Genomic DNA, 144,179 nt, shown 5'->3' on the forward strand with positions numbered 1-144,179 from the left:
TACTGAATGACCAACAACTAAAGACTGAGGTTAATGAAAGAGAAATGTGCCTCTACTGGCTCCTAACAGTAACAACATCACTAGGCAGGAGGAAAATATACTCAGTCATTTAGAAAACAGCTGTTGCACAGATGCTGAGCTGTATCATCTACATGGGCACAAAGGGCAGAGAAGAAGGATTTCTCAATAATTCCATTCTGTCTGGATCAAAGTTTGAAATCTAAATTCCATTCTGCCTGGTTTGTACATTCCATGTCAGTTTGGCATCTGCATCCAAGAGTTTAGGCCAAAGCCGCAGCTATATCAGCACTCTCCATCATCAACTCATTTCTTTGCTTATGTAAGAGTCTTTGTTGTAAGAGCTCTTCAGTTCAAAGTTACACTTGAAAACACTGTAAGAGCAGTGGACAGCCAGCTGAGCACTAACATGCATGAAAGAAAATAACTAGGGGAACACTTCACCTTTTCACTTAACACACATTTATATTCAATTCAGAAGCAAAAAATAACAGCAAAGTGCATTCAAAGTTATAAATGAACTGCAGTATCATTTTGATGGAAAAGTGTTTGAATTCATTTTGCACAAGAGCAGTGCACAAACACAGATTTCTGAAAATGTTACTCACTTTCTCCTTTTTTTCTCCATGGCACAAAACTATGTTGGTCAGCCAGGAGTGATAGAACCACTGGGATTTAAGTACCTGTTTGGTTTTCTGCAAATATCTCACATGTAAAAAAAATGCTCATGTCACCAGGTGGAAAGGCAGGTCAGTCCTCTGATGTATGTTTTATATCAGGACGGTTAAAGATGTAACTGAGTCACCTCCCTGCCCACATTTTTTCTGCTTGCTGCCTCTTGCCTGCCTCTTTAAAATCCTCTTTAAAATCATCTCCTCCTTACTTTCAAAGATGGACGGTTGGTCGTTTGTGGAGCACTGGGTGTGGCTCTTCTCTCCCAGCTGTTTATCGATGCTGCGGCTGGGGATGAAGGCCTGGACGTAGAAGCAGTAGCTCTCGCCTCGGTCCAGACCACTGATCTCTATCACACTGCTTTTGGAAACGTACGTTTTCTGACAACACAAAGGGGAAAACATCAGGATTACTGTGTGTCTTCTTTGTCACTGGTGTGTTTAAGGCTGTTGTTGTGATGTCTGCTGCAGCTCACCTTGCCAGTGCTCTTATTCTTACGATAGGTGACTTTATATTCCAGCTCGTCTCCAAAGATGTCCCTGATGTTCTGCTGTTGATCATCTTTAGACAGGGCAGTGATCGGGTCGGTCACAAGCAGCGTGGTCTTCTTTTTGTCTTCGCTCACCTCCAGCGTGAAATCAGGTCGACCTATATCAGCTGGTGGAGGACAGAGGATCAGATGTGTTTTACAGAGCTATCTCCGCATCTAACTGTGAACATAACAGCCAGTCTGATCATGACAACAAGATAACCTTTAACCTTAATTAATCAAGCTGACCAATCACAGTTCTAACAACTTAACTCAGATCCATTCATCCACCTTAAGTACAGTAGTCAAAGTTAAAGGATGTTAATAATTTTACTGCTCGCCTTCTCTTGAATCATTTGAGTCCTCAAAAGCTATTAAAATAAGATGTACATTATCATAAAGTGAAGTCCTTCCGTTAAAGTTGAAGAGAAAATCATAAAGTCATTGTGTGTGTAAGCTGTTTGGCTGTATGGTGTGTTCATGTCAGCTCTTTTCCATCTGCTGACCTGGCTGAACATACTACTGAACAGTCACTTGACTGAAATGTTTTCCAATACATTATGTTGTTAAAAAAAAGCACCTACTGTCTTTGTAGGGGCTGAATCGAGGTGAGCTTGTGAAGACCTCAATGCTGTCAGAGGATTCCCCCAGCGGGGGTACAGACAGGACGTCAGCTGTGTAGTAGGCTTTCAGGTCCTTCAGAAATGAGGACAGATCACACACTGTCGCTGAGCTCCGGATGCAGTTATAGGGTCTCTGTATGTTTTGACCTAACCTGCAACAGTTTAACAAGACAAACTCCATATTACACACAGACAGGACTGCTGATGCCAGAAGAGCATTGAAATAACAGAAATGTCAGGCACAAGATAAAAGATTACAGGACCGGTAATTACTGCATTCCTGCAAGCACACTGCAGGAATACAATAATTACAATCAGAGCCTGGTATCATAATCTCAATACACAAAACATGTTTGACAGTTACTTAATTTAATGAAATGAATGAATGACACTGCAAGATAAAGTTCCCTTTGCCTCTGTTGCACTCATAATCTGTCACTAATATTTGAGATAACACTTCCAGTTTTGGTTTTGCTTGTTTTTTATTTTATTTCCTTTCTCTTTCATTTTCCTGGTCATGAGGGTTCATGTTCCTTTACAGGCCTAAAATCAACATTCCAGTAAAAGCTTTTACTGGATCAATAATGATTTCTTATCATGCACTGCTGCCATTAATCTTTCCTTAAAGGTTACTCAGCGGGCATGTTAGAGAGCTGCTACTTACGAAGAATACTCCACAGTGTAGGAGTAATCCGCTGATGGTTTTGGATCCCAGGTCAGCAGGGTTTTGAAATTAGTGGATTTCCAAGTAACATTCTGTGCTTTGGGATAAGAACCTGCAAAATGAAAAAAAAGCTGTGTTAAAAACTATTTGAACATTTTGTAAAAAGAAAAACAACAACAACAAATAAACATATAAACCCTGTAGGTATTTTATATTTGCATATACATTTAGCTACTTATACATGTAGTTTATGTGGTATTCCAAAGGCTGAGCTGTAGGGCAGACTATAGGACACTGACACACAGGTGAAGTTCTCATGGTGCACAACTCAAACACAAGAGCCTAAAAGATTGTTTTAAACGGTTCTAAACTGCACTTTTTATTTAATAAAACTATAATAAGTTTTGCAAAAATATTATTTTGCATCACACTAACTACTGTTTTAAACTGTGATACGTGCTTTTGCCAAAGAGAAACACATTTGCTCACACCTCTGCAGCTACAGCGACATTAAGTTAGTTTAATATTCAACATTCATTTGACATTCAAAATACAAAACTATTATGTGCTTCAACCATTTGAGTGAATGATGTCAAACCAACTGTATAACATACAGAATAATATCACCCATGTGCCTCAAGGATTATTTTTCAAATATATCTTTTCGTCAATTTTTTACAATTAAAATAAATAAATAGTTATTATGCTCCCTGACTCTTTGATCTCAGGATGTCAAACCGACTGTATAACATACAGACTAATATCCCTCATGTGCCACAAGGCTTTTAAAAAATATATCTTTTCGTCAATTTTTATTACAATTAAAATAAATATTTAAAAAATAATCCTTGAGGCACATGGGTGATATTAGTCTGTATGTTATACAGTTGGTTTGACATCATTCACTCAAATGGTTGAAGCGCATAATAGTTTTGTATTTTGAATGTCAAATGAATGTTGAATATTACACTAACTTAATGTCTCTGCAGCTACATGGTCAAACCTTCACTGCAGCATGTCGGTGATCTCAATGAAATGACTGACGCCTTATCAGGCTCTTATCAGTGTTAAAATGATTTTCTAGTCATATAACTGTCTGGATTACCTGTCTGCTCTCTGCACAACAATGCAGCACAGAAAAAAAAATCAGCTTTGATAAGAAAAGAATTGTCTGAGCAGGTTTTATCTACACAAAGCATTTAAAAACGGACTGGTTAATGTGATGTTGACTGGACAAAATCATGTTGACAGTAATAATTAAAGCATGTTTTAGAGTTAAATAAAGTAAGGCCTACAGGTGTGGAGAAACACTGAGAGAGAGTGTGACTTCATGAAGGACATCTGTAAATGATTCTTAATGTATTTTTTACATTTTCTATAAATTCAAATGTTTTTTCTATGTATATTTAAAAACCCTACATTTCACAGGTTTGATTCTATTTTATGCCTGATCAATTTTACTGTTCTTATCGTATTTCATGCGCTCTGCACTATTCTCTAATTGTGTTGTCTAATCAACTTATACTTTTAATGAAAATGGCTTTAAAATACAGTCCTGGTTAATGAAGTATGAATATGGCAGGATGGACTCACCTAAGGCTGAGTTTGTGAAGAGAAAGAAGAGAATGAAGACAGCCAGAGAAGCTACTGGTGCTCTTATTGTCTTCATGTCGGCTTATATTCCTCTCAGGTAATGTTGAGGAGTTGAGTAGATTCTGTCGTCTCCCTCTTCGCTCCTTATGTCTCCTTGTGTCTGTTGACTAATGAGTCTTTTCCTCTGCGTCCGTCTCTCTACTCAAAGCTATTTAAACGAGCGAGACTTCTCCATATAAGGAGCGTCCGGCGGTGGCGTCACAGTACTTGGACAGTATACGTGCTGTGCTGCTGAGATCATGCAGCGGATACAGTAAGAAGGTAGTCTACTCTGCTGGATTACAACCTCACTCAAAACTCAACCATGTGATATTTAACCGCAAAGCACCGTCCAACATTCCGCTGTGAACTCAGTAGTTAATCATTCTTCACGTCTGGGGAAAGAATTCAACAACTCAACCTCAAAATATGCATTCAAAATTTACTTTAATAGGCCTACAACAATAATAATAATAATATCACATTTCTTCTTGTGATTATTGTCAAATCAAATAATATGTCAGCATTTAAATGATACTTTTGGATAGTTTCATACAGCAATGCATCATATTTTAAAAGCTGATCCTTGGTGTTATATGTGAAGTCTGATCTGCATTAGAGTAAAAAGTACGTCTTTCATATGTGTTAAAATAAATATATAAAGTTGCATACCATGTGAAAACTGTACTGAGTGACCAAGTGACTGGACCCCCCCCCCCCCCCCCCCCCCAAAATCCACCACACACATACATACACCCATATATGTAGAGTGACTGAAAATACTACAGTGCTCTATATATTCACAATACTTTATTCATGAGTCATTCATCTTTGCAGCAGAACTGATTTATAAAATCCAGAAGTAAATGAATTCAGATGAATGCACAACCTGCTTTTCTCATTCATCCTGTCCGCTCACCCTGCTGCTGCTGCTGCTGCTGCTGCTGCTGCTGCTGCTGCTGCAGGCTTTGAAGCTTACTGCTGCTTGGAATCACTTTCTCCTAAAGTTTTTCAATCCATGTCTCTGTTCGTAGTAGTGACTCAACTCAGAGCGTGCCATGTGTCCATGTGCTCCATAATGCTTCATCAGCCCACACTGTCCATGGGAAACATGAATAGGACTGTTGCTGTAGTAACTGCTGCTCAACATAAACCCCCTCTGTGGTTCTCATTAGGTCATGATGCATATTTTCTGTCTGTGATCCCTTCAATACACTAAATGATGCTCATGTCTGAAGACCTTTTTCTGCAACTAAGTTACTCATGTTACAATGCACACTGCAAACAAATGGCTTTTATTACCTGTACACATGTAGGGCAAATATTTACGGTATATATAATGTTTTATAATTTCTTTATTTGATTTAATTTGTTTGCTAAACACAATGATACCATTATAACCTGACACCAAGAGACAGAAATGACCAGAGAATAAGATCATAGCAAAGACAACTTCAAGCAGTGTTGTATGACTATGACTGATGTACTGGGAGAAGGTTTAATATGAAGATGTTTTTGTTTATTTGCTTTCACCATAAATAAATATTCTGTCTTAAGAGAGTCTAGACTCTCTCTACCCCAACCGGTCGAGGCAGATGTTCTCCCACTTTGAGCCTGGTTCTGTCTGAGGTTTCTTGTTAAAAGGGAGTTTTTTCTTGCCATTGTCACTAAGTGCTGCTCATGTGGGAATGTTGGGTCTCTTTAAAATTAAACTTAAAGAGTACGGTTTAGAACCTGCTCTATGTGTAAAGTGCCTTGAGATTACTTTTGTTGTGATTTGGCGCTATATAAATAAAGATTGATTGATAGACTCACTCTGAGTTCCTTTCTGTATATAAATAAATGTGACTTGACTATCATCCTGACACATTGCTCTCATTCCTCAGTCAAACCTGTGTATTAAGCAGTGTAGTCATAGAATGGATGACATACTCTCCACTGGTATGCTGACCAACCGACCACATTTACTACTGCATGATGTAACAATGGAAAGAAATATTGTGAGCCCCACTGATGGTTGGGTCTTACTACTGTGACAGACACTGCAGCTAAGTGCATGAGTCAGGACATGCACTCATTACAATGCTTAAGCAAGTGAACTGGAGCTCTATTTATAGACTCTATTGTTTAGAGTTATGCTACATATCCAGGCACAATGAATTGTCCTAGAAAAAATGATGACATTGTATTTTAGAAAGATTTGACTGTATTAACCACAGTTAGTAAAGTCCTTTGGTTCAATTAGTTTTTATGATTCTCTAAGTTATCGACTTCAGTCTGCACTCACAGCTGCATTAACATACTATATATCATAACCTGTGCATAATGTTACAACATTATTCTCTGCAAGTTGATACTTACACCATAATTACTTCAACTGAAACCAGCAGCTACCGGGAAGGTAGGAAGTTCAGTTCAGCTCTGTCCTAATTTTCCCTCATGGGAAGTTTGGCTTACAGTAATGGAAAAAACAGACACATAAAAGCAGACTTATCCATCAGAAAAACTAAATATCATATAATAAGGGAATGATAACCGAAAAAACTAATCTGCATGTAATAAAAATAAATATTTGAATCTGGCAAATCAGCAAAGACAGGGTGTTCAATACGGAACGATATTGTAATGTTAATTTTGTTTTTCTTACTTTGGAGCTGGCAGGGAATATCGGTCTGGACTGTGCCAGACTCTGTCCCCCTGCCACCATCCCCCACCCTCCCTGGCAGCGAGGGGCCCAGCAGTAGCACAGTCCGCTGTGGCTTTGAATACCAAGTAACTGCTGACGGGAAGGACTGAATGCATAATGCACTCACTCACTCACTCACACTCACTCACTCACACTCACACACACACACACACACACACACACACACACACACACACACACACACACACACACACACATACACACACACACACACACACACATAGAATACAGAGTACAGAGTACAGTCCAGACAACAGTCAGCAACTTAGATAAAAAGACACGTAAAATAAAACACAACTCTTTTCCTGCCTGAATGAGACTTCCAGCATGTATAATATGTGACCCTGTTACATGATGAATGTGAATGGGATGATAGTAAATTCATCACAGTAGTTAAACTGATTTTAAACAGTGACAACAACAGGACTAAATGCATGTAAAAATTCAAAATCAAAGAAAAAGCTCAAATCACATTCCTCTGTTTTTGGACCTTTTACGGAGCCCATTTTTCCATGACACATTCTACTGACAGGATAATGCAGCAACTGGTCAGAGTGCAGTGCTCTATGTTGATGGATGACTAGATTAAACCACCATGTTCTCAGAGATCTAGTGACTCTCCATTAGCTTTATTTACCTTTCACAAAACATCCTCTAATACATCACATCATCTTAAGCTGTTTCCTAGCAATGGCCCTCCAACATTTAGTGATCTACAATCACCACACAGAGCTGCTTTCACATTGCCCTGTACTCCATTCTATTATAGGAATATACAAGAGCATGACAACACTGGGCCTCTCTGTCTGAAGAAAGGAGAGGAGCAGCTGTACACAGAGCCAGGCTGCTAACACTTCACTGTTAACTGTTGTAATCAAGGCATCAGCAGCCAAAGAAATGTATGATGTGGGCATTAGTTGAGACAACACGCCTGCGTTAGTCATGGTTGGATCAAAATGCATCTGAGCTTTACCTTCTGTCACTGAACTGAGCATTGATTCAGACTCTTAGATTTTAGTCTTTACAGTAATTCAAATCTCAGTTCATCCTTCATTACCTTGTTGACGTCCAATTCACAAATGCTCTTCTTGCTTATTTCTTCATTTGTGCTCACGTGTAGTTTGGAACAGGTTGGAACGCAGATATCCAGTCGTCAATCAACCCGGTCCAATAGCACCAGACATATTTTAAGTTCATACCTGCATGTCTCTCCTGGCAGACGATGTGAAATGCAGACTCCAGGCTTTGTGTCTGGGATTAAAATGACTCATTGGATCTGGCATGTATTGATAAAATGACCCAATTGTTAAACAACGATATGATTACATAAATCTGACATATCACAGTTAAATGAATGTGCTGTGTTAAATGGTCAGTGGAGAGCCCAGACATTCCCAACATATTTTATCTTTATCACTCAGTTAGAAAGTAACACATCCTACCGGAATCATAAAACAATATGCCAGTACTCACTGATAAAAAGCAAGTCAAGGCCTACAGTTTAACATGTCAGGTCTCAGAGCTCAAAGTGTACTATCTTCACCTCTCATGTTTATATAAAGGTTTAAGGAAAAGGAAATGTTTCCGTGATTCTTGGGGGACAAAAGCCTCCTGAGCTTTTGTTTTTAAGACAGCTGGGTGTGCTCCAACACTTCCTGTTTTGCATACTTGTTTGTTATGTTATATTTACTGAAAGACCCTGACCACCTCCTCTACCAGAGAGTGTAAACATCTGAGCAATGAATGTAGCAGAATCTGTAAGTCATTGCATTTTGAGAGTCAAGCGGTGAGTTAAATGAGTTTGATTCTGTTAACTTGTAATATTGTGAAACAGGAACTTGGGGAATAATGTGGAATTCACTACATTTAGTGACTTCTAACAAGGAGAAGTTTGTCAAAAAATTACTTTCTAATCCACATTTCACTTCTCTAAATGGCTTTTTCTTTCAATTCAGATTTCCACATCTGCTACTAGCATGAAGTAGACAAGAACACATACGTAATATTAGCAGAGCTATATTGTCCATGAAATGAAAAGCAATGAGTACAGGGGTCTGTGTTCTAAAAACATTCACAAAAGCATAATAATAATAATAATAATAATAATAATAATAATAATAATAATGATGATAATAATAACAATAATAATGATGATAATAATAATAATAATAATAATAATAATAATAATAATAATAATAACAATAATAATGATGATAATAATAATAATAATAATAATAATAATAATGATGATAATAATAATAATAACAACAATAATAATAACAATAATAATAATAATGATGATAATAATAATAATAATAATAATAATAATAATAATAATAATAATAATAATAATAATAATAATACTTCTACTAATAATAATAATGATCATCATCATCATCATCATCATCATCATCATCATCATCATCATCATCATCATCATCATCATCATCACTATCATAATACATAGGTTGGAGAGGGTGTGCTTTACGGGGGGAGCCTGCAGAGAGTCAGTCAGCAGCCACACAGAGTGTCTACAGCCAGGCAGCTTATCACACAGCTGAGATGACTGATAAGAGCTGAACACTGGTTGTACATTCCTGTGGCAGGAGATGGCTTGGACACAAATAGTGCAGCCGCTCATACAGTCCACTAACTTATTATAGTCATCTTCAGAGGCTTTAATGAATCACCTGGGAATTGACACCACCAGACTCTTTAAACAACTGTTTAGTGATTGAGGTGTTCTTACTGATCTGATTTGGATGTTTGTTATCTGCACAATGATGACTGAGAGATTCAGTAAATGTCTACTCAGGACAGCAAGAATGAACCTCCACCACTTTAACAATATATGTGCAGGACAATGCTGAAAAAAGACAGGCAGCCTAATTTGAACCATAAAAAAAGAACTGTCTTTTATTTGGCACAAGATGCCAACACATGAGCCACACAAAACTGTGACTGGTCAGGATGGGCTGTTTGTGTTTTCTCCTAAATGTTTCTAATCGTTGACAGTGAAGACAACAGGAAGCAAGATGAGAACGATTCAGTGATCTCCTGATCTTTATTAACACACATCTAACAGAGACATTTCTACTGTAAACCTTCCACTCACTGAGGTCACCACTCTTTGTTACAGCCAATGATAACAATGTAAACACAGTGACTGTTGGGGACATCTGTCATGTTACAGTACTGTGTAAAAATGTAGGCACTTTAGATGTTTAGACTCTTGTCCATTATGTAATCCCATCAGGGACGCAGCTAATTGGTCCCAAATGTATTCTGGAGGATGCTGGTGAGCCCAAACATCCAGCCAGGCTCATGAAGATGTTTAGCAACTCCATAGAGTCCTGATCTCAACATCATGGAGTCAGTCTGGGATTACATGAAGAGACAGAAGCAGCTGAGACACTGAAATCCACAGAAGAAGAAGAACTGTGACGACTTCTCCAAGATGGAGGAACAACAGACCTGCTGAGTACCTGAAACACTGTGTGCAGGTATACTGAGGAGAACTGCTGCTATTTGAAAGGTAAAGCTGATCACATCTAATATATATCTTAATAACATGTCTGCTGTTTACTCCACTTTGTATGAAGTTCATTGATGAATCAAAACTATTCATGGCTTCATTTTTGAAAACATCCTCACTTTACTAGAATCTATGTTTAAACTGTCTACCTGTGTGCACACTGCCTTTAATGCTGGGTTGAACTTGTTCTTAAAACCTGACTTTATTTTCTTCAGTTTAAAATGAGTTTGTTGAAACAGACAACACATCAATTTTAGGAATTCAATGTTAACAGAATGTTAAACTGGGTTTAATGTTTTAGTCCCATCACTGAATAATGTGTATTCAGACTAGAACACAGTTTGGAGTTAAAAATACACTTAAATGTGTCAGTAAATAACACTGTGAATGTTAGTGTTAGTCATTTAACAATAAATACTACGATAGTGTTCATTTTAACACTGATGAATTTGCTGTGTATTCAAAGTGTCTATCTTTGTTTCTTTAATACACCTCACTGACTATACAGTAAATGTCAGTGACATAAGCAACACCTGATCACACTCAGAATAATCAATAGTGGCTGTTCACCTCTTCCAACAGTGTCAACATCAACACTGAACTGTGAGGACATTTTGGAGGGAGACTCCACAGGTAGCCTGACTTCTACATCACAAACATTTGGTTCATTGATGAATCAAAATAAACTATAGTGCCTAAAACTTTTGGGCAGTACTGTTTATGTATGTATACAGTATATCAAGCACCTCTGAGGGCAAAGTGTTTGGTGTTATCTCTTTCTCTGTGATATACTGAGAGCAAGAAAGCCTGCAGCCAGCCTGAACCAATGCTTATACTTAGACTGTATTCATGTGTTTGAACAGAGAAAATGACTGAATGTTAAATAGTTCAGCTGACTGTCAGATGTCGTCTGTGCATGGACTGAAACTCACTTTGACAGGTGAGCGAAACTCTAGATAATAAATCACACACTGTCAGAGAACAGGGAGGTCTGGTGGTGCAGCAGTGAGCAGGACTCCACAGGTTCTAAGACTTAGGGAGTGGCTACAGATTATGGCTATGCTAAACAAAAGCCAGCCTTGTTTCAGTGAAGCTGGAAGTGCTGAAGTGTCAGATTTCCTGTACAGACATAACAGCTACTTTCCTCATTTTCATCTGTTCCAGATTTGGAAAAAAAGAAAATGAAATTAATGATATACCTGAATTAATTATTATATATACTATATACATATAGTGCCAGCCTGTACTCAGTCACGTTTTTTAAATATTTTCTATATTGTGGAAAAAAACTGAAGACATGAAATATACATGGAATCATCAGGTTAACAAGGAAGTGCTACACAAACAAACATGCATGTTGTGCTCTGATGACAGTTTTGCACATTCATCCTCTCAGCCTGCTTCATGAGCTCCTCTGCAGCAGAGGTAACTCTCAGTCTTCATTAGAGCCAGTTTCATCAGAGCGTTTTATGGCTTTTGCAACTGTACTTTCTTAAAATCTTTGGGATTGACTCACCCTTATATTTTAAAGTAATGATGTCTTCTCTTTAGTTAGTTGAGTGCTTCTTACCATAGTATGGATGACTACAGTACAACTTCTCATCCAAGCATACAGTAGCTAAGTTGAGGAATACTTTCTAAAATATGCAACACATTTGTACTTTTGTAAGCTACATTATTCCATTGTTGTTATTTTATAGTGTATCCAGTGATTCACAAAGAGCACAACAAAGAACAAAGTTAAAAAAAGAGAGAGAGAGAGCGGAGGGTCAGACTGAGGGCTTTAAATCACTGGATGTTGGGATGGCTGGGCTCTGTGCTGTGTGTTTACAGGCCGGACGTTTCCTTTGTGTGAACTCAGCCTCCACCCACCTTGGGTTTAGGTGGCTGGGTGAGGGCTGAAATCACAGGAAGGCAGAGAGAAAAAACGGTTGCCTCTGACGTGAAGCAACACAAGGAATAACACTGACATCAAAGCATTCCTTATCAGAGTAAGAGGCAACTTAGAAACGTTTAACTTAACCCTCCTCTTAACCCTTGTTGGCTTAAGGGTCAAAAGTCCTGTTTTTTTCATAGCACTTATTTTTGCCCCAGCATTTGTAAAATGATTTAAAGATGAATTAAAATGTTTAATACATGATTTATGACAACTACAAAACTAAACACTTATCTTGTGCAGCATTGGCCCTGCATCACCAACGATTTAGGCAAAAGTTGCAATAAAAACTCATGAATTGTCGTTTCTCACAGGGACGTGTGAGGGCAGGGCCATAATGTTATAAAGGTGCTGCATGTCAGTTTCACTACGTGGAGGGTAAACAGCAAGGCTGGATTTTAGGAAAAGCAGACAACAGGTGCACTGTGTGCCAGTTCGCCTGAGGGATTTACACCATTACATTATCAACTGTTTGTTATATCATGTGTCTATTGTCACCATGTTTTTTCTTCCACTGTGTCCACATGGAACTTTTTGAGTAAGGTTGCGTTAAATGACTTCAAACTGACTGACACATGCAATCCAGTTACAGTTTCAACTTCCACCTCTTGACAGAGAAGTGTCATTTCACAAGACATAAATGCCTCACTGCTCTCTAATCTTCTAAACTCCCAAGAAAAAACCAGACACTTGCCTCAAAATCATGTAATAAACCCTCAAAGAAAATCTTGCCTTTCAGACATTACACAAAAGCCATCAAATACACAATTACTACACTGCAAATAATAATTCATTAATTATTTGTACTGTGTGGTTCCTCCAGAGGAACCTCTTTATATGATTAACATTGTAAAAACACATTACATGTACACAGTTTCAGAATCTTTACTTTTATAATGTACACAAACTGGAAATGAGCAATCGAACAAACACAAATGAAAGATTTTCAATTGTCAAATCTGCTGTAATATAAAGTAATGAAAACACATTTACACAACAGACAAATCACTTAATTAAATAAAGACCAGAGACTATCCTCTACATCACAGGCATGTATCACCCTGGTAAGACAGTGTGTGTGTGTGTGTGTGTGTGTGTGTGTGTGTGTGTGTGTGTGTGTGTGTGTGTGTGTGTGTGTGTGTGTGTGTGTGTGTGTGTGTGTGTGTGTGTGTGTTGATGATGCAAGCTCTTGCGATTCTGAACAGAACTGTCCAGTTTACAGAAGAGCATACAGTAACTCCAAATTGCAGTAATAGTATATGATATTGTCAGTAATACAGTGCAGTTCAGACAGCATACAGCACAGCAGGGCAAACAGCTACAGTACATGTATGTGCTGTAACAGTGCAGAGTACAGCAGTCCAAAGTTACAGTAGAGAGAAGTACATTATCTGCCTATTTTCATCTCTGAATGGCCAGATAATGGAGGCTGATGTGAAGCTTCCTTTTAGCTGCACTCTTTGACCAGATCCCCTCATTGACAGTCCATGGACAAGGGCATGGTATCCCCTAACCCTAACCCTAAACCCCCCCCCCCCCCCCCCCCCCCCCGCTCTTTTCCTTTAAAACAACTGACCTGGTCCATAGTCCTCTTATCTAACAGTCCTGAGATTCTGTTTGGTGAGTGAACAATTTGGACTCTTAATGTTTCCACCTGCGGGAAAGTGTGTGTGAGTTTTATGCAGACAGCCCTTCCTGAAAATAACACATTGTACCAAAAACACTTGAGAAACCATCCTGTCTCGTTCTGCTGCCAATTCAATTAACCAGCAATTGTACTCATAAATGCCATGTACACATTACCAGGAGAGTCATTTCTACAGGGTGACTACATACAGTATGTTCTGTGCTGAGGTCAAAGGCTGGCTCAGATTAACTGAATGACATTATGTACACCGTCCTTATGTGTTGCTAGCTCTGCTGAAATCCAGATAAATACACAGTGTGATGTCAAATACTGCAGCACCAGTCTGAAGTGTGTGAGCAGTGAATTTCCACTCTCAGCGACTGGGATGGTGCACAAGGCCTCAGCTTGCCCAGGAATGTGGACAAGTGCTTGTTTGGTGTGCTGGCATGCAGGATGTTGCAGAGCAGAGGTGGGATACTCACATGTTTTAACATGACTATCTGCACCTCGTTCCCAAAGCTAAGGATTAAAGCAGGACTAGGATCAGATATGGAGATAAGTTTGTCTGGTAGTATGACTCCTGCAGACCCTGATTCCTGATGAAGCTTTACAGGATGGTGGTTAGGCAGGTTAGGACATACTGTACCATGAAACCTGGATGATGATGATGATGCGATAAAGTACATGCCAGTCTGAGCTGAGATGACCTCAACTGATTAACAATAAAGCTGTTTTAGTAGCAAACAGTAAGAAGTAATTACACATAGCAACACAGAGGTAACACACAACAGACTGTACAATGTTAACATGAAATGAAGCACTTAGGATGAAGCAGCAAACACTAATATCAGCAAAACACCAAAAACAGGAAATAGTGAATAAATAATAGTAGTAAGAAAATGTAAAATAATACTAATAATTGTAAGTGAATTATGTTCATGAGAAAATGGCTTTTTATTGTAAACATCTGGATTTTAATATGTAGTTTTACTATGTTCCATACAGTCACTGGTTTCATTTCAGTATGCTTTAAGTCAACGTGATGACCTGAAATCTTGAGATTCACAGTGAGCATCATGCTGCTGCCCACATTGTATTGAGTGGAATCCACTTGCTGGCAGGTGAATGATTTTGGGACTTTCTGCAAAAACACTCCACGTCCTGAGTCCTATCATTTTAGACTGAAGCTCAGCAAAGATCCAGAATCAGTGCAGTCAGACAAGAACACTGAAGCCAATCCCTACTGACTGAGTAAAGATGAATCCTCACATATTGTGACTAGTGACAGAGATAGAAAACATGACTCAGAGATGAAAAATTTCCAGCGATATTATGCATGCAACAAAAATAGGGCTGGTTGATATCTTTAACTGATGTGTGTATAGGGTTGCCAACTTTCTCACCTCCAAATGAGGGACACTTTGTTGTGTGTGTGGGCAGGTACCAGTGCAGGCCCCAGAGCGCACACGTGCACCCAGCAGGTGGCCCACAGTAATTCCAAAGTGTCATTAGCCATACGATAGACCTACTGATTTCACAGTTTAGTAACACAAAACCCATATTGTACTTGCTTAGATGTGTGGTTAACAGTAACATGCCACAGACACTGGAAAGCTTTAGGCCTAAACCAAACTAACTCTTAGTAATACATGGGAGGTCCATACAATTTTATATATTTTATAAATAGAAACATTTTATTCTAACTTTTGCATGTAGGGTGCAGAACTTTTTGTTATCATCCATCTGTATATAACTTTTGCATCTCGGCTGTAGAACTATTTATCATCCATCTGTATTAAATGTTGGTCTCTCAAACTATTTCATGTGTTGTTTGGACCAGTTTCTGTTGAGCTTTATTCTGTTGTCTCAGTCTATTATTCTTTCTGTCTGTCTTTCTGTTGTAATCATCAGTTGCCTGTGTCTTTGTTGTCTGCCTCTCTGTTTCTGTTGCTATCCTCAGTTGGGCTGTCTCATGGACCTTACCTTACCTTGCAGTAAATGACAGAACCCCCCCCCCCCCCAAAAAAAAAAAAAAAAAAATATATATAAAGCTTTAGCTTTAGTGTCCCGGTTTGGAAAGTGGAAGTACACAATAGCATGGCTAATGGTAAACTGCTACTGTAAAGCATCACCTTATGCTCTAAAGAAAGAGAGCCTATAAATGTGCGTTTTCATGATTCACTGATGGGAAAAAATTGTTTTCTAAATGTTAGTTAATAACGTGATGTTGACTAAACAAAAACTGTGAGGACAGTGCAGCACCAGGACAGTCTACAGGTCACACAGGCTGGAGCTGGGACTGTTCCAGTGTTTTATAGAACACAGTAGGCCAGGTAGATTGGTGATCCTGGAGTTTTTTTCTAAATCAGTTTGACAAACAGATACTTTTGGCATACTGCAGATTTTACTACATTTTGGCCAAATCAGTATGGACTGCTAATATAGTAGGTGTTTTCCAATGCAGTCATAGTCTAAAAACAACATTGACCACCCCCTCATTTCGGGTCAGCACAGTCATCATGGTGGGGAGTATCCAGTAGTAGCACTAGTCTGCCAAATCATCCACAACATGCTCATTGGACATAATTTCATCCCACAGAACATGAATCACTGATGATCAACAACATAGTCTGTCCTCCCAGATCTGTGTTAAAGATGGTAAATGTATCTGTCCTCACATATAGAAGAGCAATCAATACTGATCCTTCACCTATATTCTAACTGATAGTGAAGGTATTATATCTGAACCTTGACCTGGGTAAATGACTGTGTGGTGTATAAGTCAAGGATGAGAATTAGTTTGTGGTCTCTATAGGGACAGAGTGTTAGCTTTGTCTGTCCCACTATTCTATGAGCCCGTATCAAAGCACAAATCAAAGTCTGGAAGTGAATGCTGACACACCTGCGCTGTGACGGCTGGCTGACTATGAACTATGAAGGCCCACATAAAAAAGGTGCTCACAGTGGGTGTGTCATATTTGCTTCTCTTTGTATCTGTTATCTTATTGAGTGGGACATTTTGAGTTGTTGTGAAACTACTTCTTCTTTGCACCACAGTGAACGGACGTGACTAAGAAAATACCAACTGTGTGGAAACTGTCACAGAAGGTTCACTGGAAGTGGTGTAGAATGTAGGAAAAAACGTCCAAAAATAACCTGCTTTTGCAAATGTCTGCTTATTTGATGGTGAGGAGGCACATCAAGAGGGTTTTCCTGGTAGCACGTCATTGCCTTTTAATATGTACAGCCGTCCTTGTGGTTTCATCCATTTTCTTTGCTTATGTTCTCTTTCCTTTTCTTTTTCCAAATCTTGGGGTGGACCAACATCTGTTACTGACGATAAAGCCCAAAGAGATGTGTATATAAACTCTACAAATAAACTTGACCTCTGATTAAATTGCCTCTTTATTCATCACTTCTAAGAGCTCTTGATGTAACACTTTTTTCTTTATAGACCACCAGCACTGCACAAGTATTTAAAGTATTTGTAAAAGTAATTGGACTACACTCTGAAGCTCCAGATGGGAAATGTTTCTTGTAAGTGAGGCTGGTAAAGAACAGAGCCACTCTCTGAGATGTTGTGGTTGCTTTACGTCACCAGACATTGACATGCAAGCCTGTTAACTGACTTCTTGTAAGTTCTGCATTTCCACTGAAACCCTTGTATTAAAAAAAAAGGATCTAAAGTGAGAGGGATGCAATGAAGAGGCACATTTGTCTGCTGACCTGAAATTAGTACTGCTGCAGGCTGGGATGGATAATGTGTTGCATGGTGTGTTCATTTGATGATTTGACACATGGGAGCTTTGTTAATTGATATTTAGTTTTAATGTTGGTGCAGTCTTTTACACTTACCTTAATGCTGCGTTGCTCTATTTGTGATTGTTAAATCTTACTATCATTTAGTCTTCATGTTCAAATAAATAATATAAAACTCTGACATAGAATGATTAAGTTTATGTCATGAAGTGATAATAGAGATGATCAAAAAACTGAAGGAAGAAATGTTTATGTATATAAAGATGGGTGTAGCAAGGTGTGATGTCACCCGTTGGTTTTACTGTAACTGGTTTGAAGATCAGAGTTGCAGTCTGTGCTTGGTGCCATCATTTCCATTTGGATCCAGGACCTTCCAAATAAGGAGAACGGGTTGTTGTTGCCTTTCACGCCCTGGAAACCCTGCTATCTCGCACCCAAGCAAACGCTGCTTTACTGCCAACACCGAGCAGTACAGACTTGAGCTATTATTAGCTTTTTTTGATCAATTGTATTAACAGGGCAGATATTGTAACATTAAACTTAATAAAACATTGCATGACAACATCCTGTCAGGGTCTTGTTAGTGTAACTGTACCACACCAACAGTATAACTGCTTGCCGGAGGTGGGAGGTGGTTAGTAGCTAACGTTCGCTACTAAACTATTTTACCTCATCATCTTCAGCTAACATTAGTGATTATTATGGCTGATATTCACAGCTTGAGTGATTCCGGCAGTGACACTATGCGTTGCCTTGGCAACAGCTCGAGTACTGTAAAAATCCTATGATGTCATTCAACCTGAGTATGCTAATCATCAGCAACATACAGCCCAATTACTGTACTTGATTTTATTAAGTTCTAGTGATTCAGCAGAACAGGGATGTGCAGCTAATATCGCTACATCAAAGGGAGCTGACTACTGCACCACAATGTTTGGCCTGTATATACTCAGTTCAGAAGTGCCTTCAAGGGCAAAGGCAAGGTCCGTCCCCTTACTGGGCAGTCCAGTAATTGCTAAATATAGATACTAGTTCAGCATGAGGTCTGAGAGAGGGAAACATCTAGAGAAAAAGAGAGCAGCAGGTGAGCCAACTGTCAATCACAGCTGTCAATCAACTCCCACTTGACAGACATCAATCTACTATGAGTCTTCAAATGTTATTAACAGAGCAATTATTTCCAAAATGAACACCAACACACATTATAGGACCTGAATTTAGCAAATTATTTAAAAATGACTTGAAGATGTCTTGTCTTTGCATACAGTTCAGACACACTTACAGTACCTGCCAAAGGTTTGGACATACTTTCTTATTCTAGTGAATGGGATTTTGTGTCCTTACTTATGACTGGAACTGTATACAAAAAAGACTTTTCTGAAATGCTGTGTCTCAACTGTAGGACTAGCCTGTTCCCTAGCCACAGCTGATGTCCTGACTTAAAACACTGACAAAAATGGAGACTGAACAGACCTTCTAAGAAACCATGTCTGACCAAAGTTGTCTAGTATTATAAGTCATTAGAGTTATGTTAAATTTATATTTGCATGTTTCTGAAAATATAGTCAGTCATTGCTTTAACTTTTTTCATCATTGTCCCCCCAGAGCCAGGCGTGTGCTCCAGAATGGGTTCCTTTCCGCTGGGTCCATGTTTTGGTTCAATCCTTCTGTCACGAATTGCGGAAATCATGAGGAAACTCATCTCACTCATCTCAACTAAGGCGGGAAAACACAGGAAGTAAAAATAACCACACACGCACACACACGCAAAAGGAGAACAACTTTCAAAATAAGACAGGGACTAAAACGCAACATAAACTACAGAACATAGTGGTGACAGCACCAATAGTTCCATGGCCCATCCACCTATAAGCTGGATCTAGCCTGTAGAAAACAAATGTACAAAAAGGAGACAAAAAACAGCAAGGTGAAACAAGCAAGACAGCAGTGACAGTGACAACCTAAAATGAGTTAGTATATATGGTACAAAACATAAAAAATACTATATAATGTACAGTTTACATTGTTAACAAACATGAACTGGCTCAGGGTTCAGACAAAGGAGGAGAACACATGTTTGAATATCCAAAACCAAAAGTAATTTATTAAAGTCACTTTATTACATAACTAAACCAAAACTACATGTTAAATCAGTAGAATCAATAGTGTATGGAAATGCATAGATGAGGGAAAATGTTGTATGCTTAAAAGTGACAAATAAAAACAAAGAAGGGATGTGGGTGGTGGGAGAGCGAGTGATAGACTGAGTAGCCCACAGCCCAGGTGAACTGTTTCTGGCTGATGGCTGATGACATGTGAATTTGCATTTAAAAGTCAAAATTGAATTCCCCAGTTGAAGGAAATTATTCACCACCTCAGGTCAAAGTCAAACTACACCTTAAATGTCACTGAAACAAAAAAATGAATATTCATTTGTAATTCTGTGCAAAAATGTTAAAACACATCTAAATCTCTACCTATCCACTTCAAAAAGATAGAAATAACCTCAAGTTACTACAAGCCAACCACAGCCTGAATCCTCAACTTAAATGCATGAACAGTTTGTCAACACTAGTCTCTGTCTGCTTGCTGAGAGCAGTATGACATATGGGAGTTAAGCCAACATAAAGAATCATTCCCAAGCCTCTTCTCCAGTGATTCAATACCACTGTATTATGAAGACTCATCTGTGACATTGACCGCACTAAGCAGTAACTTGCAGCCAATTACCAAAACACTGAACCTCCCGAGTCCTGCAGCAACGCGATTAATCAACAGCAAGTCATAATATATCTTTATGATCAAGGGCTGATGTCGAAAGTGTTTAAATTAAAAAGGAACTTTATTAGAGAAGTGAAATTTCCCTTAGCATTCCCCATTGCAACACGTTAGTCTCGACTCATACACTTCATACCAGTATTTCTGAACTGATCTCTTTATTATTTTAAAAAAATAATAATTTATAGGCCTTATCCTTAAGATGTTTAGTTATTAATAAATGCGTTCATATACTGGTCAGCCATAACATTAAACCTAATATTGTGTAGGTCCCCTTTGTGCCACTAAAAAAGCTCTGATCTAGGCAAGGACTCCAAATGACCTCTGAAGGTGTCCTCTGGTATCAGGCATCAAGACGTCTACACAGATTCTACTGGTTTTTCTAGCACATCCCACATATGCTTGATCAGACTTAAGAATTTGGCCAAGGCAACACCTTGAACACTTAGTCATGTTCCTCAAACCATTCTACACAACTTTGGCAGAGTGCATTATCCTGCTGAAAGAGTTTTGTCCCTATAATAACCCTGTCACAGGTTCACCAGTTGTCCATCCTTGAAACACTTTTGGTAGGTACTGACCACTAAATACTGAGAAGACCCAACAAAACCTGCCATTTTGAAGATGCTCTGACCCAGTCATCTAGTCATCACAATTTGGTCTTTGTCAAAATCACTCAGATTCTTACACTTGTCCATTTTTTCTTCTTCCATCACATCAACTTCAAGAACTGATTGTTCACATGCTGCCTAATAGGTCCCACCCCTTGCCATTATAATGAGATAATCAATGTTATGCACTTTGCCTGTCAGTGGTTTTAATGTTTTGGCTGATAGGTGTATATCATAAAAAAGTGTGGTTTATTTTGAACTGCAGTAAACAGGGGTCTCTGTCAGGACAAGAACGTACAGTCATGAGACTGAATCATTGATCAAATTGATTAAGGGTTCATGCTTCCTCCCGGCACGAACACCTTCTAACAAAAAAAGGAGATTGTTCCCAGACACGGCTATGTTTCATATTAATAAAAGTGTGAAGAATGAAGAGTATGATAGTAACTGTTTGGTAGTAACTCAATCTGTCTGGCCCCCACTTAGCTGGTCCATCAAGTGGACCAATTACCTTCTTTTCCTTTTTGTAGCCTCACTAAAAATCTGTCTCGTATAGTTGAAGAAAAATATAGAAAATATGAGAGCAAAGTGAATAGCATCTTTTAGTTAAAGCTTTAATAATCTAGTCTTTATTCACTCTGTCTAATCAAGCGGTCCAAATTAGAACTCCCACTATCTGTCTGTCACAGCCCACTCATCAGGGAGGACAAGAATGTTGCTCAAGTCTTAATAAAGGCCTGTGTTTGTTATCTCTAGCTCCTCTAGGACTGCAGAGTACAGCAGAAATCTCAGTCCAGCTGCTCACTGTGAAGGCTCAAACACTGCAACATACTACCATCTATAAAGAACTGCTTCTAGTCATATAGCAGTAAAAGATGTGCCTTAACTATGAATAATCATACTCCCCCTGGCCTCTCTTGTGTTTAAAGATGGAAGTAATGCAGTATTGTAAGGTTGATGCAACTGATGTAAAGGCTCTGTTGGACTTGGACTTCACTTTTTAAATGTGTTGTCAATTTTACATGTTGGTCTCATCTTGGATAAGCCTCTGTATGACTTCTCTGGAGAAAATGTCACTACAGCAGTCAGGAACTGTTTTTTAAGTTTTTTTCATCCTCTCAACATCACCAACAAAGTCACCTATACAAATAATCAGAAAAGAATTCTCAGGAGACCAAAGATCCATGTAACCTACTTAAATAATACAAATGAATTTTGTCCTTTTCAGAAAAAGGTGGAAAAAATGTTTGTGCTTACTGAAAAAAAGAATAGATTTTGACTATAGTATCTCTGACTTTTGGAGACAGAAGTGACCATATTTGGACAAGAGAGTGGACCTGACCTTAGTGCTAGCTGCTAGCCAAAGAAAAACAGGCTTAACCATTCAAGTAAAATGTCATAACCAGAAAAAACTGAGCATATGATTACTTGCAGGGTATTTTACTGCAACCAAACACAGAAAATACTTTTTTAGTTTACCAAAATGTTACAATTAACTTAAATGAAGTGAAAACACAGTTTAAACGCTACAGCTACGGCTATGCCTTTACTCAACACCATGGTCAGGTTACCTAACGAATGTTGTTGCCTACCTGTGATGACACCCACCTGTCACCATGCCCAATAATTATGTATAACTTTAAGCCTCAATTAAATAACCTTAATAAAAACAAACAAACAAACAAAACAGGGAAATTAGTTTGTTTGTACCAGGCTATAAACATGTTTATTTCTCCTTTAAAGTTGGGCATTTTAGTAAGTGGAGTCTATGGGGATTGACTTGGTTGTGATGTGACACTCTGAAGCCTGTGTTTCAATTTACTGACATATTCAGCTGCTTCAATGCTCCAAGCTGACTGAGAGGCTGAGACGTTTGTCAATCAAACTACACCCTCATGCATACCCCACTTTATGTAAACCTTTCTGATGATAGAATCACAGAGTTTGCTTGCACTTGACTGGACTTGACACTTTTTGTCATGTGTCATATACAGTAGCTGCTTATCATCTACGTACATGAAAGTGACAAAGACTTCAGAGGAACAGGATGATGAACAAAAAGACCATTATACATTCTGACTGTAAGTAATGACTGTTGAGTCATAAAACACTCTGGGCATTATTGTAAATTCATTACAAGTTCACATGAAACACCAGAAAAAATGAAACACCAGTGGAGGTTCAGCAGGTTAAAACATGGCCTGGATTTTCCAAGATATGATCTTATAAATAGTGTAATATTGCCCATATATGGACTGTTTTTGTTCCAATTTTCAGCACTTTTATGTTAAAGAATGAAACCTTATATCCATTAAATAACAAAACATGAAATGTGGAATCGTCTGCTTTTGGCAAAAAACAAACTTTAAATATGAAAAAAAAAATAAAACTGAAAAAAACATTTTTTCAATAAAGTTTAATTTTACAAGTTTGATGTATTTTGTAAGTAATTTTTACTTGACCAAAACAACCCAACTGCAGTTTGATTATATTACCTGAAATACACAAAAGAAAATTAATAATAATAGACATTTGCAAATGAAGTCTTCAAAACATACAAAACTAATCAATCAATCAATCGATCAATATTTATTCATATAGCGCTCGACCGGGTGGGGCAAGAATGAAATAGATAGATAGATAGATAGATAGATAGATAGATAGATAGATAGATAGATAGATAGATAGATAGATAGATAGATAGATAGATAGATAGATAGATAGATAGATAGATAGATAGATAGATAGATAGATAGATAGATAGATAGATAGATAGATACAGTTGCAAGAAAAAGTATGTGAACCCTTTGGGATTACTTGGATTTCTGCATAAATTTGGAATAAAATGTGTTCTGATCTTCATCTAAGTCACAACAATAGACAAACACAGTCTGCTTAAACTAATACTGCACAAAAAATTATATGTTTTAATTTTTTTATTGAACACAACATGTAAACATTCACAGTGCAGGGTGGAAAAAGTATGTGAACCCCTACTCTAATGACTTCTCCAAGAGGTAATTGGAGCCAGGAGTCAGCCAACCTTGAGTCCAATCAATGTGATGAGATTGCAGGTGTTGGTTAAAGCTGCCCTGCCCTATAAAAACACACACCAGTTTTGGGTTAGCTGTTCTCAAGAAGCATTGCCTGATGTGAACCATGCCTCGCACAAAAGAGCTCTCAGAAGACCTACGAACAAGAATTGTTGACTTACATGAAGCTGGAAAGGGTTACAAAAGTATTTCTAAAAACCTTGATGTTCATGTGTCTACGGTAAGACAGATTGTCTAAAAATGGAGAAAGTTCAGCACTGTTGCTCCTCTCCCTAGGCGTGGTCGTCCTGTAAAGATGACCGCAAGAGCACAGCGCAGAATGCTCAATGAGGTGAAAAAGAATCCTAGAGTGTCAGCTAAAGACTTACAAAGATCTCTGGCACATGCTAACATTTTTGTTGACGAATCTACAATAAGGAAAACATTAAACAAGAATGGAGTTCATGGGAGGACACCACGGAGGAAGCCACTGCTGTCAAAGAACATTGCTGCACGTTTGAAGTTTGCAAAAGAGCACCTGGATGTTCCACAGAACTACTGGCCAAATATTCTGTGGACAGATGAATCCAAAATTGAGTTGTTTGGAAGGAACACACAACACTATGTGTGGAGAAAAAAAGGCACAGCACACCAACATCAAAACCTCATCCCAACTGTGAAATATGGTGGAGGGGGCATCATGGTTTGGGGCTGCTTTGCTGCCTCAGGGCCTGGACGGATTGCTGTCATCGATGGAAAAATGAATTCCCAATTGTATCAAAACATTTTGCAGGAAAACTTAAGACCATCTGTCCACCAACTGAAGCTAAACAGAGGATGGGTGATGCAACAGGACAACGACCCAAAGCATAAAAGTAAATCAACAACAGAATGGCTTAAACAGAAGAAAATCCGCCTTCTGGAGTGGCCCAGTCAGAGTCCTTACCTCAACCCGATTGAGATGCTGTGGCATGACCTCAAGAGAGCAATTCACACCAGATATCCCAAGAATATTGCTGAACTGAAACAGTTTTGTAAAGAGGAATGGTCCAAAATTCCTCCTGACCGTTGTGCAGGTCTGATCTGCAACTACAGGAAACGTTTGGTTGAGGTTATTGCTGCCAAAGGAGGGTCAACCAGTTATTAAATCCAAAGGTTCACATACTTTTTCCACCCTGCACTGTGAATATTTACATGTTGTGTTCAATAAAAAATTAAAACATACAATTTTCTGTGCAGTATTAGTTTAAGCAGACTGTGTTTGTCTATTGTTTTGACTTAGATGAAGATTAAAACACATTTTATGCCCAATTTATGCAGAAATCCAAGTAATCCCAAAGGGTTCACATACTTTTTCTTGCAACTGTAGATAGATGGATGGATGGATGGATGGATGGATGGATGGATAGATAGATAGATAGATAGATAGATAGATAGATAGATGCTACAGTTTTCTGATTTTAGTTAAAAGCACATTTAATTAAGGAATATATTGTAATCATTTTCAACCCCTGTCCATGATAATATCTCACCCAAAAGTGGGTGTGACTACAACACTCATGTAGTACAAAAGAACTCATAATTCTTGATGTTTATGACCATTATTCACACACTGCCCCTGGCTACAGTGACTTAACAATGTTGAAATATTTGCAAACAGTCTCAGCAGCATATCAACAAGATACTACGAGCAGCCCCCATTCCTGAGAAGTCCACTTAGCATTTCCCATAATGGGGCATACTTGTCATAGCAGGGTCTGTTATTTCAGATGTTTGATTACTGAGAAACTGAGTTCCCATGGAGAAGAAGAGATGTAACGGACCAGAACAGAGTAGAGACATTTTCATTCTGTGACCTGGTACTGTAGCTGTCAGCATGGCCCTGGAGTATTATTTCCTTTCTTGAGAATGGTTTGATGACTGTCTCAGTGTTGTTGGTTTCCTGCTGTCTAGACACAAGGTTATACTTCATGTACAGGACATTTTTTGATATACTTCATTTAAAAGGTGGCAGGTAGAACAAACAACAATTATATGTGTTTGGTATTGACAGGCAACAGTGGAAGAATCAATACTGATAGTTACTGATTGTGTTTCATGTTCAGTCCAGTCTAGACACTGCCAGTCAGGAACCCAAATCAGTAGTCAGCATGTGGAACCACTTCATCGTTCTGCATGCATTTAGCCTGTAATTGCCCACAACCTTGTGTGACACATTGGTTGAGACAACACTATTTCTCCGCTTTGTATTTCTATCTATATTTGTCATTTGTCCGTTTGCCAGTACAACATCCTATTGTTCCAGGTTTGTTTGTGTTTAGTATTGTTTTCTTATATTTACATTTGCTTTTTTCTGGTCTCACTCAGTCTCAACAGGAAAGGCAAACCAGGAAGAGTGCAGGCTTAGAAGCCACTCTGACACAGTGGCCAAATCATGTAATTACAACTTCTACATCTGTCTAGCTTCTACATGATGCACACTGGCCCAAAAAAAAATTGCCCATAGAATTACATAGTGAAAGAGACGTCTGTAAATCAGTGGATACATTTTTTTTAATTTCACAACCCCTGCAAATTCCCACAACACTCAGGTGTCACTTTTCTGCGTGACACATGCCCAGGCCACGGGTAACAGAATGAAAAACACAGGCAGCAGAGAAGAGAATTCTAGGGAATCGTAAACAAACAATACTGAATAGTAAATGATTTCAGACATGGTCCATGGTTTTGTTTTAAGAAACATATTCAGATAGATTTGATATATGGTACTTGTTCTATAAAGTCATATATCTTATGTGTACTCCAACATGGTGAAAGCTGCATGTGTGGCTCTGTGATTCTCTGTGTTTCTCAGCTGCAGAGCAGAAGTGTTTTCATCAGCAGCTCAGAGTGTACTGTTGTCAGCCAGGCTTGACAGCACACTGCTGCATTCTTTCGAAACGTGGTGACTAGCACTAAGCAACTCAACAACTAAAGACCTGGATCAGACAGCTGGCAGCAGCTGACAGGAGAGCTGGGAACCAGCAAAGCTGCTGTACTCTGAATGTTGGACTTCTCAGAAGGGACTGGCTGTTGATGATAGAAACAAAGAAAGATCAAGAGAGAACAATGAAATCTCAGTGCTGTCTGTAATGTGATTTTTAGAGCTTTCTTTGTTATTATGACTCAGACAGTTATCCAGTTATGCTTCTCAGCCATTCTGTAAATATGTCCAGCAGGAAGGATTTGTATTGGATTTGTTAATTGTAAGACATTGTTCTGTGCTGAATCAGCAGCATAAACTGATTCCAAGCTATGGACTATGCTCTTCAGTGCGGGAAGGCTCCTCCTCCCTCCATCACTGTGCTGCCACCTCCTTTTAACTGTTGTGTGAATTCCCACAAAGAGGTGGCAGGAGCAGGGGGAACATTCAAAAGGGGTGGTGCCTCCTTTCAGGCATGCATGTAGTTCTCACACTATATCCAAAAAATGAAACTTTTTGAAGATTTAAGCTTTTGTGAAATACATATCAATATTATTTAGATCTTTGTGCATTCATTGGTGCCAGACATGTGGATCAGCACAAAGACTGGGAGGAGTGAGACACTCTTAGCCTGGCATTATCAAAAGTAAAACAATATGCCCTCAACACCTCCAGTGCTGCATCACATGTTTTTTGATAAACATTTCCTTGTTATTCATCATTTGTATGAACAAATTATTTCCGTTCCCCGTTCCTCCGTTGTTTTTTCAATTGAAAACAAACACAACATATAACAGTCTCAGCAATAAGGAATAATTAAAACAAAAGAATTCAATGTAATAGAAAGGAAGAGTTAAAGTTCACATACACATACACTCATACAGTATAAAACCATTTGTGCATACTCATATATACAGACATATATGCACATAGTATTCCCAAAATACTCTTAATTAACTATATAAATACTAATATATAAATACACATATACCCATACCTACATTTATATAGACACATTTCTACATATATACATATACATATACATACATTCAAATATATATATATGAATTCACCATTAAAAAACAAGTAAATAGCATAAACTTAATAAATAAAAGGAGGAAAATATAAACAAAAATGATGATGATGATGATGATGATGATGATGATGGTTATTATTATTAGTATTATTAGTATTATTACACTATTAAATAATATTGATAGAATTGGCATATTATTGGCCTGCTCATGCAACTTATGGGCCTTGTTTTATTGTTGTATCTGGTGGAGGTTAAACTGATTAAGACAGTATGACAGCCCCTGACTAACCTACCTTAAATGTACTGATGCTGGTGTGGATATGAATTACTGTTATGTTATTTTGTGTCCATAAGGTATTCAGGGGAATGTGCACTCACTAATTACTTTAATCACATAGCCTATGTATATTCTAAAAGAAATGACTATTTCAGTGTTTTACTTAAAATTGACACCTTTTATTTAATGTGTAACTTGGTTTATTTAATTTAATTCTATTTAATTTTGATTTTTCATTTTAATATGTAAATTTGAACAGTTGCACCAAGTAGTATTAACTAGAATAATGTATTGACTGTACAACCTGATAAAACCAAGCAAAATTGACTTGGGCGACGGAAGTTGACCTTTGGTGACATCACATGAAGTAATATTTAGTGGCCAAAAAATCTTCTTTTTTTGCAGTATGGCCAGCCAGGCACGCTCCATATTTGTAGTTATTTCTTTAGTTATTTACTTTATTATAATATATATGTTTAATTTATTACGTTGTATCCATTCCTGTATTTATCATGACCTAGGAGCTAGGTATGACATGAGCGTATCATTAACTGTTGGAAGTGCAGTAAACTCCCCAGCCAAGTATTACAAAATGTGATGTTATCTTTCATTCCAATTCTACTGTTTATTACTATGTTAACAATGCAGTAATGGGTTAATTATTAACTTCATTTTCTATCAGAAAACTAGATTATGTTTCTGTAAGTATCTCTGTCTCTGTCTCTCTGAGTATGAAAACCTGCTCCGCAGTCCTCTTTCTGTAAAAATGTATTTAGAAGTTGATGTGAAGCTAATATGAATCTTCAGCGTCCAAATGAGTCAAATCTTCATCTTCTATGTTTTAACGTTACAGTGTTTTTAGTGGCAAAGTTCCTCTTTTTGTTACTATACTTCCACCACAGCTCAACAGGGAAACACTAAGAGGGAATTTGATGCTAAAAAGACTGTAAATGTGTCAGATATCACTTGAGATGACTAACTCACACTGATGAAGCTCAATAGAAGCTGATCATCTACTTTATAATGCATTTTAGAACTAAATGCCTGAATGAATGAATGAATGAATGAATGTGTTACGGCCTTAATCCGTATGTATTGTTTCTCCCCTTCCTCTGTGTGTGTCTACCCCACTGTTTGCAGTTGATCCTGGAAGCTGATGACTGGCGGCTGGTGGTGAATTAGGCTGATTGGTGTGGGGCGACTCCAAAGAGAGTGACGGCGGATAAAAGGCCGGTGTGCGCTGCCGACGGGGGCAGACACCATAGAACATTCTTGTATAGTCATTCTGTGCAGCAGGTCGTGTGTTTGGGTTACTCAGAGTTGGGCCAGAGGTAAGAAGAGTACAATTAGATACACTGTTTTCATTGTATTATCCTATGCTAGGTTTAGGGGTGCTGATCCCGTGTATTTCTGTTTAGTTAGTTAGGTTTTTGTTTTAGACATATTCGATTGTTTGGTTATTCATCACCTTAGTCATCAGGCAGTAAGCTCCATTTTATTCGTAAGGAGTCCTCTTTTCGTTATCTTTGTTTATTGGTTTATCAGCACCTGGTGGCCCTGTTCTGTTGGATTTATTATTTGTCACCACGTGTCGATATAAAATATAATAAATATCACTTTATTTTACAATCCTTTCCACCGGGTTGAGTGTGTGTTACTTTCCCTTTTCCCCTACGAGCTGGGTTCGTAACAGAATGGAGGAATGATTACAGCAAAGAAAACATCTTTCACTGTTTATATGGACACCTGACTGTTGTTGAAAGACACACTTCAAAAATAATGAACCTTTCCTTTAACATCAGGTCCTACAACAGAACTTAGACCAGGCCCTGGTGTAGACTTTAAACTGGGGGCACTGCATTTTCTCTCTGGGTTCCCAAACTCTGAAATAGCCCCCCGGTTGAAATTTGTCTCAATGATTTCTTTTACTTACCGATGAAATTATGTTGTCTTTATTGCTTGACCTTCATTTTCTTTGTACTGTCCAAATAACCTGTTATTTCATCATGTCTCAAATACTTGCATACAGCATGTACAGGAGAGTCATTGCTGTTGAGTACTGATTACATTTTGCAAGGTCATGCCAATGGAAAGTTGGTTAATGTTTGGAAATAACAGTATCAGCTAAATGTAGAACACAGGAGAGTTTTAATTTGAGTAGATGACAATGCTTCGGTTCAAACAGGCTGAGAGGCAGGTTCCATCTATCACTGTATGTACTGTCTCTAATGTTAAATGATTGTCACATAGTTCTGTGACTCACAGTAAGACATGAGTGAACATGTGTCTTGACAGGTCTCTTACTCAAAGCTCACTGTACACTTTATTTCCTCTTTTGCTCTCTCTGTATTACTTCATTCAATTCCAATCTTACACTAATTCCGAAATTCACATTGTCATATTTACAGGAGGATGTCTATGACTCGTGGTCACATTGCTAACAGTGAGGTTGAGAAAAGGCCTTCAAACAGGATGTGTTTCATTAGACATTAAGTGTAGATCCTATGGACCATCTATAAATTACCAGAGGAAATCACAAAGTAAACTTTAAAGAGGATCAGCAGCAAAGTGTCTGTGAATGATATATTTAGCATATTTCTCATAACCCCTTTAATCTAGTTAAGTACTGACTGATAAATGTAAGTTTTATAATGGCTGTGACAATCAAAGCATGATGTTTATGTGAGTAAACAGAAATACATCAAAGATGATGTTTACATTTTAATCCTGTCTTTCCTTGAATATGTGTTCTGTCATTTAAAGACTGCGGCCTGCTGGTTGCTTTGTGAACTACAGCCTGAGGGAAAGAGAACCTTGCAACAATACAAGGAAACTATCTAAACAGATAACAAGAGGACACAGCATGGATTAATAAAAAATAATAAAAACTGAAATGACATCAGAGAAAACACTTTGAAATAACCTGCTCTGAATTCTACTGGAGGGATGAACACCATTCTTCTAAGAGATACTCCCTCATTTAGTGTTTTAATGATGGTGGTGCAGAGCGCTGTCTAACACATTCATTCAAAACTCCACAAGTGTTCAGTTGGGTTGAGATGTGGTTACAGTTTAGACCATAGCATATGGTTCCCATCATTTTCATCCTCATCAAACCACTCAGGACCCTCATGCTCTATGGATGGAGGCATCAGGATAGAAATGATTCATCACAATATAAAGATGATAACTCAGAAGAAATTTGTATTAATTTGCAGTGACTCTGGAATAGGGAAGAAGAATTGCAACAATTGGTTTGATCATTGTAATCTAAGCTTGTGGATGTAGGATCACTGCTTTTGCCTCATCACTGTGTGTCTTGTTTAATGTGTTTTGTTATCATTAGGAGGCCCATTGCCTTTCCTTTGTTTTGGCTTATATCTAAATAACGTAGAAACTTAGAGTCTTGGGTGTGGGGACCCTACTGAAATGTCAAGAAATCATTTATGACAGGATGCTCTTGTTTTGGGGTTGTATGACCAGTGTAAGATGTTCTGCTCCATGGTTATCTTCTATTGGGTAAAATGATAAAGGCTGGTATGTTTGACCAATCACAGATGATTTCTTTATCTGAGCTGAGTTCATTCTGTATGTATGCTGCCTCCTTATTGTACAATAATAATTGTTTAAATCTTCAACCAGCAGTGTTTTGTGTATTAGTTCCTATTTGTGGTAAGTGTTTTTAGACAATTTCCATGACAACCCTTCCCTCTAAGAGGACAAGTGGACCCAAACTGTCCCAGCAAAATGCCCCCCACAGTATAACAGAGCAACCAGATCCCCAAACATTCACACCTGTACTGTTCTCTTGGTGCACATGAACTCTTGTTGAAAACAAGGTGATGGATGACTCATCTGACCAAATCACTTTTTTCCACCTCTCTGTAGACCAGTGTCTGGGGTTTATGTATTGCAATACTATTATAATATCTCTCTTGGACTGTTTTTGCTGACACAGTCTGATCACATCCTGCACTGACATTGTCATTCACCAGAGGAAGAGTTGCTCTTTATTTATTCTTCTGTTCTCTTTTTCCTTACATATTACACTAATGTACAAGGATCACTGTTATCACATGTGGGCTGTCGACCACAGTTTCTGACCCTATTTACTGATGTCTTTACCATAGATCTAAATGCAGATGTCACATTAGTTACTACTCCCATTGAAACAGCAGCCAGTTGAACAGTCTTTGTGAGTGAAGCTCCTGCCATCCTTGCCCCAACAATCAAACATCTTTCAAACGACAAAGTCACAAAATCAGAATCAACTGAGGCTGCTCAGCATTTTTATACATGCCACAGAACATAACCAGTACAAGGTCTCTTTTACCGTAGAAAAAAAAAAAAGAAAAAGAAAAAAAATATATATATAAAGAACAGATAAGCAAAAGGAAAAGATACAATGTTCACCTCTAATGCTAAACCCTGTGTGTGCTAAAGGTTAGGAGCTTCTCATGAACGACATGAGCACCAATCCCATCACTTCTTTCACCAGTTAAACTAGAATTTTATAGTGGGAAACTATATTTTTAGATGTGTTTTTCCTTATTCACCCAAATAATGATTACAGTCCTCCATGGGAAACGTCCTCAGAATGACCTTTTAAACATCAACTCCCTTTACAGAATTTACTGGGAAACAAAGTGAGCTGGAAACTGAAATCTCATTAGTATCTGTACTAAACAAGTTTTAATGTTGTTGCCATTGAAATATGTTGAAATATGTTTGAACGGTTTATTCATTCCATTTTCTCCAATAAGTGGTGTAACAAATACAAGGAGGTGGATTCATACTCTAACTGCACAATAAAATGTATATTTAATATGTGTCAGACTATGAAGGTGGAGAACAGGCTGACAAGTCAAACATCACTGTCTGGTAATGTTTGTTAGACCAGTATTAGTATAACAAAGCTAGAGTGCTTCCTGTTTTTGAGTTGGAGCTGTTTGTTTTGGTAAGGAAAATGTTTAAGTCTCTAAGCTTCATCTCAGACTTTGTCACACTGTCTGCTGGCTCTAGCTGGGTTTCTTCTTCTGCTGCTGCTGTGTGAAGCAGACTGAGGCAGGGCGTAAACACATGTGTGTTGAAGCGTGATAGGAATGATGTGATTGTGAAGGTTTTCCTGGCAAAACTGTTGAGTGCAAACAGGTCAACTGGAGAGCAAAGCCAGACAGAGAGCAACAAGACATTAAGTTCTAATCTCTCCATCAGTTTACATACAAACAAACGCTGTGAAGAATGCTTAGTAGGAATGTCTTTATTATTGCAAGCATTCTGTTCTACAAAATGAAATCATTCATCCAATATCTCCACAGACAGAAATCCCACAGGTTATTTAGAGTTTCCAGTTTGGCTTTACTGGCATGTTGGTGGCCTGTGAGAAGGAACCATTGCACCCATAGGAAACATACTATTCATATAATATCTTTAATGAGCTTCTCTATATTACTTACTATTATAATTCTATATTTGTTACCTTTTTTCCTCAGTTCATTAAAACGGACATCTTGTCTTTATTATAGATTTTACTCTCGTACACTCTTAAGTGCTTTTGTTGACTCAGGCTGACCACACATTCATAATATGTGTGCTGAATATGTTTTATTATTAAAGGGTTTATGTGTCAGCAAAAGCTTTTCATTATTCATGGTCAAAATATCTTTTTTATTTTGTCAACTCAAAGTCAAATAGTAATTGTGTATACAATCCACAGGAGGTCAGTATCATCACAGTTTAAGCTCAGAACCACTGGCTCTTCATTTTGCCCATTAGATACGTCACCATGGTTACAATGAGTTGTGTCTGTTCCATAACTGAACAGTATTAGCTTCACTGTCTACAACACACACATACTTTCAGATATAAGTCCATAACATCATGTGATGTAAATAACATCCATCATGCATATTCTTTTTTTCTGTTCCTGCACATTTAACAGACTGCACAGTGGCTGTAAAACCATCAGTGATCCTTAAGACAAGACAGAGCTAAATAAATCAAATGGATTAATGAAATGATACATTTGTCTATTAAAAGAACCCTCATCATACATCTTAGAACACTGTGGTGTAACTGAGCTCATCTTAGTAGGCTTGTCTAATACCTTCTCACATCTTAATATGAGTATGACAGCACGCATGTTTTTTAAGTATCAGAGAGATGATGTGTTTGTAGTAGATAAGCTCACTGCCGCTATAAGTTTAAAATAAGTGAATGTAAAATTGACTAAATCACCAAAGTCCTTAAAAGAACACTGATATGTGTGTCATCTTACCCAGAGTCAGACTGACATGAAGTTTTTATTAACCAGTGTACAGCCAGAGAAGAAGAAGACATTAGAACATTAAGTCTAGTTTAACATAAAGTCGGTTCTGAAGGGAAAACAGAAACTACTCCAAGACAAAAAGCCAAATATTTATTAAATCTTAACATCTAATATTTGATTACTATCAGGGTGCTTTAACTGATTCATAAAAAAAATGTTTACACCATATATATATATAATGATAAAATGTATATATATATATAAATAATAAAATACATAAATATATATACACACAATGTGTGTGTGTGTGTGTGTGTGTGTGTGTGTGTGTGTGTGTGTGTGTGTGTGTGTGTGTGTGTGTGTGTGTGTGTGTGTGTGTGTGTGTGTGTGTGTGTGGATATAGTGTTTGAATACTGGGTACTTGAAATTGAAAAATTCAGACAACATAAATTCATATCAATGTTTTTTAAAAGAATGTCTATCAGTGTCATGAAGTGTTAACATTTCAACATGAAGAATTCAAAAGTGATCAAAACTGATGAGTAGGAATTCTTTTCTTTTTTTTAAGAAAAAAAAAAAGATTTGTTTCCACACTTAAAGCAATAACTTGTGTGCTGTGAGTTCAACACTCAGCTGGGGAGATGGCTTTAGATTCCAATGCTCTCTGTGTTAGTGTGGGCCCAGGTGCACAGCTGGAGGGAACAATGGATTGTATTGTTTGAATTTTGGTGATAAAATGAGAGACAACACTTATCAGGCTTTCTTCTCTACTCACCAAAAGACAAAGTCCAATATACTCAAATAATGATTTGATGTACTTATGTAAGATAATCCACATAACTGATTATTCTATCATGAGACTCTACATCACAAGTATAGACGGGTCAGGATGAATAGAGTCTTCAAACAACCACACACTGCTGGAGAAATCAATTCAATTTATTGCTACAAATGATATTAATCTCAGTGAATTCCTGTAGAATGGAATGTTCCACCTCATCTGGACTCAATAATAAATAGTTTCATGAGGTGCTTCACATGTAAAAAACTAACATTTGTCAGCACAAATACACTGATGTTACATAATATCAGCATGTCTGATATTTATTACTTTATTTAATTGATCAGCTGATATCGACCTGAAATTTGGAACAATACTGGTTTACTATGCAACAGAACAGAACTGTACACCATACAGTGAGTGCTCTGTTTGTGTGGACATGAGCTTTGATGAGTTTAAAGAAAGACTACGAAGGCTGAAACTTTATTATTGAGCTGCAACTAATTATTATCAATTCATTATATTATTAGTAGAGTGTCAGTATATTGAACATGCCCGTTAAAAACCAAACCCAAAAACCTTAAAAGGACTTTTTCTGTCTGATCAACAGTCCAAGAACCAAAATATTAAATAAATGTTTAATTCATCCATCCATCCATCCATCCATCCATCCATCCTTCTATCCATCACATATATGCAATTAAATAGTAGCCACACATTCATTTAGTTTAGCTCCGCTTTATTGCTCTGAGTTGTGATGAACCAATCAGGTGAATGGGTTTATGGTTAAGGGTTAGGGTAGAGTTGGCGTTATTTTCCAGGAAATGTAAATCAATGTAATGTCTTTTGAAAAGAAGGAAACATAGCTGTGTGTGTGTGTGTGTGTGTGTGTGTGTGTGTGTGTGTGTGTGTGTGTGTGTGTGTGTGTGTGTGTGTGTGTGTGTGTGTCAGCCACATGTCTCTGTCCACACTGATAAACAGGACAGATTTCTAGCTATTTCATACAAACAGTGACACAGCACAGTCTTTTTAAATGAAGAAGCAGGTTACATTACACAGAAGGAGGAATATCATGGTGCTCTGTGAAACAATCACTAAACTGATTCATGCTTGTAGTTCATTTCTCCAAGAATGGAAACTACTTGGCAGCATGAGCTGGGACAGTAAGTGTGTTTGCCAACTTCAACACCATTCCTCTTGCAATATTTCCATATTAAATAAACATGATTCTTTTATTAATTGTGGGCAGATGTGTTTCCATTAAATGTCCTGCATTAATATCTTATTTCAACTTTGAAGCAGCTGTAAACAACATAAGTATATTGAATCTATTAGACTGAAATATTGTAAATGCTCAAAATCCCAATACGTTTCATTAATAATCCAATGAATACAGTAATATTTGACTGGTTATTGTAAAGTAAACCTGTCTACACTTGTAATGCATGGTTGAGTGGAAGAGCAACAAGTGTACAGCTGCAATGATTAGTCAATAAGTAGATTAATCGATCATCAGAAAATTCATTGGCAACCAGTTTAACAATCAAATAAGTGTTGTAGTCATTTTGTAGTTTGCTGACAGCAGCTTGTCCAGCTTTTCTATGTCATATATGCTAGTAAACTGAATTTCTTTGGATTCTGGACTGTTGATTGGACAACAGAAGATATTTAAAGACATCAGGGATCTGATAAATAATACTGATGTTTTCTGACAGTTTATAAGAAGAATCTGCAGATGAATCAATTATTAAAATAACTGTTGCAACACTGAACAATTGTTAAAATCACCTTAACTTCACTATTACTATCAAAATGTACTTCAAGTACCAAAAATATTATTAATATGATTAATTACACATTAATGTATAAGCAGCATTTTTAAAGTTGTAGCTGGTTTTTATCTACTACTGATTAAACTATCTGACAATACATACAGTATATATGTCAAAAATAGTATAAATGAATGAGTAGTATGGATTACATAAGGTGACCATGTATTTTCTGTTTAAAATCTTATTCTGCAGAGTAACATCATAAAGTAGCATCTGATATCTGATACTCAGAGTGGACAGTGACAGACTGGCAGTCCATCAAAGGGCAAGTTTACATCATCCAATCCGGCCTGGACACTGATCTGTCTGTATGTGTGTATAATCCTGTATGTCTAGAAGAGCTCTTAACACTTCACATTGTTGCTGTTGCGCTCTCCAAACTACACCCAGAGCTCACCAACTGGCAGGTAAACAAAAGGAGTCTTCTACTCCATGTAATGCTTCAAATTGAATCTGATGTATTAAATGTCACACTGGAGACGTAGTGATAGACTGTGCTGCTACTGTCATTCTCTTCAGTCCATCTGTCACTTGGTGTTTGAGATCAAAGATATCCCTCTGTTACATGAAGTTATGAAACAGTCTGCTCTCACTGTGCCAGGGAATGAGGCCTAATACATGTTTAATATATGAGACTCTTACCATTCCTCCTTATCGTCCAATCTCCACTCTCACTGAAGTAATGAAGATCTTGGTTCTAACTCATAATCATATTTTCACTGTATAATGAATACCCACAAGTAATATAATTGTGGGTGTGCTGATGTTCTATCAATGCATCATGGACTCATGCTTTTTGTTCTTGTTCTGTTGTTCAGTCCTTTTGCTCATATGGTTTTATTCAGTCATATGATTTGGGTTGTATCTTTAAATCTCTCCCCTCTCCTACGCTTCTCTGACAATCTGCCCACCTGCACCTCATCTCCTTGTTGGTTCAGCAAGTTTTTAAGGTGTGGTTTTCTGTTCAGTCTTAGTAGGATTTTAGTTTTGTTCTGTATCGGTTCGTTCAGCTAAGCTCTGCATTCTGTTTCCGTTTAAACTGTCAACCTGCCTGCTTTGTTTTTACCTGAACAAGCTTTTAATTCAGGAGTTTTTCTTTAGCCTTGCTCAGCCTGTAGTATGCTGCTTTTGGGTGCATCTTCTGCTACTTGATGACACAATACAGTTTAGTTCTGTGACATCATCAGTTCATTTGATGCAACTGTGTAATCAGCTGCTACACCTGGTCCTAATAGCTGTAGTCTCCTGAGTTGTATCAGTTTCCCCTGCTTCCACTTTGTGCTACAACTAAACACATTTTAGACTTTAATTGCAGGAATGTGATCAAATGTAAAATAACATGTTTGATATCTTGGGTTTTGTTTTTGTTTCCACTGTTCTCATGGAGCTAAATGTGGACAATGTTCAGGAGCTGATACTACATGCATGCTGCAGGTACTTTCAGGTTGTGCAGGCAGTGCAGTCACATTTGATTAGCCAAGCAGTCACAATAATGATGACAACAACCATAACCACCTTTTTACTAGTCTTCACTGAATCTGCGTGCATGAGGAAAACTAACAGCAGCATGTCCAGTCTGTCACTGGTATAGAGAGGAGAACTGGGGTCAGCTGTTACACACAAACAGATGGACCAGAAGATTTATTGGTGAGAGAGCACGCAGCCAAACAGTAAAGAGGAAATGACAAAGATAAAACAAGCATGAAACACTTAAAAAACAGAAAAACTACAGGGCCACTGACCGGCTTGTGCTGGGCCCCAGCTGTGATCTGGATTCACCTTATGCATAAAAATCTGCATGTCATGTTCACGTAAATGTGAAAGAAAAGGCTGTGCAGACTGGACAGTTTGTGTCAAAGTCTTCCCTCCTCTGAGTTTGACATGGAAATTCAGAGGCCTTAATGCTGTTCCACGGTTCTGGGTTCCTCTCAGCCAGCAGGGGCCATGGCTCAGGATGATCAGCAGCCTGTCAGCAGGAAATCAAACCTCCACCCTCTCACCATCCCAGTTATCCATGTGCCTGCCAGAAGCCTACACACCTCCTCCCTTTCTCCCCATGCAGAGGTGCATTGAATTACAGCCTGAGGAGGAGGAGAGCTGGAACTCCCATGTTAATAAAGTCCAGGCCTTCCAGACTGAGAGTGTTTCCACACACAATCACTATACTGCTCTTGTGTCTGGAGGAAGGGCAGCATTTGTCTTGAGTCACTGGATTCTACGATTTTCAAGGCCCAGCTAAAGTCCAGCCCACACTTACTGAATCAAACATCAGTCAATGAGTTCAAACAGAACAGGAGAATGTAAAATGTGGGTGCCGGTTAGAGTATCTCTCATGAGGAAGAAAAATGATCATCTGTGTCATTCTGCAGTGGCTGAACAGAGTCAGCATATATTTCCAAACCTCAAACATACACCTAATCAATTTTAGTAAGAGGCTGGTGCAGTGAACTGATCAGGTCTGACACCACATATGTAGCAGCAGAGCAGTGCTGTAGCTGTACACTAGGCTGGTGAAAATGATACTTTGCATCATTTAGTATTTGGCACGAAAACTCTGACATGTTTTTGGCCCCTAGCAGCATGTGCGGTGTGGGAGGGCACCGCCGGCTTGCTTTCTGCTTAAAGAGGCCAGGCCTGCAGGACTGGTTCTGTTTTTATGCCTTCCCTTTAAGGGCCCTCTGCGGTTGCCGCGGTTACCATGCTTTTTTGGACTCCTTCTCTATAATTGAGTCTTGCGTTTTCACCCTGGATTCCACAGGCCTGCACAAAGCGGTGATTATTCCTGAGCAGCGGATGGGTTAAGGGTGCTAGGGGGAGGAGGGGCTTTGAATGAATGCCATTACATTCTCATGAAGCCCATTGGATGTTCACTCTTTGTCTTCAACTCTCAGAAATCCCAGGGTGCCTGACTGACGCCACAAAACAGAAACAAGCTTGTTTGATAACTCATCACAATGAGAGATGACTAAATTTAACCAGCAGTGCCACTGCTCACTACACGATCACTGAAAATGTCTTCATGGCTTCAAACAGACATTATTTCATTAGACAGCAAACACGCTTAACAGCATGAAAACTGTACAAACCATTTAAAGCTTTATAGAAAAACACAAAGATATCATGTTTGAGATCTGAAGACAGAAACCTCTTTCATTCTGTTTCAGTTTTGGTTTAGTTTCAGTCTCGTCTCTCTCTGTTAAATCAAGCTTGCAAAATATCTGAAAGAATAAATATCTACAGAATAAAAGTTTTTTTCAACTATAATGACGTACTTTTCACTTTTTCTTTGATCAGATAACATGTCGTGCAAACTAGTTCTTTTCAAGCATAATCCAGCCCTCACTCTATTCTGTGTCTAACACAAAAAGATCTCCCAGCATCTGCATCAGAGCACAAGTGTGACTTTAATCAAGAATGCACATCAGTAAATGGTAAAAGTATCACAGTAAAAGTGACAGGAGAGATCCTATCAGCTACAGTAGTACCCTTATGTACCATGGTTTCACTTTTTCATCCAAACTACAGATATAAGCAAACAGACTCTAGAGTGTTTTGAACCAAACGTGGACTTGGAAAATGTGATGCAATGTAAATGCATTTCATATATGTGTTCACCCATTTCCTATGAAGGTGTTTTAACATTGAAACATCTGGGTCATATCTCTAATCTTGAATAAAAAAAGTTAAAGAAATGTCATGAAATACACTGCTAAGTTAATGTGGGAAACATTAACACTTGTTTTGACAATAAATTAGCATTTGAATAATATGTGTGAGCCTCTGTAACACTGAGGTAGGAATTAGAAACTATGGATTACAACCAACAGATATTTTGAAAGCAACTGTTGCAGTTTTAAATTTGCTGCTCAAAGTGTCATTCTGAGCAGTGTTTGAGGGCCATGTTGACTACATGTGGATACAGTAACCACATCTTTGAAAACTTCAGTCTGAAATCAGAGTGTCCTATTGGGCCCTTCTATGGAATGTGTTACCAACAGTTTGCATGCTGCTGTTGGATCTCATTTTTCTCTAACTCAGCTTTTATGTGAATTCATAGAAAGTCTTAGGACAAAATACATGTATCCTATAAAATCCCAGCAGGTGGGTGTTATAGAGAGTTCAGTGTAGACTTCAAGGTCAAACCTATCTTATGAAAAACCGCTAACTTAAGAACCTGACTGAAATCCTGAAGCTCTGTTGAGGTGCTAAACATAATGAGGTGTTAAAACCAGCTACATAGAAACTATTTCACTTTCATTAAAGCTTTACCACAATTTGGAATTTGAGGAAAGATCATGGTGTCGTTGCAAACTAAAGACATATCCCCCGGCTACATGTGTGTGATCAGAACATTTCATGGCAGTCTGCCTGGAAGATAGCATACTTATATCAGACATTTCATCCTCAGGCTGGCACAAGAGAAAACTTTGAGTGTCCAAAATGAAAATGGATTTGGTGCCGTTTTTTTCAATCTTTGAGTCAGATTTTGAAGTTTTGTGTAAGTACAATTTTTGGTCTGAAGGTGGTGCTAATAAGGAAAGGGCCACATTTCACCAAAAACATCACGATTAGCCAATCTCTACCTCAGCAGTGCACGTGTTTGAATTAACACAGCTGTGAGAATGATACTGCCAGCTCTAGTTTTCTCATAGAGTATGACTTTGATAATGGTCATCAATAATAGAATGTTTCAGATCATGTCATTATAAATTTCATTTATATTTAGAATAGACAGAAAATGTTCAGAAAGCATGTGCTCAATTGTGAAGAATAAATGATAATTGAGGTGATGGTCATACATTTGAAATCTTTGTCCTTTCAAGTGATATCAGTATCAGTTAATGCTAGTGACAGCTTCTTGCCTGTCATCAGCCACTGGAACGCTGCATACACCTTTCAGAGCTTCAATATGTGAACGACTTGTTGTTCTAGTAATGAGTGTGCACATGAACACAGCAGCACTGTGCACTTTCTGTTTGTAACAATAGTGTTCAGACAGGCTTCAAGAACTGAGAATTTAAGGCTTTATTTATAACATACCATTATTCTTAAAGAACCATATGGTGGACTGACTTACAACAAGAGTCACTGCAATAAATACAAATTGGGAATACAAGGGGGAAAATATGGAAATATAGGTTGTGTGATGACATGAAGAAGTCTAGCTCAGTTTGGTCATCTTCACTATCTGAACAGCCATCACAATTTACATACTCATCAATCCAAGGAAAACAAAACTAACTCTTCTAGTGATTATTACACATTTAAAGAATACCAATATCACAAACTGTGGCTGCTTGTTATGAACAAAGACAGAACACAGAGGGGAGAGAAGCACATCAATCAGCCTATTGTTTAGGACTACACATGGGTCATCAGCACTGCTTCAGTGCAGGAATACACACATTGGAATGCAGCAACTTCCCCTGATGCTACACCATCACTCAACAAAGTTATACTACTTCAGTGTTCCATCATTAAGACATCTTTTAAAAGGTGGGTTATAAAAAGAATGTTGTCAAGCTTAAAAAACGTTTGTATCTGTATCTCATTATTCTATGCTAATACTTCTTTCAAACGTTTGCTGCTCAAATCAAAGAGTTGAGGCGAAGAAGGAATGCACTCAAGGAAGCATTTCATTTTATGCTTCAAGATAATAAAAGGACTATGAGGATAGCAAAAGACTTGCTCTGTTGTGGACTTGATAGAAATACACTCCTTAATACTGCTCTGGAGGTGGAGGTCTCCACTAATAGTCAATGCCCTGATCATTGTAATGGGAGCTGTAGTCGTCGTGGTAACCTCCGTGGAAATCGTCCTCCTGAAACTCGGCCTGATAATCACTGTCGCTGATCTCAGAGCCGTTGGTGCCGGTGCCCTGGCTGCCGTTGGTGTGTATGACTGGCTCTGTTGGGGGGGCGCAGTACTTGGGGTCGTAGACCTGGCGGCCTAGACCGTACACACTCATACCCCTCTGAGACGCCACCTTGTTGGTGCCCATCTGGAGTGAGATGGTGGAATTGTCCAGAGGCTGCTGCGCCACCTTCTGGTCGTAGATGTCTCTGCGGGTGCCGGGCGCTGACATGCCTGCCTGCAGGAACCAACACACACATACACACTTCACCACATGATAATATGATAATATGCATACACTCACTTTGTAGTTAATGATGTTTAATTGGACAAAAACATTTTGAAGATAAAAGGATGTTCACAATTCAGCAACGATGACGTATGCACATCAATCAAGATTAACATTAAAACTATTTTACCATGAGCAATGTCGTGTCACCTTCACAGACAAATGTTAGGATTTAAGAGGTTCTCCACCCTCCCTCTGGAGGGTTTGGTTCCATTTGTCCAGGTATTCTGATATCTTATCATGCATGCCCCCGCCCCAAAACAATGGAGGTGTAGGATTCTCATGTGTGGTGCTCAAAGCAGTGACAAAACTGCAATGAATCATTTAAACACTAAAACAATGTGTCTGTTACTCTGAATAACTCACAGACTACACTGGAGACTGTTTTCACACCTGCCACCTTCACCCAACACACTCATTTTCTCTCACCTCCATTAAATTGATATATCCTACCATCAGGTTTTGGAGGTTGTATCATAGGAGGACCCTTTGTTGATGATATAGATACAACAAAAGCAGTTTTTTAAAGCTGAGGGGATTTTACCTGGCTGGCTCCTTTATTGGTGCCCATCTGAAGGCTGATGGTGGTCTGGTCGTAGGGTTTATCAGTTTGAGTCTTTGGATCATACAGATGTCTTCTGGTTCCGTACGCAGTCATTCCAGCCTGACTTGCACACTTGTTCGTTCCCATCTGAGGAAAAGAGGCCAACACTGTGATCTCAGCAGATCTAACCATATGTCAGTCTAAATTGTTTAAATGATTGAATCACTGACATCAAACCTTCAATCATTTTACAGAAAAGCTGTTTCTTGATTAAAAGATCAGGAGTTTGCTCCGTTTCATAGAGCTCCTAAAATTAAAAGTCTGCCTTTTAATGGAGAGTTTCAGTGTCCCAGGACTGTTAAACTGCAGAAGAAATAAAATCTCTCTAGGGAAAATGTGAATCTATTTATTTCTCTGGCACCAAGATATTAAAAGCTAAAATCCAACATCAGCTTTCTCACTGATGTCACTCTAAAGATATCAGTTGAAGCTGAGCGGTGATTGGTTGCATAGTTACCTGCAGTCCAATGACACACTGACCCGCCTTGATCTTCTCGTTGTCAAAATGCCGAGCCTGTTTGTCTGCGTATTTCACCCCGATGTCGATCTTTGTGTCCATACCTTTGGTCTTTGCCTGAGAGAGAGAAAACACAGGTCACAGCCTCAGTAAACAATGACCTCGTTTAGTGATGTGTGTTCACTCACCATGCTGGCCAGTGCTAGCAGTGTGGTCTGGACTTGAGTCAAGTTGCCATTTTCAAAGAGGTCATTGGCCTCAAAGATGTCATTGGGCTTTACTCCATAAGCCAGGATAGCTTTGATGAAATTCCCAAGGTTTTCCAGCTGCAGAGGGTAACAGAAAAAAAAAGGGAAATGAGTGAAAGGGGGCAGGGATTGAGTCTCAAACTAAACCAGGAGGGAACAGTAATGGCACAAATAAAGCTGTGACTGAGAAGCAAAGCCTGACATGCTGTGACCCGTTTGAAAGGAGCTGAATGTGTCCTTTATGATGTTGACTTCTGAGCTGTGTTCTTTATAGTATAGTACAGAGTTTTTATTATGAGCAGACAGTGTGAGTGAAGACTTGAAATCATTCCTGGCTGGTGACAAATATCAAACGTTTCTATTTCTAAAGTACAGACATTATGTACCAGTACATCAGTAAATATGGTTATATGACATAATACACAGCTTAAATATTATAGAGATATACCATGCAGATTTACCATCTGAATAGGCTGTAAGTAAACTGTTAGGACACTGTTGGGGACCTCAATATCCTGGTGCTTTAGTGAACCAAAGCACATGGCTTCCCTTTTGTCTCTAATAAATATTGCTTCAACGTGAATCATTTTAAATAAATGAATGAATGCAGCTTGACATGCAGTGAAGGATATTCTGGATTATCTGCACTGTTAGGTCTCTTAATACTGAAAGTGTCTGGACTTTGGTTTCAGTGAAGAGAGCATGCACATTAAGTAAGCTCAACTCTTCTTCCACTGAATGTGAATCATCTCCTGGAAACTCCTTACAGGTTGGGACCAGTCATGATAATAGTGCTACTTTAAGTCCTCAGTCTGACAATGTCTGGCCTGTTAGGAGTGACATCATACTGTGAGGTGTCTCCACATCTCACCTTGTGCCAGTTCAGCTGTGAAAGGTTGATTTTCTTTACTGAACCAGGCTGAAGCTTATTAATCAATCTAAGAGAAAAAGACAAACACAAAACATATCAGAACATACTGTGATCTATCAGATATGAAGGATGAATGAATGAACAGAGAACAGAGATGGTCCACCTATCGCTACATTTAGCTGGTTAATTTATTTGGATCCCCATTAGCTGTTACCAAGGCAACAGCTACTCTTCCTTGGGTCTATGTTGTGTCAGCATCCCCTCCAGCATTAACTATAGAGCTAACATAAAAAATACCAGTCTTCACACCCACCCACGCACACACACACACACACGCACGCACACACTCACACACACACACACACACTTACTCGCAGAGGATGACTCCGTCCTTCAAGCCTTTCTGGAAGTTCTCCCCAATAGTCATTCCTGTAACCTCTTCAATCCAGAAGCGGAGCTCCTCCTCCCTTTGTTGGTCATATTTCTGAGCAATCTGAAAGATAAAACATCTCATTAAATCTACATTTTATTTTATATTTGATCACTTTTCAAGAATACTGTTGTGTCAATTTTTGAATTTCCCCCTAGAGGGATCAATAAAGCGACCCTACCCTATCTACCCTACCTTTATGGAATGATTGAGAATTGATGATGTCACTGATTGTGGATTAGTAGGAGGTGTGAGACGTGCATATACAGGTGCATCTCAATAAATTAGAATATTGTGGAGAAGTTAATTAATTTCAGTAATTCATTACACACAAAGTGAAATATTTCAAACCTTTATTTGTTTCAATCTTGATGATTATAGCTTACAGCTAATGAAAACTCCAAATTCAGTGTCTCAGAAAATTAGAATATTGTGAAAAAGTTCAATAATGTAGACTCACAGTGTCATATTCTAATCAGCCTATTAGCTCAAAACACCTGCAAAGGTTTCCTGAGCCTTTAGATGATCTCTCAGTCTGGTTCAGTTCAGTGGAAGACTGCTGACTTGACAGTTGTCCAGAAGACAGTCATTGACACCCTCCACAAGGAGGGTAAGCCTCAAAAAGTCATTGCTAAAGAAGCTGGATGTTCACAGAGTGCTGTATCCAAGAATATTCATAGAAAAAGTTGAGTGGAAGGAAAAAGTGTGGTAGGAAAAGGTGCACAAGCAACAGAAGGAACTGCAGTCCTGAGAGGATTGTCAAGCTAAAGCCATTCAAACATTTGGGGGAGCTTCACAAGGAGTGGAATGAGGCTGGACTCGTATGTGGTGGCTCATTAAAGCCACCACATACAGACGTATCCAGGACATGGGCTACAACTGTCGCATTCCTCGTGTCAAGCCAGTCCTGAACCAGAGACAACGTCAAAAGTGTCTTACCTGGGCTAAGAAGAAAAAGAACTGGTCTGTTGCCCAGTGGTACAAAGTCCTCTTTCCAGTTGAAAGTCAATTTTACATTTAATTTGGAAATCAAGGTCCCAGAGTCTGGAGGAAGAAAGGAGAGGCACAAAATCCAAGTTGCTTAAAGTGCAGTGTGAAGTTTCTATAGTCAGTGATGATTTGGGGAGCCATGTCATCTGCTGGTGTTGGTCCACTGTGTTTTATCAAGTCTAGCAGCAGTCTTCCAGGAAGTTTTAGAGTACAAGTTTTAGAAGGTTCCTTCTGCTGACAAGCTTCATGAGGATGCTGATTTCATTTTCCAGCAGGATTTGGCACCTGCCCACACTGCCAAAAGTACCAATACCTGGTTTAATGAACATGGAATTACTATGCTTGATTGGCCAGCAAACTTGCCTGACCTGAACCCCGTAGAGAATCAAGAGGAAGATGGGAGACACAAGACCCAACAATGCAGACGAGCTGAAGGCCACTATCGAAGTAACTTGGGCTTCCATAACCCCTCAGCAGTGCCACAGGCTGATAGCCTCCATGCCACGCCGCATTGATGCAGTAATTCATGCAAAAGGAGCCCCAACCAAGTACTGAGTACATATACATGAACATACTTTTCAGAAGGGTGACATTTCTGTATTAAAAATCCTTGTTTTTTATTGGTCTTATGTAATATTCTAATTTTTTGAGATACTGAATTTGGGGTTTTCATTAGCTATAAGCCATTATCATCAAGATTGAAACAAATAAAGGCTTGAAATATTTCACTTTGTGTGTAATGAATCCATATAGTATATGAGATTCACTTTTTAAATTGAATTAGGGAAATAAATGAACTTTTCCACGATATTCTAATTTATTATGGTGCATCTGTATTAGGCTGTATACAATGCTTGTATTGAACTTGCTTTAAGATCAAACCCTGCCCAGCACCTATCCTTGGTGTGCATTCACTGGACACATTTTGATAAGACAAAGACAAACAGAAGACAGTGTGGACACTCTGTTGATGGTCAGACAACATGTTGTACTAACTAGTTTGTTTCAAAAATACTGATCCATGAATCATTTGTTCAGTTACTCGATATGTCCATGGTCAACTGTACTAGATATCATGAACCATGAATCATTAATTATTAACATCTATGAATTAAAGGACCCTCATGTGTTTACACACAAACACACACACTTAACACCCACAACACAACAGCTTACTAACTGTACAATCATCTGAAGCTGAAGACTTTCTCTGACACTTTCAGCTATGTCAAATAATGGGACTGTAGTGTTAGCTCTCTGGACAGTATAAACAGCCTTACAGTGTTGGCTGACACTGTGTAAATATCCCACAGACAGCTCTGCTCATCCACAGCAGGACAAAGAGCTGCTTGACTTTCTAGTCAGAGAGGGAGCACAAAGAGAAAGCATCAGCTGTCCACCTCAGCACAGTCCACTCTGGCTTCCTGTGGACATCCTGCACTTCCTCTCAGAGAGTCTCACAGGTCTGTGACATACACATGTGCCGGCTCTGCTTCATTTGGTTTGCCTCAGCTCTTCAACCAAGCACAGTAGCCATTTTTATCTCCATGACAACAGGGCTATCTGCTCGAAGGTGTGTTTTTAACTGATGAAACACTTGTTAAAAGCAGCAGCTTGTAGACATCATGACTGAGACTAGTGGTCAAAGTCGCCGCTATAAAACGCAGGATAAACACATTTCATTTCCTATAAATTCTTCACATTAAAATTCCCCTGTTAGTTTGTCAGTGGAAAACTTTTAATAGCAGCAATAGGAAACTGTGTTTTCATCAGCAGCCACTGAACATGACTCCAATATGGCTGAAACCAATCAGGAAGCAGTGAAATAAAGCATATATTTGTAAGTATGAACAGAAACACAGAGATTCAGTCAGAAGCTACTACAGCGCTGTGTGAGAAGGAGAAGGAGGCTGGCTGCAGTCTAAAAGAAGTCAGGTGGGTTGGGCACAATTTGGCCCAGATGGTCCGTCTCAGGCTTGACTCGGCATGGTTTGACTCAGCTGTCTGATAGTATGCTTATCTTTCACAGTTTCATAGTGACAACACTCAAATATCACAATGTTGTTTTCTCTTTAAAGCCTGATGTGTTGTTTGGTAGAATTCTTGTGGTTTGACTCACAATACTAAACCCTACAAACTATGCATGCTGGGCCTTTATAGGCAGTTAGGTAACCAGTTTACCGGCAAACCTTTTCCAGTAAACTGATTTCTCAACTGTCAAAGCAAACACTGTGGTAACACATTCATTACAGGAACTTTTCATATGTGGCAAGTGAAATATTACCACCCAAGGGAGTTTTACCATCTACCATTTAATAGTTTCACCATTTAATACCTAAAAGTGTTGCTCAATAAAGAAATCATTTTTTGGGAGTTCTATTAAAACTATCCCATTGTTTCTTTCCTTCCATTTTCACTCAAAAATGCCAAGTTATATTAAAAGAAGCACACTTATTGTCTGCCTCCTGCTAGAGGACTCTTCACTTGTGTAGTTTACAGTAAGCAAGGTCTTTCTGTGATGGGGATACCTTAGTCAGAAATGCCTCAGCTAACAGAGAATGAAGAGACAAATTGGAAGAATGTTATTAATAAATTATTCCCAACAAAAATGACAAAGCAATAAATCCACACAGTGAGCTGCAGGAGAAATAGAAAAACTCCCATCTGGCTAATTCCAGGTCAAATAAACAGAGTTTAGAACATCTTGGATTTGCCTCATTCTTTATATTCATAATGTATTGTACCAAACTAGTGTGCAATATCTTCTTTCATCCTCCTGTCATTACTATTAAACTAGTTTAGTTTTTGTTCAAGGGACCATATCACTAGCATGTGCTAATTAAAACATGCTTTTTCCAGTGGTACGATGTTTTTATGGTAGACTGTATCATACATGAGCAATATGTACTAGTAATATCAGTGTGAAATCATTTTTCCATTTATAATGCCTCATAAAGCAGACATCTGATTTCTTTAAACTATACAGCTAAAAAAGGGCTAATATATGGATATTATATACAAAATGTAAAAGCTCTGATGTGGTTCTGTGTGAAGACATGGTGCTTCAAAGCATGAAATCATATACGTAATATAATTTCAGCGAGACAACTTGGTAAATATGCAACAGTGGGTTTACAAGTACTTTACAAGTTAAATACATCTAATAGTCTAGAACAATCCCTGAGAAGTTCAAGCATCTAGCATAATGAGTTCTTAAGTAATGAACTCATATTTTACAGGCCACATCCACTTTTAAAGAAGATACAGGCCAGACATTTGGCACCCTAGTTGTTGGGTCCAATGACATCATTTACATCTAGTATGAAGCAAATCCAAGATGGTCTGTCAGGAGGCCTCTGCTGATCTGGAATGACCCACCTGGGTTTTGAACACAGACACAGAATGTTGTTCTGTGCTGCTAAATTGTGACCATAGCACAGCGCCATCACCTGACACCACAGCTGAGTGAAAAGCTGCCAACGTTTGCCTCACTCATCAGTTTAAATACTGCCAAATAGAGTATTTGCCCTCAGTACTTCTGTAGATCAAAGTATACTGTGTGTATTATTATCTTCATTCATCGAGTAATCGAGTCCAACAGAAAATCTGAGACACCGGAGAAGAAGGAACCAGAACAAATCTGACATTTTAGCTTAACCCGACTGGTTAACTGATTATCAAAATAGTTTATTTTGTAGTTTGACTTTTACAGTCACGACTCTAATCAAAGCCAACCACAAAACTGAGATATTGTCCATTACTACAACAGTGTACAGCTGGAAATGTGTTTGAACCACTAGCCAAACAGAGTAAAGTGTGAAATAAATATTACAGATGAATTCATCAGTCACTTTTATTAAACTACACAAGTCTTGAAGATAAAAGGAGTGTTAATAATAAGGAGTGTTTCATGTCAGCTACTGTCCATCACGTATCCTCCTCCACTGAAGCCTGTCAGCAGCAATAATTAACACTTAACACCAGTTTCTTCAAAAGCTAGGCCTGCTGTCATGTCCTGAACAGACAAACAATGGAGTCTTCATGAGCTCTCTCCTCCTCCTCCTCCCAGTTCCTGCCACAAAGCAAAGAGGATGTTGTGTTCCAAACTGTGACTCAGAGGAAGGTTAGAGTTAAAGGTTTCATGTTCTCCGGTCATAATATCAAAGTTCAAAACTGTGTCATTTAGGAATGAATGTGAGGCGTTTTGTGTCTGTGGAGTTTCAAAACAGAGAGAACCCCCACTGAGAGGCCAAAGAGCTGGAATGATCGGAGGGAAGGGATTTTTCTCTCTTCACATCTCCCAGCCATTATTTTCGAGGAGGCTTGCCAAGAACTTGCAGAAAAAAATAGCAGGCACTGGAAAAAGGGATCTAATTCTCTTGATGGAACCATTAAACTGAGCTTCTGAGGGAAAAAAAGGTTATGATTCAAGCCTGCTGGAAGTGAAAACCAGACAAACCCTCTCCCCATTTCATCTCTGAACCCAAAAGCATTTCCTGATGACAACACAAAACTGCAAGCATTTGGAAAAAGAGTTGAGTGAAGCTTGAGCTACTGCCCAACACTCAGAAGAATGCAGTGTATGTAGTCTCAACTGGTTTAAGCCAGAAATCCAGTCACACATGATCTAACCAGAGTGATTGTAATCTTAACTGAAACAGTGAGTGTGATAACAGAATCATCAGACCACAGTGGTTACTCAGCATGAAGCTGATTGTATACATGACTGAGTACTGAACCAAGGCTGAGCATTTCCAGCTGCTATTCATTAATATATAACCATCTCACAACATACCAGCATGTCATCAACTGGAGACACGAGTAGAAAAACAAGTCAGAGTTTGAGGAAAGAAGAAGAATGTAACTAGTCCTGTCTCAGTCAACAGAACCTCGTCCACAATGCTGCAGCAAGACTACTTACAAACCCCAATCAAATGTCCACATAATGCCTATTTTATTGATGACTTTTAAAGCTCCTGATTATATCACTGACTTACTAACACCTAACAATCCTAAATGCAGCCTGAGGTCCTAACTGAGACCCTTGAGTCTGTTAGTAGTCTGTTAGTTCCAGGCTAAACACCTTTGGAGTCTGGAATAACACGCCAGAAGAGAGCAGACATTTCATTCTCTTCTCTCATTCTATTAAAAACACACTTTTTTCAAGAATTGCTTTCTATTGAATGAGTTATTCTTTTTTGTTTTAGTCTTTCATACCAATCTTATTATTATTACTGTATCCATTATACTTTTATCTAACACCTGTCTGGTCATTTCTCTTGTTTTTAAGTTTTGGTAAAGCACTTACTTATGATTATAGTTATCTATGTAAAACTAGCCAGAGATACCCATTCTATTTAGCAGAATCATGCTGCAGTCAATCATGTACCTGTCACTACCTATGCACACGAGACATTTGCTTCCTGACTTTAATCTTTAAGGCAGTGTTCCCATCTAACAAGTCACCACTACACCACTGACTATTCTACAAACTAAGGTGTGGAATAGGGCTTGGGTATCAGTACTTCATACTTTTTAGGTATTGACCAAAATAAATCGATACCAAGTAGTATGGAACCGTCTCCCATCAAACGATACCTGCAATCCATCCTTTTTGTACCCAGAGCTAAAGATATGACTATTTGTATGGACTTGCTCACAGCCAATCAATGCAAGAGTTCTCCGATTATTAATAATTTGAAGACTTTAAAAATGCATTTGTGTAAAAATCTAATCATTTAGATGTGGAGGAGTGGTGGCATTTTATACAATGTAATGCTTCTATTCACATGATGGTATAGAATGAAGTACTCAGTTGGTATCAGTATCATTGTAATGGTTACATTTTTTAAAAGATACCTAGTGGTCCAGCACAAAGGTCTGGTTCTACCATACAGCACAGTGATGTCATCCAGCAAGCTAATCACATTGGCTAAAGCAAGTGAAAGATTATAAAAGATAAACTACGCCGCCCTGATAACATTCTAAAGTTGTAAGATCCTGTCTGTGAAGATGATAAACCTCTGTGATTAATGTTTAATAAGTCTCATATTTCATATCTCACCAGTACCAACACACCCCCACCAACACTGCTAGGTGGTAAAAATGGGATGTTATGGGATCATGAGATTAAAATTTCATTGGAAATATGCATTACTTATAAATGACAACACATCTTTTACTCTTATTTATTTTTTATAAATGAGCTGCTCGAGTGCTCCTGATGACCAGTCACACTCTGCTTACAACTACTTTACACTAGTAATAGAAGTCCAGACACATGTGTGATGTTGGAGCTGCTAGCACATTCTCTGGTGTAACATGAACATGAACTCACATCACTCTCTCCAGCAGTTCATATCACCATGACAGTTAAATCAACAATAGGGAGATAAGATACATCAATCTAGATTCAATGTTACAAATAATAGAATATTGTATAGAAAACATTACACTTCATAACATATTGCATTTATAACACGAGGTAAGGGCTGGGTCTGGATGGACTTGCTGTTCAGCCCAGATGCAGATCGACGTCTGGACTCTGGGCTGATAAGCGTGAGATCATTCTGGAAGGGAATCTTTTCCTGTGAGTCTAAAATTGGAAGCGTGTCACTGACATCAGTACAGACTGGGTCATCACAGCCTGGCAGCACTTACAACAGTACTGGGCAACAGGACTCTGGTGTCAGCACGTTGCATGGGAACTGCACTTTCCATCATCATGTATCACCAAGCAAGTCTTGTACATGAGTTATGGCAGCTTGGTGCACCATTGAGGAGAATATAGTTAAACCATGACACTTAGATGTGGTATGTTCATACACAGTATTCCCTTCAAAATCATCCGTCCCCCGACATTCTGAATTTCCTGTTTAATAACTACGGCTCATCAACGGGTGGAAAGCCCTAGCTCCACTAGGACATACAGCATTAGCTCATAGTGTGGACATTTTAAGAAATCTCTGCCTTATGGACAATAGTAATCATGTACTGTGTAAAATGATGAGTTTCCAAACTATCCTATACCTTAATAATGTGTCTTTGCATTTATCATGGTTATAATGAGGAGTGTAGCTCACAGGTCTGTCAGCTGTTGAAAGTAAGCAATGTTCAGAACAAGCAACAGCCAGGAAACATGAGATGACGTAATAAAATGTCTGGATATGTCTATACATGCTTCTATACTGCAGGTACATGCAGGTATGTGTGTATACTGTCAGTGATGTAGTACAGTCATTCTTTGATCCAATCCTCTAAAGTTTAGCTGCTCTAGAGCATGCTAGTCCTGCAGCCCAGGTAACCATGGTAACATACCGGGCTTGAAAAAGGAGCCAGCTTTGTACCAGAAAATGGAAGTCAGGCTTAAGGATTACCTTGCTTTGTGATACATACAAACCTGATGTAGAATCAAGAGAATTTCTATTTTTTTCTCCTACCATTATGAATCAATTCACAAATGTCAAAAATCCATTTAGCTACTTAATGTGATGCTGATGGAATGAAAAAGATGGCAGCGGTCGCAAAAATGTTCCGATTTAATTTCTAAATAATGTCTTCTGTGAGACCAACATGAATACATTGTGAATGTTCTATGCTGTCACTCAGAGACGTATTAAGTCTAATAGTAACATAAAGTAATAATATAGTAATAATATTCTACAGAGTGGACACAACACAACACTAAACTTTGGTTCATCTCCACTATACAAATGTGTGGATACAACTAGTCAGCTAAAATAAGCCAACAACTGTGTAAGTTACCAGTCTTCAGAGATAACTAGTGATTTTAAAGTGTAGGACAATGTTAACTCATTAGATCTTCTTTAAAAAACAAAGAAAGATTCAGTGTTCTGAGGCAGGGTGCAAACTGTGCTACTGATTCCAAGGCCCCAAAGAGAAAAGATTATTTATTGTTTTTACTTTTATTTATTTCATTTCTATTGTTTTATTTATTTTATTTTATTCATTTATTTTTCATTACATTAGATTAACATTTTTACATACAGTGGACCACTGAATAAATGTGTAAAAGTAAAATCTGCAGTCAAATGTCATTTGTTTACACCACCACGGCTCCCCGGAGAGCCTGCCCCCACTGCTGAAACACATCCTAGAGGAAACACTGTAGTGTTTGACACTGAGAAACAGAATACTGAGGGCTTCTTCACAAAACATTCCATATTTCTATATATTTCATTAGCTCACTACACTTTCCAAACAGCTTGCCCAGCACTGTATATATAATAATACATGATAATAAGATAGACCGACATGATTGATTCATGAGGAAAAGCTCTGTTTCATTTCTTGTCAACAGTTCTAGAGCTGTTGTGTGTGCACCACTTCTGCACACACAACACATTCTGTTTGCTTGACTCGACAGCCAAACGCCCACCGAAAGCAAACTGGACATAAAGGCTATGAAAACAAACAGGACGGAGGTTTTACAGACGCTCAAGAATTCAGTCAGTATTGTGTGCTGTGGTTCGTATTTGAAAATACTTTTCAGATGGTATTGCATTTAGGCCTGGGTAATACAATGGTAGCAATATGTACTGGCTCCAGTACTGAATACAATGTTGAAAAGTTTCATTTAAACGCATGAAACGCAAAACAAATATGCAAAGTTAAAGTGTATGAACAAACCCCAAGTATTCCTCCACCTGGCTTATAAAATCTATCATCACTTCAACCAGACCAATACATCACTTAACCAATATTATACATATATCGGTATTGGCATATATGTTGTCAGATATGCACCAATGTATTTTAAAGTTATATAGGCAGCATTTTATGTATGTATGTATGTATGTATACTTTTACTTAATTCATGTATATATACATATATTTTTTGTTATGCGTTTTATTATTTATAGTCATTTACAATTATTAAATTCCCAGTGAAGTTTAGTGTTTCAGTTAGGGATGAACCGAAAATTCGGCCACCGAAAATCTTCGTCCGAAAATGGCCCAAAAGCGCATTTTCGGTTTTCGGCCGAAATACTTTTATCACCAAAACAACACGGCCAAAACAGCTAACTAAAGAGATCAGCTCCTCTGATGCATCTGTAGTAGACGTTATTCCTTTAATTGCAGCACTAAAGTGTAGTACACTCTTAGAGTCTGTGAGCACACGTTTCACTGAGATCTATTTGGATCCTCTGCACTTCATTGAGACTGTACTTGATCCGCGTTATAAAGATCATTACCTGGATCATGTGGGATTAAAGCAGCGCGCACCAGAAATGATCCGGGCCGCGATGGATGCAGAGAACCCGCTTAGAGACGGAGAAGCACACAGCACAGGAGAAGGTGTGTGTGTATGTGTGACTATAAATGCAGCGCGTGTGAGAGTAAAGCGTGCTTATAGCTCTGTGTTGCTGCTTATTAGACCGACACAGATCGCAACCCTCCACCAAGTGTAACACTAAGTGTTATTTTTAACTTAATTTAATTTTATATTGTGCATTGTTGTAATGTCATTGCTAAATAAATACTTTCATACTTTTCTTAATTGTTTTATCCTTTGAATTGCAATGCCTTGATTTTAGTGAGGTTAGTACACAGTCATAGCCATAAATGCAATGGTACTAATAATTGGCATAATGATTTCTTTTGGTGTTTCGGTGTTTCGGCCTTGGTTTCCTCATTTTCGGTTTTCGGTTTCGGCCAAGAATTTTCATTTCGGTGCATCCCTAGTTTCAGTCATGTTATACAATAAATATAGTTAAACTGTAAAATATTATGCCTCCATTATATATCTTTGTCATAAGTGTTTGATAACAACATTGCAAATGGCTTTTTATGTACATATACTGTATATATAACATTATCTGCCGATATATTGGATTTTTTTAACTCCCTAATATCAGGATCGGCATCAGCCCCAAAAATCCAGTATGGGTCAGGCCCCTAATCATCACCCTTCATATGGAACACGCTACACCATGGACATGTGACTCATTAACAGAAACAGTGTAGATGTCACAAAGTGGAAGTCTGTTTTTAAGTATTTTGTGTTGCATTTTGTATATCTTTTATTTGTTTGAGTTTTAATTAAGTTATGATTTTATTCTGGATTGTTACTGTGTTTTATGTTTTTTATTGCATGCTTTTATTTTGAAGTGACTTAGTGTGATGACTTCCTGCCTTAAAGCTGCAGTCTGTAGTTATGAGAAAAAAATGGACATAGCAAGAAAATACAGCCTCCAGGTCCCTCCTTCTTCCTCTCTGCTTGTCTACAACTATTTGAGTTATCTGAGTCTCCGTGGTCATTGTTACTGCTGCTCTCACCCCAATAGTACAACCAACCTGGCAGTTAAAAATCCATTCAATCATCAAAACCATATACACTCACTAAACAGTTACCCATATTACATAGAGGAAGAACATAAGTGCAGTGTCTTCAATTCAAAATAAAATGATTAACTTCATCCTTTTTTCCTCTTGGTCTTCATTCAAAGTAAGTCATGAAAACTATCAATAATTATCAATATCAGATGAAATTAAACATTGTATGTTCTGTGATACATGTTTCAGCTATATTATCCAGCTATAATTTAAATGCAAAGGAAAATGAAAGTGGAGTTTTTGTTATTGTGACACTAAAATGCAAAAATGGAAGGAAAAGCCTCCTCTAGGAACACAAAAGCAGCCTAACATATAGAATTAAATTGGACTTGAAGTTATTTAATCTGTTCATAAAGCAGTGGTCTGATGTCATAAATCTACCTTCTGTTACTGTTTCTGCTTTAGAAGAGAATGTGGCCTGTATGTGATCCACTTAGAAAAGCCAGGAGATAAAGTATAGGGTTCAGCATTAGATGTAGATTTTAATGTAATTGTTCCATCAAGCTTGTGTGTGAGAGCCAAAGATGCAGAGCTGGATGAGCCGGTCAGCACATGGTTCATGACCCTGGTGAAAGGTGCAGGCAGAGCAGATAAGCTGAGAGATTCATGGGAGAGACCAGTCAGACCTTTAACCAACACTTCAACGGCAACTCAAGTGTGACCACTTGAGGGGAAAAAAAACAAGAGAAAGATGGACCTGCAGTGACCCAGAGTTCTTGAGAGGAATGTGAGAGGTTTCAGGTTTCACTTTTCTTTTGCTCACACACCAGGATTAGGTTCCTTCACTTCAGGAGTTGGGTTTTAAACTGGAGTTCTAGTTACAGCTACAAAGAGTTAGGCTTTGACAAAATAACGTGTCCTTTCAAAAATGTTCCATTAGGCCACTTTCTAATTATCATTGGATGTAAAGTCAACCACCAGAAATCAAGCTGCTTTCCATCTCTTTCCATGTCCTCTCAACATGAGCATTTCAGAACAGACACATGTTACTTCTCTTAAGGTGAAGCCTTTATAATGACTGACAACACAACACAGAACTTATTTCTACCAATATACAACACACAGACATACAACTACAGCTACTGAAGTGTAGACTGTGATTAGAGTTAAGTCACAGTGTCCAAAAGAGACAAGTGTCCTGCAGTCGGTTCACTTTGGGAAATTCTGCTGCAATTCGCGAAAAACAGGCAAAGTAACTGAGGGCACATAAACTTTATCTGAGCAGTGACTCTGACACCAAACTGTTTCATGTGTTTTACAATATGATTTGTACAGTGAGGCCTGGGACACACTGCTGTCCACAGACTGAAGCTGCCAGCTCTTGGACTTTGATAATGGCCATCAATAATAGTTTCTGAGAGACAGAGACACAGAGAGAGAGAGAGAGAGAGAGAGAGAGAGAGAGAGAGAGAGAGAGAGAGACAGAGAGAGAGAGAGAGAGAGAGAGAGAGAGAGAGAGAGAGAGAGAGAGAGAGAGAGCTAGGCTGTTATCCATTGATTATTAACATCATGAAAAAAAGACTCCAATTTTGGTTACATCTTAAATTAAGCCCCCAAGACACTGAGATTCCAGGCACCACAAAGCTAGGAGCTGACCCTTACAAACCAACAAACTAAGAAAAGATGCCTCTGTGGAACACTGGATGACTCAAACCAAAACTCAAAACAAACAGAACTGCAATCTGGCCCTAAACCATGAATATAAATTGGCAAAGTATCTCTTTACTAGTAGAAACAGATTCTAAGCAAATACAGACTGAGTGACCACAGTCTAGCCATAGAGACAGAACGACACAAGAAGTCATGGCTACCAACGGAGAAAAGAGAGAGAAAGAGAACAAAGGCAAGAGAAAGCAAGCACAAAAGAGAGAGAGAGCAGGAGCATGAGAGAGTGAGAGAGCAACCTTTGAGCTGAAGAGTGGAAACTTTGGAAAATTCACGAAATATTAAAAGACGTTGATGTAACTGACTGACAGAAACATAGGTTCTCAGCCAGGCCTAACAACTTGTCTCTGTGCTATTTAAATCCAATCCTGTACATTCTCCTCATTTTAAAGAGACTCACCTACTTCTGAACTGAACATAATGTCACTGACCCACAGGGCAACAACCATGGTCAGTCTCCCTGTTTACCATCAGCCATCAGAACAACCTTGACTCAGAAATAAATCAGTCGTAGGGATGTAGTGTATCTCTGTCAGGACTAAGGCCCATACACAGTTAACAGTAGGTTCAGAGGGGACTCTTTAAGGAGTTGCACATACTCCTCAGCTCTTGTGTATAGTCTAGTAGTCTATTCAATAAATGACAACCAAAGACGGTGTAAATGGTAAATGGACCGTACTTATATAACACCTTTCTAGTCTTCTGATCACTCAAAGTGATTTTACATACATGTCACATTCACTCATTCACACACATTCATACACTGATGACAGGAGCTACCACACAGGGTGCCAACCTGCTCATCAGGAGGAGACTAACCATTCATACACATTAGGGGTGGAACGGTTCATTAAAATAGTCTGTCCCGTTTGGTACACTTGTCACGGTTCGGGGCACGTGTGTATTGTTGGGTTCATGACACGCGCAATGTAAGTCTTGCCAGTAACCCAGGGAAGTTTTGTTTTGTTTTTTTCCACTTGGCACGACGCAGAGGCGTTACATTATTATATGTGGGACCTAAGAAGGATGGAGGCTTTTGCTCTGTGCCAAGCTTTCCAACAGTACAACACTGGCAGCTACTGACCTGAGAGAGACTCACCATCTCCAGATGCAGGTTGATTAAATCAAAGCAGCCAAACTACACAATAACACAAATAACACAAACATGTGTAGACTTAAAATATCTCTACAAAGTAAATATCTATAACCTTTTACTATTAGCACGGCAGTTGATCAGTTAAAAATGAATGATCCCATTTTATGTTGACGTGTGACCTAGTCAGTATGTGTAAAATAATGGCATTATTTTAAAGTTTTCCTTGATACATGACTGTTGGTTAGTGTTAAACTACTATGGATTGTTTTTATTAATCTTTATTGCGTTCTTGCCTTGATGACGTCATCCAGTCTAAAAATAATGAATAAGTAATGAAGTGTAAAACCCCCCAGAAAAGAACATAAACCGAACCCAACCGAGAACCGTGACCCCAAAACCGTGATATGAACCAAACCGTGGATTTTGTGAACCATTCCACCCCTAATACACATTCATACACTGTTGGCATAGCAACAGGAGCAATTTGTGGTTAAGTGTCTTGGCCAAGGACACATGGACATGTGGACTGGAGGAGCCGACAACATTTAGTGCAAAGATAAAGAATAAATATGAATGTGACTATAAAGTGCATCAGTACAATAAATAAACAAGAACGTGATTACATAGTTAGTGTGAGACAGAGTATGCCACTCTGAATAGGAGCGTTTTCAGGTGGGATTTAAAGGTGGAGACAGAGTCAGAAGTGCAAATATCTGGTGGGAGAGAGTTCCTGAGGCGGGGGGCAGATCGACTGAAGGCTCTTGACCCCATGATGGTAGTTAAGTTGTCAGATGGGGCAAAGAGCTGGTAGGCAGAGGAGGATCGGAGAGTTCGGGAGGGTGTGTAGATGTGAATCAGTTCTGAGAGATATGATGGTGCCAGGTTGTGAAGGATCTTGTAAGTGAGGAGTAGAATCTTAAAGTCAATGCAGGATTTGATAGGAAGCCAATGAAGTTGCTGCAGGGCAGGAGTGATGTGTTCAATAGAGGGGGTTCTGGTTATGATATGAGCGGCTGCGTTCTGTACCAGCTGGAGTTTGTGAAGAGATTTCCGTGGAAGACCAAAGAGGAGAGAGTTACAGTAGTCCAGACGGGATGTGATCAGGGTGTTTACCAGGATAGCGGTGCAGGTTGGTGAAAGTAAGGGAGGGAGACGGTTGATATTACGTAGATGGAAGTATGCAGTCCGAGTAACGTTATTGATGTGGATACACTTTGGACATGTGATACATTTATATCATTAAGCTGAAATCTGACATTATAGAGGGGAACTTGGTAAGCTAAATCCTGCTTATTTCATTGAAGCTAAATCTAAATTAAACCTGAGGGACAATGGGGACCTGGACACACATACACACAAATACATGCAGAAAAATGACTTTATTTAATATATCAATCTTAATAAAATGAATATATATCAATCTCTATATTGTGTTTATGTTCATATCATTCATATTTTGTACTGTTGAAATATTTGGACATATTGTATTTTGAAGTTTTGGCAACATTGTTCCTGAAACTTTATTATTGTGAAATAAGCCCAAAGAGAGAGAGAGACGGGGGGGGGGGCTTGTCACTGGACAGCGAGGCATGCTGGAGTTTCCTTTTCACTCATATGTACACACTATCATGTACTGGCATGCTCTCCTTTTCTTTTCTCTGGCCTCTGTGGGATAGGTAACTAGTGTCTTGTAAACCCATGTGGGCTGGGCACCTTTGGGTGTATGACACTTGAATAAAAAGAACATTCATTTGTTTGGTGCGACAGTTAATACAAAAAAGACAGGACAACTGTTTCCTCCCATGAGAAAATGTTTTTCTAACAGTCATTGTTTTGTAATTCATCTTCTCTCTGTATAAAGCAAAGAATCTCAGTGTATGGATGGTTGTCCTTCACATATCTCTTGAAGCGCTCATTCAATACACTCCACACTTGGCAGGTGCATTGCTGGGTAAAAAAAGGGGAGTATTGTGTTGAATTTGGTGCAATTTGGACATGTGATACATTTAACATATCTATAAACCCTGAATACAGCAGCATAGGTGTGATGAGGCAGGATGGAGCTTCAGAGCTCTGCTGGCTGACACTGTTGTTCAGTGGTGCACACCGACCGGAGGAAATGACCACACTTCATGATCAATAAAGCGAAAGTATTTATCAAAATGTAGGCTTTGCTTTACTAGACGTGTGTCTGTATTAACGTTACCTGTTAAATTTACTTTGTTACTTAAATAAAAGTACTGAGCTGTAGTGAGCTGTCACTCAAAAACTCATTAGCCAATGGAAGCGCAGCCTTAAAGAACCCGCCCACACGAGAGGTTTGTGTCAGAAAGCAAAAAAATGAGGGGGCGCAAAGAGAGAGCTGGGAGAGTAAAGGAGAGCAACCACAAAGCCGTCAGTGAGAAAGAAAAAGAGAGAACTGTTAACAAAAGGATATTTTATGAAAATAGCAAAAGACCAATAGTTTACATGATTACACAGATCATTTGTTTGCAAGTTATACGTTTTATTTTTGAGATGACTTTTTTTTTTGCTTGGATGATTTTAATTCTCTCAGATTATTATTTTTGTTTGATGTTTAAAAAGTTTTGCTTGATCATTCTGACACAACTCTGATTCCATACATTCAGAGCCCAAAACACAATGACTGCAGTTAAGCACGGAAAACGGAGCAAATACTTCAACAGACCATTAAAAACTAGTTTGTTTCATATGCTCCCAGACTGTAGAGACTGAGCCCTTATTTTATCTGAAAGGAGAAAAGAAGATGTATTTTCAATTAGAGTACTCATTCACACCTCACATCAACTGTATTCATTTAGCTATGTATTGAACTAAACAGTCAGCCTGTTCTGAACAGGCACTCAAGGATTAAAACACTATTTGTCTGATCTTCACTGGTCTTCAGGTGCAGTGGAAAATAGTTACTTCATTTAAAATGATGTATGATTAAAAACCAATGAGCATTTCTATGAGAATACCTTTTTACTATACTATTTGTCTTAACATACTATGTGTACTATCCAACCTAGAAAAACACTGCTGCCAGAGAGCAGAGTGAAAGGTGAGATGCAGTGGGCTGGTGGATGGGGTCCTCATCGAGGGGTTTGTGCTCAAGAATGTCAGGAATGTAATGTATGCAGCTCAGAGAAGAGCATGGACTACTGATCACACCTAATGCAATGAAACCCAGATGGGCCCCTGCCTGTCCTCCTTTTGTGTATACACTCGGACAGAGGAGGGGTCCTCTCACATCAACTGGGCCTCTGTGACTATAGCTGTGGAAGAAAACTCAGTCATCACTGACAGCTACCACCAAATGGAAAAGAGGAGTCTAAATGTCACAATCCCCAACCTCAGGCATCTGTCATAGTTCATACACAAGGATAACAAGGGTCAAAGGTCAAAGACTTCTGCATCCAGACTGGACCTTTCCACTGTCTGCATATCTGCAAATGAACTACTTCACTATTAAAGTGCTGTAGAGCTGTAGATTGTTTCATATCCAAAAGATGAGGGGAGACACAACTTCAAAACTCATCCTCATTTTCAGACAACTGTAGAATCTGAACACACACACATGATACACACAGTCTTCCTGCAGACATCGAGGATGTGCATTGTGAATAAACAGCCATAAATCTGCTTAGATATCATAAAAAAATGGGAACTTTCCTGAGCTTCATCACATTTTAAACTTTTCTTAATTATCAAAGTAATCCAGTTATAACAGTTGTCTGCACATGCAAACAGGAAGTGATCATAGATCATTCAGCATACTTTTATTGGTGCTAATATGTGGCTACTCATTAACCTTCTGTTTACATAACCTACAGCATTATGACAATATGACAAACTGCACTTTGATCTTCACTACTCTGTAATATGAGTATTTTAGGTCTACTTCTCCTTTCAGTTCAACTGTGCAATATATACATTTATAACCAGTGTCAATAACAATCTTAATTCAGGTATATTATCACTCAACATCAATATTACTTATTTACTTACTATATGTTTTACTACTATTGTTTTTTATTGATGCTTTTGTACTGTCCACTTTGCTGCTGCAATATTGTGAATGCCCCCATCATGGGACTAATAAAGGCATATCTTCTTTTCTTATGGGAACTGGTGGAACATGTTGCACTGTTATTATTATGACATTACTCATGTTCAGAATCATATATAATCTAATACACAAACTCTGCTGACCACAACATACAGATTTATAGTTGAGCTTGTAGAATTGGCCGAAGCTTTAAAGACAGTAGATTTACCATCTGCACATCCTCTCATTTCTGTGTAGAGACCAAAGAACTTATTTCTCAGGATGACAATTCTACTCCTGAAAGTTCAAATGAGTCACTTCCTGTTATGAGAATATTTTCCACAGTGACCTTACACACGCTTGGGGTTTAGATGGGATAACCATGAACAGGAAAATCTACTGCATTACTTGAGTTTACATCACTCTCTAGTTTCTGTGCCAGTCTGTATTTGTGGTTTTGGCTAAAATTCCATGAGAGGTTTAACTTAAATAGTGTGTGTGTGTGTGTGTGTGTGTGTGTGTGTGTGAGAATCTGCATAGCTTCACACACACACACACCTTCTCTCTTTAATACACTAATACTAATAAAAGGGCTATTGCATGTTTTCTGTTGCAGACCTATTTCATAGCAAAGTCATCTTTAGAGACTTGAAATTAAGATTTCTAGCCATCATCTGTTTTTATTGAGAAAGTTACTAAGATTTCAACTTGTGAGTGACATACAGACTTTTCAAATAAATCTGTTCACACAGCCACGAACTCAAGCAAGTTTAAAGTCAGTAAATCTCACACTATAGAGAAATCTGTGGCAATCCATGACTGCTGTGATGATGGAAAAACATTCAGAAAATAAGTAAAAGGACAGAATGCTTTAAAATGGAAAGCAGTGATGTAAAGCACATGTAATTTGTGGTGATGACAACATGCAAAAACTGTACTGTGGTTCATTTTTACTTCTCCTCATATGAGCTACTCTTCACAGAGCTGCTCAGAGTAATGTCACATATGTGAACATATTACAAAGGACAGGGAGCAGTCTACCTGCAGTCAACTCAACAGTGTGCATTGCTTCTCATCAAGCTATTATCGAGACTTTTCCTACCACTCCAACTATTTCCAATCTATGATCACTCTGACAGACACATTGTCTCACAGTGCTGCAAACTGTACACTATCTGGCTTAATGATCCTTTTAATCATAGCAGCAGCTGCAACATCCAAACACAGACAGCAGTGAATCAACAATTCATATATGTCCATATGCCAGAAGCCAGCCACATGACCATCCCCACCCCCCAACACACACACACACACACACACACACGCGCACACACAATGCACTCAATTAGTTTCTTATAATTAAAAGTCTATGTCTGCAATGTAAAGTGCATGACTTCAAGTGTTTTATCTGTACAAGTGCATTTTTAAAAGAAGGAGAATGAATGAAAAGAGAGAACAGAAGTAAAGGATTGCTTTCCCATCACTGAAAGAAAAAAAAACGGTGCAGGCATAAAAACCTTTGTACAACTCCCTCAGAGTGTATGAAGCTAGGAATCCCCACACAGAGCTTATATTCGCTAAAAAAAAAAATCTCTACTTTTAACTCAATTCACATGTCTGCCTTTGTTGAGGTCAAGTTAAAGAATGGCACTTTTCCCCCCGAAAGCATCGCGTTTTTTTTCTTTCTTCATATAACAAAAAGATTCCCGAAATTCGGGAATCTTCGTTAAGTTGAGTGAGCCTGTGTGAGAGGACATTTCACTGCACTGTCTCTATCAGTGGGACAAAGAAGCACCGCTAGGTCAGGACACGACTGATTTATTTGTTTCCCTCTCTGAGTCACAAATGTTAAAACAGGAGTGTAACTTACTTTGCTTCTCACTTCAGCAGATAATCCGTAGGCTGGTCCTTTATTAAAATGAGTCATTTTCTTGATTTTTCGTGTAAAGCCAAGTGAATATCCTGAGACACAGTGTAGTGAAGAGTGAGCAGTAGAGAACTGCTACCTGCTACAAACTGTTCAACACTCAGAGCAGGAGTCAAGTATTCTGAGAGTTTCCGTGAGCTGCAGAGGATCACTCTGTCTACTATCTGCTGGACAGACTCGCTTTGCAACTTGATCGTCAATGATTGACGGAGCAACCACAGCCAATCAGAGCAGCTCTTTTGTATCGGTTACTCCCTCTCCTGATTCTCCTTCAAATGGGACAAAAGTGAACTTAAAAGCAGCGCACACATCTATACCAAATATTACTGATACAGGTAGTGAGTGTGTTTACTATCAGCTACTATTAACATACGAACAGCTTTCTATAAAAGTGAATTCATGTCAGGATGTATATGTTTGGGTCGTCATGATTTAATGTATACTGAGGTAAAAAAAAAAAAAAAACTACGGTGGCCCTCAGGGTCAAAACACAACAACAATAAACAAAGCACAACAACTTATTAGGAAATAAAAACATTAAAATAAATGAAGAAATAATTAAGAAAATAAATATTTTGAAATCATGAATGACAGAATTGATCATATCTTTTGTATTTTATTCATCCAGTTAACTGAATTCATTTTATTTCTATATATATTTTCTAGACATGAAGGTCTCAATGGTGTCAAAGCCAACACTTCACACATCTTCACATACTGAGGGCTGTTGCACAAAAGCAGAATTAAGAAATCCAGGATAACTGAAAAAGTGAGGCTCAACAAAGTCTCATCAGTTCATCCTGGCTTAATATGCTAGCTAGGTTTTGTGCAACAGCCCTCTGGTGACATACTGCCTGATTTTGTTGTTTTTTTAAATAAAGTTTTAAATAAGTTTCATTTGTGTATAAAGAAATCTCCATGGTGTGTTTATTTTAATTCATCTTTATTTATGTCGATTTAAAAGAAGAAAAAACTGCTAAAATAAACTTTCTTTGTAGAACATATGTACAGTACATATAGAAAACAGGCCAGTGAAACACCTGACCTAGAGGTGGGTGGGAGTTCATTCTTACAAAGAAACACAAAATATGTCAGAAACAATGCTACTTGTTGTAAAGTTTGACTTTTCACACCTTTGCAGTGACTTCATCACCGTGTGGCAAATTTACTGATATGTAGATTAAGTATGATGTCATTCTTCAGAGTGTGTCTCACAGTGTCCTGTACTCATTTCATTTACACATTTTCCAGAATGTATGACTCTCATTACACTGGATCAGCTCTCTGGGAAATTCCTATAATGTACTGAAAGTGGCAGAGGGTTCTTTACTCAAGTATTTCCTTTTTCTACTACTTTATATTTCTACACCATTATAATTAAGAAAGACATATTGCACCTTTTTTTTAACATTGCTACATTTATTTGATAGACAGTTCTTTGCAAATTCAGATTTTATAAACAAAACATATGAGCAGCTTCTAAATTAAACTAACACACAATCTAAACACAACTTCCACACACATGCTGCTCACCTCCAAGGTTACAAGATAAGAATTTCACTACACTGCCTGCAGTATTATACACACATACACATCACCACCTACAGAAATACATTAATACACTTACAGAAATATACACACACTCCTGACTGTCTCTTGCTGCATAAATAATGTCTCAACATGAGAGTAACTGATGTTTTGAGTTAATATTACATACATGTAATAAATGTAACATGTTTCACCCACTAAAGCACAATTTAAAGTGTGGACATGCCACTGTGGTCAGTCTGTTATTTGACTGGTTGCATTATCACAAAAGTAGCATTTTATTCTAGCAGCTGAATTAGATAAAGCTGGTTTAGATATTCTTATGACCCAACAGGATAGATACAATGACTTCCACCTCAGTGACATGATATTGCTGTTTAATTGTAAATGTATCCAATCAAATAATATAAAACTAAAATTCTGAAAGGGATAATTCTACATAATGATTATTATTACTGATAAAACTTAAAGAACATGTGTACAATTTTTCAAGTGTTTTAAAACAGCAGTCAGGTGTCCATATGAACAGTAAAGAGGTTTACCTCTCTGTAATCATTCCTCCTGTTCATACTGACTATTAAAACATCTGAAAATGTGCTTTCAATGGAAGTGATGTCCACACAGTCATTATAAAGTAGATGATCAGCTTCTATTGAGCTTCATCAGTGTGAGTTAGTCATATCAAGTGATATCTGACACATTTACAGTCTTTTTACCATCAAATTCCCTCTTAGTGTTTCCTTGTTGAGCTGTGGTGGAAGTATAGTAGTATAGGTATAGGAAGTATAGGCTGAAGCTTTATATTAGCTTCAGATCAACTTTTAAATACATGTTTACACAGAAGGAGGACTGTGGGTTTAGTCCTCCATCACTTGTAAGTGAATTATGAAGGGATCTTCTAATGGTCAGTATGAACAAGAGGAATGATTACAGCAAGAGAAACAGGTTTAGTGAGCCCATTTTTAAGAATATTTTTCTGAATGTGCATATATTTGCTTCAGTACGATTCCTTTTTTACACCATGGTTAAGTTTTGTTGAGTAAATGATCAAAATATTTTGTCTGCCACGACCAATACAATAAAGTATCCCCTACAATATATATCTTATGTCAGCATTGCAATACTTTAGCTGTTAGTTTACAAGAAACTAAAGTCATCAAACATACATGTTGTTTTAAGTAGGCAGAAAAAAGTATGTTTCACAGTCTGTGGTTTCCCTTTTTGTGGCTTTTACATTGTCATCTTGCTATGTCTTTGAATTGTGTCACAGGTCACAGAGTCATCAGTTTCCCTGAGTTCACTGAATCAACTTGACTAGTGTTGGAAATCCAGCTCAGTAGTGATTCACTGCATGATGAAGCAGTTTGTGTGGGAGATAACCTGGTATGAGTGGTTCAGTGTGAGCAGGCAGGGAGGAGTCTAACCCTCCTCTGTTATCACGTAAAGCAGCTGCAGCTGTGTTTCTTTTCCACAGATACTCAGATCCAGCACGCCCTATAAATAGCCCCAGATGTCAAGCTGGAGCAGCAACTTTTGCTCCTTCTCCTCTTTTGGTTTAGTTCAACAAATTGTCTCCACTCTCTTCCTGTCCAGAGCTCCATCCAGGAACAGGAAACACAGCACAAAGAAACAAAAACAGAACAGTGACAATGATACCAAAGCAGAAACATTTGAAACAATACCCCTTTACTGGTCTGACCCAGTAAAAACTACTTCTAAAGTTCATTCAGACAATAACCATTTTAAGCTCTAAAACTTTAAATCCTGAGCCTTTAAGTAACTATTGATTCACTGCAAAAAATCCACATAGATTAACATAAATCCTATACTGACTTCTTTATTGAGCTTGGGAATTGAGACTTGAACATTTAATTGGTATTAAAGGAACAGCATTAAATTGGTTTAAATCCTATCTGTCAGATAGATTTCAGTTTGTAAATGTTAATGATAAATCCTCCAAGCAAACAAAAGTTAGACACAGTGTTCCTCAGGGTTCAGTGCTTGGACCAATACTATTCTCCTTATATATGCTTCCTTTAGGAAACATTATTCGGAAACACTCAATAAATTTTCATTGTTATGCAGATGACACTCAATTATATCTATCAATAAAGCCTAATGAAATCAACCAGTTAACTAAACTACAAACATGCATCAAGGACATAAAGGCCTGGATGACCTGTAACTTCCTGCTGTTAAACTCAGAAAAAACTGAAGTTATTGTGCTTGGCCCTAAATACCTCAGAAACACATTATCCAATGATATAACTACTCAGGATGGCATTACTCTGGCCTCCAGTACTACTGTAAGGAACCTAGGAGTTATATTTGACCAGGATCTGTCCTTTAATTCCCATATAAAACACATTTCAAGGTCTGCCTATTTTCATCTGCGTAACATTTCAAAAATCAAACACATTCTGTCTCAAAATGATGCTTAAAAACTAATCCATGCATTTGTTACTTCAAGGCTGGATTATTGTAATTCATTATTATCAGGCTGTCCTAACAAGTCTCTAAAGACTCTCCAGCTGGTCCAGAATGCAGCTGCACGCGTTCTGACAAAAACTAGAAAGAGAGATCACATTACTCCTATTTTAGCTTCACTGCATTGGCTTCCCGTAAAATCTAGAATAGAATTTAAAATCCTTCTCCTCACTTTTAAAGCTCTTAATGGTCAGGCTCCATCATACCTTAAAGAGCTCATAGTACCTTATGTACCTACCAGAACACTGTGCTCCCAGCATGCCTACTTGTGGTACCTAGTATCTCTAAAAGTAGAATGGGAGGCAGAGCCTTCAGTTATCAGGCTCTTCTCCTGTGGAACCATCTCCCAGATTCGGTCCGGAGGGCAGACACCCTCTCTACTTTTAAGAGTAGGCTTAAAACTTTCCTTTTTGATAAAGCTTATAGTTAGCCAGCTCCTAGTTTATGCTGCTATAGGCTTAGACTGCCGGGGGACTCCTACCTCCATGATGCACTGAGCTCCTCTCTCCTCCTCTCTCTCTCTATCCATCTATATATATCCAATAACATTCATGTACCATTAATGCATTCAATAACCTAAACTTCTTCCCCGGAGTTGTCTGTGCTTTCTCGTCTCACAGGCAATCTGGGCCTGTAGACGTCCGGATGACAGATTCCAGTCCCGGACCTTCTAGCTTCAATGTTTATTTTCTATGTGCTTCTCTCTCTCTCCTATTCTTCCTCTCTCTCTCTCCTATTCTTCCTCTCTCTCCTCTCTACCCCAACCGGTCGAGGCAGATGTTCTCCCACTTTGAGCCTGGTTCTGAGGTTTCTTCCTGTTAAAAGAGTTTTTTCTTGCCATTGTCGCTAAGTGCTGCTCATGTGGGAATGTTGGGTCTCTTTAAAATGAAAACCTGAAGAGTACGGTTTAGAACCTGCTCTATGTGTAAAGTGCCTTGAGATGACTTTGTTGTGATTTGGCGCTATACAAATAAAGATTGATTGATTGATTGAATTGTTGGCGAAATGATCGGGGCTTTTTTCAGTGCTTTCAAATTCATCTCATGGGACTCATCAGTAGATGGTGTTTGCTTTGTCACCATGGAGATGGATCAGTTATTATCACTGGTGTGTTAACAGATGGAGATGTGTCCTGATTCCATAATACATACTTACTGCATACAGTATACTGTACAGTATATACATATACTACAGTGCATTGACTCTGACCCAGAGAGGAAGGCTGGACTGTATTCTGACACATTATCTATCAGTTATCTATCAGTTGATCTGCTTCTCATGACTTATGAGTGGGTCTATGCTCAGCTGTGACTCTGTATCATTGAAGCTAATGTTAATTATGTAATGTCACATGTGATGTCATGATAATATTTTACACCACTCCAGCTCCAGATGATGCAGGTAGAATCATTTCTAAAAATACGGAATAACAATGTATCATATAGGCAACAGTTAATAACCAGAAGACTTTGTATTTCATGGCAATATATACAACATTCAGTTGTATGTTTGAACTTTACTGTGCAGAATGATATACAGTAATGTACAAAAGTTTTAGGCACTTTAGATGTTTACATTCTTTGGTCCCAAATGTATTCTGCAGCATGACAACGAGCCCAAACATCCAGCCGGAGTCATAAAGAACTATCTTAAATAAGAAGAAGAAGAAGAAGGAGGAGTCCTGCAGCAGATGGTTTGACCTCCATAGAGTCCTGATCTCAACATCATGGAGTCAGTCTGGGATTACATAAAGAGACAGAAGCAGCTGAGACACTGAAATCCACAGAAGAAGAAGAACTGTGACGACTTCTCCAAGATGGAGGAACAACAGACCTGCTGAGTACCTGAAACACTGTGTGCAGGTGTACTGAGGAGAACTGCTGCTGTTTGATGAATCAAAACTATTCATGGCTTCATTTTTGAAAACATAGTTGCTAAAACTTATGCTCAGTACTGTATGTTCACATTCAACTGCTGGAGGAGGTAAGTTTCTCTGTGCTCACTTTCTTTTTGGAACTTACACAAGTGTGAGGTGTAATTTGAAGCCTGCAGTGCACATACACTGAAATGGACTTTTTAGGAGACATCTTGTGTCCAGCTGTTTTTTTTGTTTTTTTTTAAGTGCATATTTAAACCATATTAGACACACATTATTATTCAACGGAGAGCATTTTTATATGCCTTAAAACATGTCAGGAAGGGATCTCTATACAGAGTCTAAAGACTTTTTTGTAGTGTAGTTCAGTCCAGTCAGGAAATCAACTATGATTATGTTTGAAGACTTCACCATAAACACTGATAAGCAGGGACTTGTAGACTATAGATTTAGGATTTCAATAAGGTTAAATTAATAACAAACGTTCCACAACATGTCACACAATGTAGTCATTCCATTAGAAGGACAGAAGCTCCACGCCTGGTCCTCACATACAAGATGCTACCATGAAGCTGCTTATACCACTGATGTGATGCACAGCTTCACCCGACTGCAACAAGTTCATCTGATGCAAGTTCACAAATATGCCTTTCATTTGTGCTTGCTGCTTGCATAGACAGATACAGGATGTTATGTGTTGTCTCGTTAGAAAAACACGTTTTCCAAAAGCCAGAGCAGAGGATATAAAACATGAGAGCATCTCCTCTTCACTCACACTCATCCAAAGCCCTTCCTGCACTGTGCTTCACATATCACACCATGGAGCTGAGTGGAACTTCTTCACCTCACAACAGCAGAAGTGTTTCTTATCAGACTGTCAATCTGTTATCTTCATGGAATTGTCTCCAAAACCGGACCACGGAGATGATGTAATACTATCAGCATTCAGAGACTACAGTAAGTGTTACAAAGAGACTCATATTAGTCAGAGAGAGCTCTGTTGAATGTTCCTTGTGTTGAATAGCTTGAATCATATTGCTTTCTTTATTGACCTCCTGTATTCCACAAACTAGCATTAACATTCAATCAGGATTAAATCATGGTTTATTTTATAATCCTACTTAGATGTAAACTAACTTTAAACCTCTTTAAATCACAGTTCAGTCCTCTAGATTTATATCAGCCCTGTAATTCTGACCTTTTCAGCTCCAGTTTAAACTCAGCACTGACCTACACCCTGCTAACGGAGGGCACACACTCACTTTAGACGTTAACTCAGGCTCAGGTTGTTCTGCACTTCTCTTGCCTATTTAATTAGATTATTTTAATCTAGCTTCTTCTTAGTCTTTTTTATATTTTTTAATTCCATATGTTGTGTGCATCTTATTGTCGTGTGTTTGTTGTGTGTGTGTGTTATTGTCGTGTGTTTGTTGTGTGTGTGTGTTATTGTCGTGTGTTTGTTGTGTGTGTGTGTTATTGTCGTGTGTTTGTTGTGTGTGTGTGTGTTATTGTCGTGTGTTTGTTGTGTGTGTGTGTGTTATTGTCGTGTGTTTGTTGTGTGTGTGTGTTATTGTCATGTGTTTGTTGTGTGTGTGTGTTATTGTCGTGTGTTTGTTGTGTGTGTGTGTGTGTTATTGTCGTGTGTTTGTTGTGTGTGTGTGTTATTGTCATGTGTTTGTTGTGTGTGTGTGTTATTGTCGTGTGTTTGTTGTGTGTGTGTGTGTTATTGTCATGTGTTTGTTGTGTGTATGTGTTATTGTCATGTGTTTGTTGTGTGTATGTGTTATTGTCATGTGTTTGTTGTGTGTATGTGTTATTGTCGTGTGTTTGTTGTGTGTGTGTGTTATTGTCGTGTGTTTGTTGTGTGTGTGTGTTATTGTCATGTGTTTGTTGTGTGTGTGTGTTATTGTCGTGTGTTTGTTGTGTGTGTGTTATTGTCGTGTGTTTGTTGTGTGTATGTGTTATTGTCATGTGTTTGTTGTGTGTGTGTGTTATTGTCATGTGTTTGTTGTGTGTATGTGTTATTGTCGTGTGTTTGTTGTGTGTGTGTGTGTTATTGTCATGTGTTTGTTGTGTGTATGTGTTATTGTCATGTGTTTGTTGTGTGTATGTGTTATTGTCATGTGTTTGTTGTGTGTATGTGTTATTGTCGTGTGTTTGTTGTGTGTGTGTGTTATTGTCGTGTGTTTGTTGTGTGTGTGTGTTATTGTCGTGTGTTTGTTGTGTGTATGTGTTATTGTCATGTGTTTGTTGTGTGTGTGTGTTATTGTCGTGTGTTTGTTGTGTGTGTGTTATTGTCGTGTGTTTGTTGTGTGTGTGTGTTATTGTCATGTGTTTGTTGTGTGTGTGTGTTATTGTCATGTGTTTGTTGTGTGTATGTGTTATTGTCGTGTGTTTGTTGTGTGTATGTGTTATTGTCGTGTGTTTGTTGTGTGTATGTGTTATTGTCGTGTGTTTGTTGTGTGTGTGTGTGTTATTGTCGTGTGTTTGTTGTGTGTATGTGTTATTGTCGTGTGTTTGTTGTGTGTGTGTGTTATTGTCGTGTTTGTTGTGTGTATGTGTTATTGTCGTGTGTTTGTTGTGTGTGTGTGTGTTATTGTCATGTGTTTGTTGTGTGTATGTGTTATTGTCGTGTGTTTGTTGTGTGTGTGTGTTATTGTCGTGTGTTTGTTGTGTGTGTGTGTTATTGTCGTGTTTGTTGTGTGTATGTGTTATTGTCGTGTGTTTGTTGTGTGTGTGTGTGTTATTGTCATGTGTTTGTTGTGTGTATGTGTTATTGTCGTGTGTTTGTTGTGTGTGTGTGTTATTGTTGTGTGTTTGTTGTGTGTGTGTGTTATTGTTGTGTGTTTGTTGTGTGTGTGTGTTATTGTCGTGTGTTTGTTGTGTGTGTGTGTTATTGTCGTGTGTTTGTTGTGTGTGTGTGTTATTGTCGTGTGTTTGTTGTGTGTGTGTGTTATTGTCGTGTGTTTGTTGTGTGTGTGTGTTATTGTCGTGTGTTTGTTGTGTGTGTGTGTTATTGTCGTGTGTTTGTTGTGTGTATGTGTTATTGTCGTGTGTTTGTTGTGTGTGTGTGTTATTGTCGTGTGTTTGTTGTGTGTGTGTTATTGTCATGTGTTTGTTGTGTGTGTGTGTTATTGTCGTGTGTTTGTTGTGTGTATGTGTTATTGTCATGTGTTTGTTGTGTGTGTGTGTTATTGTCGTGTGTTTGTTGTGTGTGTGTGTTATTGTCGTGTGTTTGTTGTGTGTGTGTGTGTTATTGTCATGTGTTTGTTGTGTGTATGTGTTATTGTCGTGTGTTTGTTGTGTGTGTGTGTGTTATTGTCATGTGTTTGTTGTGTGTGTGTGTTATTGTCATGTGTTTGTTGTGTGTATGTGTTATTGTCGTGTGTTTGTGTTATTGTCGTGTGTTTGTTGTGTGTGTCTGTTATTGTCATGTGTTTGTTGTGTGTATGTGTTATTGTCGTGTGTTTGTTGTGTGTGTGTTAGTCGTGTGTTTGTTGTGTGTATGTGTTATTGTCATGTGTTTGTTGTGTGTGTGTGTGTTATTGTCATGTGTTTGTTGTGTGTGTATGTGTTATTGTCGTGTGTTTGTTGTGTGTATGTGTTATTGTCATGTGTTTGTTGTGTGTGTGTGTGTTATTGTCATGTGTTTGTTGTGTGTGTATGTGTTATTGTCGTGTGTTTGTTGTGTGTATGTGTTATTGTTGTGTGTTTGTTGTGTGTATGTGTTATTGTTGTGTGTTTGTTGTGTGTGTGTGTTATTGTTGTGTGTTTGTTGTGTGTATGTGTTATTGTCGTGTGTTTGTTGTGTGTATGTGTTATTGTTGTGTGTTTGTTGTGTGTGTGTGTGTTATTGTCATGTGTTTGTTGTGTGTATGTGTTATTGTTGTGTGTTTGTTGTGTGTATGTGTTATTGTTGTGTGTTTGTTGTGTGTGTGTGTGTTATTGTCGTGTGTTTGTTGTGTGTGTGTGTGTGTTATTCTCGTGTGTTTGTTGTGTGTGTGTGTGTTATTCTCGTGTATTGAGAGTAGCAACATTATTTACTATGCATATGACAATGCTACATCTCTTTAATACAGTTCCTTTTAAAGATGTAGGATACATTATTGCATTACAGTGTAACAAGGCTCAAGTTGCTTATTAGTTATGTCATTAAAGGATTCAGTTTTCAAAACAAAACAACAATCACATGTTCATATGAACAGTGAAAGACATTTCAACTTTTAAATACATGTTTATACAGAAGGAGGACTGTGGATTTTGTCCTCCATCACTTCCATTGTAAGTCAATTATGAAGGGATCTTCTAATGGTCAGTATGGATATAACAGGAGTTAGTTAGATAGTTATGATAATAAGAACATATTTCATTGTTCAGTTGTGTACCTGAATGTTGTGTTAAAACAGTCTTGAAAAACTGAACCTGTCCTCTGAGGCCTGTTTTTGTTTCTTCTCATGTAACTTGGAAATGAGAGGATCCAGCTGAAATAAAACAACTGGTTAATCTGTGAACCCAAAACCCCCTAAACCAGTTATGTTCAATAATAATTACTATGATCTTACTAATTGTGGGCCTAATAATGCAAAATGTGTCCTGAGACTGGTGCTTGAAAGTAGTCCATGTCATTTAAGGACTAGTGTGCGAGATGCAGTGGTATCTAGTGGAACAAACTTGGTAGAAATGGAATATAATACTCAGAAATATGTTTAAATGATAGTATAATCCCATGAAAATAAGTCCTCATTTTAAATGACCTTAAAATGAGTGTGCCATGTTGCACCGCCATGTTTCTACAGTAGCCCAGAACAGACACACCAAACACTGGCTCTATAGAGGGTCGTTTGGGGGTTTTGTAGCCACCCATAAGTTTTCCTACACACCTGCACGGAGAGGGTGAGGGGAGGGGTATTCAGTTAATGCAATCTACCACCTCATCACTAGATGCCACTAAATCTTGCACACTGGTCCTTTAAGTCATATGTCTGTAAGGTAAGAGGTCACAGCTGGAGTTGAAGGACACACAAGCCCCAAAAACCCTTTTCCATTTACAAGACTTACAAAAAAACAGCATCTGTAAAAAATATATTTTTTAGAAGAGTGACAAACCTGTATATAGTATGTACATTATAGCTGTAATGTTAGTTTATCTTTCTTCAGCTGCTGTCCTTGTTTTGGCTGTCTGTGTTTGTCTTCCTCAACTTTAATCTTGGAACTGTGTGAAATTCTTTGAGAGCAAATACAAACTGGAGTGTGTCAATATGCAGAGAGTAACTAGTTCCATGTGACAGTGTTACATCATTTAATTACAAAATAAATGTTAGTGTAATCTGTTTCAGTTACTGAGAAAAGTAAATGTGTCATTAAATGACAGTTACTGATGAAAATGTTGATGATTACAAAAGGAGGTTACATCTGAAGTCACACCTTTTTTTAAATATTTAACATACAGAATACATATATTGATGTTTTTAATTCTTTGAAATCAATACATCATTTTATATTTCATAAATAAATCATGACGTCGGCTTATTTGGAGCACACATGGACTTAAATTAGCCTGGGTTTACCCATGCTCTCATTCCAGCGAGATTCCACTTCGCTCAGAAAGTTAGCATGGCCACCAAGACAAAGTCTTCGCCTGAGATAGGGAACCAATCACAGAACGGGGAGGCAGGCTCAAGACGATGACGACGATAGAGCGACTCTGTTTACATCCAGCATGGCGGCCACAGAGGTGCAACCGCTGGAAGCACCAATAGATTGTGTGTTAAATAAATTGAAACTTTGAAAATAGAACAAAAACTACATGATTTCCTTCATAAAAGGATGTGTTTGCACTGCTCCCTATACTTATATACCAGTAAGCCCCGCACTGAATACGTCATCGTCTATCATTGATATGATTGGCTGTAAGTTTGTCCAGTAGTGTACAGAAGTATTTGATTGACATTCGTTGATCCCGCCTCAAATTCGAGGAAATGAACGGCTCCTCCCCAGACCCTAGACGCGGTCTGGTGTTAGCCAGGCTAGGCTTAAATGGTGTCACAGTACCAATTAAGCCCATGACTGACTTTTGACTTTTTTTAAATCAAATATCTTTATTTTATATTCCTAAATCTACATGAACTAATGAATACATTTTCAAATGAGAGATAAATGTTGCTTTATAAGAAATGATCTCTCTTATAAATCATGTCAGTATCCATGAAAAACAGCTGAACTCAGATTTTGGTGCTTAATGGGAACATTTACCCTAACAGCTGAAAACATTGGTTAGAACATTAGAAAAGTCATCAAAAAGTCATCAAATGTAATAAGTTACATTACTTTGATGAAGTCATTAAAATAGTTACATTACTTATTACATTTTAAATAGAGTAACTAGTAATCTGTAACCTATTACATTTCCATAGTAACCTTCCCAACCATGTCAATATACTTTACCAATAAAGCTGATTCTCATCCGTCATCCAGGTTGGGGTTTGCTGTATATTACCATACTACTACTAAATATGTACATACATACAACTACTTTGCACATATTACCTCCTTCCAGATCTCTCTCAAGTTTGTATCTCTGTATTTAGATACATATACAGATATGTTGATCACAAAAAAAGTACATGGGAATGTCATTTTGGAACACATTATTCAGCGTTCTTCATCGATGGGTTTATACTTATAGTAGTATGAAGTACCAGAAAAGTATGTCTGCAGCTTTTTACAGATCTGCAGTGTTCAGATGTTCACATTATTCAACCAGAAGCAGAAAGAAACTTACTTTGTATCTTTTTTGAAATAATGGGAGTTAATATGTAGCTAATATATGGTGTTTAACTTTGCACTCTGTATGACACACACCGTTACAGATGTGAAGAGATAAGAACATGGAAACAGACCGTAACAACAAAAAAATAGAGCATTTATTCAAGAACATGACTATATATTTGATTCTTACATTTCTGTGTTTTTACACTATTCTTCCAAGAAAAATGGATTTGGGGTATTTGTCCCTCAGACTGGACCACTGTACAAAGAAATAGTCTGATATGAAGTAGAGAATCTTCCCTGTAAGCGACAGCGTTTCCACACGGCAAATGCTTTCAACATAAACTATCAGGACTTTCTTCATTCCCAGAATTCCAAGCAGGAGTCCTGCCACGCACAGGGGAACGCAGGTCCCCGGGCCATTACACAGCACCTGAAACAACACACACACACAATAACAGGAGGGTGAGCACAGTTCCAGGAAGTGATACATGTTGTTCACAAGCTACACAGAAGCACAGCAGCATCCAAGGATGTTGATGATATCTGTCAGGTGGCACAAACTGCTTAAAGTTCTATATCAGTGTAATCAATGTGTCATCTGTTTTTCATCAACACATCTATTTGTTCTTGTTCTCTTTGACAAAGAACAAAAGATGCACTTTACTTTCTGTCTCTTCAGATAACTATCAGAAACGTTTACACATTGCTATCTGCATCCAAACTAAACTTTACCTAAAGTGACTGTAGAGTATCTGCTGCTATTCACAGCTACAACAGTGACTCTCCCAGCCTGAAGGTCAGGACCTCCAAAGGTTCCTATGATTCATCTGAAGAGCCACAGAATGATTTAAAAGTATAAAATATGTCTGTTATCTGTATTTCATATGAAACATGGAACACTTTGACCTCTTCAGGCCTCTTAAAATCTTAAAATTTAAACAATGCAAGAAGAACTCCATCCCTCTCACAGCTTATGTCCAAAAGCCAAGAAGGCTGAGCGCTCTGAGCTAGAGGATAGAACAGGAAATGAATCTGTGGTTGTTGGTTACACTGTGATCTGATCTGGGACAGTTATGTTATAGTTTGCTTTAATCTAAATATCACTGAGGTGAACATTAACACTCAAGAGAGAAGAAACTTGTTACATTCATGAAACAAACATACAAACATGAACTCTGGACAATGTTGCCCTTTCACACATGTAGCACACAGCAGTGGACTGTGTGTCACACAGCTTCTCATCTGCTGGATTTAGGGAACAGCTTCAGGAAGCAGGACGTGATGCACAGAGTAGACTGCTGTTATCATTTGGTGTTGTTAGGTTTTTCATCAGAAATAAAACTTTTATTTTATGAGGAATCACAGGAAGTTGTCTCTCCCATTAGCACTAGCTTCACAGTGTTCAGGCCCAGTCAAAACCATGCAGCTTAAATGTGTTTATCCAGCACAGCCACATGTGTAAACTAGCGGCTGTGGATAAGAGGGGAGCTCAAAGATGTCATATTTAAAATTATGTTCTGCTTGTTCAAAAGTTGTTTGATAAATTGCTCGTGTCATCTCTCTTTCTGCCAGATTTTATGCTGCGGCCGCTGAGCAGAGCAGGCTGTGCACAGACAGAGTCGGGGGGGGGGGGGGACTGACATGATTGAGTAGCCTCAGGCCTTGAGGAGGCTGAGGGAGTTGAGGGAGTTAAGGGAGTTTGGGCTAGCAGGAAACCAGACAGAGCTGCTGTAGAGTCTGGAGAAGTCATCACAGAGCTCCACAGTGCAGACGCTGCAACACTGGAATATCCTCTGAACTGTGCTCCACACACTCTGCTCTCACAGCTAAACTCATCAACACACACACACACACACACACACACACACACACAGAAACGGGCTACGCATTACAGATCTTTCACTTGTTAATGGCTGAAATGAAATGAGGTGGTCAACTTCCAAATCTCTCAGTCTGCCATGAACAGCAACAGATTTCCCCACTTGAAGTTAAGCTGTGTTTGGCTGCAGTGAACTCTCAAACAGAGCTGGAAATTTTATTTCTGCCACAGTAAGAATTTACACTTACATAACCGGCTTATTGTCGGCTCTCTACATTAACTCACTTCTTACACCATACAAAGAAAAACACAGAAAATCGTTAACAAAGACTTACTCCTGTTGGAGAGCCCTGATTTCTGGGCCACAAATGCACTTGAGGCCAATTCTTCCATGGCTGTAAGGGTCCTCACAGCCTCTCTGCAGACACTTGCATGCAGCACTAAATTTGCGAGCACTCAGACTGTGAGAGTACAGGAATGCCTGTCTCATCTGTTGTATGTATATTGTATTCCTGGAGCTTTTCTTTTTATGACTTTTTTCTCGTGGTTCAGCAGCATACAGGAATTCTCAGCTGCATTCAGACTGAAATCAGTTCTGTGTAAAACAATACAGGCGGCTGTGTTGGTGTTGGCGGGTGGTTTAAAGTACCGGTGAGACAATGAAATATAATCCAGCAGTCTGGTTGGACTAACAGGTTGTTACGTTTAGACACTGATCAGAAAACACAGTGCAGCAGTTTGTAACAGTCACATACTGGATTGTACTACTCTGTAACCCTGTTTACTAGTATGTATCACACTGTTCATGATGTTCTGTCATAACCTAATATCTCCCAGTTACCTGCTTTCTTTAGAGCCACTGGAATAATTACAGACTTTTACATTGTTTAATTATAACCAAGTTATACATTGATTCATTTACTTGAAGCTATAGCAAATCAAGTTAGGATTTAGTGTATTCATACATAAACTCTTCAATAAATATACATTTTTGGTTACTTGATAAAAGTAGAGGAATTAGTTCTCCACACGTCTGGACTTAGTTTTTCTAATGTTGTCATTCTGCTTCTACATACTGCTATGTTACTGTGATTTCTGTCTACTGGCTACATGAGCTCCATTTTTTCTTTTTTTCTTTTTTTAACTTTTGAGGCAAAGTTGTAACTTTGGGGCTGTGTGAATAAATTTAAGTTGAAGAGGTGAAGGAATTTGATAAAGATAAAAATTGTCTTTATTCCATTTAAGAGTGCATATGTTACATTTCACACTTTATTTGTTCCCTGTTGAATTTATAGAAACCTCTTCATTAAAGACATGCAAGCGGTGTTCCTGTCACCTCACCAGAGCCTCTCTATGAAGCTCCTGCTATATTTCTACATTGTGGTCTAACTCTGTGGAAACTGTGCTGGGTCAGATGTCTAAAGATGATCTGCTTCCTAGCAGTTGCACAAGTAAAATCCACTTATGGCAGAATCAGTACCAAGCTCATGAGAGCGTGTGGAGAGGTGATGACTGTTCTTCAGCCGCTCTGTAGTCATAAGCCTGGCTGGAACATTCCTGGCATGACTGCTCTGGCACTAAGTCCACAGCTTTGTTTCCAACCAGCCACCAATAACCACAGTTCTGCTGGACAGCTGCTGACATCCACAGTGATAGCACACAGATTCTCTCTGCTTTCAACAGAGCAGCAGCAGGCTGCTTTATCACAGGTGATAAGATAACACATGATAGGACCGTGCAGGTTGTCTGTAGGTCACATTGTGTGTGAAACTCTACATTACAGTGTGGTGAGCAGAGCAGCACTGTGACAAATAGGAACATCACTGAATCACTTTATCTGTCAGCTGTTTGTGTTGACAGACTGCTGGTTTACACAGCTGCTCAACACAAACACCTGCATGTAACTGTGTCATCTCTGCCTTTATTATATTTGACTCTTTGTTCCACTCTTTGTCTGAAGCTTATCTGTGCTAGTGAGAAGCTCAACAAAGTGGTTCAGCTTTCTGTTTGTTTACATGTACAGTATAATGTAACGTCATAGCTGCTTTACTTCAACCACTTGGATATTGTAAAGATTGATTGGTTATTTACTATGAGACAATATACATTACTGAGAGGTTTCTACTAACTCTGCCTGTAATGTCTCTGGGTTTCTTATTATAGGTCACTCTGCTGACTGCTGTATGTCAATATTAGATTTTCATATGATTTGTGCATCGTTGTGATGTTGTGCCTTGTTAGTTAATTAAAGTTAGGTCTAACAGGCATGCTGAATGCATTTCCTTCTTCATAAAACATTTGCAGAGCCAGTTCTTAAATATTTGTATTTGTTGACTTTGTTGGTGCATATGACAACCACTGCTGTCAGTCAGAGGAAGCCTGAAACTGTAAGCAGGAGCTCATAGTGCTATCAGGGTATCTGCACATTATGTTTTACTTTAATTAACAAGCTGATTGGTTGGTTATGTTAAATAATCAGAAAATAATGATAATAATGAGAAATAACATCAACTGAGCAAGTATAATTAGACTCATTCACTGTACCCCTGTGCAAATCTAATGTAACACCTAACTCCTACAATTCCACACATTTTAACACATTTTTAGACCTTGAATATCTAAAACTACATTTAAGACATTTTAAGACTTTTTAAGGATCTGTGGGGAATCCTGAGTGCTACTAGTGCTCTAAATCTCCACGGGGTATCTTTGATTGCATTGAATTTAAAATGACTATATCACCATATATATATATATATATATATATATCACAATATACCCTGCACTGTGATGGATCACTGTATCCACACTGGCCATTATGAAGTATGACACTACTGGTGCTAGCTTATAGCTTTAACTACTGACAGAGAATATCACATGAGTGAAGCACATCAACAAACATTTACAGGTGAGACCCAACAAACCCATTTACCATTTGTTCATGTGAGACAACACATGAACCATCCAAACACAATGAATGTGTGTGGTTGTTATTTGACATGATCAGGAAGCTCACAGACTGAGCCTCAGTGAGAACTACTAACTGACAGCAGTCTGCACACAGCACACAGGTCAGACATGTGGAATGCGGAGCTTCATCTTCTCTGTGAAATAAGTCTGGTATGTTATCTATTTACCACCTGTGTGATCATGTGACTGCTACTGTTACATGACCTGTTGGACCTGAATCGTCTGCTGATGTCACATCTCACCAATGAAATGTGGACAAAGCTGTGTGCATAGTTTTGGACATGTCATGTTTTTTTCTCGTTTAGACACTATTCCACCACGAACTAGTGCTGCTGTGTACTTTAGTCTACTTTGTGCTTTTGAATGAAATAATAAACTGCATTCTGCTCTCATTACATTAGCTTGATCTGGGTATGAGGAAGTCTTTCAGGAGCCAGTCTGTTAACAAGATGGAGTTTGTGTGATTCAATCAGCGTGATCTAGTTATGCTGTCTGCCTTCTGAACTCCTCGTACTTAGTTTTGATGTTTTTGAACCTCGTTACCTTGTGAATCAATTATAAATGTATTTAATGACAATTCCACACACACAATCTGTTTTTAGTTCTTGTTTTTTTCTTACTTTATTGATGCATTAGCGTAGCAAACAAGGATTGACATAGACGACACAGTGACATAACAGACATAAAGAACATATAGACAGATAATAGACATAACAAGACAATTAGGTGGTGTAGAATAGGATGTGAGAGGTTAGGTATGGTGGGTTGTGGGTTTTAGTTTGAGTTCTTTCCCCTCTGTTGATCAGAGCGCTGCTGCTTACAAACCCCCCTACTGAGATCAATGAGGATGTATTGAATTGAAAGCTTTTCATATCTGTTTGTTATCTGCACTTGCAGGTTAGTGCTCTTTAAATGAATCACACTTTAAAAGTCTGCTCTTGTGATTTAGGAGATATTGAACTTCTTTTTTTATGGTTGTTATAAATTTATAGTAATTATTTGGTTTGTTCTCACTTTTTATGTGGTCATATTCATTTCTGTAATATTGTGTCATTTTAACATTTTTTAGGTGGAGGCTTTAAATAAGCCCATTTCTGGTTTTCTGTCATCATCTGTCATTTTTTTTGTGTACATTTTAAATTGTGTAAAATAAACTAAACTACTTTTCGTGAAGTTGGGGGACTCACAAGAATGACAACTGGAGTAGCAGAGATTGTTCTTTGTATGAGTTAAGATCCAGTGTAGCATCTCTGGCTGTGTGTAGAGGAACAGCTACTCACCATGTCAGGTCTCAGTCTGAAGACCAGAGGGAGGGAATAACACAGAGCAGTCAGGGTGCTGAGAACAGACGACGTCCACGACTGATGCACCTCCCGACTCCGTGGGATCCGATAGATAGTGAACTGAGAAACAGTCAAACAGCTGAGATATAAATGTTTGTCATATTATATGTGGTTGGTATGATGTTTGTTTATTGTGTCTTCTGGCAGCAGTAGACTATGTATGATATGAATATGAACATTCAGTTACACCACTGTAGATTCTTCTTCTTCTTCTTGTTATTATTATTATTATTAGAATATGTAGACTATGTTTGTAACAAATGTCTCCCACTTTTATATGTTTTTTTGTATGTTTATTTTTCTTTTTATTATCTTTATTTGTAATGACTTTTATCAGGTACATATCTATTTGTAGACATGTACCAAACTTTGATAGAGCTGTACAGTTTATGAAGTTATTAGTAAAACAATTATTCTCAAAATAATAATTCCTATAAATGTGAGTAATATAGAGCTCAATGTGATGATGGTATTCAAACAAGTAAAGAAGAAGCATCTCTGTTTTGTTGCACTTTTACCTCAAATGAGTCAAAAGAACCAATCACTAGATTAACTGAGCACTCATGCCCCCTGCTGGCAGATATTAAGACAACCTGCAGAGTGTCTCATTCATTTCATCATCATCATATGAATTCCTTATTTAGACTCTCTCTCGACACCAACCAGTCAAGGCAGATGGCTGCACACCTAGAGCCAGGTCCTGTCTGAGACAGTTTTTCCTTTCTGCTGTCACCGAGTGCTGCTCATGTGGGAATGTTGGGTTTCTTTAAATCAAACTTAAAGAGTACAGTCTAGACCTGCTGTATGTGTAAAGTACCTTGAGATAACTTTTGTTTTGAACAGGCGCTATATAAATAAAGATTGATAGAGTGAGTGTAACAGCTGCTGACCTGTGACTCAGAGTCAGAGTGTTGTTTAGAGCTTTCAAAGCTGCAGATTTTCTCCTCGCTCATCCTATCAGTGTCAGCGATGACATAGTGTCGAGGTGTGTAGGCTGCAGACAGGCTCTCCATCAGCCGCAGGATCTCTGTAGTGTGACCACCTGCAAACACACACACACACACACACACACACACACACACACACACACACACACTGAAGATCAACCTGAACAACAGCTGAGAGATCTTTTTGATACTATGACATTAAGACTTGGCCTGTTGTTGGAAGAGATATAGGGAGATTCCAGCTCCCCTGGAAGAACATTTTGTACATTTTAAAGTCAAATGCATCATTCTGGTGCAACATTAAGAGGTTATATCTATAACATAATGTTGTGTTCTAAACAATTTTGTGCGTTAATAATTTAACTAGTGGTCGTATAGGTATGAACGGTGATGACTCAGCAAATAGGTCACACCCACAAAGCATGGGAAAGAAATTGTACTAGTTCATAAATGTTCCAAACAAACAAACATGCTTTAGCTCTGAAACAAGTTCAACTAGTTCATTACTAAGGAACATTTAAAACACTGTTAGATTTCGTCATTTTTCAGTAAATATCTTGTTCTACGTTCGCGTTGTGTTTCTTCAAATAACGAAACTACAAATTAGCAGCACACATTAGACCATGGTGGAAATGCTGCAGTCTACATCACAGATTCCTCAACTTCTTTTAATGAATTGTTATGATATTTGATGATTACATATATTTGATTTTTGATTTTTATCATAGCATAACTAGATAACTAAAGTTGGACCTCACTGATGCTGGTGTGTGATGAGAGCAAATCTCTGCAGCCAGGTTCATCTGCTGAAAAGCTTTTCACATGTCAGTAACATACAGCTGCAATGTTTAGCTGTCCACATACTTTTGGTCATGTAGTGTATCTATTCTCATCATTTTAACAAAAACAAGTAGACGTGAACATATTACTCTGAACTTTACTTCAGTGTCTCCCAGTATCTTTTAGAATAGATTTGAAGCTTATTTCACTTGTTTTTAGAGCTGTGAATGGTTTGGGATCGGCCTACATCACAGACTCCCTCACCAGATCTCAGGTCATCCACAGTTGGGTTTTTAAATATACACAATCACGGCTATAAGAAAAACAGGAAGTGCAGCGTTCTTTAATTGTGCTCCAAAATGATGGAATAGTCTACCCAAAACTAAAGACATGTGAGCTCTGTGAACATTTTTAAACAACAGATGAAAACATTTTTATTTAATTAGTGACATTTAAACTGAGTGTCTATTTTTTTTTTTTAATTGTCTAATTTGACAAATGTTTTATTCTGTTTATTTGCTGTTTTACTGATTTTTTTTTTGAGCTATATGCCTTGTATGAAAAGTGCTCCATAAATATAGTTGATCATTATTATTATGATCAACTACAGTAGTAATAGTGGTAGTAGTACCACATAATAGGAATATACAGTGTGATTTGTTCAGTCTTATTTTTTACTTTACTTTAGAAGCTGCTTCACATGAAGAGATATACTTTAAATCAGGGGTCTCCAACCTTTTTTCCTCTGAGAGCTACTTTTACAAAATGAAAATGGCATGGAGCTACTCATGTTTTCTAACATTTATTCTTGTAGCTTATTTCAACCTAAACAAACTGAATAAGCTTGTTTTGCCAGAACATTTACAAAATGTTTGTGTCCACAGCTCAAATTTTGCATTAAACATAAAACAAATATTATTGACTATATTGAGTTCACCTACATATGCATTTTGTATGTCTGTATGCATTTCTTTCTAGTGTATCTCACAATATTAAATTAAAACATGAATGCTGAAAAAACAAAACAATGGAATTACAAATACACAGATATTACTTATTCACTTGTCATTTTGTTATATCTGTCTGTATCACTTCAGAAGAGTATTCACATGTCCAGTTGTATGTGTAATGTGTATTCAGTGAGATGATTGGCACTGCATGGAGTCAACAAGGCAGGTGTATGGTGGAGTGTAGCCACTTAGGTTCACTCTTATGGAGTCATTTAAATGTTCATCTGTCAGTCTTGTTCTGAACTTTGATTTCATGACATTCATGTCAGAAAAGGCCGACTCACAGAGGTATGTAGACCCAAACAAAGCAGACATTTTCAGAGCTGCTTGGTGAAGATTCTTATAGTTATCTGGCTCTACTAAGCTCCAGAAATGCTGAGAATGCTGTTGAGACTTTAACTGCACATTATTTTGAAGGTTTATAACCTCAATTTCCATTTCTACAGGATCAATGCAGAAAAGTTCAGCCATCTGTCCCGAAATCTCACTTATGTCCACATCCATGAAGGGGTTGGCCATAATGTCACACAGGGCTCAAGTCTCTCAAAGTCACTGAATCTGAGAGTTTAAATCAATCATTTGATTGGCTACACACCACTGGAAGTTAGCATGTTTGGTTAGCATGGAAGCTACGGAAGTCAGCTACACGACACACATTGTTGTTGTATGTGTGTTTGTGTATGTTACAATGATCAATGGCAGTACAGTAAACTGTGTGTAGAGTATAGTGTGTGTGTGTGTGTGTGTGTGTGTGTGTGTGTGTGTGTGTGTGTGTGTGTGTGTGTGTGTGTGTGTGTGTGTGTGTACCTGCTCTTATCACAGTGTTCAGCTTTCTAACATCACACACATCGTATCAGACACACTCACCTGATCCTGCGACCACAAGAGCAGCGACCGAGCCTCTGCTTCCAGCTTTATGTTTCCATCCAGTCTTCACAACAATGAATAAACGGATAATAAACAATACACTTATGAGTACAACAGCGACTACAGTTCCTAACAAGACCGTCATGATGGCTACGGCAGCTCTGTGGGACCAAATCCGATCATGTAGACTCGCTTCGCGTTAATGTTACCTGAGTTCAGACTGTCAGGCACATCTTCCTCTAATCCTCCTTATGTCAGCAGCACACTGGAACCAATTCATTAGTTAACATCAGTTATCTCTTACACTGCTAAACTGAAACAAAAGGTTATTTCTGTTTGCACTTGTTACAGTGAGTGTGTTTCCTTTTTAAGCTATGGAGGAATATTGTCCCTGCTTTTCTGATAGGAGCCTTTTTACTATATTACATATCGGGCTATAGCCACCAGCAGAGCATTTATTCAATATTTGCCTCTTTTTGGCAATTCTTCAGGTATAGAGCCAAAGTATATTATGTTCATTTCCACATGTATATTATGGTTAAAAAATAACTTGTCGAGTATTATTTAGCTATCCCTTTCCAATAGTCTTTAATCACAGGACAGTCCCAGAAAACATGATAGTGATTTGCATTTCAATTCTTCATATGATCTGTTTAAATGACATCCAGCGGCCCAATATACAGTTGGTGAAAAACACATAACACCCAAGTCCACTTGCATGCATTTTCACAGGTTAATATCCATACTTTATCTCAGGTGAAACTTCTTTTACCCTGTTTGTTATAAGAATTGTCTTGTTAAGGCAATATTTCTACTTTACCAGTAAAGAAACAGAAGCCTGAAAGGCCTTTTTCAGGGCAAAAAACACATCTCTCTTCTTCTCTTCCTCACCTGGCTTTGTGAGTTCTGCCCTCCACAGACACTGCTATAAAACATGTCTAAGTCATTGGATAGTGACTCATTTAGTGTGTCTGAACTCCTGAACATTGGAGTTAAAAATATGAGGTGCTGACTTTCAGCTGCAGGTATGTTTCATTCACATCTTGTGTGGACATCATAGCCTGTTTCACACAATGGGTACCCAATAGTTTGTATGGTAATCTCTCCTTCTCTCTGTTAGTATGTAAAGGACCTGGTAGTGCTGAGAGTGTAAAGAGGGTGAGTGTCGGTCTCAGTCTGTATTATTTTAGGGTTGTTTTTTTCGTTTTTTCTCTCTTTTTCGGTTCATTTTTATCTGTGGGACATGTTATAAATGTCTTGATCTCTTTATGTTATAGATGTTTTCTTCACCTTCACTCATCTGGATTGGTGAAAGAAGAAACACTGCAGAACGCAAATCATCCTCTGGATTTCCACTGTATTGGTATAACCTTCTTCTTTCATTATAATTTCACATCACACTGTTGCATTCTTCAACACAAATGAACAAAGATGATCATTTATTTTTCTCTGATCAACATTTTCTGCTCACATTTTTACGGTTGGAATTCTTCAAATGATACACTTAATGTATTAAAAATCATTAGAATTGTTGTTTTGGGTTAAATAGATGCTTCCTAAAAGATCTTGATCTTTTACATCAAGGAGCAGACGTCACAACATGTATGCCTATAAACACATTTCCCCCAGTATATTCTACATTAACAGGAGTACAACAAGTCTCAGTTCTTCACAGATGGATAAATGGAATTGAATTCAAACAACCTGCCAATACAAATGGTGATTTAATTATATATATATATGGCTCTCTTGCAAATTGAACTGCCAAATACACAATATACAGTGTTTTTTATGTGAGGGGTGTTCAACGTGTAGTTCAGAGGTTTAAACTATTACTTTTGTGCTTTAGAATTAGAAGATGAAAGTATTTGTAAGAATTTGTATGTGAAGTAATTAGCCTATCCTAAGTTAATAAATTAATAATTGTAACTTATTTTAATATTCTGATTATATCCTTGCTACCATCAGTTTAGTGTGTTAACATTTTGTATTTAAATTCCATCCATCATATGAATATCGCTGCTCTTTAGTCTCAAAAAAGAATGCAAGATATTTTCAAAGGGAATCTGATGTGTACGATTTTTTCCACAGTACGTGAACGCAGCATGTGTTGACAGGAGGCAGAGCAGGATGGAGAGCTAGTCTGCAGCTCTGCGTTCACAGCAGCATCCCTGACAAGCTGGATGACAGGTGGGTAATAGATGTAGGCTTTGATGGTGCATGTTTGTCTGTCAGACGTGTGTGTTTGTCTTCATCTTACCGTGCAGTGTGTGTGTGTGTGTGTGTGTGTGTGTGTGTGTGTGTGTGTGTGTGTGTGTGTGTGTGTGTGTGTGTGTGTGTGTGTGTGTGTGTGTGTGTGTGTGTGTGTTGTTCAGCCGCGGCCGTGCTGCAGCGCTACAGGTGCACACTGCGCTCACACGTCCTTCACCAGATCTCTGTCTCTGCAGACAGAAGGTCACCAGAGACGCTTCTCTCCCGGAGGACGGTATCCTCTCATCGGCTGAGAGCAGCCGGTACCGTACCATGGAGAGCTAGGATAGGCTGGACAACGCAACGACCCCCGCCTTCCTGACCCTTCCGCACACTCACTCACACACGCACGAATCCAAGCAGTAACTGAACATGAAACGGAATGGCAGGAGAGCCTGTGGTGATGTGCTCCAGTGTTGTATACTGTAGAGCAACTCTGGGCCTATAGCAGCACAGCATCTCTCAATACACACTGACAAGTTGAAATACAGCATCAGTCTGTCTTTTTCTGCAAAGCTTCTGTTCTCTCTGTACTCTCTGACAACTGCAGCTCATTTCATTTTACAATATCCGGTGTTGGACCCACATTCACACCAAAATACAGATTGTCATTTATTGTAATCAAACACAGCTGACATTATATTGGATGGTGTTTCAGCAGCACTTTATTACTGTAGTATAAGCTCTAACTAATGACTTCATTAACTAATGTCTGCTTCATAGATTAGTTATAAGCTATGAATAAGAACTGGTTTGAGGTTGTGAAAAATGTTAGCGTTATTAATAACGTTATGCTATTATTAGTTATTAATAAAGTGTGACGAGATTATTTTGTGATATGGCTTCAGACAAATGGAGTAATTCTTCTTACAGTAATGCACGTGAGTAAATGTTAATAAGATGTTTGGTGACAAAGTGCTGCCATAGAAACGACTCTTACCACTGTAAACATCAACTTAAATAGATTAGTGGAATGGAAGCAGCAGAGGTGGAGATATCCTGAATTTTTGTCAAGATAATATGAGTCAAGCTCCAATAGCATTGTATCTTACATGTCCTATAATGCAGCCAGTATAGCATCATTGAACCTGCTGTGTGGTAAATACCAACAACCCGAGTCTCAGTTTCTGTGTCTTCAAGCCCAGGCTGAGATAACACTGATGAGTCTTTTCCAGCCATAGAAGACATCATTGAAATGCTTCCACAGGCTGAGTAGTTGTAGACTCCTCATGTGCAGTAAACTGATCGTCATGTGTAAAATCAGTGGAAAAGCAGACTGTCTGTTTCTATGGAATGCAGTGTGGTTCTTTGTGGCAGTTATCCTGACATCCTTAACATGTTGTTAAAGTGTGAATTTAATCTCTGAGTGCAGGTGGAAGGCATTCAATCTGAGCATGTTCAAAGCTCATTGCTGAAAAGTTTAATCTGTCTCAGCATACAGTTAATGTTCTGATAATGCGTTATTATTCTAATCAAGTCAATGTGTCTTTTTAAATGAATTAATGAATTCTTCTCCCCTTAGACCCACTGAAATCCTACTAAACAGAAAACCACAGAAGAAGAAGGAGGAGGGATGGACTCCATCTCTATGATGGGCAGCAACAGGAACCCTGTGTTCCTCACAGCGTCCTCCTCCCACTTCCTCCACCACAGCCAGGCCTGTTTCCTGACCAACAGCATGAAAAACGGTGGTGTTGGAGATGCAGGGACCACCTGCCTGCCCGCTCAGCCCACAGTGGCTATCCTGGGTTCAGGTGACTTCTCCAAGTGCCTGAGTATCCGCCTGCTGCGCCGGGGCTTCCATGTGGTGGTGGGCAGTCGCCATCCTAAACTGGCAGCCCAGTCCTTCCCCCACGTGGTGGATGTGACACACCATGAGGATGCTGTGGGGAAGGCCAGTATTGTGTTCTTAGCCATCCGCCGAGAGCACTACTCTTTACTGTGGGACCTCAAGCATTTACTGGAAGGTAGTTAACAACACACACACTGATATTTATTTGACACTCTCTCATCACTTGTACACACTATTTTAATGACAATAAATAATTCCACCACACTGACATTTCTTCAAGTTGACTTTATAGTGTACAAAATGAAGGAAACCAATGTCTGACTGACTAAAGGAATGGTTGGTATGGTTTGGTATGACAGGTGTATATGTCTTTTGTGTAAATGGGGTGAAAATATGCAAGAACACAGATGACATGTTCCTTTAAGAGGCAGAGACAGTGCAGGTTAGTAGTGTGGGTTCCCTGATAACAGAAGCACTGAGCAACTGCATCATTTCCTGTAGAGATGAGGAGACATGTCTGCCTCACTTTTAAAATGATGAAGTGATGTTTTATTGTCCACACTTTTCAGTCTTTACTTAACTTCCTCACTCATTGCAAACACTGTCATCTTGCTTTCTAGTTGCCAAAATCCAGATGGGAGAGGAGCTGATAACATGTTGTTATCATTGCTCTCTGTTATAAGCTTTACTAGTAGCAGCAAGTGTGTCTTCAGACTACGTAAAAAAAAATTTCTTTTAAAGTTATATAGGCAGCATTTTATGTATGTGATCTTTTTTATTAAAAACTCAGTGTTTGTGTATTGGTCAAATATTGGACCCTGATAGTCTTCAGAACTAGTTGTGATGTCACAAATCATGCTCATAGGTGCACCCCTTAAAATCAGATGTTTAATGAACAGAGAAACTTTAACTTTGAGCAGATGAATGTAAAAACAGACTCTGTACATAAATCCTTCTGCACTGTGAAGCTCAAACATTCAACCGTAAGGTATTGATCAGTATATTTAAAATGTTTTTACTACAGAGGTAATGTGAGTTTGGCTTGTGTTTCTGCAGGGAAGATCCTGGTAGATGTGAGTAACAACAGAAGGGTGAACCAGTATCCAGAGTCTAATGCTGAGTATCTGGCTTCACTGCTGCCAGACTCCATCGTGGTGAAAGGATTCAACGTCATCTCAGCCTGGGCCATGCAGCAGTCCTGCCCCAAAGATGCCAGTACACAGGTGCAAACAACAACCATTCTAACTCTATTTCAGTCTATTTCACAGGTTTGTCTGAAGGTTTGCAGTCAAATATGATCACTTACATTAAATCACTCAGCTTATCTAAAGTAGACTTCATCACTTTTACATTGACAGTGTGTGTGCGTGTGTGTGTGCGTGCATGTGTGCCTGCCTGCGCGTGCGCTCGTGTGTGTGTGTGTGTGTGTGTCAGTGCACTCTGACGCATTCACTCTTATAATTTTAGCAGGGATTATGAAAAGACCCGTGAGCCTTCACTGCCAGAGCAAATGAATTCCCACACAATAATAAAACGTCACAGAATGACTGATGAGGATTTTTCTCTCCTGGCTGTAGATTCTGCTTCATTTTAAACCTGAAATAATCACCCAGCCAGTCAGCTCTCCTCGGCTCTCCCTGCTTTGGATTATAAAACTATGACTTCAGTCCTGCCATTAAGAAGCTTCTTAAACATTAAAAGCATACAGTGCAGTGATGGTGGGTACAGATCTATTACAGCAGGATGATTATTCAGGACTCAGCTAGTACTAGTATATTTGAACAATGTTTAAACGTTCTCCCTTCCTCAGAGAACACTTTTTTCAATATTTACAGGTCAAAACTTTTGTTAAAAATAATTTAAAAGAATGTTGAAACCTGAAGTCTCTTTATGCTTTAATGAAACAACACCTGGATTCTAAATATCTTGTTCATTATAATTTATGTTACTGTTTTCTACTACTACTGTACTATTGTGACTATTGTATCATCAAACCATATCAATTCTGCCTGGGAGGAAGATCTTGAAAATATATTTACATAAATGCAACATGGTAGTACTATGGTCCATGTATGATCAACTAAAATAGATGAAAAATTGACAAATAGTTGAAAAATAATGTATACATCTATAGCTTTATACAAAAGCTATAGATGGGAATAGCCTAAACAAGATATGTTACAAAATATACTCATGATAAATAAATCCATCGCACATAAGAAAATACCATTTCATAGATGAAGAAGATACAGTAGGAGCATAGTCTCTTTTTCTCATCTTAGTTAAGTTAGCAGTCACAGGTAATTGGAATGTGGTATGTTTATATTTGGAGATTAACTTCATTAAATAAAACGGCTGCTGCTAATAAACTGATTCTTATGTAGAGGTGAGTTGTGTGAACATAACTGCAGGAGGAGCTGTTGTGTCATTGAACCAACTGGATTGAGCTGTGTGTGTAAAGTGAGGTGATATGGAATTTACTCAACACAGCTGCCCGGACACTTGATCCCAGTGCTGTTTAATAGTGATGTAACCTGGGAAGAGCATAGCACAATGTACCTCAATATACCTGGTTATAACTCATAATAGTGGGGAAGCCATTATTTAAGGGAGTGGATCTAGTCTCATGACAGGAGCACCATTGTTGTGCTTGAGAATCAGAGTCTCACTAAGAGAACACTAAAACTGTAGGGATTTAGTAATCACTAGAAATAATGAACTCACTACTGAGCACCAAAATGTAAGAACTAGCTCCACTAAGGAGGGACTACTATAATGTAGGTGATAGTTGCTATAAGGCAACCATACATGTAAGAGTAGAAAGGAATGTGTTTGTTTATTATTAATGACTAATAATTATCCTAAATAATGATGAATTTTTAACAACAATTAAAGAATAATCAATTCTAATGATTAATTCGGGACACCACCGGGAAAACCAGAACAATAACCAAACTGTCTTATAAGCCTCAATTAGTCCTAAAAGTAGAAAAGGTGAAGGTGTGAAACTCACTGTCTATGTGGATCAGCCACTTGTCACAATAACATATACACAATGATCACAAACATGCTTTTCTTTAAAGCTATAACAATTTATTAACAAATTATTAATCAACACGTTAATCAATGAAAAGTTATACATTGTCCTACCACTTAAGAGTTGTTAAAAAAAAACATGAATTAAATTTGAACACACAGAACTTAGGTGAAGAAATGAGTTCATTTATTAAATGAAATTACAATGATTGTTTCTTGACTGAATTTAAAATATAATATCCTAATCATTTCTTTTTGTCAGATGTTCCTTTTGTTCACTGAACTTTGTTGACTGTCATATTTGATCTTCAGTGTCTGTTTCAAACAATGTGTTTGACTGTAAAAGGAACATGGTCAGACCTGTATCAGATTTTTATGAATAATACTGTTTACATCCATTGATGCAACCCAGTGTCCAACAGGTGTAAGCAGTATTTTTTTAAAATAAAAATCTGATTATATACAGGAAAATAAAAGTGAAATTAAATGTGGAATAAATCTAATGCAACAAAATGGTTTTAAACAAAATGTACATCACCCCAACTTATTTAGAAAAAATGTTGTTTTTAGGAAATGTCCTGCTAAGTATTGACTCACATTTAAATGAAGGAAGACTCCAAACAAAATATATATATTTGATGTTTTAAAATTAAGTAATTGTTCTTATAAATGCACTTAAATACACTGTAGGTGGATAAAATATTGTGGTTACACTATTTGACATTTTCAGGAGCATTCAGTCTTACTTTTTGGTCATTTCAAATGATATAAAACCAACAAAGACACAAACTATACATTTTAATAAACCTGATGCTGCTTTTAAAACTACTTTTTAAGACATTTTTAAATCTCTCATCTTGCCAACCATTATTTGTCACTGACCCATATACAGTAGCAGTTTTCCAGGGACTGTATCTGTTTGGCTGTTGTTAGCCAGTCGAGGTGGACGTCTGGTGCTGTATTTTTAATCCCAGTTATTATAAGACAGATCTGGCTCTGTCATGTGTCCTCCTTTCTCTGTTCCATCCCTGTTGTTTTGTCTTCATTGCGTCTCTAACCAGCCCTCCTCTGTAATGCTGGTTCTGTGTAGGTGTTCATCTGCAGTGACTCTGTTGAGGCTCGTCAGCAGATTATAGAATTAGCCCGTCAACTCAACTTCCAGCCGGTGGATATGGGCACCCTGTCTTCTTCACGGGACATTGAAAACATTCCTATACAGTTATTTCCTGGCTGGAAAGGCCCCGTCCTCGCTGCTGTGGCCCTCTCCATCTTCTTTTTCACGTACTCATTTGTACGGGATATCATCCATCCCTATGTCAAAAACAAACAGAGCGACTTCTATAAGATCCCCATAGAGCTGGTGAACCGGACACTGCCCACTGTTGCTATCACCCTGTTAGCTCTGGTGTACCTGGCGGGTCAACTGGCTTCAGCCCACCAGCTTTACTATGGCACCAAGTACAGGCATTTTCCACACTGGCTGGAGGGCTGGCTGCAGAGCCGCAAGCAGCTGGGCCTCCTCAGCTTCTTCCTGGCTGCTGTCCATGTTCTCTACAGCCTCTGTCTGCCAATGAGGAGGTCTGAAAGGTACCTGCTGCTCAACACTGCCTACCAACAGGTCAGTAGGCTGGCCCGAGGGCTCTCTCAGCATGTCCATACACAATATAGTGCCATTTACCACCAAGATTCAAATTCTTCTGTTTTGTAAATACACTTTTGTTGCTTTCTTTATGAACAAGTTGAGAGCTTTGATATAAAAGCATGTCTGTGCGTTCAGTAGGGAGTGTTTAAGATAATTTAGCATGAAGACTGAGAGCAGGGTGAAAACTAGCCTGACTCTGTCCAAAGAAAGAAAGTAAATATGCCTGTTTCCCCAACCTGCTCCTTTAAAGATCCCCTCATCACATGTATCAAGACATATACAAATGCTCTGCTTAGAACAATATGTGTCTGATAGTCTAATAAAGTCATTATTGTAATTTTGTGTTGGGTAGTATTCCAGTATAGAGCACTGCTGCACATTAACATGAGTTAACAGGAAGTTAATGAGGACTCATGTATGCCTCTCTAGCAGGTTAATGATTGATGCCATACATCAAAAAAACAAGTGAAAGATGATGAATGTGATGTATGTGTTGGCAGGTCCATGCTAATGTGGAGAATGTGTGGAACGAGGAAGAGGTGTGGAGGGTGGAGATGTACGTTTCTTTTGGGATCATGAGTCTTGGGCTCCTCTCACTCCTGGCCATCACCTCTATCCCATCTGTCCACAGCACGCTCAACTGGAGAGAGTTCAGCTTCATACAGGTACACACATACACACATAGTATTATTGCTTAAATGGAACAGTTAATATAACTGTTTAGAGTTTTTTAAAACTGTGAGGCCGCTGATTTGGCTGCTTATCAACATGATGATCACAGCAGAGGTTGAGCAGGTTATGTACCACCATGTCTTTCTCTCTTTGCCTCAGTCCACTCTGGGCTACATTGCCCTGCTCATCGCTACCCTCCACGGCCTGCTGTTTGGCTGGAAGCGAGCCTTTGAGGAGGAGGCCTACCGCTTCTACCTGCCCCCAAGCTTCGTCGTAGCCCTAGCCCTGCCAGTGTGTGTTATCCTGGGGAAGGTGCTGATGCTGCTCCCTTGTGTGGCCCAAAAGCTCCACCGGATCCGCCGAGGCATGGACAGTAGTCAGTACCGGTGTCAACGCCTGGAGCCAGTGGGCTCAGCTGCCCATGTTTCACCTGAAAGAATCACCATCATGTGATGACTGCAGCTGTCTGCTCCTTTACTTTGGTATGCACATATCCTGTCACAGTTAGGTGTTTCATTGAAACTGATGGTATTCATGTGATTCTCAGTGAAGCTGTATTTTTATTTTGTTGATGTGAACAGGTTGAAATGTGCATCTTCATCTTATTAGCTGTTGTAAGTACTCAGATGACCTTGTATGATTATTATGTCACAGTTGTGTGCCCATTTAAATTGTACTGAATATACATGTCTGTATCTTAACAATATGATCCCAATACTGTGCCAATATTTTACCAAGACATTACTCTGTGATATCAACTGTTGGTCATTACCTAAAAAAGGAACAGCACCTTTAAAAAAAAAAATAAATGTAACCAACCTGTGAACAGCTGTATAATGTGCAGTCTGAAAAAATAAGCTTGATGATGTCTTAGCGATATCAAGCAGGGTGGAGACATTTAGAACAGAAAGCCTGTGTTTCAAAAATGGGGGCACAAGTTTTAAAGAAGTGTTGTTCACCAGGCAGTGTGGGTCTAATGAAAACACACTGAGTTGCATTATGGGAAGTGTAGGATACAGTGGTTTTGAAACTTGGCCTATACTAGGGACTGAAAGTAAGGATATCTTGGCTTCTGCTTATTCAATTTTTGACCTTTCTTTTAAAAAGACCCTGTCACTTGTGATTCCAACAACATCATACATTAGGTCACTGTAGTAACATTTTAATCATGGGTTTCAATTTGTAGATTGACACATCTACTCAATAAATCATTTTTATAATGTTTTGTTTTTTTTGTTTTTTTGCTGTCTGCCTTTTGGGGCTTTTGACTGTATCTGGTGTGATTCTGAGGACAATGCTATGAGGTTGGAACATTTAGCTTTTTCTTTTTATTATTTATTTATCAAGCTGCTAATGTCCAAGTTAAGCAATGACCTTTCTCTCTCTGTGTCAGTGGTTCCTCTCTTCACAAAAGAACATACAGTTGTCAAATGTGTATAGAATAAATCACTCATCAGATTACGAAATATTGTTATCTCCCTCATCGTTTGAAATGTTCTCTTCATTAAAATGTCCTGCTCCAAACTAGTAACAAATAGTTGTTGTGGTCTATCTGGTTTGTATCCATCTGCCACACTCTTATCAAGGAAACCTGACTTTGATTAAGAAATGAACATATAGTTTTTATTAACTGTTCTTACCAGTAACTCCTCCAATTACTGAGGTTGAACTGTTAAACAGCACCACATCAAAATCACTTTACCATCTTCATAATGCATACAACGCAGCCTAAGTTCTTGTCAGTGCATTAGATGTACAGTACTGTGCAAAAGTCTTAGGCAACACTGGCTTTGTTGTTTTAGCAAAGTTTTAATGATTATCCATATTTATTGTTTGGTCTCTTTATTAAGATACAAATATGTACATATATATATATTTTTAACTCATAATTTGAAATTTGGCTTCTACAGGCAACAGTCAGTATTTAGTGTGACCTCTCTTGGCACTAAGCACAACTTCAACTCTTTTGGGGAGACTGAAGTTGATTGAAGCTGGTTTCCCTTTGAGAGTGGCCTTGCTGATGCAAACTTATGATTTTATGTCTGTCAGATTTTGATCTTTGGCATTTGGAATGGAATGATGTCTTCTACATATTAGCAAGCTTCCAATGAGTTAAACATCATGTGTATGTAATGCTCAAACCTGGTGTAACTGAACTTTTCACAGCAGTCATTTTGAAATGAAAGTAAGACAAATACAGATGTTAGCAATGACATTAATTAGGTTTAAGAGAGCCGGGTTCCTGTTATTGCTCAGGTGTAAGAGGAGGTCACACTAAATACCTGCCACTGTTTCTTTCTGTTTGTAAACCCTGCATACACATTCCCTGTATTTTCTTAAACTGAGAAATCATTACATGTATGTGCTTACATTACTGTGGGTATAAAGTTTCATAGTGGTTTGATTTTGTTCTTTTCAACACAAACACTCAGATGTATCTTTAAGACAAAACCTTTCAAATCAGTCTGTTCTTTACTTGAAGAAGATAAAGCTCAGACTGATTTTCACTGTGATCTTATGTTTCAACTCTTTGCAGGTTGATTCTCAGAAATGTGTACTGAAATGTTTAAAAAGCAACGGCTGCCTGGTTGTTTAAATGTAAAGTATATGTAGAAGTAACAAGTTTAGTCCTCTCTAGTCTGATATGTGTCGTCCTTCACGAGCTGCATCCATGTCTTATGTCATTTGCAAGGTAATATGAGTGAAAGAAGAGGAGAGGGTTAGGTTGGCCGTAAGAGGTGCGGTTGAGGTGTGATCCTGCTCCTGAAACTTCACTGGATACGATTCAATAGCAAGGACCACACTATCAACCAGATGCATTTTAATGAATGTATTAAGAAGATTGAAGGGGGTTGTCCTTCTAGAAGTTACATGAAGGAGTCTGCCACAGTGCCTGGGCGATGACAAACCCCCAAAAGCTCTAGTTTACTTAAGATGAGCTTGGATGGATCTGAGATCTTTGAGATGTGAACAGATGGTAGGTTTGGGAGGACCACTGACCCATGACTTGTATAAAAATGCTCTGGAATGCCACTGCTGGAGGTTGAAGTCCTGAAAGAGTGTCTGGGGTAATGAATGGGAGATAAGCCAGGTAAGGTTACAGTTACATGGCAGAAGTGGTGGGGGAACCACAATCAAGTAGTCATTTATCTGGATTCAGAGATAAAAAGAGGATCTGACAGTGTTGTGCTCTGAGATTTACGGTAAACCAAGTAGCTTGCAGGCAGTTTGAAAAGGATCCAGGGGCCACTGGGCTTTCAAGTAGAAAACAGGTGTGAGGCAGCCTGACTGACTGGTTGTAGTTTGCTTTAAAATACCATGGTGTCATCTGATAAATGAGTCTGAAATGCAAGCGCGCTGGTTCAAAGTGAAAGGTTAAAGCAGTGAATTTGGAACATCTGAGAAAAGTGAAAAATGCAAGCAAGAACATGGCTTCTAGAGTTTGAGTAACATGAGGATGTGCTGTATCTGCTCTTTCTTTACAGCAGGAGGTGGCTTTGTTTCATAGAGATGAACAGGGCCCTGCCTCCAACACTGTATCCACTTCTTTTTATACATTCATGATGTAGATATAAAAAACTTATTCTAAGGGAACAAAAACACAATTCTTATTTTCAGGTGATTACACACTCATAAAAAAAACATACTTATAAATATTATATTCCATTTCTGTCAGGTCTGTTCCACTAGATGTCACTGGTGGTGTTTGTTTTCACACAGGACCTCAGACCATTCCTTACTTGTATACAAATTCATGAATTTACATTTGACAAATAATATAGTAACATAATCTGTCATAAAATCTGATGTTCTGCTCTCATTCTTAAGGCAGCAGTGACCTCTGCTGTCTCTGATGAAACCTTGCAGCACTTGATAATTCATCTTCACTTCTCTCTTCACTTTGTGTACAACTTCTAAGGAATTGCCTTCTAAATGGTCTTTTAAGTCTTCTTCCTGTCAAATATCTCTTTTGCTTTTGGTTCGTACAGTTGGATGTTTGAGCTTCAAAGTGCAGAATGATGTATGTGTATGTTTTCACATCCATCTGTTGAAAGTGGAAGATTGATGAGCATGATTTGTGACATCACAACTTGTAATGGCATTTTAACTTTCCTTTTATCATTAGTACCGTACACAGGTAAGGATGACATCATACAACGACCCAATACAACACATTTTACAGTCTATATTTGCAGTTTGTTGTTTATTGAGGTAACAGCAGGCTTTCCACAAAGCCCTCAAAAAAGACAAGAGTGCCCTTACCCCTTAGATAATGTGTGGCACTTTAAATAAGGGCCCATGGCATACATGAACCCAATAAATAGTTGGTGGATGATTTTGATTAGGGCCCCTAGGACCCCAATACATTGTTATTTAAAAAAAAGCACTAATTAAAACAGAAACAGAAAAATATTATGAAGCCATTAGAAACAAACTGATTGATAAAGTCATAAACATTGGAATGGTAAAACAAAGCACTGGTGAGATGTGGACCTGTGGATATGGACGGGATCTTTAACTTATCAGTAAGAACATTGTTACTGAAGTCTGACTGATGAGCTTTGAATCAAGAATAAAAAGAAAAGGCTCAGTGTGGTTCCTGTGCTTAGATTACAGTGATGTCTACCCACAGTTCTCCCTCAAGCACTCAATTAACCAATAGCAAGCCTTCAGGGATAATGTGTCATGGCAAATCACAGCACTACAAGTTTGTGAGTATTTGTACAGTTCAGGTAGTAACATATAATAATTAAGCTGCTCAAATACATACACCTACCTGCAACCTTTTTATTGAAATGTTTCTTTTTAGGATGACCCGTGTGCTCTATTTTTTGAACAGTCTAACAATTAAAGATATGGTTATTGTGCATGGTAAATGACTAGACAACACCTGCTCCTACAAGCAGCGTATCTTGGATAACTTGTCTGAGTGAAACTTGGAGCAGGTCAGTCATTTCTCCAGAGGCTCTGACTGTTTCACAGCAAAGTAATCCTCAGATAACCAGTAACTCTGAAAATGCATTTTGGAACCAGTCCCACCTGTTGATGTTATTGTGTTCACTGTTGTCACCAACATGTGAGGATGGTTGAGCCTGTGCTGACACTACTGAACCAGCTGGGTTCTTTCTGTTTTAAGTTTGTTCTCTGTGTGGGTTTAACTGTTGATGGAAATGTGTTTGCCTGTGATACACAATATGAGGAGAAAAACACCAGTATAGTATTAAAATAATTTTAATGAAAAAAATCATTCTTACATCCCATTATACAAACTCTTCATAGTAAATAAAATTCAACTTTAACATTTTGATTTCACAGGTTAAGAAATAAATGGCTAAAATCAGTCAACTCAGTCATTTAAAGTGTGCTTTGAGTTGGCTGATGCAACGTGTTAATGGTGCAGGAATACAGAATAACTTTTTTAAAGAGATAAATATGTCATATTGTGCTGAAGAACAAGTGAAACTTGCCTTCAGTCATACAGCATTTTAAAAAGATACCTTCCATCATGATATAGCCAAGTTGCCTCACACTACTGTGTAATGAATTTAGTTGATCATTAGCAGCAACTGTTCAATTAGGCACCCAATTAAATCAAACTCATTTTACATAAGACTATTTTGCACAAAACCCCAACAGCAAAAAACATCAGTCCAGACAGAATGAGCCACAGGAAGCACCCACAAACCTGGATTTTAGTACAAGTGGTGCTTCATGGTGGTTTTAGTGCCAAATAGTAAAGTGCACTTTTTTTTTTTTGTAATAGGATTCAACATAAAGGTTACCATACACGAAGGGGAGTCCACTGTCCTGTAAAGCTGACACTGCAGAGTGAACACCCTCTAAAATGTTCCTAAAACTCACTCATGTAAGTGAGAGCGCAGCTGCTCCAGGTGAGGCAGCAGCTCCTGGGCGCTGGGTCTGCAGCGGGGCTCTCCACTCCAGCACAGGCTCAGCAGGGTGCTGCAGAGCCGGCCCTGCTCAGACTGGAACACTGCTCGGTCCTGAACCGACGGCCGCAGATTGTGCGCCACAACCGCGTAAAGCACGTGCTGCCTGTCGCCGGTGTAGGGCTGCTCTCTGGTGATCAGCTGCCACAGAGTGATCCCGAAGGAGAAGATATCCGCTTTAGCAGACACTCCTTCTCCCTTCAGCATCTCCGGGGCTCTGTGCGTGTACGTGCCGCCTACGTGGCTCAGATAGGGACTGACAGGGGTCACCTCGCACCCACGGTCCAGTTTCAGAGAACAGCCGAAATCAACGATTTTGCAGACGTCATCACTGGAAACCAACACGTTGGCTGGTTTAATGTCAAGATGCACAATACTCTGAGAGTGAAGGAACTGCATTCCGTGAACAATGTCTGAGGAGTACCTGAGCCACCTGTCCGCCTCCAGTGGTTCAGCACATCCGTAAATAGTCTGCTGCAGATCTCTGCTCCCTACAAACTCCATCAGTATGGTTCCTATGCAGCTTTCATCTCCAAAACCCGCAGGTACGCAGGTGGTCGCCGCGATGACGCGCACGATGTTTTTGTGGCGCAGGTGTGCAGCATTGAGCTCGGCCCAGAAGCTCTGCCGTGAAGCCAGCTGGTTCTTTACGCACTTCTTCACTTTCTTCAGCGCGACGGTCTCCCCGAGGTACTTCGCTTTGTAGACCGAGCCGAACCCTCCAGAGCCCGCAGGCTGTATGGAGTGCAGCTCCTTCCAGTAAATCACTGAGGACCAGAGCCGACTGGTCACTTTGCCGTGGAGCCGCTGAGCAGGCACCTGTAGAGTAGAGCCGTGAGGGTGTTTGGTCAGCGGGCTGCTGCAGGTCCCGATGTCCACAGTGGGGTAGAAGTCTTTGGGCAGCAGGCGGGTCAGTGGGATTGGAGAAGGCATGATGCGCACAGTCTGAAGAGTGCTGCAGACTGAACAGTAGCTGTGCAGCCTCAGGGCTTTTTAACACTGCCTCACACAAGCAGCCACACCGCCGCTTAGTGTTGAGGAGTATAAAATGCTCTCTGTTTGAGTTCAACGGGTTCGTTTAGATGGTTCAACTCAGTTTACTCTACCGAAAGTAGGGGAGGACAGGCTAAAATGAGCTACATTTAGTATTCTATGTTAGATGAGTACATGAATGTGCACGTGAGTTAAAAAGTAACCACCGTGTGTGTTTGTGACATGGATGTAATCAGCAGCAGTTGTGTGTAGTGAGCAGTTTCAGAAGTGAACACTGACAAATGAGAGCTGGTAGCTTCAGCATGAGGCTGGGGGAGGGAGCTGCACTGAGTGATATGTTACAGCTCAGAGCCTGTGTTTGTCCTTTTCAGTCTTTCCACCGAGACCTTTCCAGCATGCAGGAGCAGACAATCACATTCTAACAACTAGTTCAGTATAAGATGGTCATGATAACATCACCTATTCATGGTATACTGTATTACTCAGGACTGATCACATTCTGCTGCTACTTGGAACTTCAGGCAGGCTTTTGACATCATATACAGTGTCTTTTTTTCCCAAGTCTGCCTGAAAACTGACCTTGTGGCCAGTTGTGAATGAATTCTGAATTTCTCCAGAACCCCCACAAAGGGATTTCAAGCAAACATACATCACAGTTAAGTGTGAGAAACATGAATGAAGGCGTAGACAGCGGTGAGTGCAGGACCCAAGGATGAAGTAGCAAAGAGCATAATATATCCATCCAAATATTGTAAATTGAGATTTGATGGAAATTCTTTTGACTTTTTTGATGGGATTGTTTAGCATTACCAGTAGATTAAATAAACTCATGACATAAATGAATGAGAGCAGCATGCAAGGATTATGAAGTCACATCCTGGTTTAACTGCATCATATTTGCGTCGACACTTCCGTAGCACCATAAACATGTATGTGTATGTACCAGAGATAAAACTGTTCACAGTAGGAGAGGAAACCAAACTTCAAACAATCATCTGCCATGTGAAGGCTGCTCACATTGGAGAGTATACGAGACATGCTCTGTGTTTTCCACAGTTTTGAAGTTGTAATTTCTTCTGATCCACTGAGTCAACTTTCATCTAACATGCATACGTCTGAACTGTGACACAAACATGTAAATCTAAAAAAAACAGCTTTCACAAAAAAAAACATGATATAAAAGAAGCAAGAACTGTCAACAACAATCTGTGAATTCAACAATGACAATGAAATAAACAGCTGAATCATTTTTATGTTACAAAAAAACAACCAAGATGAACAATACCTTCAGACATCATGTTGAAATTAAAATGAGAAGATTCTTGAGTGAAGTTTGGTAATATCTTGCTGTAGTTATGGTGAATGGATATATGGTTGGAACACATTGTGCACCTATAGTTCCTAAAGATATTCAGTTGTTACTTAAACAACCAGACTTGTGATTTTTTCTTAGTCATCAAATCTCATGTGTAGAGCCAAAAAATAAGTATTGTGTGTGTGTGTGTGTATGGAAACCTGATATATCTTATTCCCTGTGTCATATAGATCCAAACTCATCACAGTGAACACACACATTGTAGTTTATTTTGACTCAATCCAACACACACACCATATTGCTGCCAAAAATACCGTTGAAAGTAGTCCCTAACAAATACACTACTTCCTCCTGTTTTAACATTTGTTCAAATCTACAGTGAGCAGCCGTTAGAGGAAATGACTGAGGCTTTTACAAAACAAAACAACTAGATATTTATGAGGTGTGAAAGATCTATGTATGAGTTTGAGCAGTATTCACTAGGGCTGGGTATCAGTACTCCATACCTTTAAGGTATCGACCGATATATATTGATACCAAGAAGTATGGAAACGTCTCCCATCAAACGATACCTGCAATCCATCCTTTTTGTACCCAGAGCTAAAAATATGACTATTTGTATGGACTTGCTCACAGCCAATCAATGCAAGCGAATGAAAATATCATATTTTGTGTACAAATCTAATCATTTAGATGTGGAGGAGTGGTGGCATTTTATACAATGTAATGCTTCTATTCACATGATGGTATAGAATGAAGTACTCAGTTGGTATCAGTATCATTTTAATGGTACTTGGATTGGTAATGGTGTCATCAGTTTTTAATACCCAGCTCTAGTATTCACACTCATCACACTAGGCTACACAGTTTTCTACATAGTATTAACCTCAAACTCATACATTTAATGTTATGAGCACTTTCAGTGTTGCATTAATGTATGCATATCCTATTGTGTCCTTTCTGAATCTGTCCTTTAAGATGCCTCTGATACCATGAAAGTCCTTAAAAGAAGCTCTGACACAGACACACAGATGGAAAGTCATCACCAAACAGACTTGCAGTTGGATCCTTCTCTTATGTTTATTGAACTTTCAGTACATTGCGTAAAAACACTGGAGTTGATGACTGCAGCTCTTCTCTCTTATAGCAGCAAGGTATGTAAATCAAATCAGGTTATTCTGCCAGACAATAAATAATCTGCCTCTTTGGATGATGTCAATGTTTAAAAAACAACAGATAAAAGCTGCAGCATTTCTTTTTATTTTACACAACCTATAAACATATACATATATATTTACTTATATATGTTTATGTGAATTACTTAGCCTATATTTATAAAAATACAACAGTAGTTTGTAAAATAGATTTGAAGTAAAATGTTGAGAAATAGCATGAGTCCATCATTGTCACAGGATGGCATTGTTGAAATGCAACGCATAACAAAACCAACATGGCTGGAATGCAGTTCGTCTCTGAACTTCCTCAGCTGGTTTTGGATGGTGTTACGTGGAGTCATGTTAGTCAAGCATCAGCACCAACGTCCTCATCTCTGCTGAGTGACTTCACTCAGAGCTTTCTCCCACCATGACTCAATTTCCCAATATCACAACACACAGGTGGGGCAGGGGTGGGGAGCCATGTGATATTACAGGCAAGTCTGTAAAAAGACTACAAAAGTCACAGTACAATAAAAATATATGTAGCTATATAGTACAACCAGGCACACACGTCAACTGTTCAGCTAAACTGGATACTTTGTTTGTACAAACGATACATTTAAGAACTAGAAAAGAGGTCTGTAGCACCTTAAGGAGCTTTAGAAGTATGTTAGCAGCTTGATCCAATACCAAAATATATTGCAGTATTGCAGTGTTTCTTACATACACATTCAATAAAGTTCACTGGTACCACTGAAGCTTATAAAGAAGTTTGACATGAATTGCTGAAGGTCTGTGCCTCTCACTGAAGAGCATCTACTGTTCACCACATGACTACCGGAGACACTCTGTTTGTCCCAGAACACTTTACATTAGCTTTAGTTATGAAACTTGATCTGATACCACGTTTCAAATCTGGATCAGCTTTTTTTTTTTCTTCTTTCTTTCACCTTTGATCCACAGTTTGTTGCTTTTATTCTCCCATTAAATCTGGATTCTCTCATATAATCCGTATAAATTATACATCAAGTTCAAATTTAGCTGATTGGAAAAGTTGCGTTCAACAGCTTTCAGACGGTAACCAATAAGAAATCAAGTATTATTTTTTCAAGATGTCACACTGAGGTCAGAGGATGATTGAATAGAAGAAAAATCATCCTGTGAAACATATATCCTGTTTGTCTTTTTAACAACTAATTAAACAACCCATGACCAGAGGATTTAAGTAAGTGCTATATAACAGTCCATTTAAGCTTCATTATTGCCTGTGCTCTCATCTAAACCAGCGGTTGAATATCCAAAGAAGGCCTTATGCTAAACCTTTACCCCCAAAGAATCTGTGTTTAAGGTACATGATTTGTTAAAAGACCCCTCAATGAGATACACAGAACACTTGTGCAAGTAAAGCAAAAATGACACTTTGATAGGAAAAACACTGGCAAAACTGTACCTGTAAAAATAAAACATTTTATATTGTATTTACATGTTATTGTTCTCTAAAAGAGCTAAATAAATCATCTATACATTTGTAATAAAGGTTTTAAACATAAGGTATTGGAGGAAATAAAGGCATTCAATTTACAAAAAGTGCTATGATTACAAAAAAAAAGTAGCAACTTGCTAACATCTCTTGTAAAACCACAACCTTCACAAGATACAAATAGCAAACTTCCATAAATGCTTTGAAACATTACACATTCAACTCTACATTTCACACAACCCAGTAAAATATCATCTCCATTCATGTCTAACCAAATCCTGTCATTCAGGAAGGAAAGAGGAGGCAACAGGGCGACTTAACACTTCTAGTTCGTCATCATTTTTTGAATCTCCGAGTACAAAAACAAGATGAGTATGTGAGGTAAATGAGAACACTATAGGGTTATTTATGCGTCAGGCATCTCATTGAGCTCATGGAGCAAAGATGCACCATCTGTTAACTGTTGGTGACTACATGGAAGAGTCAAAGTTGGACGTCATTTTTTTTTGCAGGCTGTAAAGTTCACATTTTTGCCGTATAGCGTGCAGTCCAATGTCTACTGAAGACAACATGTCTGTGCCACACTTATTCTCTGTGTTCCTCAGTTGGTTTTAGGGCTGAGTACAGTACTGATTCAAAACGTCAAGTCTGTCAGTTTGGTACCAAATAAAAGAGATTTTGAGAGTTTGTTTAGTAGTCATCATGTGACTTGACTAAGTATGAAACTTCAGTCATATATACGAAATCTGAAACACAAGTAGCCATAGAAAACTTAAAGTGTAAATTTGGCAATGATTTGATTTAAATCATGATGTATGTGATCACAGAATAAGTGAACAACATGAATCTGATCAGACATTTGATGGCAGCTGTCAGTACTTGACAGTTTTCAATACTGTGAGTACTGAGTCCAATACCCAGCCCTGCTTTGTTGGGTAGTGACTGCTAGCATAATGGTAACTGTAAGAGAAAGGCTACTACAGTCACTAGTCTATCTAGTAACAGCTAAAAAACAAACAAACAAACAAAAAAAAAACACATAGCTGGATTTAGACTAACATCAGACATACTAAGCAGCTGGAGTAATTACAGAATGCAAAAGGAAAAATCTGAATGTACAACACAGGTGATGGCTGTTACTAACATGTCAAAGCAATGCATCAGAGCTAACTGTAGTCTACTCTCTGATTCTCTGAACAGTTATTTAACACCTTAATCTTCCTCATAAAAGATCCATTTAATACATATTCTCTATCTGCTTGACCATGTACACTGAGTGAAATACTCTAATCTCCAGCATGACATCTATCTGTGAAAACGTTGGATTCTTTAGTAGAATTTAGAGGTTTGTAGTGACAGGTGGTGTTAGTGGATGTTAATGTAATGCTTAACCTGTGGGAATTGTATTTGTGCCATTTCTGAAAAGCCCTTATATATTTTCCATATTATTTTTTTGGAATCACAACAATAAGCTGATGAGTTAAAGTATGATATCACTTCTGCTTACGACGTATGATTTAAAGATATGATATTGTTTGTGCTGCCGTCGCTGTACTGTATGTGACATCATGTTGACAGAAGGCGAGGTGGAAGAGTGGAACTGCTGTTACTGCCTGTCAATCTGCTCACTGATTCTATTCACCACTCGTGTCCAAAAGTCCACCTCTGTTTCATGTGCAGTTAACACTATGCTGGGTGGAGCTTCATATCTAAACTATCCTGAAGAAGCTATCATTCGCTTCTGTGTACAATGTCAGGTAGACATTTGTTGGTGGAGGGTGGAAGCCCTGATTGACAGAAAACACCATCTCAAAGATTAAAAAAGTGAAGGATAAAAAGATAACCAATAATAAAATTCAACTCAATTTGATGTTTTGTGGAATTAAAAGGAGTAAAAACAAACATATGTTCTGTGTTCCCTTCAGTGGCATCTATCCATACAGACACACATACAGTTGAGGTTTTATATGTCCACATACTGAGATGTGTCTCTCTGCTTCCACTGTGATATAATGGAGATGAATGGGATTATGATCAGTGAGCTCAAACAATACATAAATTCAACTTCATTTGAAAATGTGATCAATGATGAGTTTTTCCATTTACGATGTCTCTGTCATTGAGGGTGATCCACAGACCTCACTGTGATTATGGATCATCACAGCTCATTTTTCAGTGGTTTGAGCAGCACAAAACTAATTCCATTCACCTCTATCCTGCAGAGGTGAAGCACAACTACCAGAGACACCAGCACAGTATCTGCATGATTAGATACAACCTGCAGAATGAATGAGAAAATATGTGTTTGTGATTTGAGAGAAGTGACCCTTTAAAAAGGTCTAGTCTGAGCCTCAGGGCATGCTGAAACCTTCTTCCACCACATTAAACAATCTATACACTTCATCTGCACTGATTTCACTTCATTTCTACACAGTCCATATAAGTTTCAACAAGTAGGATGTAATGCTATTCATCTACCATACTTTGGCCTAAAGGATTTCACTTTTAGTCCAGGGGAGTTTATCATGTGCATCTCTTCTCTCTTCCAGCACTGCCCTGCTCCACATTCACAGCTCTTACAGGTTAAAGTAAAGCACAGGACCACTACAGGAAGGAAGGGACAACGTTAATTGTTCCTGCCCACATTTTCAGCTCACAGGGCTTACAGGGATTTCATTTTCTTGGGAAATAGAATGTACTTGTATGTGACATATTAACGCTCACGGATGCTGATGTTAATTTGGCATGTTTGACCAATTTTATTACAATGATGTGTAGTTTAAATAACCTTACATTATGATTTATGTGATTTCATTCAAATAATGTCTTATATGGTGCTAACAACCTTTCAGTGAAGCTTGAGGATGAACACTGTGACGTCTGTGGTTAGTAAGTATGGCTGCAATCTAGGAATTATGAGTTTCCATCACTTTAGAGTGCAGTAAAGACACACTGAGGATTTGACTGTAATATCTATTCTAGCTTTTGACATACTTGATTTTTTTAAAAAGCCATGCAAGCAACATAACATTTGTAGGTAACTAAGATATATATGGTCTGAACTACTCATCATATTGTTGGAAGAAGCATTCTCCATACTGTGAGATGCTAATATTTAATGGCTGTTATTGTTGCTGACCTCCAGTGGTTTAACTTGTCACACTGCTGCAGTGACACAGAGGTGTACTGCAGGGTCAGAGCACCATAACATCTGAGCACGCTCATCAGTGATGCTGATCACTCAGAGGTGAAACACATTGTTCTGTTACTCTGAAACTTTAACCCCAAAACTTGACTTTCAACTCTGGGAAAGTTGTGGGAGTTACTGAAATAAAATACGAAGCCACATGACTGCAATTCATAGAAAAATGTTACATATAACTTGAGGATTGGGGGCTGCGAGGTCAATTACATTAAATCTCTGCATGGAGTTGCATGAAAGTGGAAATAAAAGTGTTCCCTTTGTCCTAATTCTGTATTTCAATAAAAGTGTAAACAGTGTGATAGCATAGTTTCTCTGCTCTGTTGTTAACTGTCGGGTTTTTAGCTTTCAAAGAGTTCATGTGAAAAAGCTTATAGTCAAAGCTTATATGACCAACATGTGTTTTCTCTTTTACGGGGTGACTTCCTCTTAAATCTAAACACAAAATGGAGCCCTGCCAGAGGAAGTCAGAACACGTGGCTGTGCACATTTATTTTCACCATCTAACTGGTGAACTGATGCTGAACTGTGAAGGACCTTGGGGCGTTTGCATTGTTCCTGCCTATGGTTCAGAGGACCTGCAGCAGGAGCCTCACTGTCAAACGACTGACAGGCTTTTCAGGCTTTAAACATGGAATGACTACAGAGATGTGGCAGTCTCATAAACCATGTGCTATTAACAGTCTGAATATTTGTTTCACACTCCATTCTTTTGGCAACAATGACCAAAATAGCAGTAAAATATGGCAGTTCCCCATCACATTAAAATGACTTCATTTACTATTGAGGAGTTCCACATTGGATGAGAAAGAACAAAACCTGCATATTTAATATTTATATTCTAGATCTAAGTGAGTTCAAAGATTGTGTCTGGAATACTACTGAGCACAATGCATCATTTTGTTATCTTTGCCATAACTTTCTAATATGTACATATTGGAGGTGCACATTGAGATTGATTGCACTTTTCTTACAATATGTCATGTTTAAAGTGGGGACATCATCTTAAATTCTTAATGCTTTATTATTTTTGAGACTGAGGGAGGACGTGACAGTTTTTTCTAAGTCAAGGGGAAGGTCAAATGAAAATATGAATAACTCTGTGGAGGCTGCTTTTTTAAAAAGCAGGCCTCATTTTCACACAGTCTCTAATTTGCATTGATATGGTTTATTTTTGCACACCAGCCTGTGCAGTGATCTTTTATGATACATAAAAACTATGGTACCATAGCATATAGAAACACTTAAAGGTTATAACTTGCTTTCTCATCCTGCTGCTACTTCACAAGTCAGTGTGACTCTACAGCCTAAAACATGAAGTCAATCATCCACAACCAGCCTGCGTAGCAGAGGCTCTCTCATATGTTTTGGCACTACACTTCTTAGAAGTTTAAATGTAAATACACAGGTGAAGAGTGAAGACAGGGAAGTAACACAGTGGAGGACGTACTTCATGTGTATGATGATGCATTTTTTCATTTAACCTTGGAGAAATAAAACACGGACAAAGGGAAAGCGGAACAGGTCAGTAGCAATGTTCAAAACCATCAGCGGTGTCTCACTGAGCCTGGTTTAACTTGTGTGTGCTGTAGCTCTGTGGTACTCACTCCTACAACAACACCAACAGGGTGTTTGATATGATCCTTTCCAACTGGATATGCCTGTGGCACAGAAACAGTGAACAGCTATGTGTGTTTGTGTGTCATGGTTAAGAGCATCATTTGTCAGTTTTCTTTGTGGAAACTGCTGCCTGTTGACCCAGATACATGCCTGATCTTAACTCTCCAAACTGGGGATGCTGTGTGTGTGTGTGTGTGTGTGTGTGTGTGTGTGTGTGTGTGTGCGGGGTGGAGACAGTGTTAAGAGTTGGAAATTCTCTGTGTTGTGAAAACTGATGACATTATAGAGATGGACGTATTTCAGCTACCTGAACAGTCTGCAGTAATGCTTCAGCTCTGTCTGTGTTTGGTAGACGTTGGTTATGGGAAACTAAGAAGCTCCATAAAAGACTTTTATGTCAACTGTTGGAGAGTGAAGATCAAACGAGCAGAAAGTCTACCAATCAGAATGAAATGTAACTATAATAACTATAATACTGTTGCTCAGCAGTTCCTACTCAATACCTTGTTTATAATCATTTGGATTAACTTCTAATTTGTGTATCGATTCAAAAGAACCACATCACTGTTTTTGCACGTTTTAGCCTATTTACTACTAATCTTATAAAATCGAGCTTTCATTTATAACATGTTGTGAGTTTTATACTTTCTAGGAAGCTACTGCTTTCCAATCATCTCACTGCATAGTGGAAATAAACTTGCAGAGACTTGAAACCAGGTTGTGTAATCAAGCACAATAAACATCAGTTCTGCTCTTACTGCTGACGAGCTGACGTTACTGTGCTGCACTGTACTGCAGCTGTAAGCTCACACAGTGACGTCATTGACAAAAATACAGCAGACATGATCTCTGTAGTAGATTAACTGACTCAAGTAAGTTGATTTCCATGTATTAACAATGAATGAAAAACAATAGCTGCCTTGTGGAAATAAAATCATTAAAGAATCTGGTAAGCTTTGGAGAATGGTCAGCAGTCATTTATAGTTCATGCCGTATTCAATTGTTGTAAATGGGCTAAAACATCTCAAAACTACAGATTGTTCTTTTAAGTTTCGACCACAAATAACGGACATCAAATAAATGTCAACTGTGATGCAAGATGGTGTTACAAAAATTCTAAGTGCTATACAAAAAAACAATATACATAGCAAAACCTGCATACTAAGGTCAGTCTATTCTAGAGCACAGGGGTTAAGAAAAGGAACGAAAAGGAAATGTCACTGCAATCTCATTACTGTTAGAATTCATCTAAAACTTCAAATCCCAAAAGACAAATTCATGTAGAAACGGACACAGCTCTGGCTGTCATCATTAGCTCTGTTCACATTACTGTAGAAAAACTGCTGTTGCTCCATTATTGTGTGTGTGGTGAGTTTTTTATTTTCTTTTCTTGGTGACTTGCCTGTACTGAGGTGTGAGGTGCAATGCTCAAATTCTCATTTTTGCTGCATTGTGAACACAAGCTGTGCTCATCCTGGGCTGTAAGGCTACTGATTGTGCTGCAATTAAACACGCACTGTAATGTACACTGAAGCCTGTAGGAAAAGTCATTTTGTCTGGTAATTAGAGGACATGAGAGGTTATACAAATAGCAAAGTGCTAGAAACTAACACTTAGTGTGTGTGTGTGTGTGTGTGTGTGTGTGTGTATGTGTATGTGTGTGTGTGTGTGTGTGTGTGTGTGTGTGCGTGTGTGTGTGTGTGTGTGTATTGCTGCTGTCAGTGCTGATCATCATGTTGTCATAGTGAAAGGACAGAGGTGCTAATGTGTTGTTGTTGAGGCTGTTGTGGACATGTGTGTCAGTAAGTGCGTGTTGGAGTGTATGTGTGCCAAGCGCAGTACATACTGGATCACTGAAAAGCCTGATGGAAGCGGGGCAGTGTGGTGGGTGTGCTCAGGTTGGATATGAAGGAGGAGGGGAGCCCTTGAAGTGGACTCTCTGCAACCTCTGGGCCTTCGGGGGGCTGGGGAGGCAGCTGGACAAGAGGTGTAGACTCTTCGTTGGGTGGATAGCCAACACCCTGACCCCCACTCCCCCCCGCTTGGTTGTATGGCGGCCCGTTCAGCGGCAGGAAGTTGAAAAGCTGTGAGAAGTCCATCAGAGAGGAAGATGAGGCCAGCGAGTCGCCTCCCGCCGAGGCTGCTACCACTGATGTGGAAATTTTGGACAAGGACGCCTCCTCGTTTGCTTCTTCCAGCACTCCTACATGAGACTCCAACTCAAGTTTGGAGGTGGGGAGTCGGGGTTCTTGGGCTGCAGAGGATGAGGAGGGCATGCTGTTCTGCAGCTCCATCAGGTAGGTCTCCAGTTCTCCCTTTAGGTTCTGCTCCCGCTCCTGTGAGGAGACGGTGTATGAGGTAAAGTTGGAGCCCAGCGGGTACTTTAAAGAGAAGGGGTGTGCAGGGCTGGGGAAGGGCTCTGTGTCCAGAACGGGGCCTGTGTACATGTTGAGCTGGTGTGGCCTTGGTGTCAGCATGCCCTGGAGCTCGCCCTTGATGCCCCCAGATGCCAAGTCATAGACGACGGGCTCAAGCAGATCAGCTGGCTCAGTTTTTACCCTCAGCAGCTCCCGGGCGTGGCTCTTCTTCACGTGACGTGTCAGGTGGTCCTTCCTACCAAACCGCTGGGCACAGTACTGACAAAGGAAGTCCTTGCGTCCCGTGTGCACCACCATGTGGCGCCTCACGTCTTTACGGGTGTAAAATCGCCGCTCACAATGCTCACAGCGATGCTTTTTCTCTTTGGTCCCGCCAGAGGACTTGCCAGCATGTGTCTTGAGGTGTTCCAGAAGCACCCCGGTGCTGGGGAACGGCTGCAGGCACACTTGGCAGGTGAGGTCTCCACTGTTGGCGGCATGGAGGGCGAGGTGGCGCTTGAAGCCCAGCTTGGTGTTATAGCTCTTGCCACACTCCTGACAAGCAAACGCCTCCTTGTACGGGTCATGAGTGTGTAGGTGATTCTTTAAGTGATCCTTGCGGTGGAACATTTTCTCACAGTATGAACACTTGTGGTTTTTTTCTGGCGAGTGAGTTGCCATATGCCTTCGGAACACAGACACATTCTATGAGCACTCAGAATTGTTGCAATCATGTTTTAAGTAGGCATGCTTTATATTACACTTACACACAACAACCTGAAAACTAGAATTCATCAACACAAACTGTGATTACTACCGAGCACTATGTTATCAAATGTGTAAAGAGAAAAGCAACATGCTGCAGCCTGCTATACACTGCTGCTTGTCTGTACCGTAGCAGCTTGTATTTGGAGACGAAAGCCTTGGTGCAGTCGGGGTGGGAGCAGCGGTAGGGTCTTTCTCCTGTGTGAGAGTATGAGTGCACCTTCAACTTTTCCAGACTGTTGAAAGCTTTCTGGCACTCCTGGCAGGGGAAATTCTTCTTCTGCTTCCCCTCTGCTCTCCTGCGCCTCCCCGTGGGTGGTGCGGGCTTGGCTTTCTCCAGGACGTGGTCACGGTGGCCCTGGGTTCCCGTGGCCATGGCACCCTAGGGCAGACCAGTTACATGGACAGGGGCACAGTGCCCGACTAGTACTGATGCAATCGCTCTATCCAGTTTTATGTGCTCAACACTGCCCGGACTCAGGGGCCTGAGAGAGAGAAACAGAGAGAGAAAAAAAGATGACTGTGAGTAGTTCAGTTTATGGTTGTTAAGAGACACTGACACCTGAATCTAAATAAATCAAGAACAATAATAGAACAGAATCATCTTAAAGTTCCCCAACACCTACAAACGTGTGCTTTTTTTTGCTCCTACAGTCAAATGTTTGAGCTTCACTTTGCAGAATGATGTGTACACACTTTGTTTTCACTCTCTGAACAGAAGATTTGAAGGGGCGGGTCTACAAGCAGGATTTGTGACATCACAACTAGTTTGGAGCCAATGGTGGTCCTGTATTCAACTTACAGGACATGTGAAGCCCCCACTGTACATACAATGAACATGATATTCACAGTGAAGGAGGAGACATCTTGACTTTTGAAATAAAATATATATTAGCATTTTCATACATTTTCATGAATTGTTGATGAGGGAGAGGAGTACATGGTTTTTAGTCATTTTAAGGATTTGAATGAGATAATTGAACTTTTTTTGTGATCAGAAATTATTGTTAAATGATTTAAAGTAGAGTGTTTTATACACATTTAAAACCATCTTTAATGTCCACATACTAGCCTTTCCTGGATCTTTAAACTGCATCTTCAAGAGTCTTCATCTGTGCATTGTAAGTGGACCTTTACATGATATTAATGTTCCTAACAAAATAAAACAAACATGCTGGTCTGTAGTCTTTCAAACCTTGACTTGTTGTTTTACATGTTTTATGTCCCACTGAGTCAAATCCATCAACTGTCATCTCTGGCAACAAGAACTGCACCTGCCCAAAACTAAACAAGATATAGCAGCCTTCATCACTCTACTGGCTTGATAAGCTATAGAGAGATGGAGAGATACTGCCAGAGCAAGTAGACCCACTTTATGTAAGACACTGGCCTCTAGGTTTATGGCAGAATGTGCTGGCAGAGAGATCAGCATATGCTAATCCAGCAGTGTGAGCTGTGGTTGTCCCTCTGAGTCAGCTTCATCACATTTTAACAGACGTTTATCTGACAAACTTACATTCAGAACTGAGATCAGCTTCCAGACCAACTAATACTGATCTTCAGTTGCTGACAGAAACCTGACAGGACACTTGCACTCCATGAGCTGAGCAATGAAACATTTAAAGAACATATTCTGCACAATTCCAGCTCTGTATTTGAAATCTCTTTAAATGATTTATGGTTAAAAACTCCTTATTTATCTATCTGTCTAGGTTCTCCTACATACTTTAAAGGAAAGGGTGAGGGGCTGCAATCTGGAACCTCACCTCTAGATGTCTTTAAGATCTTTATCATTTTAGTTTATATTGTTCTCACATGGTCCATAATACAGTTGCGTTTGGTCAGCTGAGATCAGGTAGTGTTATTCACACAAAGAAGTAGTGCATACTGTTAGTTCTCTGGGTATCTGTAACAACATCTGGAACTCTGTCCCAGGCTCATTGGTTGTCCTTCCTTGTGCTGACCACTGCATACTGCGAAGACCCCACAAGACCTGTCGTTTTGGAGATGCTCTGACCCAGTCATCTAACCATCACAGTTTGGCCCTTCAGAGTCTTACACTTGTCCATTTTTCCTTCTTCAAACACATCAACTTCAAGAACTGAGTGTTCACTTTGCCTGTCAGTGGTTTTAATGTTTTGGCTGATCAGTGTATACAATACAGAGCTGGAGTGATAAGTATGAGTGGGGATGAAGAGTCAACAGGGGCCTACCACCAAATTGTTTATCCAACATGCCTAAATTCATTATTTGAGTGCCCTAAAATCATTTTTTCCAACTATGTTTATACCTCAATTTCATATATCTTCAGTTTTAATATGGACTGTGCATCTGTGTGTCCTCTAACAGGGAGAGTAGTCAGAATATTCAGAACACACCCACATCAGCATGGACACACCACACCCAGCAGTCATGGCCAGCACAGACACTTGGGATTAACCACAAAAGAAACTTACATTTCTGTAAAGGTTTTTTGTTGTTGTTTTGCTCTGCTTTGTTGTTGCAGGTACATTATTTGCATTCCTATTTCAAATGAATCTCACAATTATACTTTAAATGACTACAGAGTCTAAAATATGGGTCATCAGTGGACTTAACAGACCGTACCAGTGGTCAAAGCATGCTCTCTTCTTCTTTTAGTCTTAGAGATATTTTGTCACTCCTCCAAATGGTTTCATCGTTGTCAGTCTGAGTGTGGGTCCTTCCCACCTCCATGTCATGTGACAGTCACTGAAATTACGAGGGAGTTGCTATTGTCACAATACATAGATCAACAACTGCAGGTCCCAACAAAGAGACATCCTGCATCCAGAGGACAATGAATGTTTGAAAATGGAAATGTTTCTATACAGAGAGAAGACAGCTAGTCTGAAGTGATGGATTGACGGAGGACATCTACGTGAGACTACAATGCCAGTCAACACAGGATGGTGCATCTGTGACTGGGGCTCTGATGGGACCTACAGGTGAAGGTGTTGACCATGAAACACAACATCCTGGTTCATGTCTTTACTGTCCACTGCTGTCTGTAGAGTTCAGCAAAACTCCAATCCACTATGACTGTGTCAAAAATCACTGTCTTGTTCACTACTCCTGAATGTATGTAGCAGAATGTCTTGCTGCTTTACTCTATGGTGGTTTACTCCATCGCTATCTCCAGGGGTGTGGTCTGCTGCTGACCCTGTGCCCACCGCCATTTGTCCGTCTGTCAGTTTTCTTATATTTGTATTTATTGTATGTATTTTAGGAATGAGTTTATGGATTCTATGGATCTTATGTAATGTCTGTCTGCTGTGTGTCTGTTATTGGTGAGCCAAAGACAATGTTCCACTATGGTGGACAATAAAGTTCTATTATATTCTAGAGTGAGCAGCAATTTTAACTTTTAGATGCTCATAAATGATCATCATTTCACATCAACACTGACATGTGAAGTATCCCCCTAGTGTCACTTGAACATCTATAAAATGCTCCATATTTAAAATCTCTATCAGGCAATACCTAATATAGATGGCATCTTTTGTGCGTTTTTTGTGTGTTTTTCAGCTACCTTCATTATTTTTAGTTGCAGTTTGCTGATGTTCTGAACAGAGATCACAGTGAGGATGTGAGGATGGATGAGTTTACAGACAGCAAGATCCTGGTTCACAACCAGCATCCCACAGTGTTTACGACTACTAGAACACACAGATGCTGGTTCTGGTTCAATATTGAGAAAGTTAATACAGCCTGTGTGGATATTTTTAACAAAGACCACCATCATTCCCTCCCCTAAACAAAGTCAAGAGAGTTGACTAAGCGGAACCATAAAAACAGAAATCATATTTTAGCAGCTAGATGCAGATATTGGAAGAAAATTAAATATGCTGTCAGCAAAGATTTTGCAAATATGTTCTGTATCAACATTTTGCAACTTGGCAGATGCTTTCAATAAAAATGTTTCTCATTGTGTTGATAAAACACTTTAAACAATATTTGCTGTTAAAAATGAGAAGCATATAAGTAGAATCTTGAGGGGCTAGTGTGGTTACTAGGTTACTATACTGGACCAGTGGAAAGGAGCCGCTGGATGAGACGATTGCAAAATGTCCTCAACAGTTAAACAGTCCTGAACTTTACTTTGTATCTCTGCATCTGCCTCTGATCTGGATGACTGGGAAGCATCAAAAACATGCTTATCCAGGACACTGTTAGTTTGTATTCATGCAGTTACAGTTTTCATGCATGGCAGCAACACATACAGCACATATGAAATTTTGGATTTTTCTATTATGAAACCCAGACGGGTGACAGATTAAAAAGGAAAAAGTGTCACAGGTCTGAATGTTTGGGGATCGGGTAGCTCTACACTGTGGGGGGCATTTTGCTGGCATGGTTTGGGTCCACTTGTCCTCTTACAGGGAAGAGTCACAGCAAATGAATACATCATCTTTATCCTATAATGAAACATTTCTATCCTGATGGGAATGGTCTCTGCCAGGATGATAATGCCTCCATCCATAGAGCATGAGGGGTCCTGAATGGTTTGATGAGGATGAAAATGATGGGAATCATATGCTATGGTCTAAACTGTAACCACATCTCAACCCAACTGAACACTTGTGGAGTTTTGAATGAATGTGTTAGACAGCGCTCTGCACCACCATCATTAAAACACTAAATGAGGGAGTATCTTTTGGAAGACTGAGACTGTAGAATCAATACCAAGGAGCTGTTCTGGTGGTACATGGCGGCCCAACACTTTACTTTATGTTGGTTTTTCCTTTAAGTTGTCATCCGTCTGTATATTTTTTTTTTATGTGAACTGTCCAGAAACCAAGTTTATATGTCAATGTATCACACATCAAATGTTGATTTCCAATATCAAGTTACAAATCAACATTTCATTTTGTGACGAGCTGAACTGTGAGCTCCTCAGAGGGGACAGCCTGATATGTTTGACTGGTTCTTTTTTTGATTCACATGAAAAAATCAAATCAAATGATATCTATAAGAGCTGCTGCATACAGAAACAAATCTGTTGCCTTCAGACAGCTGTAAGGACTTAAACAACTGAAGGAGATTATGGTAACATCATCCTCTCTACTTTGCGTGATACACTGGGCTCCAAAATACCAAAGAGACAGAACATATGCATTTGTGAGTCAGGAAAGTACCAACATGTCACAGCACTGCTTACAATAGTCTGCTGTGATGAACCCATCAGATCCACAGTGATGGATGACTTTAATTTACTTTATGTCTCTGCAAGCTGAATTTCACTGTGTGGAAATGAATGGAAACATATGGTGCTGGAAAGATAGAAAAAAAAAAGCATTTAGAAGATTTGCTGGAGAAAATGATGAGCAGTGACTGAGAGACAGAGAGGAAAAGAAAAGGATGCTTAACTAAATACAATACAATCTATTATAAAACTGTACTGCTATGATAAGGTGCTGTATTGGAATGTCATAGACAGATACTAACTTTTATACATGCAGACATATACTGGTACATGTAATAATACAGGGTTATACTATAGACACTAAGAACACTAAAACTACAGTGAAAGAACACCAACATGAGCAAATGCTGTCTCCATTAAAGTCAACTTAAACTCATCCTTCATTTTCATCCAGTTCTTAAAGCTTTCTAATGTAAGTGAACGTCTCATCATTTTTCATTCTCATTCACTTGTATTGATCACTGTGCAGTTCCTTCAATGCACCAGCAGCAGGTGTGTCAAACATGGAGATACATCACTGACCACTCCAGTTGCTTTTTTCATTTTAAAATGCAGACTCTGTAACAGCCATGTAGCCAAAACTACTTCCATGCACCTCTCTTATATATTACGGTTTTTCACACATCAGCTCCTCTGCTGCTCCAGTCTGACTGAGAACAGCATAGCCTTCTTACATTTTCAGTCTTAAGCCCCCTGTTGGCTGATGTCTGGAAAGATTATATATAAATAAAAAGAAATGAGTAGAACTGCAACGATCAGTTGATTAATCAATTAGTTGCCAACAATTAAATGAATCACCAACTCTTCTTGAATGTATAGTAATGTAATATTTTCTGCTTTGTTTATGACAGTAAACTTAATATGCTTAGGTTATTTTTTACATTTACATTTACATTTTAGTCATTTAGCAGACGCTTTTATCCAAAGCCACTTACAAGGGAGATATGTATATATATATTTGACATATGATTAGATATTTTTAAACATTTTCTGACATTTTATAAACCAAACAACTAATCCATTCATTGAGAAAATAATCAACAGATTAACTGATGCTGAAAATAATCATTAGTTGTAGCCCAATAAATTAGAAGGATTTTAGCTTTCATTTCAAACACATGTCTGTGGATTTGTAGCTCTTTTCTTAAAGCAATCAACATTTAAAAGAAATGTTTCCATAAGCAGAAGCTATTTAGATGAAACTGTGCAGTACCAGCAGATAAATAGATCACATGTGTCTTCATACAGTGATTGAACACAGCACTAACAGATCAGCTGTCTATCAGCTGCTGTCAATCTGATATACTAACATGCACATTCATCTATTCTTGGACACATTTTGAACTAGTAAATGTAGTCAATGCAGCCTGAAGCTAAACCATTTTAAGAAATGAAAAAAGATAGCACATCACTCCTTCTCATTCTGTTTCATTGGTGGAAAAACATGTGTGTCTCTTAGTATAAACAAAAATGATCTTAAAAGTTCAAGTGGAACAGAACAGCTGTCTGTAACTTGAAAGCCTGAGAACTGCTAAAAGAATCAATCAAACATCTGTAGTGATTCATAGAATTCTACCAGAAGTTCATCAATCACTGTAAATAACTGCACACATAATAGCTAACTATTATTTCAATAATTATGATTTATGAGTGCTTAAAATGTAGAAGAACTATTACATTTACTATCAGTAAGAAAAAGTTGTATAATCTTTAGAAAAAAAGAACTAAAAATGAAACCTTCAGAAACTAGGAATTTATATTTCTACTTGTATGAATAATGTTCATTTAGATATAACCCAGTTCATCACATAAATGACTATTCTCTATTTCAAATGTTGTCTTAATAAGAAATCCAAGCTTTCTGTGTTTTATTCAATTTGAATAAAACTAAATAATTATAAGTATTGTATCTTTAGTGAGTTCCCTGAGATTTACCTGAACTTTAGCTGATAAATACACTCATAAATAAACTGACAAATTATATGGTTCAGTCTAGACAATTATTTTCAATGAAGTAAAAGTGAAAGTTAAAACAAATTCAAAACTAAACTGTGAACATGCTGATCATGTGTTTTCTTGGATCTTTGTGTGATACTTGATGTTTTATAAGACCAGGCTCTGACACAAAGCTTCAAAAACACATTTTCTCAAAACACAAACTTTCAACAGCACGATTGTATCGAACATTTAAAACATTCAGTCTAATCACAGCTGCAGTTACTAATAGTTAGTAATAAGTAATAGATGAATTATATCATGTTGAAAACAACAACAGCAAGTCATTTTAATATGTCACTGTCAACACATTTAAATTCTTAAAACATCCAAGAAGAGAAGAGAATATTTTAATACTAATGATTTGTTAAAAATGTTTTAAGAAACTAAGAAAAAAACTCTCAAAACTAAAAACAATAAGGCTAAACTCTAGATTTTTATGGGACTTGATTACTAGTAACAAGAAGTTAGTGGTTAGTTTGAGCTTTTCCATGTCAACATTATCCCTTCCTGCCTTTCCAAACAACATGACACATCCAGCAAAGTTCAGTTCAGTTAAAGTTTACATCACCACAGCAAACACAACCAGAAACACTGAAGATATTTACTCATCCTACATGACACACATGACACAGCTACTTCTCCTCCAGCACTTCACTACACATTTATATTCCACATTAAGACTGCTGTTATACTGTGTTATTGAGCAGAAAGAGGTGCAAACCCGAGCAAACAGCACACAGCAATGTAACAGAGCACAATCTATGATTTACAGAGTGACTCCATGTTTAGCTCTGCTCTAATGTATATGACAGGTGTAAACAAGCATGCAGAATGACAACAGTGTATCAACACACTTCCTCTCTCAAAGTGTTTCAGTATCACTTTTCTCACCACTGACACTGACATACTGACTGCTTCTAATCAACAACTAATCTGCAGCTATAGGAGCAGAGGTAAATGTACCAGTGCAACCTGCCACACCAATAACACTCCACACCAGTTGATTTTTGGTCTCAAAGAGGCAGTCTGCGACATGCTGGGACACAAGCTGCACCAGCAAATCTTAAGCATTCCCTAATTAGTTTGCCTTAAGTTCTCCCTCCATTTTGCTACTTTATTGACAAGCAATTTCTTGCCGTTTCTTGTTTAGTAGCCTTCCAGCGGCTCATAGCCGAACTGTCATCTGTATGACACAATGATCAATACCTGCAGTTGGTGAAAATGCAATATAGCATTGAGCTTAAAAGAGATCGAGCAAGACTAAATGTCATTGTAGCCGCTACACGTTTGCATTTAGCGTTAGAGTAGTGGACAGGAGATGATGGAATCGATAAAAAATATGTTGACACTTCTCCTGATGAAGTCTATATGTGAAGCAACAACACACGTGAATGCAGGAAAATTGACTTTATTGCTGAATTCAAATGCGTCTGTGCCCGTCGGTGCTCATCACACCGCCGATGTTATTATATTAAAACAATATAGTAAGAGAAGAGGCTATGTTCAACTTTACTCAACTTTCCTTCATTATACATATTGACTGGTCGTTAATGTTCGCGGACACGCACTGTCACACTAATATCACCAGTGACATCATTTATTTGATTTTTTTTTCAATACTTGTGCCTTGCCTGGGTTTTCTCTGTGGTCCCGAACTGGGTACTGATTAACACAAACTTTTTCCCCAGCTCACCCCTCTCTCATAATTTAAATAACCCCGATATTTTAATTCAACAACTGACTAACCGTTTACTTAATTTACATCAAACTTACCCCGGACGCTTTAACATCCTTTCTGTCGAGTTTTTCTTGACTTTCAACTATTTTCCGAATTTTTAATAATTTTTTTCTCATATTTTTTGCTAGACGCGGCGGGCCTGAAAATTGTTTGCTTTCCCCTCTTTCGAGCAGCCATTGTGTATGCGCTGCGATGCAACCGCACTAGGATTTAGCCACGCCCATTAGAAGTTCCGCCCACTTGTGCGTTTTGATTAGTGTACGGCGCTGCCACTTTCCCTCCACTTTCATTTACAGTCCGTTTCAATAAAACTCCATTTTTGGACTTGCTAGATGTACTGTCAATCGTTTAAACTTGGTTTAATTTTATTTACAACGATAGGAAGACCAACGTGTGTCCCGAGAAATACAATTGGCTCATTGGCATGTCAGTCAACGTCGTTAGTATTTTGGCGTTTCTATTGGCTTATATTGCTGTCAGTTGACGGTGACGGTGCGGGTCCTTTTCCTGGTGCGCTGTTGCAGCACAGAGTAGAGTTGACATGAGCATGACGGAGAGGTTAGCTTGTAGCACTTAGATAATGTTACATATCGCGTGTAGCCAGCTGTTCAGTTTTCAGGAGTAACAGTATAGCAAGCATTTAAAGCGGATTTCAATGACTGACTAATTGCTGGTTAATAGCTAGTTAGGGTGAATATGCTTTCCACACTTATTTTAGTGTCTTTTTAAAGAGTGGATACCCATCACTGGTGTGGAAATCAGCTGCACCTACAAGTCTGTCGCTGGATAAAAGTTGGCATTTATTAAAGGTAGGCATGAACTGTGTGTAGCTTTAGCCTCTTCTCACCTTCACACCTAATGATTATTTGTCGTGCCGCTTTAAAAGGGGCTAGTTTCCCTGTTAGCTGTTTGGTAACACCATTGAAGGTCAACATGTAACAGCGTTACATATAGCCAGTAGGAGCCGGCTGTGCCAAACTCCGTTGAGAAATATTGCATTTAAATAAAACGTGCTCATTGTAGATGTACACGACTGGTCGGTACGGTTTATTATATTGTTCTGCTGTAGAAAGAGCCGCTTTACTATTCGGCATACATTTAAACAACCAACTGAAGCTACTTTTATATTAATGAAAAGTTTCAATTTCATTTTAACATTACTTTTCTTCTCTCAAAGACAATGCGGTTAGTGATATCTAAGCTGAATATGACAGTGCTGCTGACATTGACTGTGGAATCATGGTCTAATATTTGATATTTTAAATTTGGGAGTATGATTATAAAGTATAATATTTGCTCTTCAAAGTATATATTTTAATGGACAGATTGTATATAGTGTGATGTGTTTTTTATTTGACCCTGCCAGCAATGGAAATATATCTGGCACTTTAAACTATCACCTTTTGCATACGTTCCCTTCATTTAAAGATATATCTTTGACACATAAAATAACTTGAGAATGATAACATCAGGACATTCTTCCTAAAATAGTTGCAAAAATCACATAACAGAGAATTTCTATTGGTGAGATATCATGTATGAAGTTAAACGCAGGTTAATGTTTACTGCTAGTTTTTCTGTGTGGAAATGCAGTTGAAAATGCTTAATATATTTGGGTTGAAATATGACTCCCCCAGTCAAAATTAGAGCCCAACTGAAACAACATACTGATATCATCTTATCATAAGATACATTAGAATTGATGCATGTCAGCTGACAAGTAAGAAGAATAGCATACATACATATATCAGGGCAAATACAGTTGAAACCAGACGTTTACATTGTATAAGAAGACACATAAACTTTTTTTCCCCCTCACTGTCTGGCATTAAATGAGACTAAACTTTTCCTGTTTTAGGTCAGCCAGGATTACCAAAATTATTTCTATTTGCTAAATGCAAGAATAATGAATGAGAGAATTTTATAGACACTTTTTATTACTTTCTTCAAAGTCAGAAGTTAACATACATTTCTTTAGTATTTGGTAGCACTGCCTTTAAACAGGTATGACTTGGGTCAAACGTTTTGGATATCCTTCTACCAGCTTCTCACAATAGTTGGCCCATTCCTCCTGACAGAACTGGCGTAACTGAGTCAGGTTTGTAGGCCTCCTGCTCACACACGCCTTTTAAGCCACTTTGTAACTAATTTGGCGGTATGCTTAGGGTCATTGTCCATTTGGAAGACCCATTTGCACCCAAGCTTTAACTTCCTGGCTGATGTTTTAAGATGTTGCTTCAATATTTCTTTCTGTTCTTTCGTCATGATGCCATCTATTTTGTAAAGTGCACCAGTCCCTCCTGCAGCAAAACATGATGCTGCCACCCCAGTACTTCACAGTTGGGATGGTGTTCTCAGGCTGGCAAGCTTCCCCCTTTTACCTCATATTGTAACAATGGTCATTATGGCCAAACAGTTCAATTTTAGTTTCATCAGACCACAGGACATGTCTCCAAAAATGAAGGTCTTTGTCCCTGTGTCTTGCAAACTGTAATCTGGCTTTTTTTATGTTGCTTTTGGAGTAATGGCTTCTTACTCGCTGAGTGGCCTTTCAGCCCATGTCTGTACAGGACTCGTTTCACTGTGGATGATGACACTCTCTTACCAGTTTCAGCCAGCATCTTCACAAGGTCTTTTGCTTTTGTTCTGGGGTTGATAAGCACATTTCCCACCAAAGCACGTTCATCTCTGGAACACAGAACCCATCTCCCTCCTGAGCGGTATGATGGCTGGACATTCCCATGGTGTTTATACGTATATAATTGTTTGAACAGATGACTGGGGCACCTTCAGGCATCTGGAAATTGTACCCAAGGATGAACCAGACTTGTGAAAGTCCACAATTCTCTTCCTGATATCTTGGCTGATTTCTTTTGATAATCCCATGATGTTACACGAACAGGAAGCAGTGTGTTTGAGGTGTGCCTTAAAATGCATCCACAGGTGTGCCTGTAATTAAATCAAATGTTGTCGATTAACCTATCAGAAGCTTCCAAAGCCATGACATCATTATCTGGGCTTTCCCAAATAGTTTAAAGGCATAGTAATCTTAGTGTATGTAAACTTCTGACTTTGAAGAAAGTAATAAAAACTTGTCTTAAAAAGCTGTCTCTCTCATTATTCTGGCAATAATTTTGGTAATCCTAACTGACCTAAAACAGGAAAGGTTTAGTCTGATATAATGTCAGACACTGAGAAAAAAAAAGTTGTCTTTTTATACAGTGTATGTAAACTTCTGGTATCAACTGTATGTACGAGTTAACAAAAGAGTATTGGTAAATGAAAGACATGTTAATGATGATGATTCGTCACAGGGAACAGGTTATTTTCCAAAACTCTACTTCACTCACTTCTCCATCTTATTTTGATTTGACTTCAGTATATAATAGTTTTTATAAGATGTCTATTTATATGATATATATGTTTTTTTTCTTGTTAAAATGTAACTCTTTTTTTAAATTAAAAAATGAATATCATTTGATATTGTCCACATAATGTTTTTACTGTAAATGATCAGGTTAAAGTCACATCTCAAAGAGAAAAACATGCTATCCTGGATTTGAACAATTTCAGTGATTCACAATCTGAGAATGATTCCTGTATGAATGAATCATCATTCATGCACATAAGTATATATCTTCAATGGTGCACATGGAGTAAGTAGATCCAGACTGGTTATTATACAATATAAAAATGTGACTGACTTGAAGAAAATTGAATATGATTAAAAATGTAACACTTAGCCCCAACACTGATAGTGGTGTGATTTTATCATTTTTGAACTAATGAAAAGTAATCAATAAATGAGCTTATTTCAACCAGTAAATGTAGTTTTTCCTTTGTTGTATTGAGCATGATCTGCTTTTCATCAGTGATATTACAGTAGAGGGAAGGCAGGATATGAGCAGATGATTGGTGGATGACATGCAGTGGAGGTCTGTGGCCACAATCAAACCACAGATGTAGCAGTTAATGATGAGCACCTTCATTCATACTGCTGAGAACGTCTGTTTGGTTCATCAAATCATGTGTTTTATCACTTGTAATTCTTTAATAGACCAGGTTCCTTTAACTATCACTGTCCAGAAGGTGTCATCTTGTATTGTTTAGTTCAACCAACAATCCAAACTCCACAGATTCAGTTTATATAAACAGTAAGCTGTAACTCTCACACTGAGGAAACTGACACAAGCAAATATTTAAAAATTGCTTTAATTGATGAAAATGAATAAACATGAATTTTCTGCAGAATGACTTTGAGCACTAAAATGAATCTTATTGTTGGTCAGCTTGGTGCCACAGTGAAACTACAAATGTATCAGCTCTCCTAACTTCTACCTTCTACTGTGAAAACAGATACAATCTCAGCTCTTCATGATCAGTGTCTGTTAGATGAGCACTAACACATGTACTGCAGGACATGTTTACAATGTACAGGTGGTTACATGTTTGAAAGTTGCCTTCATAACAACATATCTGACTATGAAATATTAACATGTTCCACTGTATATTAAAACACAATTAACCTTATCAAGCATGCCCTGTACAAATATGACTTCCAAGAAAAAACATAACCTGTTGATATTGTCCATCTATACACAGACTGAAATGGATAAAAATACACGAAAGGTTCGGAATGAGGACATTAATCCATGCATTGAAGTAAGCTGACCAAGATTTGTGTTGTGATGTTTCATATCTGCTGCTGGGATGTGATGCTCTGTGTCTCTAACTCTCATTCTGCTGCTTCTCTGCAGGAAAGTTCTGGCTCTCAGAAGTGTCTGGATGCTTACAACTATGACAAGAGCATGTGTTCAGCCTATTTCCAGAGATATAAGAACTGTAGGAAGTACTGGGTAAGTTTTATTACAACAACAAACAGACAAAGTGAGCAGACTGATGCACCTGTCCTACACCCTCATGTTATCAGTGGGTCTTTGTCTGAAGAAGAAGCAGCACAGGGTTAAATACACAGAGATGAAATGCACTCTTAATGGTCATTTATTCTAAATAAAGAAAATCAAATGAGGTTCATCAACAGGAAACATGTTTTATTTCTGGAGGAGATTCTTTATTTGTCACATTAGTCTGTAACTGTAACTGATTCAGTATTTATTTTTAAGCCTGACATTATATACACAAAACAATCAATTAATCAACAATATCATTGGCAGAGTAATCAATAATGAAAATAATTGTTGAATATTGCGACTTTTTTTGAAACACCTGAGCCTCAGGTGCCAAATATCAGCAAGCACTGTGGCTCTGTCTGTAACGGTACTGTGTTGATGACATCACCATGACAACATGAGGGTTATTTTCTCCTCCAGAGCCACAGAACACTTTAGACAACTGTAAATCAGTGTATGGTATGTTTGTGTTTGTTTCCTTGTAGCACAACATAATGGTGCAGAGGAGGAGAGATGGAGTGAGTCCCTGCATGCCCACTGCAGCAGAGAGGCAGGAGATGCTGGCTGCCATCGGTGGAAAACCCTACTGAGTGATGAAGGTCACCCAGAGACACTGAAGACCAGAGGACCACACATTCTGGTGATGTCACACACTGCATGAGCTGAGAGTACACTGTGATCCAAGCTCAGCTCACATGAAGAAGACCACCTGTACCCCCTCTTTATTCTGAAACACATTGAAAGAGAGTGGAGGCACACAGTAGAGGAAGATTATTTACTGAGTTTTAATAATGATGTGACATGAACTGACACAGTATTTTTGTTTTTGTTTGGAAGAGAAGGTGAACATGTTTTCATGTGTTATTTCAGTAGAAGACCATTTTTACTGGTTCCAGCTGCTGAGATCTTGTTATTGATCATGAACATTAAAGGTGCTTGAAGCCACATGTTCAACTGTATTATTTACACAACACATCCTCATCATTGAATGACAGTACAGGTCTAAAATTCAGCCGGCAAAATGGTTTGGATTAAAATGATCATTTGGATTAAAACGCGGTTTATACTACCTCAAAGTTAAGCCACCTTTGTCGTCATGGCAACATTAAACACCACAATGTTATGTTTTTTTAATTTTTTTATAAAGATGTACTGACTCATGGTTGGAAACATGATGCTCATGGTTGGAAATGTTGCAGCACGGTCCAATGTTTGCCATCTTACTATTGAGCCATCCACCAGCCTGCAACTAACCAGGCAAAATCACCTTGTACCTTATACTGATGTCATCTGAACAGCCTCTTTTCCCTGAGTTATATGTGCTGCTGGCCTGAATTTTTGACTTTCTTGTGAGAAAAGGCTGCAATCTTAACTTACAGTCTGTGGAGACATCTCTTCATCTATGACATCTGCAGTAAGCTGGTATCTCACTCACCTACAAGGTGAAGTGCAACCTGTGATGGACATCTGTCAGACAGTCTGGTCAACATCAGAGTGATGACCTGTGATGTTCTTTAATAAATAGAGAATGATTTTTGTATCTACCTGTTGGATTTGCCACACTGTTTTTTTATGGCTGTATTTCTTTTAATGTTTTTTTTTTCTTTTTCTTGTATACTACTACTACTACAGACCTGCTCAGAGGAAAGGACTCCATTGCACATAACTTCCAGTATCATCAAGGTGATTATACTGTTTGTGACTGTTGTGACTTGATAACTTGACACACATTACACATTGTTAAAGATGTGTATTTGTAAAAGACTGTAAAAGTCACAACAACAAAAGTCCATAATAAGTTATTTCTTTTTTAAATCAAAATGTCAGATGTACTGTAAATGTTAAAGTTACTGAGCTGAAGAGATATAATCTCATAGTAAAAATACGAACTGTAATATTTCCTCAATATAATACTATATGTTTACCTCAGACTGCAGAAGCCTCACAGCAGCTCCAACTTTTGACTGTATTAATACACAGAATGAGGATTTTGTATTGTATGCATCAAGCACTAAAGGCACTTCACTGCCAGTATAATAGGAAGACTTACTCTGTATAAAGGCAAATGAAATGGGATAGGCACATGTCTATCCATCATAGACTTTATATAGAATAGTATACATACAATCTACTGTAATACATATAGGTCAAACATGGTGCTTCTGTTATGAATTGGGCATGTATAACTGGATGGAACTGACACACTGGCATTTATTGATGATTTTACTGTTGACTGTAGTGAAGGTATACAGGAACATTATGTGTACTCACATTTAGACAAATGCACCAGAACTCACAGGAGCTCATGTCATCAGTCAGCTTGAGTGAACAGTTGGGATATCATTGACTGATTGAGTCTGATCACCTGATGTCAATCCCATCATGCTGCAGAGCAGAGTGAAGGCAGAAGAGCCGGAGCTGAATGTGTCTGCAGTGAAGGTCTGGAGAGGCAGCACCAGGGAACATACAACACATCTACTGATATCTACCGCTCCAAGACACTGAGCAGTCTCTTCATATAATATATGATGACTTCATGTTGTCTAATTAGGTTTGAAACCATGAAGTTTGAGCACCATGTGTATCCTTTACACAGTTCTTTTTATATTGATGTTAACCTACTCTAATAAAAGCTGAGACTTGTCACTTGCAGTTTGCAGTTATGCATGTAGTATCCATTCATCTATTCCAAATTCAATATGCTGAAGCAGAGTTATGTAGTTTACAGTGATGTGACAGCTTTATAGATAAGACATGATGCCTAAAGTTACAAAACCAAGACCCAGATTGAACTATATGAAGCTTCAGCCTTCCAAATGAGTCAAATCTTCATCTTCTATGTTTCAACGTTTTTAGTGGCAAAGTTCCTCTTTTTGTTACTACAGTATACTTCCACCACAGCTCAACAGGGAAACACTAAGAGGGAATTTGATGCTAAAAAGACTGTAAATGTGTCAGATATCACTTGATATGACTAACTCACACTGATGAAGCTCAATAGAAGCTGGTCATCTACTTTATAATGACTGTGTGGACATCACTTCCATTGAAAGCACATTTTCAGATGTTTTAATAGTCAGTATGAACAGGAGGAATGATTACAGAGAGGTAAACCTCTTTACTGTTCATATGGACACCTGACTGCTGTTTTAAAACACTTGGGAAATTGTGAACATGTCCTTTAAGATGAAATGATTCGTTCAAAGTAAAAAAGATGATTTAACAGGCTCTGGGTTTACTCCAGTTTTTACTGTTCCTAGATTTAGATTGATGGTAGTGGTAGTTATTTTATAAATCATTCAACATGAATTCAGAATACTGTAGGGGAGAACAGGGTTGGTAGTCACACTTTTTACTTTACTTTTAATTCCTCATTATATAGAACAATTCCTTCCTAAAGTGTCAGGTAGGAATAGAGTGGTCTTACTCTCCTTCAGCTGATTCTGTTCAAAGATATGAGCCGTCAAATATGTCTTGTGCACTTGTGACAACCAACCCCACGATGGGGATGGTTGTCACACACTATGAGGATGGTTGTCACACACTATGAGGATGGTTGTCACACACTATGAGGATGGTCGTCACACACTATGGGGATGGTCGTCACACACTATGAGGATGGTCGTCACACACTATGAGGATGGTCGTCACACACTATAGGGATGGTTGTCACACACTATGAGGATGGTCGTCACACACTATGAGGATGGTCGTCACACACTATGAGGATGGTCGTCACACACTATGGGGATGGTCGTCACACACTATGAGGATGGTCGTCACACACTATGAGGATGGTCGTCACACACTATGAGGATGGTCGTCACACACTATGGGGATGGTTGTCCCTGTGTTATTTTAATGGAGAAAAATAAAAAATGTAGACAGTCTTAAACTTTTATTTTTTTTAAATGTTTAGTTTAATTGAAATACAACAACCTAACACATATCCTGCACCAAGAGAACATAAACAGAAAAAGTCATTCTTTTAAGTGCATTTTTTGTCCTTATATAAGAATATTGTTCATTTCCACCTCTCTGACTGCTCTGAGTGAGCTTTACATCTGGAGGAGTCTGACCCTTGTTTGTCTTCCTGACAAAGTTCCTGCTCATTTTGTTATCTTAAAAGAAAGAAAGAACTAGATATATGAAACCATATATGTATAAATACCAACATGTGACAACCAACCCCGAAGAGAATGTGACAAGCATCTCCAACTGGAATTTTTTGCTACCAGCAAAGCTACCAACCACATGTTTTGGCGTAGTTAAGAAATAAACCTACCTAACTATCGCTCTGTCTTCATACTTTTTAATGGTAATAATTGTTTTATTATAAACTCATTGTGTAAACGCCTAGAAGAGAAACACTGAAGAGTTGGATATTTACATTTTCACATGAAAACCACTAAATGTCCTCTCACCTCAATGTCAAGTGGTTTACTCCAGAAATGATCTCTGTAGTAACATCTCACCTACATTCTGAAACGTTCAGTACCTAAACGGTTAAACAGCGCCCTCTAGGGACCGAGATCTGATGAATGTGACAACCAACTTGTGATCCCCTACTTGTGATCTACACCTTGGTGCCGCTAATCTAACATGAGTCAATCTTGCATTTTACGACAGTTGGTTAGAGAGTTGATTGTGCAGCTAACAGTGCTGCAGGCTGACACACTGAAACACACACACACACACACACACACACACACACACACACACACACACACACACAGCTGGACTCTGCTTTACAGGTAGGCTCAACATGAACTTTCTGCTTGTCTTTTGCTCACTAAAGGTTAATAATACTGAAACCGCAGCGTAATGAAAGTCAGTGCTATGGCTACAACGCAGTGAGTTTGTAATGACTGTAACAGTCAGTAAAGCTGCAGGCTGGATATCATTGTTACAGCTGATGCATTTTGTTCACTTTGTAACAGAGAAGTTATTCATAGAGCTTACTTCATCTGACCCGGGATCAGCTGAGTTGATCCTTTATATAGATGATACTGAAGGAGATAATGAGCTGAATTCGTTGTTTAATCGATTTTTAAGATTAATTAATTGCTACAGATGTTTGATCAAGTAAAAATGAGAAAAAGGATGAACCACTAATATAAATTATTAGTTTAATTAATCATTTTCATGATTAATTAAACTGTTGATTATTTTCTCCATTAATTGATAAGACGTTTGCTTCATAAAATGTTGAAAATGACTGTTTCCCCAAGCCTGAGCTGACATCTTCAAACAGCCCGCAAGCCAAGATATTCAGTTTATTGTCATAGAAGAACAAAGAAAGCAGAAATATTCACATTTGAGAAGCTTGAACCAGACAATTAGGACTTTCTTTATTAAAAACAACCTGTTGGAAACTAATTGATTAATCAGCTAATCATTGCAGCTCTATTTGCAACCATAATTCAAGTATTCACAATTGCACAAATGTATACAATTCACACATTATTAATCTAATTGAAGCATACGAAATGATCTATTTTCATATCCTCCTCCAGTTCATGTCATGTCATGTTCTCAGTAGGCTGAGGTCATGTGGAGCACACTTTGTGATGATTGACAGTGAGCAGTACAGTATGGGAACACTGCATGGCTGAGGTGTGGACTTGAAGTCAAGAATCTGAAGACCAAAGAAACTGACCATTAAACTGAATGTATTGCAGCATATTGTTATATCTTGTATATGTATGTGTGAACTTGTGATGTGACTGTTGAAAAATCTGACAATGATGCTCAATCAAATCCTACCATGGTGTAACATATATGACAGGAGATAATGTGTAATGTAATGAGTACTATGAAAGAAAGATGTAGGAGACAGTGAAGAGGCTGAGTGTTCAGAGGCTGAGTGACAGTACATGAACACAGCAGCCGCTAAACATCAGTGCAGTTTTTATTACACCAAACTTTATCTTCTGAATTTCACTTGTTCTTCAGTGAGAGTCAAACTCACACTGTAACTGTCACTATCTAGTTGATTGTCATGTTACTCAGACTGTATTTTGGTTCACAGAGCATGCTGCCCTCCATCAACCTTCTCATGGATGTGTATGTTGATCTCTGCCAATCACTTGGGTAAGATGAAAGTTTCCTCAACTTTGCCAGCTATGAGTTTCTGATGTACAGAGGCTTTCCAGACACACTGCACATGTTTCTAAACAACTGGCTTTGTGTAAATAATGACAGGATATAGAACAGCATATCTGAAACACATACCAGAAATGTTGAAAGACTTTGTGATTCAAATAGTATAAGTAAAAATAGTGGAGCACCAGGATAACACACACACAAGATGTAGTCATGTGAATCTCAGTAGTGTGATAATGTGATAAATGTGATGCTGTGTTTCTGGAGAGGTGACCTACATCAATCAACAGTGGTGTGTGGTGCAGGTATACGTTTTGATTGGTTGAGACAAGGTAATGTTATTATTACTAGCTTAGTTCATTATTCATTCAACAAAGTCACAGAGTGTTTTATCAGTTTGAATAATCAATTAGAAACATTTCAGATCTTTAACTCTTCTTCAGACTCCCTGTGTGGATAGCATCTCTGCTCCACACCGCTAAACGCCTGAGAAGTGACCACGCTCGACGCAAGAAGGTCTACAGACTCCTGCAGAGGAAACTGGTCAGTACACTGAAAATATGTATATGCATATTACAATCATGTCATACACTATAGCTTCAATATTACACATGTTTTGTTATGGAGGACTTATTTACTCCTCTACTGCAGAGCTGCCTCCAATGATAACCAGTGATAGAAAATAATATAACACATTAACTCAACTACTGTACTTAAGTCAAGTTTTGAGGTACTTGTACTTTACTGTAGTACAGTTTGAGGTACTTGTACTTTACTGTAGTATTTCCATGTGATGCTACTTTCTACATCTCAGAGGGAAATATTGTACTTTCTACTCCACTACATTTATTTAACAGCTTTAGTTACTTTTCAGATGCAGATTTGACACAATGGATAATATAATATAATAGATAATATATATAAGCTTTTAAAATACAACACATTGTTAAAGATGAAACCAAAAAGCAGTGTGTAGTCGGCTCACATTTCAGATGTCTATGAGTTGTTAACAGTTCCACCAAATACTGATTTTTCCCTCTAAACTTCTCACATGCTTTCATTTCAATAAATGTTCAAATGATCCAATATTTCAGCAAAAATCAAAGATTAGAGAAAAAGTCCAAAAACTGAAAAACACATTTGTGTATCAGAACTTAGTTTTTTCTTCTTTCCTCTCCCATTAATCATCTCACCACCCCTCACATTTATCTGCTGACCCTTTGGAGGGGCCCCACCCCTAGGTTGGGAACCACTGGACTAAACTAGCTAACTGTATATAAAGTAGTGTAAACTAGCTCCACCTCCAGCAGCTACAACAGTAACATGCTGCTCTAACACTGATGCTTCACTATTAATAATCTAATGATGTCATAATAATAATATATCAGTCAGAGGACCAAACCACTACTTTTACTGTAATACTGCATACTACATCACTCATAATACTGCAGTACTTTTACTGTAATACTGCATACTACATCACTCATAATACTGCAGTACCTTTACTGTAATACTGCATACTACATCACTCATAATACTGCAGTACTTTTACTGTAATACTGCATACTACATCGCTCATAATACTGCAGTACTTTTACTGTAATACTGCATACTACATCGCTCATAATACTGCAGTACTTTTACTGTAATACTACATACTACATCACTCATAATACTGCAGTACTTTTACTGTAATACTGCATACTACATCACTCATAATACTTGTGATGCAGTGTAGCTAAAGTGACAAGGAAGGTGGTAGGCAGGCAGACTCAGGCTGTTTGAATGAGTAAAAACTGATTTATTCAGTCGAGTGTAACAACAAGAAGTCATGTCAAAACATGAAAAGAACACAAACAATCAAAAACCAACTGGCTTAACTCAAGGTACTCAACTAAGGCATGAACGCATGAACACATGAACACATGAACACATGAACACATGAACACATGAACACATGAACACATGAACACATGAACACATGAACACATGAACACATGAACACATGAACACATGAACACATGAACACATGAACACAGCTACACCCTCATCCTCTGACTACCTCTTAACCTATATCTCTCCCCTTAAATAGGCCCTCCTCTCAATTAGGCAGAACCATTACTACAGGGGGGTTTTCTCCCTCTTACCAATTGGCACTCAACAATGCTACTTGTATCAGTCAACATTTTTTACCAGCCATCATTCCCAACATTTCCATAAGCCAAAACAATAAATCAAAGACATGAAATCAGCCTTTTAACTGAGTAAAATAAATCCCCCGTGCTTAGTCCAACCCACTGACATCACCAGTGTATAAATACAGGAAGTAGCTGGGCAGTTCTTCCTTTTGTTTGGTAAGCACATGGTGGGCATGGTACTGTAAGTAACAAAGAAAGACAATGCATAACTAATGAACTCAGAACTAAACCCAATAAAGATGAACCTTAATACATGTCTGTTTTACTTTGACCAAAAGTTTGCTGAATGTAAATTGTAACCAAATATAATGTAAAACAAAACAAACCCAGGATAGTATGTATCTGCATATGATTCCTGGTAAACTAATGGTTTAAACAAACAAGCAAAGTCAAATGAATAAGTAAGCTGGTGTTGATGGTGAAAAAAAGGAGGTGACAAATGATGGGTTTCACCCACTTTCTCACAATACTTATTTACTTTTACTGTAAAAATATTTTAGTCTATATTTTTGATAATGTTCCCTTTAATTACGTACATTTAGCATCCGTTTTTTTCTCTGTGTGTATGTGAAATGTTGAATGTTACTTTGCTTGCGTGAAAAAAATCAGCCCAAGTTCTGTAGTGGTGGATAGAATTTGTTTCCTGTTTTTGTTATATTAGGAGTTATAGGTTAGTGACTTGTCTTTTCTTTTTTTTCTTTTGAGTAGGTAAGTTCAGGAGGGTTCATAATTAGTTCCCTTGTGTTTATTATTTAGCTGTAAGTCATCTTGAAGCTTTAACGATTTTCAATATAACCTGGAAGTTGTAAAAGGGTGGCAACTTCCTGGTTGTTGGTGGTTCTTAAGAGTTTGGAGCCAAGGTTTACTTATTTTGTGTTAGCTTTTCATTATTTTGATTTAGCATAATTATGTCTATCTTCTCTTCAGTTTTTAGGTGTTTGTTGTACTTTAAATTAAAGTATAACTGAGTATATGCAAGTAAAAGGTTGTTTTTATATATGCCTTAAAATAAAATCTGTATTGTTTAAATTTGTGAGAAAAAAAGACTGTTGGTTGTTGTGCAAGCCACATAATGGCAGCGTCCCTGGTTTGATTCTGACAAGGGACACATTTCTCATTGCTCTCTCGCTCTCTCATCAAATGAAGGCAAAAATAAACCTTTAACTAAATAAATATAATTACTGTTCATGTTGTCTTTATCTACAGTCTCTACGAACACTAGAGAGCACCAGCAGCCTGAGCTGATGTCCTCATGTAATCTCTGCAGCCAGCTGAGCCCTGATGTTATGACACAGCCTACATATACAGCTGCTGTAGCTATGCTGTAACACTCTGATGCACAAACATAAATTAACATTCAATTCTCACTTTTATTCCAGATGTTCTACAAGGTTGGTGTAAAAGAGGGGGATGTGTGCCAGCCCACCTATGTTTACCCTGAAGAGGTGAAGATGCTGATCCGTTCTGTCTTCTCACAGAACATCTGTGACTACCCCGACCCCTGCCAGGGACATGTGAGTGTGTGTCTTCTTACTCTAGCTAATGAATTGAAGACTTCTGCTCTGAACTAATGTTGATTATAAATATATTATACATTATATAAAGTTAGTTGAACAGTAGGCCAGAAATAATAATAAACTTCATTTCTTTAGTTCTGCAAGTGAGATGAGAGGATAGATATGACCTGAGCTGGAGTCAGGATGTCTTACATGTAGCCTAGCTTGAAATAATTAGCTAAACAAAACACACAAATACAGTAAATACACCTACCAACACATCTATAGCTCACATGTTGTATCCTGTTTGTATAATGTGAAATACACAAACATTCTCTACCCTCAACTACATTAAAGTGTCAACAGTGTAGAGTGAAATCATCTAATGCTGTTAATCATATTAAAACTGAAGAGCAGTCAGCTGTGGATCAGTGAAAATCAGCTGATGTAGATTTACTGTTGACTGTGGTGGTAAAGTAACTTCTACTGAAGTACTGTTTAGCATAATTTTTACTTTACATTATTTCCATTTGTTATTTTGTACTTCTATCCTACTACATTAGGGAAATGTTATAGCTCTTACTCCACTACATTCATTGGACAGGTTTAAACCTGATGATCTCATGTGATCTCATAACATGCTATTATAGATTACATTAACCCACACTGAATACTGAATACAGCAGCTAACATTAGCTCCTCCTTAACATGCATATTATAATGCATTAGTACACACACACACACACACACACACACTCACTCACTGACTCACTCACTCACTCATTTTTACTGTAAAGAATAACCCTGCTAGTTTCCATCCTCATGAGTCATGTGTCTGTTCCTCTGATAAATCAATCACTGATAATGAATTGGAGAACTCAGTAAGGAGTTCTATGGATTCTTGTTGGGAAAACAACAAGTTATATGGATTTGATTCTAATGAAGAGCAATTCTTTTCTTCTGACAGTGTTGAACACTGGAGCAAATTACAAGTGCATGTCTATATGTTCCAGATGAAATGAACTACAATACAGTGGGCAATGAAAAGTGAACTGTGAGATAAATGTTCCATATTAATAGTTGCAGCAGTCAGAATGTAATGATGTGTACTGTTTGTCGTCTCAGGTGGTGTATGTCACTGTGGAAGATCTGCACAAAGTCTCCCATAACTAGTCTGTCTTGATTTGTCTTGTGACTTGTTTAGTTCTACTATTCAAAGCACTCTTGGGTTTATTGTGAGTATGTTCCAAAATGATAGGAATAAAATCCCATTTGATGTTTGTTTTCAGGGTTTAATCTTCACTTTATTTTCTGAGGCAGTTCTTTTAGTTCATTGCCAGTGATATCTCTGTAATGTGACACTTAAATATGGTTAAATAAAAAAGTAGTTCATATTCAGTGTATCATTATCACGTTCTGCTTGTTTCAGCTGCATATTCCAGTAGTCCATTGTGTGCATCTGTTGAAATAGAAAGCTTTATTGTCATTATATTAAACATATAATGAGATTATAGGTGCCACTCCATTTGTACTTTTAAGACAATAAAAAAACAAGACAACAGATAAAGACAGGATGTACACGCAGCTAAAAAAGATGACATCACTAAATAAGATCAATAGAATTAAATACAATAAATAAAAGACAAATAAAATACCATAGAACATAAATACATGACACTTAAAGCTGTAATATGTAACTTAAACTTTAAACTTTAAGTCTGTTTAAAAAACAACTAGACCTACGTTGTATATTTAGTTTAGTTGGGAAATGACCTTATCTCAAATGTTTCCAACAATTTTCAAATGTAGAGAAATCATTTTAATCAGGTAACAGTCTTTCATTGGGTTGCCTGCCAGTGGCCTCATGTCCCCTGGATGAATCAGCCAGAAATCAATTCTATCATAAGTTCAATTTTATTCAGTTTTAAGACACATTTTTGCAATAAAATTCTTAATATATATCAGAGACAAAAGACAAGCTAAGGTTAGCAGCAGCCCTACTGGACGTCCTGTATCTTCCCAGTAGTATTAGAGGAACACAGATTTTTAATGTGAAACTGCTTTATTCACTGTTTTTACCAGTTTTAATCACTGGGTCTGTAAACACCTGCTGAACATCTGGATCTTAAGTTATCAGAGAAGCTTTACCTGCTTTATTTCCTGTGTCTGCTAAACAGTGTGGGACAAATGCTGAAACTGCTTTATTTCATGTTTTTACTGGTTTTAATATGTGTACATTTGTTTTGGACCAGTACAAAATGGTTGTTTGACAATAGAGACATAAGCTCCCATGATTCTTTGCTACTTCACATTATCATTAAACTCCATCTTTTGTTATAGTTTTGATTGGAAGACTCCTCGCTGTGTCTTTAAGTACAACATGTTTAATAAGATGATGCAATATCCCACACATCGTCTACAGTCATGTGATTGTCACAGTGCAAATAAAAATTCTCTTTTTGAATAACTTAACCCTTTAATGATCTCTTCCAGTAAAGGAAAAATATTGATTTATTCATTACATAATCTTCTGAGACAATAAGATAATATAAGAAACTTTATAAGATAAACTTTATTGTCCTGAAGGACATTCGTCTTGGGCTAAAAGTGCTGAATACAGCTGCACATAAACAACATGCATGAAAGACCCAGTGACCAAAAATACAAACGGTGAACACAATAACATAAATATGGTTGACATGGTTTCAGTATTCAATTGCAAATTGCACGTATCTCTAGGTAAACACACATTTAAATTTATGGTCTATAATTATTCCCTAGTTGTTGTAGGAGCACACCAGGGACCTGTTTCAGAAAGCAGGTTTAGTGAAAACTCAGTTTGTTGACTCAGAGTTTCAGGAAACTTCACAAAGCCAGTTCAGCTTCACTCTGAGTCAGTTACCCTGGCAACATACTCCATGAAACTGGCAGTGTTGGGATGGCTGAAAAATGTACTTTCTTTTTTGCTGTTGAATGTAGCCTCTGAATGCTGTTTAATGAGGGCAGGCTAAACAACATCACAATTGCTTGTAATAAAATTACACCTGACTTGTTTGAGCTAGATTTTTATATTTAATCTTCAGTTGCTGCCAAGTAGGCCTGCGTTTTGTACCTGTTGGGTCTGCATGAATATTAAATGTGCCACACACAAACACATACACAGAATATAAATGTTGAATAAGTGGAACACAAGACAAAACGTTTCTTTCTTTTTATTAATACTCACACATTGACTCGGTTGGTAATTTTCTGCCACATCAGCTCATGTTCTTTTGCTGCTGCTACTGTATTTCTTTTTTTTCTTAAGTATATTCTCATCATCTGCATTCCTTAATATTTCTAACTCCACTGGGGAGAAGTAGGAGGACTGATCCCTTTGTTTCTCCTGTTGCCATGGTGACTCATGTTATCTGTGCTCCATTGATGAGGGCTTGGTATCTCCTCATGCACAAGCTTCACTCAGAGTTACTTTGGCTCAGAGTTGATTGAACTAACTGTTATCACCTGTTTGACAGCTCAGAGTCAGTCAACCTAGAGTTAAAGTTTTAACTCAGTTAGTTAAACTTGCTTCCTGAAACAGGCCCCTACTCGATTGCAGAATAACAATAACAATAACAAACCACAATTTTTGTGGTATGTTTTTTTTGGTCACCACACAGTTTTGAATTATGAACCTCCATCACTCGAGATGGTGATCAACAGCAAAAGTGCTTTCTCAGCAATCTGATTTATGTTCATTAAACTGAA

At 38.4% G+C, this 144,179-nt stretch overlaps 7 protein-coding genes and 1 long non-coding RNA gene across 8 annotated transcripts in view; 3 read left to right on the forward strand and 5 right to left on the reverse strand.

Annotated features, from left to right (window-relative positions):
• f3a (coagulation factor IIIa) overlaps window positions 1-4,231 on the reverse strand; it is a 5,406-nt gene extending 1,175 nt beyond the window's left edge. Inside the window, exons 1-5 of the mRNA XM_062441646.1 lie at window positions 4,100-4,231; window positions 2,507-2,618; window positions 1,804-1,994; window positions 1,166-1,347; window positions 902-1,070 (exon numbers count right to left, since the gene is read on the reverse strand). Of these exons, the coding sequence (XP_062297630.1) occupies window positions 902-1,070; window positions 1,166-1,347; window positions 1,804-1,994; window positions 2,507-2,618; window positions 4,100-4,175 (730 nt within the window). The 5' untranslated portion in view covers window positions 4,176-4,231. The remainder of the gene's footprint in view (window positions 1-901; window positions 1,071-1,165; window positions 1,348-1,803; window positions 1,995-2,506; window positions 2,619-4,099) is intronic.
• A 38,105-nt stretch (window positions 4,232-42,336) lies between these two features.
• Window positions 42,337-66,272, reverse strand: cnn3a (calponin 3, acidic a). The gene is made up of 7 exons (XM_062441469.1): window positions 66,060-66,272; window positions 45,973-46,094; window positions 45,602-45,668; window positions 44,671-44,808; window positions 44,483-44,599; window positions 43,966-44,112; window positions 42,337-43,370 (listed from the first exon to the last, which is right to left on the reverse strand). Exons 1-7 carry the CDS (start codon window positions 66,114-66,116, stop codon window positions 43,029-43,031), a joined length of 990 nt encoding a protein of 329 aa, XP_062297453.1. The 5' UTR covers window positions 66,117-66,272; the 3' UTR covers window positions 42,337-43,028.
• A 12,641-nt stretch (window positions 66,273-78,913) lies between these two features.
• Window positions 78,914-88,682, reverse strand: alg14 (ALG14 UDP-N-acetylglucosaminyltransferase subunit). Its single transcript, XM_062441473.1, has 4 exons — window positions 88,535-88,682; window positions 85,821-85,972; window positions 84,868-84,990; window positions 78,914-79,228 (listed from the first exon to the last, which is right to left on the reverse strand). Exons 1-4 carry the CDS (start codon window positions 88,677-88,679, stop codon window positions 78,998-79,000), a joined length of 651 nt encoding a protein of 216 aa, XP_062297457.1. The 5' UTR covers window positions 88,680-88,682; the 3' UTR covers window positions 78,914-78,997.
• Window positions 88,683-92,357: 3,675 nt separating this feature from the next.
• steap2 (STEAP family member 2, metalloreductase) lies at window positions 92,358-98,379 on the forward strand. Its single transcript, XM_062441659.1, has 5 exons — window positions 92,358-92,751; window positions 93,633-93,799; window positions 96,703-97,230; window positions 97,755-97,919; window positions 98,086-98,379. The coding sequence occupies exons 1-5, from the start codon at window positions 92,358-92,360 to the stop codon at window positions 98,377-98,379; spliced, it is 1,548 nt and encodes a 515-aa protein (XP_062297643.1).
• A 5,405-nt stretch (window positions 98,380-103,784) lies between these two features.
• mos (v-mos Moloney murine sarcoma viral oncogene homolog) lies at window positions 103,785-104,807 on the reverse strand. The gene has a single exon (XM_062441947.1). The coding sequence runs from the start codon at window positions 104,805-104,807 to the stop codon at window positions 103,785-103,787; it is 1,023 nt and encodes a 340-aa protein (XP_062297931.1).
• Window positions 104,808-115,491: 10,684 nt separating this feature from the next.
• LOC134002376 (zinc finger protein PLAG1-like) lies at window positions 115,492-116,683 on the reverse strand. The gene has a single exon (XM_062441716.1). The coding sequence runs from the start codon at window positions 116,677-116,679 to the stop codon at window positions 115,492-115,494; it is 1,188 nt and encodes a 395-aa protein (XP_062297700.1). The 5' UTR covers window positions 116,680-116,683.
• Window positions 116,684-126,264: 9,581 nt separating this feature from the next.
• chchd7 (coiled-coil-helix-coiled-coil-helix domain containing 7) lies at window positions 126,265-132,088 on the forward strand. The gene is made up of 4 exons (XM_062441879.1): window positions 126,265-126,532; window positions 130,326-130,385; window positions 130,481-130,579; window positions 131,119-132,088. The coding sequence occupies exons 2-4, from the start codon at window positions 130,332-130,334 to the stop codon at window positions 131,221-131,223; spliced, it is 258 nt and encodes an 85-aa protein (XP_062297863.1). The 5' UTR covers window positions 126,265-126,532; window positions 130,326-130,331; the 3' UTR covers window positions 131,224-132,088.
• Window positions 132,089-136,655: 4,567 nt separating this feature from the next.
• LOC134002225 (uncharacterized) lies at window positions 136,656-140,358 on the forward strand. Its single transcript, XR_009927583.1, has 3 exons — window positions 136,656-136,726; window positions 137,182-137,281; window positions 140,316-140,358. It is a non-coding gene; the product is annotated as an uncharacterized LOC134002225 (long non-coding RNA).
• The last annotated feature ends 3,821 nt before the right edge of the window (window positions 140,359-144,179 follow it).

Source organism: Scomber scombrus, chromosome 20 (assembly GCF_963691925.1).
Source record: "Scomber scombrus chromosome 20, fScoSco1.1, whole genome shotgun sequence".
Classification (NCBI taxonomy): Eukaryota; Metazoa; Chordata; class Actinopteri; order Scombriformes; family Scombridae; genus Scomber; species Scomber scombrus.

Excerpts from the sequence above, each read along its gene's own strand:
- alg14 (XM_062441473.1), bottom strand. The coding sequence starts at position 88,679 with ATGACGGTCTTGTTAGGAACTGTAGTCGCTGTTGTACTCATAAGTGTA. Across the intron at positions 85,973-88,534 it reads TCTTGTGGTCGCAGGATCAG|GTGGTCACACTACAGAGATC; the intron begins GTGAGTGTGTCT and ends GTGTGTTTGCAG. Across the intron at positions 79,229-84,867 it reads TCAGACTGAGACCTGACATG|GTGCTGTGTAATGGCCCGGG; the intron begins GTGAGTAGCTGT and ends GTGTTGTTTCAG.
- mos (XM_062441947.1), bottom strand. The coding sequence starts at position 104,807 with ATGCCTTCTCCAATCCCACTGACCCGCCTGCTGCCCAAAGACTTCTAC.
- LOC134002376 (XM_062441716.1), bottom strand. The coding sequence starts at position 116,679 with ATGGCAACTCACTCGCCAGAAAAAAACCACAAGTGTTCATACTGTGAG.
- steap2 (XM_062441659.1), top strand. The coding sequence starts at position 92,358 with ATGGACTCCATCTCTATGATGGGCAGCAACAGGAACCCTGTGTTCCTC. Across the intron at positions 93,800-96,702 it reads CCAAAGATGCCAGTACACAG|GTGTTCATCTGCAGTGACTC; the intron begins GTGCAAACAACA and ends GGTTCTGTGTAG. Across the intron at positions 97,231-97,754 it reads TCAACACTGCCTACCAACAG|GTCCATGCTAATGTGGAGAA; the intron begins GTCAGTAGGCTG and ends ATGTGTTGGCAG.
- cnn3a (XM_062441469.1), bottom strand. The coding sequence starts at position 66,116 with ATGACTCATTTTAATAAAGGACCAGCCTACGGATTATCTGCTGAAGTG. Across the intron at positions 45,669-45,972 it reads GACGGAGTCATCCTCTGCGA|ATTGATTAATAAGCTTCAGC; the intron begins GTAAGTGTGTGT and ends TTTTTCTCTTAG. Across the intron at positions 44,809-45,601 it reads CACAGCTGAACTGGCACAAG|CTGGAAAACCTTGGGAATTT; the intron begins GTGAGATGTGGA and ends TACCCTCTGCAG.
- chchd7 (XM_062441879.1), top strand. The coding sequence starts at position 130,332 with ATGGATAAAAATACACGAAAGGTTCGGAATGAGGACATTAATCCATGC. Across the intron at positions 130,386-130,480 it reads ACATTAATCCATGCATTGAA|GAAAGTTCTGGCTCTCAGAA; the intron begins GTAAGCTGACCA and ends GCTTCTCTGCAG. Across the intron at positions 130,580-131,118 it reads AGAACTGTAGGAAGTACTGG|CACAACATAATGGTGCAGAG; the intron begins GTAAGTTTTATT and ends GTTTCCTTGTAG.